The 144,179-nt window shown below is 42.4% G+C and overlaps 1 protein-coding gene across 2 annotated transcripts; it reads right to left on the bottom strand.

Annotated features, from left to right (window-relative positions):
- Positions 1 to 70,317: 70,317 nt before the first annotated feature.
- On the bottom strand, positions 70,318 to 141,862 carry AGTPBP1 (ATP/GTP binding carboxypeptidase 1). Of its 2 annotated transcripts, XM_084834161.1 has the most exons (27): positions 141,522 to 141,862; positions 134,557 to 134,655; positions 123,400 to 123,527; positions 121,764 to 121,831; positions 121,079 to 121,142; positions 120,415 to 120,561; positions 111,454 to 111,585; positions 110,124 to 110,217; positions 109,288 to 109,325; positions 108,122 to 108,330; positions 106,128 to 106,305; positions 103,966 to 104,063; positions 100,969 to 101,085; positions 97,786 to 98,492; positions 96,646 to 96,684; positions 92,610 to 92,693; positions 91,172 to 91,258; positions 90,939 to 91,087; positions 88,919 to 89,006; positions 88,513 to 88,657; positions 84,172 to 84,325; positions 83,081 to 83,261; positions 80,591 to 80,720; positions 78,669 to 78,800; positions 75,542 to 75,718; positions 73,712 to 73,872; positions 70,318 to 71,017 (listed from the first exon to the last, which is right to left on the bottom strand). In XM_084834161.1, the coding sequence occupies exons 2-27, from the start codon at positions 134,586 to 134,588 to the stop codon at positions 70,840 to 70,842; spliced, it is 3,717 nt and encodes a 1,238-aa protein (XP_084690287.1). In that variant the 5' UTR covers positions 134,589 to 134,655; positions 141,522 to 141,862; the 3' UTR covers positions 70,318 to 70,839. The 2 variants fall into 2 exon arrangements, with proteins under 2 accessions (XP_084690287.1, XP_084690288.1); XM_084834162.1 differs by lacking the exon at positions 96,646 to 96,684.
- Positions 141,863 to 144,179: the final 2,317 nt, after the last annotated feature.

The raw sequence follows: 144,179 nt of genomic DNA, 5'->3' as shown, positions 1-144,179 counted from the left end.
GAGAGCATTCCACCACAGGGGGCCACCCCAAAAGTCACCCGCCACCACACCTCATTTGGAGGGGGCACCTGGATAAGGCCTCTGAAGAAGATCGCAGGGTCTGGATAGCTAACAACATGAAACTGCAGATTACAGCAGTACAATCATTACTGGAAATGACTGGTAACGGACAATCTTTAATTCTTAACTACCAATTAGATGTGGAAATATATGTATTTATTTCTTTGCTGAATGAGTTGTTGAATGATCACATGCCTCAAAAAAACACATTATCCAGAAAATTAATTGCGCTGACCAGATAGAAGTATCTAGTGATGTAATTCTAACCAACCAATATGGCTGATCTTCACCTTTCCTGTTCCCAGAGCTTTACCAGTGCTTCCTCTCCTCCCCCGCCCTCCCCAGATAATTTGCAGGAGCATGTGGTAGCTCCCTTGTAAGCAATTAGGGTAGCCGCTTGCAAATTGCCAAACTGGGGAAATACATCAGCCAAAAGGACATCCTTTTGCATAATATCTGCATATGCTAATTGATCTGTATGCCTGCACATTTAGAAGGAATTACTATAATTTAAAAAGAAATGCAGTACATCTCACCACAGTATGGAAAACTGTAACCAGGTGACCTGTGTGCCTTGCTTAGTCTGCTGTCCAGGTGCTCTTGATGGGCAACTTCAAACCCCAACTCCTCCCTTTGATATTTTTTTTATATCTTTAAATTGTACTTGGACTGGGCAGCCCTCTAAATAGAAGACTGTCCTCTTTTACAGAGGACACATGGCCGTTGTTGTTGTTGTTTTGGCACCTTTAAGGTACTTTGCTGGTAGTTAATCAGGTAGCCAAGGATACTGGCTGTGCATCTTAAGTCAACAGTCCTCAAGCTTTCAGAATTAGCCACCTCTTTTATGTGTTGACCTTCAGACGCGCACATCCATAACCTTCTGCCTTCCCTCAGGGCAGCTTCATACATTATGATTCTAATGGGGATGCATTACAGACACAGATTGTGCACCCACTAAAACCATATTTGAAGCAAAGTACACTTTCAAAAATCTTGCGTACATCTCAGAAACACAGTGCAAAAAGCCAAAGACAATTGGAGTCTGTTTCCATGGTGTACGTTCGGTTAGAAAAAGATTTATATGCACTTCCAAATAATGCCTCTTTATTGGGTGCACAGCATGGGTCTTTAACATGTTCCTCGTAAAATTATCACATGTGAAGTGCCTCTTAGACTACTCATAAAACAATTCAAGATGCCATTTTAATTTCTTCGAGGTCATCGGCGCAAGTAATCTTTCAGCCGGGTTTTGCATTTTCCACTAAGGCAAATTGAACGGGGGGGGGGGGGGGAGGCAGCTACGTTAGCGAGAATGTCAATTCAATTTTAAAATGGATCTCCTCTGCTTCCCATAAACCATTAACAATAATCATGTGGCCTGGTCATGTGGACATTTCAGTGCATGGAAGGCATGGGATACAACCTCCCAGGTTGACTTCTGCCTCTCTCCTTCAGCCTAAGCTGTTAGTGGGAGCAGAAGAACACAATTTATTTTTGCTGTATTGGGCATAACAAAATGGTGTTAAGAATGTATTTAGAAAAGAAAGAAAAAGTGGGCGGGGGGGGAGTCCTGGAAATGATGGCCTTGATCCAACTGCAGACCGAGCAGCACACACATCACCTCAATCACATCATTGTTGTCAGCAGTGATAATCCATTTAGGGTTAATGGGAGGGCTCAGAGACTGAATTTTCTGTGGAGAGATCACCAATGGCTGGATGGAAGCTTCACATGTTCATCCTTGGCTGTTGGATCAGGACAGGAACTGCCCGTGCAGCATTCATTTGCACATGTATATCGGTGGCGCCACAAGAACGGGGGAGAAGCAGATATCCCTCCCCTTCCCGACATGCAGAACAACCCTCCCCTCAACGTTGGACCACTATGGTTACTTGAAGAGGAGGCAACTAAAAATTAGGGCAGCATCATGAATTGGAAATCAAAAAAAGGTTAAGTATGTAAGAGCCATGCCGGATCAGACCATGAGTCCGTCTAGTCCAGCACTCTGTTCACGCACAGTGGCCAACCAGTTGCCCATGGGAAACTCACAAGCGGGACGAGAGTGCAACAGCACCCTCCTGCCCATGTTCCTCAGCGACTGGTGTACTTAGATTGCCATCCTAAGCATGAAAAGTTAATTCTGTTAACATCAATAGGGTGTGTTGGGGGGGGGGACATGGTTGGGGTGGGAGCATTAATGTTAAATATGCTGTTATTTATTTTGCTTTCCAAAGTTTGACATGTCAGATATGTCAGACTTCCACTCCCCAGAAATGCACTTTGCCCCTTCTGTGCTGCTTCCTCCATCCCACCTCCCCCCGACACACTTGTTTTTGTGGTGCCACCACTGTGCATGTACATCCTCACACAGCTAGAGAGAGACACACAAGCAGAACCTGGCTTTCACATATGCAGGCCTCCACCTAGATCAGGAGAAATGTCTTGTAGATTCACTACACTGATTGTTCTCCCATTACCCTTTCTTCCCAGCTGAGTCTGCGCAGGCTAAGGCACCACTGAAGAGGAGCTGCAAGTATAGGGCTTCTCCATACAGAGGCTTTTTATCCCACAGTTTTACCAGGACTTCTGTTTCTGGATGCTTTGCAGGATTAAGCTCAGCCATTTACATGTGCTTCCCTTCCCTTCACACACACACACACACATATTTTTTTCCCCTTTATCTGCAGGTTGTATATGTTACATTACACAGCCACTAGATGGTGCGGTTGTATTAGCGCTACTTTGTCTTTACATAGACAAATTCAAACCGCTTCTTTGTATTAGCTCATTATTTCCCTTTCAGATTAAGCCACAGAAAAGATCAGAAACCACAGGTGAGGGGCTGGAAGTGGATGACATCATGTAAAGGGCCCACAAGCTTCCATGAATAACCAATCTCGATTGCAGGATAAAAGCCCCATGTGGAGAAGCTCTTAGCTGTAGAGCCCTATCAGCAAGTGATTAAGGGTGCAACCCTATGCATGTTTAGACAGAAAAAAGTCCTATAACTCCCAGCATTCCCAAGCCAGCCCTGCTGGGGAGTTGTAGGACTTTTTAATGTCTCAACATGCATAGGATTGCACCCTAACTGATTTAATATATATCCAGCATATTATATGGAAACATGTTATATTGCAATAGCTAATACAAGAGATGACTGACGTTGTTTTGTCTTAATGTGCTTTCCTTCTTGAGATGTTTAACTGCATAGCCTGTCCCATCCTGCAAGCTCAGAGTATGTAAATGTATTGCTTATTTTCCTAACTTAACTGGGACATAGAACCACATTTTTCCTTTTTCCCTAATGTTCTACTTTCTCTGTTATTAACTAACACCACTTTCTTTTTTCTTGCTTTCTATCACTGTTTAATAATAATCAGTGCCGGCTCCAAGTTTTTGAGGGCCTTTGGGCAAGGTACCATCAATGGGCCAGTCTGCCTTAGTCTGTCTTCTCACCACCATTATCACCAGCGGCTATTGCTCCCCCTCCTCCTCCTCCTCTCTCTGGGCATCTCTACATTAAGGGAAAAAACCTGCATCCTTACCAGGCTTTCTTCTCCTGGAGACTTTCCGCGTTCCCTATGGGCTCCTTTAGATTGCAACCAACGATGACCACGTGATTTGTGATTGAAAATTTCCTCTCTCTGCAATGCCCCATAAGGTTCAATGAAACAGCACCATCTAGTGGCTGTATTGTAGTGCACCCAGGTTTCTCACCTTTAAACCCATTGACAATACTGCAGGAGCCAGTTTCAGCTGTCCCCCATACCGCAGTAGTGCTAATTTTCTCTGTCACTATATCGCAGTTGCACATTTTAAAACCCATAGGCAGTACCGTGGTAGACCTTTAAATGTGCAACTGTGATATGGTGTAAGGTAAAAGGTAAAGGTGTCCCCAGCCAGTCGTGTCTGACTCTAGGGGGTGGAGCTCATCTCCATTTCTAAGCCAAAGAGCCAGTGCTGTCCCAAGATGCTTCCGTGGTCATGTGGCCGGCATGACTGAACACCAAGGTGCACGGAACGCTGTGATATGGTGACCCTGTGCCAAAAAAGGGGTGGTGACTGTAAACCCTTGGAACTTTGCAGGATCGGGACAAAACTTGACACACAGCTTTCCCTGGTAAGAAGGCACCCAATGCACCTTCAAAATCCTGCGCTACTGCGGTATTGGCATATGCATTGGGAACGGCTTAAACTTGGTATTGTCTATGGTGGGAGGCTTAAATGGGCTTAAACACTGCAAGGGAAGATGGGATACCAAAGTGTTCAGGTGGGGGGACTGCAGCAGGACAGGGGGCGGGGAGGATGACTTGAATTACACACTCTAGCTCAATAAGCTAGGAACAGTAGCTTATTAGCTCGTTTGTGTGGTGGAGCATCATGGACTATGTAAAAAATAAGGCACTGTCTGTAGCTTATTCAGCCATCATAGATTAAAATGAGGTTGAACCTGCCCAAAGTCTGGAATGTGAAAGACGAAAAAGCATTTCTAGTTCCTTGTTGCTGTTGTTTTAAAAATATTCTCACTTGCTCTATTTGCTTGTTTTGTAAATTTATTTGATCCAGTGCTTTAAGCAAAATCCAGATACCACCATGGCTTAAACAGACCAGGGTACTTTGCAAAGTACATACCCATTCTTCCATTCAGGTTTGTATGCAGCCTTTACTACTCCATACTTTACTACTACATAGGGAAAAGGGGGTATTAGTATTATTTTAGCCAGGAGATTCTTGTATGTTTATGCAGAAATTAAACTGATATTCCCTTTTACCAAATTTAACAGCATTAGTAGAACTCATTTGATCAGATGAGTGCTTTCAAAAAAAGCACACATGATTTGAAGAATGAGAACTCTGTGGAATGCCAAATTAAAGCTCCCATGGAATCTTTGTTGTCATTGTTGCTTGCAATGATAAGTGTTACATTGCCGAATTCACAGAAGGCAAGTACAAGACTTCTTTTTAAAATACTGGCACTTCAACCCTAGGCACATTTGACTGGTAGGAAGGAAGTGCTGTTTATTTCATTGGGCTCATTTCCAGTTAAGTCTGCTTAGGATCACATACTTACGATGCTGTTACCAATGGCAACTTACCCTGAGATGGCATTCATGCCGCTTCCTTTCTGGAGCAGCTGTGTCCCTACTCCTTTGAATAAGGGGCCATCAACATTCAAAGCAACACAATTTGCCACACCAGCTGTGTGTATGTATATATGTATTATTTCCATATTCCATTTATATCCCACCTTTCCGCATTTTCACATGCCCAATGTTGTTTACAAGAGATAATAATTGAAAAATAAAACCACATCGCTTTTTAAAAAAATGTGCGAAGTAAACAAAGAGTAGCAGCAGGTTAAAAACTGCCATGCATTGCCTTCCCAACAAATGTTAGGAATATAGAAACTTGCCTTATACCATGTCAGACCAATGGTCCATCTAGCTACACTGATTGGCAGTGGCTCTCCTAAGTTTCAAGCCGGGGTCTTTCCTTGTATGGAAAGCTTTATATGGGGATGCAAGGACTGAACCTTCTCCATGCAGGGATTTGAACTTCTGCATGTGAAGCATGTGCTCTGCCACTGAGCTACGGCCCTTCCTCTTCATTCAGTTCACCTACACAGAGCTGACACCTGAAGCCGTCCATCCCACAAGGCAGGGTGAGACAGATCAGGAGGGAGTGCGGATCACATCCCCCTGCCCCACTACCCGCATGGCAGCCAGTTCCTGCAGCAAATGCTGCAGTAGGCAAACAGCCAACATGGTTCTTCAGAGAGCCCGCCAGGCCAAAATGCCTCACCCTGAGGGCACAGGCGATCTCTAGGGCCACCTCACCCACAATGCCTCACTCTGAGGAAGAAACCCTCCAAGTACGGCATTGAGGGGGCAAGCAGGAGAGGTGATGGTGTGCCTTCTTGCCTCAGGCGGCGGGATATCTTGCACTGTCACTGCCCATTCATGACTGATTAAACCAACTGTGCTGAACCTACTGAAATTTGAAATAGCTAAAATAATCTTCCATCATTTCAGGCCTGGGATCCACTGATAGTCTAAACATACATTAGGGGACCCATTTCTTCATTTTTTACTGTATATTTTGTGGTGGTAGTGCTGTTGTTTCAGCCTACATTGGGTCAGGCTGTGAGCCAGTAGTGGGTTCTAGTCTACCCACTGAAGACCAAGGGATGGTGTTGTTGTTTTTACCATGAAGACCAGTGTCTTTGCTTTCTGTTCTCCAAACCCTCACATCCACATGACAGGTAATCATTCAGGTAGGTTACAGTGCTGGATCTAGGCGCAATGGGGAGGCACCGGCTTTCGCTCTCTCTGGCAGCCTCAGCAGTGGTGGTGGCTAAGTGGATGGAGGGGACTGGATCTGGATGTAGGCCCTATGCAGGGGTTCCTTGATGCCGCTTCCTCTCTCTCTGCTGGCCCCATCAATCAGAACAAAATACCAAGGAAAACGTGCATTTCCCACACTGTTGGATGTGGCATATCATGGTTTCCCACCACAATATTTCTGCCTGGCAGCTACTGGGATGTTCTTATGATCCAGTTACTGCATTGTGGCAATCATGCATACATAAAGTCTTCTTGATGGCATCCCAGAATTCTGTCCAGATTACAAAGTAGTGGTCACAAGAAGTTGCACATTTGGCCACTTCTTTATGATCTCATGAATGACCAGGAATGGCATGAACATACGAAGCTGCCTTAGACTGATGGGTCATTCATTCATCTAGTCTAGAATGCGCTAACTCTGGCTGGTGGAGGCTCTCTGGGGTGTCAGGCAGAGATCTTTGTCAGCACTGATCACCTCTACCCTGAAATAAAGAATTGCAAGAAATGCCACATCTCTTTATTTGCCCTACCATGTATGCACTCTGCCACCAAACTATGGTTCTCCCATAATGGTATGATATTTTAGATCATGTGATTTGAAATATCATATATTTGTTGTAAATATTTGAAAGAAAGAAGTACATAAAGTTATAAATAGCCCATAACAGAAATCAGGCCTTAAAAGGGAAGAAGGAATAATATAGCAAAACCATTTCAATATTTTGGAAATGGTATGAAATATGTATGCCATGACATAAAGCTAAGACTAGGTACATGTGTCAACACAGTCAATGTGATGTCTGAAAATCACCTCATGCTGAGATTGTGAAAATTACCTGGTTTAAACAAGAAGCTACTGTGAGATATCTGTTTGGCTTGAAGTGGAAGTAGCCCTTTTCAGCCTAAAGTGGGATACTGGAAATTTGGGTTCGAATACCCACTTAGCCATGAAGCTCATCAGGTTGCCTTGAGGAAGTTGCTATCTTTTTGGCTGCACAGATGATTGTGTGGATAAAATGGGATAACCTTCCATGTACTCCCCCATGGGATAACCCCTGATGCATTTTGGACAAAAGATTAGAAATAAAAGAGAGGTGACTATCTGTTTATGCCTGTACACTTGTAGACACATTGGTTTGGTACCAGTATTTGCCTTCCATTTGTGGAAGGGTGCCTCCATCCTATTTTTGGAGATACTCTCTCTTCCTGCACCACAGCTCACCCCATTTAGCAGAGTCCCCTGATCCTTTGTCTAACATTTTCAGGAGGCAGGATGGGCTACCATGGGGAGGAGGGGGTGGGGAAGTCCACTTCTACCAGCCCTGTTGCATGCACCTAAATCTGGATCTAACCCTATGTGTCAGAATGCACATAGGGCAGGGTGTATGGAGCCTGCTGCCACAATGCTGTCCCCTGCCCTATGAGCATTCCTTGAGCACATAGACATGTTACTGCATTTCTGAAAGGCACCCTGGGAAGCACAGTACTACTAAATCCTACTAACTAACTAACTAACTAACTGCCTAACCTTGTGATACGTTCCACGAAGAGTCAGACACGACTGAACGACTGAACAACAAAAACTGCCTAACATAAGGAGCTGTAAAACAGGGTAAAGCATAGCAGACTGAGTCAAGGGCCATTTGGGTACAGCAGTCTAGTTGAATTCCTGGCTTTTGTTCGTTTCTGTCACAACCCAAATCTTCTTTACACTTAAGGCCGTTCTGTTGACAATGAAGTATTGCCTTCTTTCTGTCCTCCTGCCGTTCTCATTCTTAATGGGCAAAAGCACCTCATGACAGTTTATGAAACCTTGGCTTGCCAAAGCAAAATTCAGAGCACTCAATTTAAAAGCTTTTTATTTGTGGAATTAAGTACATCGTTTTTGTATGTGTGCACATTGTGAAGATGACTTGTAACACATTATTTACTCAAGCAGTGTTATGGTTTAAACACAAGAACAGCCTTTGCAGAGACATATTATAAGACAAGATAGATTTGCATTTGAGACTGAAAAATTTCTCTAGGGGAAATGTATTTAGACAGAACTAGAAAGTGGTTTATTAAGCCATTTAGGGCATAATCCTATGCATGTTTACACAGAAACAAGTCCTACAACTCCCAGTATTCCCCAGCCAGCATGGCTAGCTGGCAAATCCTGAGAGCTGTACTTGTTTCTGTCTAAACGTGGATAGGATTGCATCTTTAAATATGTGAATTCTGAAGATGACAGAGTTTACATGCCATATTGGAAGGCTCTGTAAAAATGTTACTTTCAAATAAGCAAATAGGTGATCTGTTGTTATGTATTTGAACAATGCTTTATGTAAAAATATCAGGGGTGCACACAGACCACAATATTTGGTTCTGACCCTGATTTGGTGACTCAGAAAACAGCCTGATTTGCCTCAGACTGATTCAGAGACCTCCAATCTTGCCTCAGACTGATTCAGAGACCTCCAATCTTGACTCAGACTGAATCCAAATCTTGATTCAGAAATCCGAAGCTTCATGCCTCCAATTGACTATCATTGGAAATCAACAAACGGTTATAACTTTTTTTTGTTCTTTGACAGAATTGATGGAACTTGCAGCATAGTAGCCCCGTGTGAGAGGATGCAATTTCAGACAAATAGGTATAGGGAGCTTTGAGCTCGACACCTTTAAATGTTGATGTTTGGATAAAGCAAACTGCAAGTAACTTTGATTTCTTGGGGGGGGGGGCAATTTGTATGATAACGTCATACATCATAGAGGTGACCCCAGGCGACAAACCAGTGAAATATCAGAAAGATTGATGCAGGGCCTAGGGAGTTATGAAGAATAGCTTTTTTGTTTCTTGTTCAATTGACACTAAAGTCACAGGAAGTGCTAGGGGTAGATTATGGATATGGAGCATACAGAAGGACATGAAGGAGGCTTTCCCCATTCATGCGGGGAGGTTGGGAGTGGAGGGGGCAAAGGCAGAGTGTACATCACCAGCTCCTTCCCCACCTCCTGTTCATCCCATTTTCATTTTTGACATATCTTCTGCATTGTATGCCTGTGGGCAATGATTGTCATACTTTTAACCAGTGTACAGTACTTAGTTAATACATGATTTGTTGTTGTTGTTGTTGCTATTGTTGTTGTTGTTATTATTATTATTATCCATCACAGCTTAAACTAATGGACTGCACTTAGGCTGCAGATGGCCCATTTAGCCCCTTCTCTGGCAATCTTCCACCAACAGGCCTTTGGCTTATTTGCCATGGTGTACTTCTGAATTTGTTTTAACTGGCCACTGTTTTATTGTTTTGTTCTATAGATTGCTTTATCTGTTCTGGGTTTTCATACTTTTACTCATTTTATAATGATTATTAAAATTCTTTTTTAAATTCTTTTAATTTTTTTTAATTGGGCATCATTCATGTGTGTGTGTTTTATTTCTGTTAGCCACCTTGGGCATCATTCATGTGGAAAGGTGGGCTACAAATCTAAAGTCTAAATCTAAATATCGAAATATGGGCGCGCCAATGATTCTGAAAATCAGTTGCTGAAAATTAGCCAGATGGTAGGTGGTTTGAAAAATGCCACCCCTTTCAGGAGAAAATGGAGAATTCTCTACAAGAGAGGCATTAACCTTGGGCCTGGGAGAAAGTGATCAGAGAAGGAAGGTCCACTCCCTGCTTGAATGGTTAAATCAATGCTGAGAATATACTGCCACCACCTCTTTCAGTGGGAGCATCAAGAGTTCTCTGTCCATACAAATTATATTGTTTCATGAAGTCAGCCACCTGGGAATACAGGCCAAATAAAACAGCTCCATACCTATGTTTTCTTGCATGGTGTGAGCCATAAGCAATGGAGTGGCCATGTGTCCTACTTTACAGAGGACAGTCCTCTATTTGCAGGGTTGTGTACTCCAGACCTTGCCCAAAGGTTAAAGGACCACCAGAAGGGAGAGCACAGGCCCATCAGTTTTGCACCTGGACAGCCGATTGAGCAGGCACACCACCTGGTCACAGTCTTACCCACTATGATGAAATGTACTGCATTTCTATTTAAATTATAGCAATTATTTCTAAATTTGAAATATAATGTAACTCTAGATATAAGTTAGCACAGGGGCAGGCTACCAGGTGCCCTCCAGGTGTTTTGGATTGCAACTCCCATAAGCCCCAGCCATCATGGCCAGTGGTGAGGGATTTGGGCAGTGGTGGTCCAAAATCCCCAAAGGACACCAGGATACGTACCCCTGAATTAGTGCATGCCAGTGTTACATGTATCCTCTTTTTTTTGTGTGTGATGCATTTTCTCTTTGGGGGCAATGCGTAAGTGGCCACCCTACTGAACATCTTCTCCAGACAAGAACCAAGAGAGGAGGAGGAGGATTAAAGAGGGTAGCATAAATCTCCGCACTCTCATGAAGTATGGAAGGAACCAAGGAGCGAATGAATATGTAATTATTCGTGGGCAAATGTGGCAATTTGCCAGCTACTTCCACCTCCTTTTTACATGAAGCTAGGGGCCCACCTGCTTCTCTCCCACCCGGATATATTTTTGACATCCTTTCCTATTAGAGTTCTGCACCAAAATTAAACTCCTCTAACAACAATTGAGCCTTGTTGCTGAGGAATGTTCCCACGTCATCTCTGTCATGACAACAGATGATAGAAATGCTGCTCTTGAGGATTCTGTGTGTGTGTGTGTTTCTCTCCCTCTCTTTTTTAAACAGCTTTAAAAATAACTCAGAACAAAAGTGATCATTTTGTGATGCAGTACTGAGCTATGTAAAGCTCCCGGGGCAGGTAGACCTTCCCACACCTCAGGAGACCAAGATAAGCTGAGTGGGCAACACTTCCTGTCAAGTTGCAGGGGTGCAGGAAAAGGCATTTCCAGGGGAAAAGAGGGTAGACAGAGAATGGAGGCAGGGGGGGTATGACACAGAGGAGGAGGTGGAGGGAGGGAGGGAGGGAAGAAAGAAAGAAAGAAAGAAAGAAAGAAAGAAAGAAAGATCTAGAAATGATAAAGACTCATCAGAGGAGAAATATTACAAAAGCTGGGAAAGATCTAGCCATGGTAGGATTGCCAGAACAAAAATTTCAAAATATATTTTCAGCCATATAGGCTGGGTGGTTATGTGTGTGTGTGCGTGCGTGCGCGCGCGCGCGTGTGTGTGTATGTGTGTGGGGAGTGTGGGGAGTGTTAGCTCTTTGTCAAACCTAGGCAGTGGCCAGGTTTATCTTTATGTAGCAGTTTGCTTGCTACTAAGCGATGGTCTATGACAGTGAGAAATTGCTAGCTTTCCCCTGTTTAGGAGGTATGCGATTCCAGTAAGTCAAATTTATTTGTCCATGGTACAAAGGCTGTTACAAACACAACAAAAGTACAAAATATCTACATAACAGCCTATACTCTAGGGATGTACGAAAGTCACTTACCTTTTCGCAGCTTGGCTTCGCGGTGGGGGGGAGGCGCTTCGCTTCTCCCCCCGAAGTTCAGGCGAGGGGGGGAGGCGTCCCGCCTCGCCCGGCTGAAATTCAGGCTGGGGGGGGAGGTGCCCCGCCTCGCCTGGCCGAAATTCAGGCCGGGGAGAAGCGCCCATCTCCCCAGCCGCAAAACAAAAAGTGAAAAAAAAAACAAAAAACCCCGTGATAGGCTACGTAACGATTAACGTAGCCTATCACGGCTAGATTTCCAAAGTCAGCCGTGATAGGCTACGTTAATCGTCACGTAGCCTATCACGGTTGACTTTGGGGGGGAAAAAAAAGCACATACGCAAATGGCGGCGGCCCATGGGCGCCGCCATTTGCGTTCCTTATTTTGGCACGTCTAGTCTACATAAAGATTTACGTAGACTACGGCGAAAATAAGGCCGTAGCGTTGCCCTTATAATAGCGTTGCCCTTATTAATAATAGCGTTGCCCTTATTTTCGCCGTAGTCTACGTAAATCTTTACGTAGACTAGACGTGCCAAAATAAGGAACGCAAATGGCGGCGCCCATGGGCCACCGCCATTTGCGTATGCGCTTTTTTTTTCCCCCAAAGTCAGCCGTGATAGGCTACGTGACGATTAACGTAGCCTATCACGGCTGACTTTGGAAATCTAGCTGTGATAGGCTACGTTAATCGTTATGTAGCCTATCACGGGTTTTGGGGTTTTTTTTACTTTATTTTGTAATGGCGGTGGTGGCAGCCGGTCGGAAGACCGGCTGCTGCCCCCGCCCCCGCCGAACCACCGCTGAACCGCCGCCGGGACCCGCCGCCGAGAGGGACTTTCGCAGGAGGTAAGTCCCATCCCGGGGGGGGGGGGTGGCAGGGGGGGGTGGCGGAGAATCTCACCGAGATTCGTGGAGAAATTCTCAGAAATTTTCCGCCATCCCTACTATACTCTTACTAAAAACTCAAACAGAGGAAATTCACATAAAAGAAATTCATACAAGAGGAAATTGTATAAAGAACAGAATTGAAAAGGAAGGCTAAAATCTGACACTGGCAGCACAATACAGACCCCAGTGACAATACTAGCAGGATGTTATGGCAGGCAGTCCCCTCTGCAGTCTACACCTAGCTTCTTTTTTTAAAAAAATTGGCAAACGTTTGGGGCTGCTACAGCAAAAGTTGCAACCTTGATCATAATCACTTTGTTGTAATCTGCTAACAAATCACAGATAACATTAGCAGTAGGACAACCTGCTCTTGAACTGAGATCTCCAAAGAAATGATCCCTAATATCTTTATACAAGGAACAGCGTAACAAGTAATGCACCACATCTTCCACCTCCCCTGCACCACAGACACATGTCCGCTATACCAAAGGGGTCCTTTCATACTTCCCCTCCAGGTATGCTTTCAGCATTGTTTGGAACCAGAGGGTAGTAAAGGCCTTTCTATGAGCAAAAAAGGTCAGCTCTAAAATACTGTGAGAAGTATTGTTCTCTCTTAAGACAGCTGAATCACACGGAGAAGGCTGGACATATAAATCTGCCTCAAAAATTCTGTCTCTGCTAAAGAGTTTATCCTTATGGACCAGAAGAGTCTGAGCATCCTAGGTATGCGATTCATTAGAAGGTGACTCAGAAGCCTCAGGTAGTGGAGTATACGGAGGCCAGGCTTGCAGCTGGTATAGCCATGTAGAGTCACATCACACTGATCTTCAAAGGCTGTCTATTGGCTGTCTATTGGCTGCCTATTGGCTGTCTATTGGCTGTCTATTGGCTGTCTATTGGCTGTCTATTGGCTGTCTATTGGCTGTTGGCTGTCTATTCACTTCTGAGCCTGATTCAAGGTGCTGGTTGTTCAGTCGTTCAGTCGTGTCCGACTCTTCGTGACACCATGGACCATAGCACGCCAGGCCTTCCTGTCCTGCGCTCTCTCCCGGAGCGTGCTCAAGTCCACATTCATTGCATCGGTGATGCTATCTAGCCATCTCATCCTCTGCCGTCCCCTTCTCCTTTTGCCTTCAGTCTTTCCCAGCATCAGGGTCTTTTCCAGGGAGTTTTCTCTTCGCATTAGGTGGCCAAAATATTGGAGCTTCAGCTTCATTATCTGTCCTTCCAATGAGCACTCAGGGTTGATTTCCTTTAGGATGGACTGATTTGACCTCCTTGCAGTCCAGGGCACTCGTAAGAGTCTTCTCCAGCACCACAGTTCGAAAGCATCGATTCTTCGGCGCTCAGCCTTCCTTATAGTCCAGCTCTCACAGCCATACATTACTACTGGGAAAACCATAGCTTTGATTATATGAACCTTTGTCGGCAAGGTGATGTCTCTGCTTCTTACTATGCTGTCTAGGTTTGCCATAGCTTTCTTCCCAAGGAGCAAGCGTCTTTTAATTTCATGGCTACAGTCACCATCCACGGTGATCTTGGAGCCCAAGAAAATAAAATCTGTCACTGCTTCCATTTCTTCCCCTTCTGTATGCCAGGAAGTGATGGGGCCAGATGCCATGATCTTAGTTTTTTTTTTATGTTGAGTTTCAAACCAGCTTTTGCACTCTCCACTTTCACCCTCAACAAGAGGCTCTTTAGATCCTCTTCGCTTTCTGCCATTAGGGTGGTATCGTCTGCGTATCTGAGGTTGTTGATCATTCTCCCGGCAATCTTAATTCCAACCTGTGATTCATCCAACCTGGCATTTCTCATGATGTACTCTGCATATAAGTTAAATAAGCAGGGCGACAATATACAGCATTGTCGTACTCCTTTCCCAATTTTGAACCAATCGGTTGTTCCATGTCCAGTTCTTACTGTTGCTTCTTGATCCTCGTATAGGTTTCTCAGGAGACAGGTAAAGTGGTCTGGTACTCCCATCTCTTTAAGAATTTGCCACAGTTTGTTGTGATCCACACAATCAAAGGCTTTAGTGTAGTCAATGAAGCAGAAATAGATGTTTTTCTGGAATTCTCTTGCTTTCTCCATGATGCAGTGAATGTTGGCGATTTGATCTCTAGTTCCTCTGCCTCTTCGAAACCCAGCTTGTACTTCCGGTTGTTCTTGGTTCACATACTGCTGAAGCCTAGCTTGTAGGATTTTGAGCATAAGCTTCCTGGCATGTGAAATGAGCGCAATTGTACAGTAGTTTGAACACTCTTTGGCACTGCCCTTCTTTGGAATTGGAATGTAAACTGACCTTTTCCAGTCTTGTGGCCACTGTTGAGTGTTCCAAATGTGTTGGCATATTGAATGCAGCACTTTAACAGCATCATCTTTTAGGATTTTAAATAGCTCAGCTGGAATACTGTCATCTCCGCTAGCTTTGTTGTTACTAATGCTTCCTAAGGTCCACTTGACTTCACTCTCGAGGATGTCTGGCTCAAGTTCAGCGACTGCACTATCATGGCTATCAGGGACATTAAGATCTTTCCTGTGTAGTTCTTCTGTGTATTCTTTCCACCTCTTCTTAATCTCATCTGCTTCTGTTAGGTCCCTGCCTTCTTTGTCCTTTATCATGCCCGTCTTTGCACAAAATGTTCCCTTGATATCTCCAATTTTCTTGAAAAGATCTCTAGTCTTTCCCATTCTGTTGTTTTCCTCGATTTCTTTGCATTGTTCATTTAAGAAGGCCTTCTTGTCTCCCCTTGCTATTCTCTGGAACTCTGCATTCAGTTGGATATATCTTCCCCTTTCTCCCTTGCTTTTCGCTTCCCTTCTCTCCTCAGCTACTTGTAAAGCCTCATCAGACAGCCACTTTGCTTTCTTGCATTTCTTTTTCTTTGGGATGGATTGAGTTGCTGCCTCCTGAACAATGTTACAGACCTCCGTCCATAGTTCCTCAGGCACTCTATCAGGTCTAATCCTTTAAATCTATTCCTCACCTCCACTGTATATTCATAAGGGATATGATTTTGGTCATACCTGAATGGTTTAGTGGTTTTCCCTACGTTCTTCAATTTAAGCCGAAATTTTGCAATAAGAAGCTCATGATCTGAGCCACAGTCAGCTCCAGGTCTTCTTTTGACTGACTGTATAGAGCTTCTCCATCTTTGGCTGCAAAGGACATAATCAATCTGATTTCGATATTGACCATCTGGTGATGTCCATGTGTAGAGTCGCCTCTTGTGCTGTTGGAAAAGAGTGCTTTGATCAGCGTGTTCTCTTGGCAAAACTCTATTAGCCTTTGTCCGGCTTCATTTTGTACACCAAGGCCATGCTTGCCTGTTATCCCGGTGATTTCTTGACTTCCTACTTTAGCATTCCAATACCCTATGATCAAAAGGACATCTTTTTTTGGTGTTAGTTCTAGAAGGTGTTGTAGGTTTTCATAGAACCGATCAACCTCAGCTTCTTTGGCCTCAGTGGTTGGGGCATAGACTTGAATTACTGTGATGTTGAATGGTTTACCTTGGATTCGTACTGAGATCATTCTATCATTTTTGAGATTGTACCCCAGTACTGCTTTTCATACCCTTTTGTTGACTATGAGTGCTACTCCATTTCTTCTAAGGGATTCTTGCCCACAGTAGTTGATGTAATGGTCACCTGAATTAAATTCGCCCATGCTTGTCCATTTTAGCTCGCTGATTCCCAAGATGTCGATGTTCAATCTTGCCATCTCATGTTTGACCACCTCCAGCTTACCTTGATTCATTGATCTTACATTCCAGGTTCCTAAACAATATTGTTCTTCACAGCATTGGACTTTCTTTTCACCACCAGACACATCCACAGCTGAGTGTCCTTTTGGCTTTGGCCCAGCCACTTCACTCTTTCTGGCACTACTTGGAAATTCCCTCTGCTCTTCCCCAATAGTATATCGGACACCTTCCGACCTGAGGGGCTCATCTTCTGGCGTCATATCTTTTAGCCTTGTGATACATTCCATGGGGTTTTCTTGGCAAGAATAAAGCCCTAAATGGCTTGGGACTCAAATATTTGAAGAGTGCCTCTGCTTGTATCAGCCTTCTCCAAGTACCCAACCAACAAGAGAGGGAGACTTCTTGGTTGTGGCATCCTGACTCTGGAATACTCTCCTCATGGAGGGGCTACTGGCACTGGCATTATATTGTTTACAACAACAGGTGAAAACCCATTTGTTTGCCCTGGCATTTTAAATTTGCTTATGACAGTTCCTGTTTTATGTATCTTCTGCCCTTTTTGTTGTGGTTTTATTAGGATTTTTTTAAAAAATACATTTTGTAAACTGCCCTGGTACCATAAAATGAAGGGTGGTATATGAATACTTTAAATAAATAAAACAATAAGGGTGATATCCTATGCAGGTTTAGACAGGAAAAAGTCCTACAACTCCCAGCATTCCCTGGCCAGCATAGGACTTTTTTCTGTCTAAACACACATAGGATTGCACCCTAAGTAATTCAGCCCTGGAAAGGTCACTACTCAAACACTGGGACTTGTCCTGTCCTGTTCTCCCCAAATGCCTCACCACCACCATCTCTATGTCCTCCCCACACTGTCCACGTGTTTGTTCTTCCCCCAGATCATTGCCACAGCACAGAGTTGTGTTTCCTCAGTTAGGAAAACTCAGCACTGGTTACAGCAGCTGATAGTCGTCCTTTTCTCTTCTTGAAATTGTGAGCCAGAGGGACCAGTCTTCATAGCACAGTGCTAGGTTTCCTGCCAGTGTTATGGGGAGGAGAGGAAGCATGAAAGATGGGGAAATGTGAAAAGGAAACAGTGGGGGAAGGATGAAAGTATATCTTGCTCAGATGCTTGGAGGCAATTCTTGCTTGTCTGCTGGTGATTAGGCAGCTGCTTAATGACACAGCTGATTGAGTGCATACATACATCTCCTGATGTGAATGATATGAGCTGTCTAGGAATGGGCACAACACAAAGATTTGCTGGGCTCTGGTGTACACATGGAGCTCCGTACACACTGTCCCTTCTGAGAAGGAGACAGCTTGGCATGTGTTCCAGAGAATCCATTATGTGCATGCAGAGAACAAGCAAGGCCCTGCTCCTCTGGCATGCCATGTGTATACTTGCAGCCTCTACACGTGCACAGGAGCTTACCAGGCACCATGTCAGGGGATGACATGGTGGGGCAGCTGTGGAGGACCCACAGGCTCAGAAGGGCAGGTGCAAAGTGGAGCCAAGTGCCAACACAGATCATAAACTCTGGAGGAAAGCTGACAGGATTTGGGAAGCATCCAGTTTGGGTTAAATCATCCATAGTGGATGACAATGAAAATGTTTTTGATTGCCCAAATGTAGAAGGGGAGGAAATATGCCATGAGTATATGGTAGTCATGAACATGATAGTCAGTCAAAGAGGCCTAAGTGCCATAGCAAAAGATGCACATACCAGAGACATCTGGGGAGGGACACCGTGTATAGGTGTTTCTATGCAAAAGTTAGAAGACTCTGAGCCAAATGGGAGAGTTGGAGTGCCTGGTTTTAAAGGAAAACCTAGATATAGTGGGCATTATGGAAACCAGGTGGAATGGAGAAAACCAGTGGGATATGGTCATCTCTGGATATAAACTCTACAGGAAGGACAAGGAACGGTGTGGTGGGGGAGATGTTGCTCTGTACGTCTGTCAGGGTCCCCCTATGACCTGGATCCCCTGAGCAACTGCTTAAGGATCTCTTGCCTCCTTAAGAGCCCCACCTTCCTTCTTTTACCTTCCCCTTTCCAATAACATGGGGTTTCGGCTATAGGTGTGGGGTAATTGACACTCTAGACACAGGGTTGAACCACAGCAGTTTACTAGTAAATTAAAGCAAGCAAATCACAACTAAAGGTATTTACACAATAGATCTGAGTGATGTAAAAGGCATTAAGAGAAAATAGAAGTTGCAAAACACAAGTTCCTTTACTCTAGCTGTACTTAGACTTATTCAGGGTGCTTCTTCCTGCTTCTTCTTCAGGCTCTGGGCTCCCCGACTCTGCTCTTCCTGGCTCTCTTGCTCTCTTTATATATCCTCCTCCCCCCTCAAAACTGAAGGTATTTCTTCAAACCTGAAGAAATGGAACTTAACTGGGGAAATGGAACTGAAACTTAACCAGGGAAATGGAACTACTCCTCTCAGGGATACCCCCCTCCGAACAAAAACTCCAGGCCTCTAGGCCTGACATTTTTTCCTTTTGCCTTTGTAGGCCTCAAATCTTCACAACATCAAAGAAGGCATATGGTTGGGCAGACTAGAACACCTAAAAGGGGCAGACTCTTCCACAGAAGCGCCATGGGTGACAATATTGGGCTCCAAAACTAATTTAGTACTAGGAACATGCTATCATCCCCCAGACCAGAAGGCTCGAAGTGACCTTGAGATGGAAAACAAAACCAGGGAGGCCTCCAAACAAGGAAGCGCTGTAATAATGGGAAACTTCCGTTACCCCCGCATTGACTGGATAAATGCATGTTCCAGTCACGACAAAGAGGTTACATTTCTCAGTGCCTGTTCTAGTTGCTCTTTTGCTGTGCGATCAGTTCCCCTCCCTATAAAGGGAAAAAATGATATTGGTTTAAAGTTGGCTGGATTCCCTTTGCAAATAATTGTTGTTTTTAAAGGAGTGGTCAGAGACAGCCACCCGTTTAATACAGGGAGCATCCTGCTGTCTTCTAAAGAAGGGAAGGAGCCTGGGGAAGGAGGACCAGCCAGCAGCTGCACCAGATGGATCCTGAGCCTGAGCCTGCTTCTGCCCCCGCCCACAGGTACTTAAGGCGGGGCTGCCAGAGGCAGTGCCTCGGCGTCGCGCCAAGTGCGACGCTAAGTGCGCACTTAGCGTTGCACTTGGAGTCGCGTAGGACCTGAAGATCTACCCACCTGCCTCTCCAGAGACATCAGCAGCCACAATACCAGCAGCAAATAGCAGTAGCAGCAGAGGGCAGCAGCTTTAAAGACAAGGGGAAGGGGCAAACATGGACTATCTGCTCCTTCTTAGCTGCTGTTCTCTTTTATCTCTTTTATATTCTTTTAAACTGTTGTGTATTTTATATCCTAATATTTTAATATGTGCCTGGGAGGACTATTGGGCAACTCAGGGGGTGGGGGAGGTGCCACCATAACTGTGGTCACGGGCAGGGGGAGGTATGGCGTTGGGGGATTAACAGGCCAGCTGAGGAGAAGAGGGGCTAGACACCTTACAGCTGTCCCCTCTTCTGGTTCTTCCCCCAACCTGATGGTTCCTGGCAGCCTTACCAGTCTGCCCTCGGGTCTGGTGGTGCTGCTGCTGAATGCCAGGTCAGCCCAAAATAAGACCTCCCTCATCCATGATTTGATTGTGGATGAGGGGGCTGACCTGGCATGTATTACTGAGACCTGGGTGGGGGAACTGGGAGGGGTCACTCTCTCCCAGCTGTGCCCTCCTGGGTACTCGGTGCAGCACCAACACCAACTTGAGGGTTGGGGAGGGGGGGTTGCCGTGGTCTATAGGAATTCAATCTCCCTCTCCAGGCTTCCGGCTCATTCGAGTGCAGATCTTGACTGTTTGTACCTTGTGTTGGGTACCCGGGACAGATTAGGGATTCTGTTGGTGTACTGCCCACCCCGCTGCCCATCAGACTCCCTGCCTGAGCTGACAGAGGTGGTCTCGGACTTGGTGTTGAGGACCCCCAGGATGATGGTCCTGGGGGATCTCAACTTCCATGCCGAGGCCGCTGTATCCGGGGCGGCTCAGGACTTCATGGCCGCCATGACAACCATGGGGCTGTCCCAACATGTCATCGGCCCAACGCATATAAAAGGACACACGCTTGATCTGGTTTTCTCGACTGGGCAGAAGGATGGTGATCTGAAAGTGGAGGAATTAACATCTGTCCCTTTGTCATGGTCAGATCACTTCCTGCTGAGGTTTAGACTTCTGGCGGCCTTTCCCCTCTGCAAGGGTGGGGGACCTATTAAAATGGTCCGCCCCCGGAGATTAATGGATTCCAATGGATTCCAGAGGGCTCTGGGGGATTTTCCTGCTGGTATGGCTGGTGCTCCTGTCGAAGCCCAGGTCACTCTGTGGAATGCAGAGATGACTCGGGCGGTTGACACGATCGCGCCCAAGCGCCCTCTCCCTCTGAGCAGAGCCCGGCCAGCTCCTTGGTATACACCTGAGCTGAGGGCAATGAAGCAAGAGGGGAGATGGCTAGAACGCAGGTGGAGGAAAACTTGTGCTGAGTCTGACTGAACACAGGTAAGAGCCCACTATCGAGCCTACTCTGTGGTAGTGAGGGTGGCAAAGAGGCAGTTCTTTTTCACCAGCATTGCGTCTTCTCAGTGTCGTCCAGCGGAGCTTTTCCGAGTGGTTCGTGGCCTGTTACATTCTGGGCCAGGGAGAGAGACGGTGGAACCCTCGGTAGCATGCTGTGACAAGTTTGCGCGGCACTTTGAGGATAAAGTCGCTCAGATTCATCATGAATTGGACACCACCATTAATGCAGTTCCATTGGTAGAGGCGTTCAGAGCACCGTCTGGTCCAGTTTTATTGGATGAGTTTCAGTTACTGAGGCCTGAGGATGCGGACAAGGTGCTTGGCCAAGTCCGATCGACCACTTGTGTGCTTGACCCTTGCCCTTCATGGCTTATTAAATCAAACAAGGAGGGGTTGTCCGGCTGGGTCCAGGAGGTTGTAAATTCCTCCTTGAGAGAGGGAGTGGTGCCTGCTGCTTTAAAAGAGGCAGTAATTAGACCACTCCTGAAAAAGCCTAACCTGGACCCAGAGGATGTTAACAATTATAGGCCAGTGGCCAACATCCCCTTCCTGGGCAAGGTGCTTGAGCGGGTGGTTGTAGGACAGCTCCAGGCACTGTTGAATGAAACGGATTATCTAGATCCATTTCAATCGGGATTCAGGCCTGGTTTTGGAACGGAAACTGCCTTGGTCGCCCTGTGGGATGACCTCTGCCGGGAGAGGGACAGGGGGAGTGCGACCCTGTTGATTCTCCTGGACCTCTCAGCGGCTTTCGATACCATCGACCATGGTATCCTTCTGGATAGGTTGTCTGGGTTGGGAGTTGGAGGCACTGCACTACAGTGGTTCCGCTCCTACTTGGATGGCCGATTCCAGAAGGTGGTGCTGGGGGATTATTGCTCTGTGCCATGGCAATTGTGCCATGGGGTTCCACAGGGCTCTATTTTATCCCCCATGCTGTTTAACATCTACATGAAACCGCTGGGGGAGGTTATCCGGAGGTGTGGGCTGAGGTGCCATCAATATGCAGATGACACCCAGCTCTACCTCTCTTTCTCATCAAAACCAGGTGAGGCAGTGGCTGTTCTGAACCAGTGCCTGGGCACGGTAATGGACTGGATGAGGGCCAATAAACTGAAACTCAATCCAGACAAGACGGAGGTACTGTTAGTGGGTGGTTCGTCTGCCCGGCTAGGTGATATTCAACCTGTTCTGGAGGGGGTTGCACTCCCCCTAAAGGATCAGGTTCGTAGTTTGGGGGTGCTCTTGGATCCAGAACTGTCACTTGAGGCACAGGTGAACTCAGTGGCACGGAGCACTTTTTATCAGCTTAGGCTGGTATACCAACTATGCCCTTATCTGGACAGAGATAGCCTAGCTACAGTTATCCATGCTCTGATAACTTCTCATCTGGATTACTGCAATGCGTTATACGTGGGGCTGCCTTTGAAAACGGTCCGGAAACTTCAGCTGGTCCAAAATAGGGCAGCAAGATTGTTAACAGGGACTGGCCTGCGAGCTCATATTACGCCAGTACTTTTCCAGCTGCACTGGCTGCCAGTCCATTTCTGGGCCCGATTCAAAGTGCTGGTGTTAACATTCAAAGCCCTTAACGGTTTGGGGCCAGGTTACCTGAAGGATCGCCTCCTCCCATATGTGCCTGCCCGGACCTTAAGATCATCATCAGCGGCCCTTCTCCGTGAGCCCCTGCCAAAGGAAGTGAGGCGGGTGGCTACTAGGAGGAGGGCTTTTTCTGTTGTGGCACCCCAGCTCTGGAATGAGCTCCCTAGTGAGGTTCGCCTGGCGCCTACATTGTACTCCTTTTGGTGCCAGGTGAAGACCTTTTTATTTTCCCAGGCATTTTAGCTTTCTAAATTTTTATCTTTGCTGTTTTAAATCTGTATTTTAAACTCCTGTACTGCTGCTAGGTTTTATTGTGGTTGTATTGTTATATTGTGGTTTTAATGTTCTATATATTTTAAATTGTTTTATTGTGTGTTGTTTGGTTTTAGTTTTTGTGAACCGCCCAGAGAGCTTCGGCTATTGGGCAGTATAGAAATGAAATAAATAAATAAATAAGAATTGATGACACTATTTGATAACTTTAAAAAGACATTGAGGCTATGCATGTTGTGTAACATGGAATTAGTCCCTAAGGTAATTACAGAAACCAGAAGCAGAGCCTAGATCTATGACTTCATTCAGAAATATATTCATGCACACATCTACATGCTTTCCATATAAGTAAGTGTGATTTATTACAAATTCTTCTGCGTGCAATTAACCCGTATTTCTCATCTGTCACCAATCAAGTTGAAGAGAATGGATTTGTATTTTAAACTCTTTTAATGTGATAATTTTGGAAATGCTTTTCTTTTCCCATCTGTGTAAAATTAAAAGAGTCACAAGAAAAGGCAAGCAAATTGATGTAATGATGTGGAAAATGAAAAACAATAACAAATTGTATCGGGAAAGACATCGACTGGATTTGAGTATAGTAATTAAATGTGAAAACTGGAAGGAGGAGGAGGAGGAGGAGAGACCGACCCAGGAAATATGCAAAACAAAAACCATCAAATGAGAAATACAAAGGAAAAGGTTTAGTCATGATCATATGGAACCATTCCATTAAGACATGAAGGCTGTTTACTCTCACTTAATCAATCTTACACAAGTACAAAATCACTAAGGTTAATGTTTCTTGGTTGGATCCAGAAACTATCTTCCACAGGAGGAACAGCTCTGCTAGTGAAAGATCCTTCCCTCTGATTTGGGGGGATCCCCCCTCCCCCACACACCACAGATCACCCCATTTGGCAGTGTCTCCTGACTCTCTGTGTAGCATTTTCAGGGGGGTGGAGGGGCTGCTGTGGGAAAGAGGGGTGAGGAAGTCCATTTCCACGAGCGTAGTTGATCCAACATAAATCTGGATCCAAGCCCATATAAATATGACCCAATTAACTTTTGTATAAAACATGTCATAGTCGGAGCAAGAGAGTAACCCTAAGCCATTCCCACAGTGCCAGCTCCAGGTTTTTGAGGGCCCTTAGACAAGATGTCTACCTTCTCACCACCACAAACCCGGTTCGCACGATCACGGCATGGTTAACAAGACATGGTGGCTTGTTAATCTCGCCGCACATGCTGGTTGCATGCTGACCGGATTTCCCTAAATGCCCTCATTAGCATGGCTTGCTGTGTAATCCCAACCCAGGCAGCATGGCTTTCTTGAGGTGGCAGCAACCCTCAAATAACCCATGGGCTGTTGTTGGGTTATTTGGGGGTTGCTGTCCCGACCCCAAACAAGCCATGTCACCCAGGGTTGGATAACTCAAGCTACACCACCTAATCTCTGGATTGGGGAAATCCAGCCAGCACGTCACTTGTGGGAGCAACAGGGGGAAATAAGCCACCATGGCTTATTTCCCTTGCTGCAATCATGCAAACAGGCCCAGAGTCTCTATAACTCCTTGTCCTCTTTCTCATCATTGCTACCACTTGCTTGCTTGACAGGCGGAGAGTGAGTGAGCAAGTAGGCCATGGCATCTACTGTTCTTCCATCTCAGCATCACCATTATCTGGGCTAGAGCAAGAGGTAGGGGAATGGTGGAATGGTGAGGAGGTGCAGCAATTTCAGATTTTTGTTGCCAGTCGGCCCCTGCTGGGGTGTGGCTTGTCAGCAGATGCCCAACCATGCCTACCCTTGATGCCAGCCCTGCATCCCCATCAAAAGCTGTGGTCTCCAAAATACATCCATCTTGTCCCTTTTAAATTTAGAAGTGCATAGAAGTGGCTGGATTACCCACCAGCATATTTCATTGCTGAACAGCTATTTCTTCTATGCTCTGCCAGAAATTAGTACCATAGCTAGGTCATCTATTAACTAAACCCACAAAGATTTCTCATTTCATCTCCCCTATCTCAAAACCAGACCTACCCCTTGCTTGGATATCCTTCCAAGCAGAGAGGTTTCCTTGAATCTCTGTCTTCCTGGAGACCAGGCCCTAGTATGCAGCCTGTCAGTTTCTGCTGGATATTAGCAGAATGATGGACTGCAGCAGAGTTCCTATCTAATGAGATTTTGTTTATGAAACCCTTTAATAAAGCTTCAGAGAGTATATTTTAGTTCCCGCTAGAATCCAGCTCTCCTTTGAAAGAGGGAAAATTACCACAATTAATAATACCCTGTTACTCTCTATAATTCCTGTAGATTGCATTCTTTGCCCTGCCGTTTATCATCTGGAATTTTTAGTGTGTGCATCAACTTCATATCTATCTCTACACCCACCAACTGCTCTTTAGAAAGAAGAATACATGTCACATATATTAAAAATAGCAAATGAATCCCATGTTTTCTTTTACATTTTCTACAGGTGTTTTTTTTTTTTTAACATGTCAAAGAGATGAACATATTTCTTCTTGCTGCTAGTTTGGCGTCATGCCTTTAGAACAGGGCTAACCCTCTGCCCCCAATAACTCTCTTTTCTCTCATTTAGAATTCTATGTATTTTTGGCTTTGTGGACAGGGCTCTGAAACAGGGTGTGCATGAATCTCAGCATATATAAGAGTCATCTCATCTCTGCTAAAAGCAACTCAAGAATTACCCCTCTTTGCACCATTTAATGCTTCCTACATTAGATTGTCCTCGATTTTCTTAGGCCCCATCTACATGGCACTGCTTTCACCCCTCCTCCCCATCGCAACTGCATAGCATTTCAGCTCGTGGTTTACTGGGCGCTTCCCTAACAGACTCTGCCGTGCCCTTTTTTTGCCATTATTCTTTAATGCGCAGCTGTGCAGTCCTGTAAGTGTAGGGGTGCAACACTTCAGTGGCTGTTTTGTATTTTAAGGGTTCTGTTGTGTCTGGAATGCTGGGAACTGTAGTCCAAAGTATCTGAAGGGTATGAGGATGCTGAAAGCTGCTATAACCACTTGCCTGGGAGGAAATCCCATTGGTCTCAATGGGATATACTCCTGAGTAGACATGTATAGGACTGAACAGTTAATTAACTAAGTTTCAATGCAATCTACTATCTTTACATTCCCTAATACCTATTAGGCATTATGGAATATGCAATGACACAATATTTGGTATGAAGAAAGAATGCCCATAGGAAGGGGTTTTTATCGCAGGACTGAACAAAAGAGAGACTGACAATGAATATGCAGAGAGTAGAAGGCCTGAGGTTTACTACAGCCCTGATAATGATGCTTAATTGATATATACAAATGAATGCGAAATAATTACACAGCAGGATCCAGGCAAAGAAATAACACTTATTTGCAAAAGAAGACCTCTGTGACATTTGTCTTGTTAGCATTCATATAATTGCAGAGCAGTGCAAAAGCATCTAGGCTGCTAACTAGCTTGATGCCTGAAATCTGGATTCAGAGATGAAAATACAATCTTTAGTTCTAGGGCTGAGGATTAATACTGACTTGTATAGTTATGTGTGTGTGTGCGCGCGCGCGCACGCACTCTACTTTTGTCTATGTCACTGAGATGCCCTATTTAGCCAAGTGTCCCCTTTTACAGGACAGTCCTTTATCTGAAGGGCTGCCAGAGGACTGTCCTCTATTTTGAAGGTGTCCTCTGTTTGAAGGACTGTCCAGTCCAAGCCCAGTTTAAAGATAAAGAACCAGCCCAGTTTAAAGATAAAGAACCAGCAGAAGGGGGAGCTGGGCCTTGAGGTAGCCCATAAACAGCACCTGGACAGAAGACTGCGCAAGGAATACAGGTCACCTGGTACTGTATTTCTGTTTAAATTATAATAATTTATATTATAAATTATAATAATTATTTCTTCATTTGCATCTATGCATATAAATTAGCATGTGCAAATGTTATGAAAATTTGTATCCGCTATTGTCCTCTTTTTTGGTGACACATTTCCTCTTTGGGGGGAATTCATAAGTGGTCACTCTAGTATATGGGGATGTGCTGAATAAGAGGAGGAGGAGGAGGAGGAGGAAGAGGAGAAGAAGAAGAAGAAGAAGAAGAAGAAGAAGAAGAAGAAGAAGATCAGGACTAGCATCTTGAATTATATCTGAAGAAAGTTGAGTATACTGCCACAGTTCAGCTCACTGGGAGGGCATCTGCTTTGCATACCTAAGGTCCCAGGTTCCTGGCACCATGCATTACAAAAAGGGACCAGGGGACTGGTCAGGAGAAAGCCCGGTGGACAAAAAGCCTGAAGGCAGCTTCTTATGTGAAGTTCTCTAGCTTTTACCTCATAAAAGGTAAATTTAATCAAAATTTTATATTTTATCACAAGGAGGGCCTCCAGCAACACCAGACAGGCCGCTCAACAAGATCAGCCTCGGATGGCCTTCTCTCTGTCCCAGTCAGGACAGCTAGGCTGGTGAGGACGAGGGAGAGGGCCTTCTCTGTGGTGGCCCCCACTCTGCGGAACTCCCTCCCTAGGGAACTCCACAATGCCCCCTCTTTAATGAGCTTCCTCCACGCATTAAAAACATGGTTGTTCAGGCAGGCATTTGGGGTGGGTTAGGGTATTTTTAGAAATACGATGTTTTAAAGTAGAATTTTATTGTTTTAAACTGTTTATACTGTTGTGCATTGCCCAGAGTGGCTGGGTGACCAGCTGGATGGGCAATTAAGAAATTTAATTAATAAATAAATAACACTGTGAGTGAGAATCTCTCTCCCATCCAGCTCAGTAAAAGCTGCAAGTTTTGTTTTCTTAAAAAAGATTCCTGTTACCAGAAAATTTGTTTTAGGAAGCGCTAGCGGGCAGCAAAGAGGTGGCTGCGTAGTGCTCTCTGAACTGAAGACACCCCAGAACTCCATAGGACAGAGTTCCGTAATTCTTTTTCTCCAGTGAATGCCATAAGACGACCAACCGCAGCCTCTTCGCTTTGGGAGGAGGGACAGCGTGTGCTTGCAGGAGTTTAACTGAACCTTCAGATCCGCCACATTCCGTGTGCAGCTCTGTTCTTCCATGCTGAATTCCCACAATGCGTGTTTCTTGGGACATCCTTTTCAGACATCAAGCGGGCGGATGGCACTGCTCACAGGGAGTGCCCACAGGAAAACAGCTCAAGAGGTCCCCTTCCTAAATCCTCTGTAATAATTACAGAGAATATCACATGATCCCACCTCAGAATGGTTTTTAAAATATTGCTCCCCAAAAGAGGGTAGGATGAGACAATCCCCATGGGGGGGCCTCGCTAGGGAAGGAGAGGCCTTGTTCCATCGCTTAACTCTGAGGAAATCGAGAGTTTGCTGTTGTGCAGTCCTCGTGGCCCCAATCCATGCACAGTGGTTCAGCTAAGTAATTATTTTAGGCCTTGGATTTAATGGTCTTATGCCCCCTCTACCTTTAGACAGTCATGTTTATTTCTTCAGTTGTGAATAGGGATGGCGGAGAAATTCTCCCCGAAACTTCGGGGGGCTGAGCGCCAATGTGTTCGGCCCCACAAACAAGTTTCGGGGAGAAATCCTCCGCACCCCCCCGCACCCCGCACCGCACCCCCCCGGGACAGGACTTACCTTCGCCGAATGTCCCTCCCGGCGGCGGGTCTGGCCGGCGGTTCGGCGGGTGTTCGAGCAGGGCGGGAGCGGCAGCCGGTCTTTTGACCGGCTGCCGCCACCGCCATTCCAATGAAAGAAAAAACAAAACAAACGCCCCTGTGATAGGCTACGTGACGATTAACGTAGCCTATCACGGCTAGATTTGCAAAGTCAGCCGTGATAGGCTACGTTAATCGTCATGTAGCCTATCACGGGTGACTTAAAAAAAAAAAAAGCGCGTACGGATAATGGCGGCCCCCATAGGGAGCCGCCATTCCCGTTCCTTATTTGGTCGCTGTAGTCTACGTAAAGATTTACGTAGACTACAGCGACTAAATAAGGAATGCGAATGGCGGCTCCCTATGGGGGCCGCCATTAGCGTACGCGCTTTTTTTTTTAAGTCACCCGTGATAGGCTACGTGACGATTAACGTAGCCTATCATGGCTGACTTTGCAGATCTAGCCGTGATAGGCTACGTTAATCGTCACGTAGCCTATCACGGGGGCGTTTTTTTTTTTAAAAAAAAACTTTCGAGTTCGCGGCCGGGCGAGGCGGGAAGCCTCCTCCCCGGCCTGAATTTCGGCTGGGGCGAGGCGGGAAGCCTCCCCTCGGCCTGAATTTCGGCCGGGGCGAGGTGGGAAGCCTCCCCCCCCGGCCTGAACTTCGCGGGGGGAGCAGCGAAGCGCCTCCCCCCCACCGCGAACAACCTTCGACGAAAGGTAAGTGACTTTCGTCCACCCCTAGTTGTGAAACCCAGAGAGCTTCAGCTATTGGGTGGTATAGAAATGAAATGAAATAAATAAATAACGCACACAATTAACATTTCTCTTCCCCTCCCCGCTTGCCATTCCATGCTTTACAACTACTTCTGTATTCTTGATATGTTACAACAACAACTGTTTGCCAACCCTGATTTAAAAAAAAAAAATGCTCTGAGCATGTGCAGTTTTGCATTTTAAACTCTCTTATATCATAGCACCACCATGACTACAGGAATAAAATGGAGTTGACTTCTACTGCTGCCCTGTTGCCCCCATCACCTGCTGCTCTCTGGGTGATCATTTGGGGGGCCTTGGGCTGTGGGGCCCTGGACCATGGTCCCAAAGTCCAGCCCTAGCCATACCACTGTCTGTGCATCAGGTTTGCACTTTTGCTCAAGGGAGGTTTGTTTATTCATTTATTTGATTCATTTATTTCCTGCCTTAACACCCCCAAATGGCGCTTTGATGAAGGTGGGTAGGGACTCTCCTGTTTTGTTCCAGTTACAAGTGACAGAACAGACAGAACAAAGGCTATTATTAATTCCCATCTGCTAAGAGGAGGCTGCAGCTGTTTGGAGAGGTTTCATTCCTGCAAGCCAGGCAGATCTGCTCAGAATTCTAATGCTTGTTTACCAACTTCAATGTGCTTTCTGAAAGAGTGAGATGTTTCTAAGCAAACAAGGTGTGAACATCTACCCCCCATCCCTCTCTTCTGCCATGAATGTTCTCTTTCCCCAACACCCAGACTGAGCTCATGCATTTGGATTCAGCTCTGTGCAGGATTTGAGGCTTTGGGGTGTCTGTCTCATTAACTCTTTACATATAAGACAGTGTACAGAAAGTGTGTATTGGAAGGACAGATACTGATGCTGAAGCTCAAATATTTTGGCCACCTAATGCGAAAAGAAAACTCTCTGGAAAAGACCCTGATGCTGGGAAAGACTGAAGGCAAAAGGAGAAGGGGATGGCAGAGGATGAGATGGCTAGATAGCATCACCGATGCAATGAATATGGACTTGAGCACATTCTGGGAGAGAGCAGAGGACAGGAAGGCCTGGCGTGCTATGGTCCATGGGGTCACGAAGAGTCGGACATGACTGAACGACTGAACAACAACAACAACAACGCAGAAAGTGTGTGCACTCCTACAGGGCGGGGGGGGGACTGCATTCTTACAGACTGAGGAAACAATGTGGACAGACTAACACTCTGTACATCCCAGTTATCACATATTCTGGAACACGCACACTTTCTCCTGAGTAGAATTGAAATTAGGAGTGTGTGTGTGTTATAATTCTTGATTTGTTCATTTGCACCCATTCTCCCATGATATATTTGGCCCAGCCGGCAGGGGTGGGGTGGGGGAAGAGAATGTTAATCTTAAAGTTTTATATGAAGCAGTCAAGTGTAGTGGCTGCTAAAAGAAACTGGCAAATTTAAAATTTAAACAATTCTCTAGGTGAATCAGGGTGCATAAATACAATGGCACAAATAAAAGAGAAAGAAAATCAGATAATGAAGGACAAAGGGTGAGACAGAGAGCATCTCTACACCAACCTAAAATCCCACGTGGGGCTTTCTGCTTCCGTTTTAAATGCAGGATCATGACAGATGCCGTTTACACATGCTTCCTTCCCCCGCTTTCCCCCCTCCTTTCCCCCCTTATCTGAGTCTTCCATATGTTTCATTATACAGCCGCTAGATAGCGCTGTGGTCTAGCTCCTCTTATTGCACATTTTCCTCTTTTCATGGAGGGAACTCAAGCACAGAAATGCTGTAATTTGATAGCTCATTATCTCTGATCTTTTTGAAAATGGTATGAAGGCCATTTAGTGTGGGAGATTCCCTGGAGGTTCACAACGTCATCTAAAGGACTCGCAAACTTCCATGAGTAACCAATCTCAATAGCAGGATAAAAGCTCCACATGAAGAAGCCCAATGACAGACTTGGGCACACCGATCAATTGCACAAAGGCCTCAGTCCAACACAAGCTAGGCATACTTAAATCCAGTGGCTTCAGTGGGTTTAAGCACGTCTAAATCTGTGTTAGATTGAGGCACAAAGCTTTTGATTTCTTTTTGTTGACATTGGAGCCACACTAATAATATATTGTACAATATAATTTAAAACATAATGACTACATGTTAAAATAAATCAAATCACAGTAAAAACAACACAGCATAAAACCAACAGACATAGTTACACAACTTAAAATACAATACAGATGCAAAAATTAAAACCATCCAGGAGGTACAAAAGTGTTTTTGGCTTTTTTAGTGGATGTTCTTTAATATCACAGCAAGTTTTGCTTACATATAAGAAAATCTACCCTTCTGCAATTTAGAAGAATATCAATATATTCCAAGTAGAGAAAACATATAAAAAGGGTGTCAAAATTTTGAAAGTCAAAATTCAAGTGAAGAACTGAAATACCAGAGACCAAGATAGTGCTCTCATATTGCTCTATGGTACACTCTAAATATATCTAAGTACACTCACCATGGGTCGCTCGCCCCATCCTTCCCTGTCAGTCCTCTAGCTGATATCCCAGGGTCCTGTGCAGCATAACCCATCTTGTCTGCCCATCCCATCCCCCAACCCACTCTAATTGCAACCCCTTTTTGTTCCTTGACTTAAAAAAAAAAGATTGCCCCCCAACATTTGCATAAATGGGGCTGGAATATTATTATTATTATTATTATTGCCACAGGAATCTGTGCAATTGTGTTAGTAATTTAGTAGTAGTAGTAGTATTTTGTGTCAGTTTTTCAGTTGCGCAAGTGTGCACTTACAGCTGTCAAATATATATAGCGTCGCCTTGTCAATGCCCTTGTATGTTTCAGCTGTCAAAAGCTGCTATGTGAGGTAGGAAGCATGCAAGGAAATTGACAAGACGAGACTTTTGTTGTTGTTGTTCAGTCGTTCAGTCGTGTCCGACTCTTCGTGACCCCATGGACCATAGCACGCCAGGCCTTCCTGTCCTCCGCTCTCTCCCGGAGCGTGCTCAAGTTTATATTAATTGCATCCGTGATGCTATCTAGCCATCTCATCCTCTGCCGTCCCCTTCTCCTTTTGCCTTCAGTCTTTCCCAGCATCAGGGTCTTTTCCAGGGAGTTTTCTCTTTACAGTGACAGGTCAGGAAAAGGGGACCAGATCGACCACTAAGCAAGGTGATGCCCAGGGTTTTAAATGTTGAACTGACACTTGTGGGTGTCCTGCTTCCATTCCATGCTTCCCTGTGTCTCCAGCAAGTCCTTTTAAGAAAGATCTATCCTCCACACACACCTGCTTTTCGCAGCTCCCCTCTCTGCCATGGTTACTGCAAATGGGAGTAATAATGGATTTTAATAATGGAAATGACATATGTAGAATGATGCTAAGTAAGTAAGTAAGTAAGCAAGTAAGTCAATAAATAAATAAATTAAATACCTTTCTCTCTCTCTCTCTCTCTCTCTCTCTCTCTCTCACACACACACACACACACACACACTGTTTCCAAGAGTCAAGAAAGTGGCATCTGTGCAGAAGGATTCAGGTATGTACTGTGCAGCTCGTGCACTGATACCAATAAGTTCATTTATGTCATCCTACCCGTTTCTCATTTCTGTCCCTCCAACATAAACTCAGTGTCAGTCCTGACCTTAGCAGTTTGAGATTGTCTAGTTTAAATAGTCCACTGACAGCTAAACTATCCAGAGAGAGCCAGTGTGGTGTAGTGGCTAGAGCAGTGGACTGGGAGTCGGGCGATCTGTGTTCTAGTCCCCACTCAGCCATGGAAGCTCACTGGGTGACTTTGGGACAGTCACAGACTCTCAGCCCAACTCACCTCGCAGGATTGTTGTTGTAAAGATAAAATGGAGGAGGAGGAGAATTATATATGCCGCCTTGGGTTCCTTAAGGAGGGAAAAAGGTGGGATATAAACGTAATAAATAAATAACGAACTTTTAAGCAATTTTAATTTATTTCCTACTTGAATGATTTTGTATTTTAGTTTCTAGGCACTAAAACTAGAAACTGTTTATGGACGCTTGTCCTTATTAGTTACAGTACTGGAAACTGCTTTACTTAGGAATATCCCACAAGGCCACCAAACAAGTAGTGCCAGGCAGTCCAATCCAATGAAGTCACCTTATCTGTGGCAGCTCAGAGCCTGGTGGCTCCAGTTTCGGTAAAGCTGTGAATCCATTCCAGGTTTCAGTCAGAACCAGGCAGAACGCTAAAGGAGCAATCCAAGGTGCCAAACTCTACCCCCCAAATAGGTTCAGCACCTCGGATAGCTCCATTAGAGTTCCGGCTGGTTCTGACTGAAACCAAAATCAGAGCCACCAGCCTCCATCAGCTTAGACATCTGAGCTACCATAGCCAAAGTTTTATCCTAGCCTTAGAAAGTGGAGCACCACAGTGGCCGTATTTAGACATCACATTAAATCGGGAATCCTGGCTTATTGCACAACGTGCATGAGCTGTGTGCTGCAGCATGCAGCCTGTTAACTTCTGCTTTGCTCCTCCCACTCATGCAAGCCAGTAAACAAACCAAACATGGACAACTTAATGTTATGTTTGAACCTGGGATTATGATTTACTACACTCAAACAAGCCAGGATTTGCAAGCCAACAGCAAAGCATGGTTTAAAGCTAGCTTCCAATCCTGGTTTATTTGGGCATACTTAACCATAATTGCAGGTACTACCATTATGCAAAACTATCCTTTCCTGGTTTGTTTACCCACTCACCAACACAAAAAAAGCAGCGCATAGGTGAATAGGCTGTGTGCTTTTTCGCATTATGGTTTATTAATCCAGGATTCCCAGCTTAACATGATATCCAAATATGGCGACTATGGATCTGCCTTCTGCCACAGAAACTCTTCCTGAGCTACTTAAAACCAGGAGTTAGTAAGGGCTTCTCCCGCTAGGATTGTATATACACTGCAAGTGTTGCCCCAGGCCTGGCTTTGCTGTAACCCCACTCCATGTCTACTGGTGCTCCAAGTAGTTATGAACACATCCTTCACATTACCATGGATGCCGTAGGTGTCTGAGGGGTTGTATCTGCTCTTGCTACTGGCACAACACTACAATTGCTCAAAGTAGGGGGGGCTCCCTGTCCTAGCATATACTTAACATGGGGGGGGGATCTGGGCCATGCCCGCCAGCTTCACCATTGATGTCAAAGACCTCTCAGCCCCAACAGCCCCACATTGAGCAGAACAAGAGCAAGTGGTGCCCACCTACCTGTAGTTGTATATGCACAGGCTGTCTGTGTGCCCCTGAGAACCCTGATCATGTATGGTTCCCAATGGCATGGAGAGCCTATGCACATGCAGTGATACACAGATGGGCATCCCTTTGCAATATTCTGTTCATCATGGAGGTCAGGGGCGTGGAAACTGTGGAGGCAGAGAGGCAGGCACAGTTCCACACACTGATTCTATGCACAGAGTTGGAATTTGGGAATAGCCTTATGTGTTGGATCAGTGAATGAATATAATAGCCAAGTCTATGGGCTTTGTTGCCAATGCAACGGGTCACAAAATCAGGCCATAAAAGACAGGTATGTATGAAAATCAAAGGTATGAGTCATTTCTTTGAATATTCATCTGTTGGATCAGATATCCATTTAGATGTGTTGTTTTCCTCCCAAGGAGCCAATTGTATAAGAGTCTGTTATATGCCTCTGCCAGAAATATTCTTCAGTGTACAATAACTATATTGCGATTCTTTTGATATAGTACAGAGATTCTTACAGATGTTCCCTTTACTGGCAGTTTTTTCTCTCTTTCATACTGCTCATCAAGTCCTTCCTTTCTACCTGAAACCCTTCCAACAATCATGCCGTGCCCTAGGAATATTTGCAGCACCTTTTCTTGCTATGTAGTGGATCCATGCAACCCCAAGTGAACTGGGCAGTATCCAACACTGGCTGTATGCCAGCGGAACACGCTACCAGTGCAACAGGAAGCTAGCCCTTCCTACAGCCACCTGAAATGAACCTGAACACTCATGTTTGGAAGTGGTCAGCGGCGCTCACAGAAGAGAGGTCAGCTGGCCTGTACTGCTCTGAAAAGGAGCATTTCAGCTGGTTTGTGGGGTTGCTCTAGGAAGCACTAGCTTCCTGTTGTGCCAGTGGCAGGTCCTGCTGGTGCAACACAATTGGCAGAGGCACAGGGGTGGCATTGGATACTGCCCAGTATGAGTGCTCTTCTTGTACTGTAAATAATAAAGTTATTTTGGAAGCAACTGGACCAGTTCTGACACAATGGCTAGGAATGAGAAAACATGCAGTGAATAATGTGCAATCCATCAATGTAAAACTAAAGGGACACTTCATGTAACACAAGGCTGCCTTAACCATGATCCTAAGTACTATGAGTGGGGTTGCAGCCCTAATGCAGTTCTTACAACGGTACCATTACTAAAGAGCCATGACCAGTCACTACACTGGCTAAAGGGGCAAATGTTTCCAATCTTGGGGAGCAATGGGCCAAGGATATATTGAGTTTCCAGTACATGATTTAGGTAAGGTTGCTGTGAAGGTTTGAAGCCTATAGAGGCAAAGGGAAAAATAGTCAGACTTAGAGGCCTGGAGTTTTCTGTTGGGAGGGGTAACCCTAAGAAGAGTAGTTTCATTTCTCCAGTGAAGTTTCCATTTCAATTCCCCAGTTAAGTTTCATTTCTTCAGGGTTGAAACAGTACTTTCGGTTTTGAGGGAGAAGGATATATATAAAAAGAGCGAGAGAGCCAGTAAGAACAGAGGCAGGCAGAGCATGAAGGGAGAGCAGAGTCTGAAGAGTGAGCAGGAAGAACCAGTCTAGAGAAGTCTAAGGACAGCTAGGGTAAAGTAACTTGCATTTTGCAACTTTTATTTTCTTTTAATGTATTTTGTATCACTCAGCTCTATTGTGTAAATACTTTTAGTTGTGATTTGCTTGTTTTAATTTACTAGTAAACTGTTGTGGTTAAACCCTGTGTCTAGAGTGTCAGTCACCCCTTGTCGACAGCCTAAACCCCACATTACTGGGAAGGCGAAGTTTAAAGGAAGAAAGGTCAGACTCTTAAGGAGGCAAGAGATCCTTAAGGAGTTGCTCAGGGGGTCCAGGTCACAAGTGGAACCATGACAGTTGTATAGCCACATATGAAGTGGACAGGAAAGCAACAGATGAGTGGATGGGCAAAACACAGAGGTCATGGCAGACAGTTGAGTGGGGTGACTTCAATTGTTGGAATTACTTGGTGTATAGATTTCTCTCACTCATAATTCCACTATCATCATATTTAGGGTAGGGAAAGAATTTAAATGCCACCACTCCTCAGTGTGTTGGTTTGGCAGCAACTATGGGCTTGTTTGTTTTTTTGCCTTTGTATGCAGTACGTGGGTTGGCCTGTTTGAATAAGTAACACTGAGGCATTACTCTTGTAAGCATCATCTCTAGTTTCATTTTCTCTCAGTTTGTGATACACTGATCCATTGGTGGTTGGCTGTTGCACCTGGATGACCTTCCTCATCTTCCAATTTCATGATTTGCCACATTGCTCATTGATATCGTTGTTTCTTAATCACCTTTCCATGGTAAACCATGCTCAAGGTGACATAAATTAAAACTTTACAAGAACAAATCAGATAAGAACGTAAGAAGAGCTGTTCTGGATCAGGCCAAAGGCCCATGTAGTCCAGCCTTCTGTTTCCACAGTGGCCGACCAGATGCCCGAGGGAAGTTCTAGACCAGGACATGAGCATGATAGAATCTTCCCACTCATGTTCCGCAGCAACTGGTACTCAGAGGGATGTTGCCTCTGATCCAGGAGGTAATATATAGCCCCCACGACTAGTAGCCATTGATGGTCTTGTCTTCCATGAATTTGTCTAATGCCCTTTTAAGGCCATCCAAGTTGATGGGCATCACTACATCTCGTGGTAGTGAATTGCATGATTTAAGATAAAGATTAGATGTTTAAAAAGAAATCTGAGTTTGCCCACCCAGCAGCCATGAAATCTTCAAGGACTTAGGGGTCCCTGTGCTGAGGCTCTGTTTTAGCAACGGAAGTACTCTGTTGTTCTTGTGGGTTTTAATGGGATCTGCTAAAGAAGCTAATTTTATAACATGTGAGATGTCAGGAAAACCAATATAAATGTTATTGCAGGAGGAAACCTGTTTCAGTTCCCATGATTACACTTTAAAGCAGCTGTTCCCGTTGAGAACAATTGAGAGATTTATTTCTCTTATAAATCCTAATTTTGACAAAAAGGTCATGCTTTCCCGAAATGAAAAGAAATTGTTAGAAGCTTTACGCAGAGAGGTGGCCTATATCTTGTGAATCGGAGTGGTTGCTGCCACAGTATTTGGAGCTGTGGATCTCTGAGGTGGGGGCATATAAGAAATTAGGGATGCTTGAGGAATCTGATCTTTCTAAATTCCAGTATGAACTGACCTGATCCTTCCAGACCATCATGCAGATCAGATCATAATGATCCTGTGGATTTCCCACCTCAAATTTTGCGACATACAGTAGTTCTTGGCTCAAAATATGTACGAAAATGCATTTTAGGATAATAAGTGCCAGCTCCAGGTTTTTGAGGGCCCTTGGGTATGACACATTCCTCACTCATTCCATCCCTTAACTTTCTGTTGCTGTCTCTGGATTGCAATTGGAGGGCATGGGCATCCTATACACCAGAAGGGAATCTTGAAAGACTGAAAGGTACTTTTCAATGTTCCAACGTTACTTCCAAGTCTTCCTGGCCTTGCTCTGAAGCAGAGAGGGTCAGATAAGGTCAGGCATTGCCAAACATTTGCTTGGAGCCTGTCCTCATGAACAGAATGCATGTCTCGCATAAAAGTGGATCTGCAGCTTTTACTGGGACTTTCTGAAGTTACTGGTTAGGGGATAAAAGCCCATCATCAACAGCAGCTAGCACTGGTATTTAACAAGCACAAGAAGATCTTAATATTCTACCACAGAGCAGCCTGACCTCTGTTTTACAGATGACAACAGCAAGTCTCAGCAGCAAACCAAAGGGAAGACAAAGCTGGTATTGGCCAAGCATGCATGAGAAGGAGGGGCAGGACAGGAAGAGTGTGTAGAGATTAAAAGGAATCACATGCTTTGGTTTTGGAAAAATTGACTCAAGCATGAATACTAACAGCGCTGAACTCTAACGAATACTAGTGACTCTGGAATACATATTTATTCAGATGAACGTTGCTCTTCCAATCACACTCTTGGACCTTAGCTCAGCCTTCCCCAGCCTGGTGTCCTCCAGATATTATGGACCAACTTAGTTCAACTACCAGCTATCACTGCTGAGGCCATCAAAGGGAGAGGAAACAGCAGCCCTTCCAATGTGCCCATGACCTGCTGATCTTTTCAACTAAGAATCCACTCCCTAGATTTGTTTTTTTCCTCCTCCCTCCCAATCCCCTTTCCTTTTGTGTCGTGTCTTTTAGATTGTAAACCTGCAGGTAAGGATTGTCTTATTTCTTATCTTTGTTAGCCACCTTGGGCGTCTTTTTGGCTAAAGGGTGGGATAAAAAGGCAATCAGCCAATAAAATTCAGTGTGTCTACTCTAAGCATGACTGAGTCTGGCTCCAACCCATTGATTTTATGCTTTTTCAAGAAACAGGTTACCTGCACGCTCTTGGATACTGCTGGCAATATCAAGGCCGCATATAATCAAACGAGAAGGGTGTTTCCACAAGTGACACTTGCCCTGCCCCCAATGTTCCGATGCACACTGTCCATAACCTCTCTGTTCCCAAACTTGCCATGTCAAGCAGCAAGGTCTTAAGGGGGCTTCTAATCCTTTGCTTGAATGCAGCTAGGACCCTCCCTGGAATCAGGAACATTGTAAAAGCAGGCTCCCCAATTCCCAAGAAGGTTCTGCACATGTTCTGTTGAATGCAAGCAGAAGCCCCTTCAGGCCTTGCCGCTCAGTGTGGCAGGATGGGGACCCGAGAGGGCAGGGCTGGTGCACATGCGGGGATTTATTATGTATGTATGTATGTATTTTTTTATTGGTGGCATTTATATACCATTGAATATAATAAAATCTCTCAGTGGTATAATAAAATCTCTCGGCGGGATGTTGGGGGTGGAGCTGGTGCACAGCCCCCTGCCCCCTGTGTGGGTTCAAGACTGAGCTTGGCAAACACGCAAAGGGGGAGTGTGTGGATGAGCACCTCAGCTCCGCCATCTCCAGCTCCATTCTCCGCTGTGTCCCCATCCATTTCCATTTGCCTCCATGTGTTGGAGGTGAACCATGGGAATCCTTTTCTATCTGTGTAGGCCCCCTAGGTGATTTAGAACCCAGATTTTCCAGGCAGGGGGAGCTCATAGGGAAGTTATTAATTATTCCTGTTTTGGGCACTGTTTTGTAAAGATCAGAAGGAACCATCTTAGGGCAAATTACTTTCAAACATTGACTCCTCCTCAGATTCGCAGGGCTTTTACCGAATGAAGATTCCAGGTGATGCCCTCTACCTATTTGGAGGGGAGATACCAGGGTGCACTATGGTCAGAACGGTTTTGTGTTTACTGCTGTGGCTAGCTTGAGGACCTCCTATATTACATGCTGTTTTGTCCTTTGCATGTGGAAGCAAGGGGGAAAATCATTTTGTATCTCACCTCCCAATGCCTCAGTAAGTCACCTCAGGTTTATTGTAGTGGAACTCTTGTGTGATGAGCTACCTTTTGTTAGTCACATGGTTTGTGATGGCCACAAGGAAATTTTGCAGTGGCTTGGTTAAGAATAAGTGTCTAGCTTAACTTGTTTCTTTTATTTTGTTCCCTGTTTTATGGTGATTTTATTGTGAAGCCCTATGGCTAAGTACAAATAAACTACTATTCTGTCATCCTTGGTCTCCCTTCTCATGTGTTTGTTAAACTCAGAAATAGAATGCCTGAGTAGGGCTAGTATAGAAGCTTTCTGACACCTATTTAGGGATTTCAGTTTGATCGATGCTTTAAAACTTATGACCTTAGATTATTACTATGATAATTTATATTAAATAATGACAAACCACAGAGACCAATACTGGCTCTCCAAATACGACTCTAGTCAGTAAGGGTGCAATCCTATCCAGATAGTCGGCAGCCTCTGAACTTGGAGGCTGTCGAGTATCCAGTGCATGGTGGGAGGAGAATGGTGGCTCCGTGCTCCAGCTACCCTGTATTTCTGCTAGATGGGCAATTTTGCCCGTCTAGCAGTGGTGACTATGAGGGGGAGGGAAGGAGGCTGGGGCAGCCACAGGAAACAGCATAAGGCAGCCGCCCCAGCCTCCTCCCCTCCCCGCCACTGGGAGTGCCCCCCTTTCCCTGACCCTGCAGTCCATTTTCCAAATTTAGAGAGGTAGCCAGAATGGTTCTCTCCATGCTGGCTATGAGGGGGATGGGGGGGGCGGTGAGGAGCACAGCTTCCTGGCTCCAAGCTCAGAGCCAGGAAACTGAACTATTCTAAGCCCCCCCCCCACGCTATCTGGTGGGCATAGGATTGCTCTCTAACAAATTTATTCTTGAACAATCCGACCTCAGTGAATAATCTGCTGTTTTCCACAGCCCAAATTCACCTGAGAGGAAAAGATTACATAGTTGCAGTGTGCCAGGGAAAATACTCCGTGAAATTTTCTTTGAAATATTTTCCTATGTGTTCCATCCTGAGATGTGGAGTTTGTGCGCCCTCTGAAAAGACACATTGGTTTTACTAGCCCCCCCCAAAGCAGTAGAATTTAATAGTGAGGTGTGTAAGATGACAGGCTAAACTAAGGACAAAATGATACAGAGTGTGTGTTTTTTAACAAAAAGTAAATGGATTGGGTGACAAGTTGTGAAGAGAAGAATTTATGGCTCATAGCAAGCCAAATTGCAGACATTCTGTGCCCCCCAAGTACCTTACAGTGAGCATGTAATGAAATAAGGAATTCAGAAAAAATTCAAAGACATAATGTGATGATGAAAAAAACATACAACTTAGTGCTGCGTGCAGCAAGTACAGTATATTTAAGTAAGATATTTCATGTAAACTTTGATGTGAATTGCTAAATGGTCCTTCAAGTTCAGCTTTTTATCCATTAGGGGGTTGATCCATACTGGAATCCTGCAGATATCAGTGTGGTACAGAAGTTAAAATGTGTATCACAAAAAGTAACCTCTAGCACCAATCTTTCAATTTTACTATAGTCATACATGAGCTAATGGAGGATTTGTTTTCTTTCTTTAGCCCCCACATCAGGAGGCGGGGGGAGGTGGAGAATTTAGTGGTGAAGTGGCTGGGTGGGAAGTTTTACCCAACCCATATGCAGTGGTCCCAGTCCAGATAGGGGCCCCATGTGCTTACACTAAAGTAAAAAAAAAAGTTAGGGTCAACTACATGGTACACATTTAACATAGCATATGCTTTAGTGCTCTGCTGATGTATGGGCATACAAGGATAGCAGCCAGAACCCCAAAATTTCCTATCATAATTTTGGCTTAAAAAAGGATTGTGGGGGAACAGAGAGTATGTCACAATTTGGTGGCTATCTGCTAACAATTCTTTGTCATTGCTAGCAGCAACAATTTAGCACCCATAAACCCCACACATACTTCAACAAGAAGAGATTCATCTCCAGAAAGGCTGAGGCTGGTGATAATTTGCTGTGCAATTTGCTGCAGTCTCTGATGTCACCTGCTAAACAAGATTTTCTTTATTTTTTAAGCTGAAAACCTACAACGCCTTGCAGAAGCAAAACCTAATGAGCTTTCAACTGCTGTGATTAGCTGCAATATGAAGCACAGTCAGTAGTTTTCATATTGGCTCTCATGCCTTGAAAGAAGAAGGAATTCAAGCAAATTCCACATGGCATTTAAACCGACTATTTATTCAGTATCAGACAAACTAACGATCGGTTATGTGTGCTACAAAAAACACGGAGCACTACTCAAGATGATCATCTCTGCCTCTTTATGCTGTAGTTTCATCTCGAAAATGAAAGCCTTTGGAATGTGAATCAGAATTCAAGAGTTTGGCTTTAACCATTCAGGAGCTACTGCTGCCAGAACTGGCAAGGGGTTGGAGCTGTGGAGGTGGGGGCAGTGCAGGCTCAAAACTCTGAGAATAGACAGAAAATGAATTTTAGCTGTATGGCAAACATATGGAACTGTGTAATTTAGGGATGTACGAAAGTCACCTTTTCGCGGATTCTGTTTGTGGGGGGGGGAGGCGCTCCGTCCCTCCCCCCAGAATCCTCGACAGGGGGGAGGCAATCCGGTCCTCCCCCCCAGAATCCTCGATGGCTGGCTCTGCTCCGTGGCGGCTCTGCAGAGCAGAGCCGGCCGGGCCAGGGCCGTCCGCAGCCGGATTTGTTCTCCCATGGTCTGGGAGAACAAAATGAAGCAGGACATAGGCTGATAGAATTTTGCCAAGACAACTCACTGTGCATAACAAACACTCTCTTCCAACAACCTAAGAGACGACTTTATACATGGACTTCACCAGACAGTCGACACCGAAATCAGATTGACTACATCCTTTGTAGCCAAAGGTGGCGGACATCTATGCAGTCAGTAAAAATAAGACTTGGAGCTGATTGTAGTTCAGATCACAAACTTCTTATTGCACAATTTAGAATCAGACTAAAGAGAATAGGGAAGACCCACAGATCAGTTAGATATGAGCTCACTAATATTCCTAATGAATATGCAGTGGAGGTGAAGAATAGATTTAAGGGACTAGATTTAGTAGATAGGGTCCCAGAAGAACTATGGACAGAAGTTCGCAACATTGTTCAGAAGGTGGCATCAAAAAAAGTCCCAAAGAAAAAGAAAACCAAGAAGGCAAGATGGCTGTCTGCTGTCTGACACTGGAAGCAGCCCGAGAAAGAAGGAAAGCAAAAGGCAACAGTGATAGGGGGAGATATGCCCAATTAAATGCAAAATTCCAGAGGTTAGCCAGAAGAGATCGGGAATTATTTTTAAACAAGCAATGTGCGGAAGTGGAAGAAGATAATAGAATAGGAAGGACAAGACACCTCTTCCAGAAAATGAGAAACATCGGAGGTAAATTCCAGGCAAAAATGGGTATGATCAAAAACAAAGATGGCAAAGACCTAACAGAAGCAGAAGAGAGCAAGAAAAGGTGGCAAGAATATATGGAAGATCTGTATAGGAAGGATAATAATATCGGGGATAGATTTGACAGTGTGGTCAGTGAGCTAGAGCCAGACATCCTGAAGAGTGAGATTGAATGGGCCTTAAGAAACATTGCTAATAACAAGGCAGCAGGAGATGACAGTATCCCAGCTGAACTGTTTAAAATCTTGCAAGATGATGCTGTCAAGGTGATGCATGCCATATGCCAGCAAATTTGGAAAACACAAGAATGGCCAACAGATTGGAAAAAATCAACCTATATGCCCATTCCAAAAAAGGGAAGCACCAAAGAATGTTCAAACTATCTAACAGTGGCACTTATTTCACATGCCAGTAAGGTAATGCTCCAGATCTTGCAAGGTAGACTCCAGGAATTCATGGAACGAGAATTACCAGATGTACAAGCTGGGTTTTGAAAAGGCAGAGGAACTAGAGACCAAATTGCCAATATCCGCTGGATAATGGAGAAAGCCAGAGAGTTTCAGAAAAACATCTATTTCTGTTTTATTGACTATTCTAAAGGCTTTGATTGTGTGGATCATAACAAATTGTGGCAAGTTCTTGGTGGTATGGGGATACCAAGTCATCTTGTCTGCCTCCTGAGGAATCTGTTTAACGACCAAGTAGCAACAGTAAGAACAGACCATGGAACAACAGACTGGTTTAAGATTGGGAAAGGAGTATGGCAGGGTTGTATACTCTCACCCTACCTATTCAACCTGTACGCAGAACACATCATGCGATGTGCTGGGCTTGATGAATCCAAGGCTGGAGTTAAAATCACTGGAAGAAACATTAACAATCTCCGATATGCAGATGATACCACTCTGATGGCTGAAAGCGAGGAGGAGCTGAGGAACCTTATGACGAAGGTGAAAGAAGAAAGTGCAAAAGCTGGGTTGCAGTTAAACCTCAAAAAAACCAAGATTATGGCAACCAGCTTGATTGATAACTGGCAAATAGAGGGAGAAAACGTGCAGGCAATGACAGACTTTGTCTTTCTAGGCGCAAAGGTTACTGCAGACGCTGACTGCAGCCAGGAAATCAGAAGACGTTTACTTCTTGGGAGGACAGCAATGACAAATCTTGATAAAATAGTGAAGAGCAGAGACATCACACTGACAACAAAGGTCCGCATCATTAAAGCAATGGTATTCCCTGTAGTAACCTATGGCTGCGAGAGCTGGACCATACAGAAGGCTGAGCAAAGGAAGATAGATGCTTTTGAACTGTGGTGCTGTAGGAAAATTCTGAGAGTGCCTTGGACTGCAAGAAGATCAAACCGGTCCATACTCCAGGAAATAAAGCCAGACTGTTCACTTGAGGGAATGATATTAAAGGCAAAACTGAAGTACTTTGGCCACATCATGAGAAGACAGGATAGCCTGGAGAAGATGCTGATGCTAGGGAAAGTGGAAGGCAAAAGGAAGAGGGGCCGACCAAGGGCAAGGTGGATGGATGATATTCTGGAGGTGACGGACTCGATCTTGGGGGAGCTGGGGGTGGCGACGGCCGACAGGAAGCTCTGGCGTGGGCTGGTCCATGAAGTCACAAAGAGTCGGAAGCGACTGACCGAATAAACAACAACAAAAATATTTATGTAGACTATTACGGCGAAAAAAAAGGGGAACGCAAATAGCGTAGTGGGCGCTATTTGCATTCCTTTTTTATTTGCCATTTTAGCCTATGTAAATATTTACATAGGCTAAAATGGCAAATAAAAAAGGAACACAAATAGTGCCCACTACGCTATTTGCGTTCCCTTTTTTTTCGCCTTAATAGGCGAAATGAAATGAAATAATGAAATGAAAACATTTTATATAAAAAAACACAGGAAGAAACTCTTATAAAGTAGTTCTCATACCACATGTTCCCAATAAACTGAAATAGCCTTTTATTAAAATTAGGTTCGAGATGCTTAGCTGCAGCACAATTATCTCAAACAATGCACATAGATAATTACTGAAAGTTAACATCTTATTCTTTTTTATCACTAAGGTCAACATTATCTTTGATTTCTATATTTTTGGTGCTTTCATTTTTGTCACTGGAAGAAAGGTTTTTCTACTAAATATTTACGTAGACTAAAACGGCAAAAAATAAAGAACGCAAATGGTGGCCGCCGTAGCCACCACCATTTGCGTACGCTGTTTTTTTTTTTACCCAGATGTGAGAGGCTACATAAGTCTTTACATAGCCTATCACGTCTGGGTAAAAAAAAAAAAAAAAAAGACCAGACTGCAAATGGCTGCTGCGGCAGCTGGTCGAAAGACCAGCTGCCGCTGGAGCCGCCGCCGTCCAGAACATCCACCCCAGGTAAGTCTCGTCCCGGGGGGCATCCGTGGGGGGGCAGGGGGGCAAGCCATTGCACCACGGATTTTGGGGGGCTGAATGCCAGTGCATTCAGCCTCACTGAAATCCGTGGCGGAATTCTCCGCCATCCCTAGTGTAATTTCTAGGGGTGCACGAAAGTCACTTACCTGGTCTCGCAGCTTGCTTCGCGGTGGGGGGGAGGCGCTTTGCTGCTCCCCCCGAAGTTCAGGCCAGGGGGGGAGGCTTCCCTCCTCGCCCAGCCGGAATTCAGGCCGGGGGGAGGCTTCCCACCTCGCCCGGCCGAAATTCAGGCCGGGGAGAAGCGCCCCGTCTGCCCGGCCACGAACTTCAAAAGAAAAAAAAGAAAAAAACGCCCCTGTGATAGGCTACGTAACGATTAACGTAGCCTATCACGGCTAGATCTGCAAAGTCAGCCGTGATAGGCTACATTAATCGTCACGTAGCCTATCACGGGTGACTTAGAAAAAAAAAAGCGCGTACGCAAATGGTGGCCCCCATAGGGAGCCGCCATTCGCATTCCTTATTTGGTTGCTGTAGTCTACGTAAAGATTTACGTAGACTACGGCAAAAATAAGGGCAACGCTATTTGCGTTGCCCTTATTTTCGCTGTAGTCTACGTAAATCTTTACGTAGACTACAGGGACCAAAGAAGGAACGCGAATGGCGGCTCCCTATGGGGGCCGCCATTAGCCGTACGTGCTTTTTTTTTTTTTAAGTCACCCGTGATAGGCTACGTGACGATTAACGTAGCCTATCATGGCTGACTTTGCAAATCTAGCCGTGATAGGCTACGTTAATCGTTACATAGCCTATCACAGGGGCGTTTTTTTTTTTTTACTTTGCTTGTAATGGCGGCGGCGGCAGCCGGTCGAAAGACCGGATGCCGCCCCCGCCCCTGACGAAGACCTGCCGAACCGCCGCCAGGACCCGCCGCCGGGAGGGACATTCGTGAAAGGTAAGTCCCAACCCGGGGGGGGGGGCGGGGGCGGAGAATTTCTCCCCGAACAACCTTCGGAGGACCGAATGCGTTGGCGCTCGGCCCCCCGAAGTTTCGGGGAGAAATTCTCCCCCATCCCTAGAATTTCTCCTCACTATCCCGACACCTTACGCTAGCGAATTCTACAGTTTCATTAAACATTGTGTGTAGAAGTACTTTCTTTTCTCTGTCCTGAAGCTCCCAACATTACTTGGGACAAAAACATGAGAAGAAGATTAGGAAGGTGAAATACCCAATTGTTGGTAATCCCTACTGCCAGGGCTTTTAAAACCAGCCACTTTGGGCATCTCTACACCAGCCTAAAATCCTGTATTTAAAATGGGGCTTTCTGTTTCCATTTTAAATGCAGGATCATAACAACTCCCTTTTTCACCCACTTCCTTTCCCCCTTCCTTCTCCCCATATCTGAGTCTTCCATTATCTTTCTTTGATCTCGCTCTTCTTCTTTCTGTTTTTCTTCTTTTCATGGAGGAAACTGAAGCGGAGCACAATGGGGTAATTTGATAGCTCCTTATCTGTGATCTATTTAAAAATGGAACAAAGGGCATTTAGTGCAGGAGGGTCATGGCAGGGTCATGGCGTCATGTAAAGAGCCCACAAACTTCTATGAAGGAGCAATCTCAACCACAGGATACAAGCTCCATGTGAAGAAAGCCTGTGTGTAATTGTTCTCCCCAGTTTTGAAGTGCTTACACTTGAGCTGGGTTTTTTTTAAATGTAGATTTAGGGTGCAATCCTATGAATTTTTTTGACAGAAAAACATCCTGGGGAATGCTGGGGCTTGTACAACTTTTTTGATGTCTAAGCATGCATAGGATTGTGCCTTTAATGTGTTATTTCAATACCATTAAAATCTAGTGACAACTCTGCTTACATATAAATAAAATCCTATTGCAGATATTAGCTCTGAAGTCACATTAGAGCTGCAATAAAGCTACTATTGTGCAAAGTAAAGGTCAGGGAATTTATTCCACGCAGAGAAAAAGGGACATGTAAATTTTTTAAAACAACATTCCGCAGGGGCCTTAAAGAAGACGTGGATTGGAGGGCAGTAATTCGATTGTATGCTTGATGATGCTGACTCCAGCCTCTGTATGGGAATAGTGAGAGTCTCATTTTCTTGTTATTTGAGTATATTATATTGTGTTTACTTCTGTTCTGGAGATAAAATTACTGTGGCTTAAAACATTCCTGGATATATTTTTTAAACATTGCTTATGTTTAAGAAGTTAACCAATTTGTTGTGGTGAAATTTCGATAAAATCTGGGGACACCCTTTACAGAGATGAGCTTAGGGTGTAAGGATGTTCCACTGCAAGTGGTAGTGAATTCGCTGGATGTAATGAGAAGAGAGCTTGTGCTGCCTTATCACAGGATTAATTCCTCACTCAGGAGATAACTACTTGCATGAAATCTTTAGCAGACTAACATCAGGTTGCTTGAGGCCAGGAATTGTAATACAGTAAAAACAATCTGGCAACGTTTGGGAAACCCCAAACATTGGTTTCCATAATAAATAGCTAAGACATTCTTTGAGGACTGTCAAACTCTATGGTAGATAGGCGCCTGTGTTCTGTTTTGTTCCCATAACTCACAGGCTTATGGGCTGCTCTCATTGTAGAGACTAGCTTCTGGGGTAAGCAAGTTGGCTGGAGGACGCTGGGAGTTGTAGTCCAACACATCTGGAGGGCACCAGGTTGGGCAAGGCTGTCCTACAACTTCTCTGCTCCAAATCGTCCCTTTCCTAAATTGCTTTTGTTTTAAATACAAACTATGTCAAGATTTTGTGACATGCATTTGCAAGTATTTAGCCCCTAAGAGTAAAATCAAGTAAGAGTTATATGCGGTTATGTACAATGTTAGTCCTACTTAGAGGAGACTCACTGAAATGACTGGGACTTAAGTTAGACCAATGTTGGATTTGACCCATTGGATACAACCCATAATGGTTTTATCAGTACATTAAGTTAAACATGACAAAGACATTTATTCTTCATGCTTAAGTAGCCAGCAGAGCATAGTGAAAAGCCAGTTGCATCAAGCACAAGGAACCAAGCCAATCCTGCACAGTCGTGTGATTGTGAGTCAAAGGAGGGTTGTTCTTCCTTCTTCCGTTGGATTTGATGTCCAAAAAGAGAGAGACCAAAACAAATATGTGAAACCCAGCTCCTACATCCTGAGCTAACATGTGGAGTTCTCTCATTAGTATGCACAGCCACAGTTTTCCTGATAAAAAGTGAGGGGCTCTGAGAAGTGGAGATGGCTTAGAAGCTGAGAGTTCAGAGATTTTTCCCTGATCATTCTTTTATTTAAAACACACACACACACACACACACAACCAGAAGTTAAACAGGCAGATGTCACTAACAGTGTAGTCCTATACATGTCTACTCAGTAGTAAGCCCTATTGAGTTCAGTGGTACTTATTCCCAGGTAAATGTGCATAGCAGCCTTCTCCAGCCTGGCTGGCCTCCAAATATTTTGGACTACAACTCCCAGCATTCCTGGCCATTGGCCATGATGGCTGGGCTAAGCGTAGTTGTCATCCAAAACATCTGGAGGAAACCAAGGGTAGTATCCAATGTTAGTCCTATGTAGAGTAGACCTATTGAAAGGAATAAGACTTAGGTTAGCCATGACTGATTCAAGTCCCATTCATTTCAATGGGTCTACTCTATGTAGGACTAACACTGGATATTACCCTAGTTTGGGGGAAAGCTGGTGTAGAGGATTGCAGGCAAAGTACTTGAACAAGGCATATCCTAATAGCAGCTTTACATGCTATGGATTTTGCCCAATAATGCAAAGCCAGAAGAACCATTTGGGGAAGACATTCCTCACTACCATCATGATTCAGATCACATGGGGCTGGCTCAGTAGTGTTAGGTATGTGTGTACTGGGTATGCATGCCAAAAACAAACCTTGTACTTTCATTTGTAAAGTTGAGCAGCCTCTATTAATAATAACACTCCTATATTCTGATGTATACAAAAAATAGTCCCAAGACACGCTTTTTTGCAATATATTTTTTAAAACACTGAGTGAATCCAAATGTGGAAATTTGAACCTTGCTGAATTGTGGCCCCTTGACTAAAATCCCCCCCCCCCACACACACACATTAAAATGAAATAAAATGGTGTTCTTTTTCAGAATAGAAGTATGGAAAGTGCACCAGATAACTCCTTAAGCATGCCATCCTACACACCAGGGGAGGGCAACCCCCGGCCTGCAGGGTTAATATGGCCTGCAAAAGTGCCTAATCCAGCTGGTGGATGGTTGGGTACCCTCCATGGGCACCATCCCCTGTCCTCCTTAAGCCCCAACACTTGAACCCCAAGCCCTGGTATGGTGGCTTGGGGAGGAGGTGGGGGAGAGGAATCTCCATGTTATCTCCAATAAATAAGAAAATAAATAAGAAAGGGATTCCCCTTCCAATGGTAGGGCAAGCAGCGCCAAGAGGAATCTTCATGTTGTCTCCAATCTGAGATTGGAGATAATGTAGGAATTCTGCTGACTCAGCCAAGGTGTGCAGGACCAGCCCCTTCAAGCCCTGGCCAAGTCCCATCCTGCACCATTCCTACCCTGATTGGGATACGAGTCGCATGGAAGAAGGGACCTGACTCAGCTGGGGCTTGAGAAGTGGGCATGGCAAGGACAGATGATGTCAGGGGAGGTGGAGCTGCATCTCCTTGGCATCATCTGGCCCACAAGCTTGGTTTGAGTTAGCAATCCAGCCCCTGGACTAGAACAGGTCACCCACACCAGCTATAACTCACATTTACATGGGAATAAATCCAATTGGGCATAGCAGAGCATACTTTTGAGTAAGCCTGTATATAGTATTGCACTGTCAGTATAGACAATATCTTTTCCCCACCTACGGAACTGGGAAGTTGGCTGTTCAGAAAGCAGGACTAGTTTTGATATCTGATTGATGTGTGCTGGACTGGACTATTGGAAAATGAGAGGAGCAGGATTACCAGCTAACCAGAAAATAAATGTACGAGCCTGCTGTTGTCTTTGATAGCAGATTAAGGTGCAGACATGGTTGGCCCAAGATATTTTACTGCCTGAGGTAAGGAGCAAATGCCCCCCCCCCCATCAAGGTACATTGTGCCTATGGTTGTTCAAATATAGCAGTAATAAATGAAATAATGAACCATTTACTGCTCTTTGCTGGAGAAGGCTATCGATGGCTACTAGTCCTGATGGCTATATGCTACCTCCAGTAGCAGAGGCAGTGAGCCTATGGACTCCAGTTGCTGGGGAACATGGGTGGGAGGGTGCTGTTGCACTCATGTCTTGCTTGTGGGTTCCCCGTCACACAGTCAGCCACCGCGTGAACAGAATGCTGGACTAGGCGGACCCTTGGTCTGATCCAGCAGGGCTCCTCTTAACGTTCTTAGGCCTTTCTGTGACACCCAGAATCCATTGCCTGAGGCAGCTACTTCGCTCTGTCTGAAGGTAACGCCAGCAAGTAGAAGTTTTCTCAGCCTGGAGATAAGCACTGTTGCTGGCTTGTGTCTGTACATCACACCACTGGTAAAGGCACAGCTATACTGGCTGCTTGAAAAGCTGGCAAACCTAGTCAGAAGGGGCAGTGTATAAAAGTGGCATCTGTGTATATGTTCTGTGGGGTTCAAAAGTGTATTAAATAGACATTATGAAGCCATTCAGTACCTCCATGCAAATATCCTCAGCATAACAGCATTACAATGGATATCTGGCAGGATACAGCCATCTTGTGGAGGAGAAGAGTCAAACATGGATGTCTTTAAACTCTCGGGAGGCACTAAAATAACAAGGGGAAGCCACAGCAGTAGCAAAACAGAGAGAGAGAGAGAGAGGTTGGTTAGCAGGGATTTACTACACATGCTTTTCTAAGAGAAGGGGTAACCATGCAAGCAATGTTTATTTTCTTATTGAAATTGGCTTTTAATGCTGCCAGATGTCCAGGATTAGGTGGAATGGGAATGGGAACTGATCTTGGCGAGGACACACTTTACCCTAGATCAAGGGTAGGCAGCATGATGCCTGCAGGCACCAGTACACCCTGAGACACCGTTTTTGTTCATGGATAGGCAGCATGGTGCCCTCACTCTCTCCCCTCTTTTTTAATTAACACATTTTCTTACCAGTAGTTGAGGTTTCTTCAAAGCTAAGCGAGGGTCTCCAGCCACTCTGCCATCTTTGGACTCCACCTCTGCCTTGTACTCAGTCTTTTGGGCAGGTTACGTATGCTTTGTGATTAGCCAGGCCTTCCATGGCAGCCATTTTGTGGTGGTGCCCAGGTCATTTTTCTCAAATTGCCAAATGTGCCCATGGGTCCAAAAAGTTTGCTTAGCCTGCCCAAGATGAACAGTGTAGAGGAAAACATTCTAGAATACTATGGTTAATAGGGCCAGATGATGGTGTGTGGGGCCCTAGGGCAGTGCCTTTCAAAGTTTTGTCCTCCCTTGTATTGGAGGGATGCACAGAACACATAGTCAACCTTGCATTGTTTATATGCCTGTCTTTGCAGGAGTTTTTAACAGTATCCATTAAGCACTCCAAAATTCAAGCAGAAGAGAAAATGATGCAGTTCCTGACTGACCAGAGGGATTGCCCACATTAGGGAGGCCACTTATGTGTCACCAAAAAAAGCAGAGATACATCATCAAAAAAAAGGACAAAAGAAGGCAGAGATTTGCACAACATTTACAAATGCTAATTTTATGTATAGGTGCAAATGGAGAAATAATCACGATAATTTAAATAGAAATACAATACATCTCACCATAACTGGGAAGACTGGGGCTGTGTTTCCATGACAACGGAAAGAGAAGCGAATGGAGGAGTACTGGATTTTTTAAAAGGAATCAGCTTTGCTGCACTTTGGTTCATGCAGGGCTCCATGAGCAAGTGCTCCACACCAGTAAAAATCACTTCACAGAACATGCTTCCTGGTGGGGGTGGGGGTGGGGGTGGGGTTGGAGTGAATGTCATCTGACTGGCAAGGGCTGCTCAACCAATAAGAGAGGCTTCCCCCCTCTCTCCCCCTTTCTCCTTTCCCCTGAAAGTTTAGATGAAACTGCATCTCAGGGGCAAGCTTCACTGAGTGCAATAGGAGTTACTTCTGAGTAGACACACATATGCTTGTGCTGGGAAAGGGAGGGAGGAGAACACAAAGATGGAAACCAGCCCCCATTTTAACCTGCAAGATCTCTATAACAAAAAGTCAAAGTAGTTACTTCCTAAGGCAATAAACCAAACAAAGGAGAATCAGAGCCTCAAGATCATGCTTCACCGCACTTAAGAGAATTGGGCTTCAAATGATGCCATGTCAGTTGAGTGCCAGGAGTGCCCTAGCTGCCTCTTTAAGTCCCCTCCAATAGCCAACTCACGACACAGACGAAAGGGATTCTTTCCAAGGCTTTATTCCTTTACAACTTAATGACTCTTTCAGATGCTAATCACCAGCGACTAAGCAAGGAAACGCACTGGGGTAGTTAGCAGAGTAGCCTAAGCTCCAGGTAAGGCAGTTGGTCCCCGTTTGAAGGGGAAGAGTGGGAAAACTCTGAACTTATGGGCTATGGAGAGGTCCTCCCTCTTACCTGGGGATCCTCAGGATGCGACCGTTGTTTTAGTGCCAAGCAGGCAGAGCGCCACCTCTCGGCGCTCTCCATCAGGCGCCGCTCCCTCCATCTCTGCCAAGCATCCAGCAAGATCCCATCCCCCGCTCTCTCACTGCCAGGGTCACTATCTCTCTCAGGAATGCAGGCAGGAGGAATCTTTCCCTGCCGCTGTGCCTGTGAGAGATGAGTGAGCTCCTCTCCCACTGGTGGTTGGTCTTCCTCAGAATCAGAACTACTCTGGGGCTCTGTGGGCTCAGTATCCACCCTGACATTGAGGGGGATCCCTGTAAGTTCTGATTTGAGCATTCAGAGGGCAAGCTTCATTCAGCACAATGAGAGTTACTTCTGAGGAGACACTAATTGGTTTGTGCAGGGACAAGAAACACACAGGTAACACCCCTTAACCAGGGTCACAGTGAATGAAAGGCATGCTCCTGGGCAAGGCTAGCATACCTGAGGTCAATGTGGGGGTTGGGGGACACAGCAACTATACCAAGGAGAACCCAACTTAAGGAAAATAATTGGACTTTAAGCAGTCTCAGGAAATCCAGTTTTTCCCTGATAAGCTCCGGGGTGGCTACTGGATGGCCACAACATCAGGTATCCCTAACGACCTCAACAAGCAGCCGGCTCGGAGTAAAACCTGGTGAGCTGTGTGCTTGCTCAGTCTGCTGTCCAGGTTCTGAGTGTTAATGGGCAATTTCAAGGCCCCTCCCTGCTCTCCTTTCTGGTGGTTCTTTAATCTTTAAACCAGACTTGGATTGGGCAGCCCATCAAATAGAGGACACCTTCAAGCAGAGGACTGTCTTTGGGCAGCCCTTCAATCAGAGGAGTGTCCTCTGTAAAGTAGGGCACATGGCCACTCTCATCTGCATATTATTGACATGCAGTTAGTAGAGATCAGGAGATAAGAAAGAAATAGTAATGGGGAAGGCAGCTATTAGTAAAAGCTCCAGTTCCTCACCCTACCAGCAAAGCGGCAGTCAAGATACATCTAATATGACACTAAAAACAAAGTGTGTTTGAGTCTCCTCCATGCTGTTTGTTGGCTATCATATTCATGGGCTCATCTTCTTGCTTCATAGAAACTCCATGGCAGAGAGAAATTAAGGTTTCAGTCCTATGCATGCTTACTTGGGAATAAGCTTACATGGGGCTTACTTCTGAGGTGACATGCATAGGATTGCACTGTCAATGTATATTTTAGACCAGGGGCGGGCATGCAGGCAAGGAGTTGAATCAGATCCACTGGTAGATTTCTGGGGGATGATTTGCAGCACATCACCAAGGCTTTCTGACTTCTAAAATAGTTTGCCATGGTTGACCTTGTGCTAATTGCTTATCTCGCAGCCTCAGTGTTGCTCACGTATAAAATGTTAGTATTGATTGGCTGCCCTTGAGCAAGCCTTGGTGCAGCTCTGCTGGCCAGTTGTTTTTTGTCAAGATGCAAAAGAGAATAAACGGGAGGAAAACTGACATCAGAAACGGCTTTCAAAAACCAATGAGAGAACATTTGCTGACATGAATGTTGCCATTTAATTTATTTATTTGATTTATACCCCTCCTTTCTACCAAACCTGGCACTCCAGGCAGCTTACAATCACTGATAACAACAACAATAAGCAAATACATTAAAACACAATTAAAAACACAGCAACAACAAAATAAAAACAGCATCCAGCTCAACAGACCTGTTTACATGCTAAAGGTTTGCTTTAATAAAGCAGTCTTTGCCTGCGGGCAGAAGGACAGCAGAGAGGGAGCGAACCTAGCCTCCTTCTGCAGGGAGTTCCATAGCCAGGGAGCAGCCACCAAGAAGGCCCTCTTTCACATTGCCACCAAATGTGCCTCTGAAGGTGGTGGTCTTGAAAGAAGGGCCTCTCATGAAGATCTTAAGAACTGGGCAGGCTCATATGGGAGAAGGCGGTCTTTCAGGTAGCCTGGTCCCAAGCTGTATAGGAATGCTGCCATGCTCCAGCAAAGGAATTTCAAAATGAGACCGATTCAGAAGTTTTAGACTACCACGTCCATCAGCCCAGTCAGCATGGTCAATGATCAGGGATTCTGGGAGTTGTCATCCAAAACTTCTGGAGGGTACCGGGTAGCCTATCCCTGCATGGTGAAAATGGTGGAATAATCAAGAAGTTTGCTTGTATTTGTTTAGGCTTAAACAGAGGCAATTGTTCCATGTCACAATGGAGATGTCAATCAACATAGCAAAACTGGGATGACTGTGGGATCACCAATTACTGCTGTTGTGAGTTGTCACTTTGCTTATCTTCAACTTTACATAGATCTGTCACAGATTCTACTTTTTGCATTTAATTTCCATTTGGCCAGTTTCCCTTCCCCCTCTATACCCATGGATTTTCATTTTGACACATTTTGTATGGTAGGGAGAAATTGGGCTGTATCCTAGGCTGCTTGCATGCCAGCTGGACCCACCATTAGCACAATGGGGAGCTGGTGGTTCTTAAAGCAACCGAAAACAAGCACAAATGTTAGTTTCAAGAATGCTTGCTGGTCTATGACAGCAATAAAATTAAAGTTTCCAGAATGTGACAGGTTAGCAGAGCTCGCAGAAGGGCTCTGCTGACTTGTGCCAATCCAGAAAGGAAGGTTTCCACTTGTTGCTGGTTGATCTAAAAACTGCTAGCACCCCATTGCATTACCAGTGGGTCCTGCTGGCACAATGAAATGAGCAGGAGCAGTGTAGCAGTACAGGATACTACCCATTGTTTATTTCTGTCTCAACGTATTTAGATGGACAGCCATAGGTTTGGGATGCAGTTGTCACATCCTGCATTGCAGATCCTGTGTTAAGCAGTGGTTGGACTAGATGACCCCTGAAGATCCCTTTCATCTTTATGATTCTTCTATTTTAAGTGACATACATTGTTCCCCCTCTCATATTATTCTCACAACCACCCTGTGAGGTAGGTGAGATTGGGTAGTATCCAATGTTAGTCCTGCATAGAGTGGACCCATTGAGATGAATGAGACTTAAGTTAGTCACAACTAGCTTTAGTCCCATTCATTAATTTCATTTTAATGGCTATACTCTACATAGGACAAACACTGGATACTACCCACTGAGAGTGCCTGGCCAAGGGTCACCCTGGGAGCTCCATGGGGGGAGTGGGGATTTGGACCTGGGATTTCCCATTCCTAACCATCCAGTCTAACCACTACACCACACTGTCCCTCTAGGCTTATCAGCTTTGTAAGCCTTTTAAAATACTGAATGTGAACTAATAGCCCGATTAGAAGATGGAGCCATTGCCCATCATCCCAAGTCAGCATTTGGCTGAGGATGATGGGAGTTGTGGACTGGCCTGTCTGGAGGGCAGCACTGGATCAGGGAAGGCTGTGGTAACTGCTGAGGTGCAGTATAAAAATACATGTGTCTCAAGCTTCAAATAAAGAGGACAGGGAGAGGAAGATGGAGCCATTTTCTTAACAAATTATTAAACCCTAAAACCCAAAAGGCTTTAAATGGATGCTTTGTTTCTGACTGGGGTGATTTTTTTTTGCAGATCTGACAACAGAGAACCAATTATTCCATTGCACCTGAAACCTGACAGTACATACACCTAGAGTGGAATTTGCTCTATAGCCAGTGTAGGCTTATAGGTTCTTGATCAGCTAGTATGACGCAAAACCTGCTTTCATACTGTTACCTCCCTCCTCAGTTTTCTCAACTCAGTCAGTAGAACCGTAGTGGCCGTCATTTAAATCCATCCGTTTTGAAGCTGACTTTTAACTAGCAGCAGAAAGCCATGTATCTGAGGTAACCATAGAAACCACAGCAACTAGGACACAGCTGAAGGTTGCCATGTTTTGTTCTATCCGCTTCTTCAAAAAAATATTTTTCATCCAAAGTCTTTTTTCAGTTGCCATGTAATAAATAACAATAAATAAATAAAAAATACATGAAACACTACATAAAACCACCAAAGAAAAAGTTCTTTGCTGCCTGGTTGCTTCTTGTGTTGCCCAAGCAGCAAAATTCTGGTGGTGATAATCATTTGCATCTGGGCTCACAGGGATTCACACATTTGCTTCAGTGAATGGTGAGTGTTCCTCTCCCAACCACAACTTAAGAACTGGATGTTCCTCTTCCAGATTATAAGACATTGTCAAACTGTTGAAGGAGAATTTTGTATGTCATAAAAATGAGGCCAAGACCCAGTTCACACATAACTGCTAACTATGGGCTAAACAGCCCACACCCATGGTCCTGGGTTGTTGCCATGATGGGTGAACCCAGCACTCTGAGTTGTTGAGGGGAAAACAACCCAGAGCTTTAAACCAACAACAAACCATGGGTAAAAACTCTGGGTTGCTTGTCCTTCAACAACCCCAGAGTGCTGGGTTTGCAATGGGGCATTCCTGGGTTGTTTGGTGATCTGGAAAGAAAGTGGAAGTGGTGGGTTCATGGGAGGCAACATACTCACTTGCTCCAGGGGAGTCACAGCTAACTATGGGTTGTTTAGCATATAGTTAGCCAATATGGGTGAAGCGCATTCTAACTGTTCCAACAAAGGTCTTCATTTAATCCTTAGTAGGACAATTTGGTACCTGTTATTTAAGGGAAACATTTCCATCAGTATGTCACAGAATCAGCACAACGTCTGTAGTGCATCAACACAGCTGCTTTTTGAAATATGAGGGAGGAGCTGTGCAATTGCTCCTGATCTTTCTGGAATGTGGTGGGCAGTGCTGAACAGAAAAGTCTAGTTCTGAGCCACTCTGCTTCTGCTCTCCCAGTCATAGGTTGTGAAACTGGGGTGGCATTTCAGGGGGGAGGGAGAAATTCTATAAATGTCCAGGGTTAAGTGTGAGGGTAGGCTTTCCCCCTTGTTCTTTTTAAAAACACAGTTTGGCTGCTGGCAGTGACAGCCCCGCTATCCACAGTCCACTTTGGAACTTTTGGCTCAATCCTAGATAGGACATATTCTCCATTATCAAATTCCACAACTGCCCTGTGTTTATTGAGAGACAACTTGTTCTGCCTTTCAAAATGCTTGGGCTGGTGATAATAACCAGTATAATCTTACACGAAGCAATCAACAATTTGCTACCCTTCAATTGTACCCAAGAAGCTGTCACCTCAGCCTCCATAAATTGGGGCTTGTATGAAAATAATGTTATCCAATAGGTAAGGATTGCTTTTACTAAGAAAAAGGTACATGGAATTAAGGATATAAAGCATGTTTTAGCTCCCCAATTAACCTCTCTTTTGCCACTATTGAACCTCTTTCAGTCCCCTTCCACAGCTCCAGTATAATAAAAGGAAAAACAAAGTTACAGTGTTGTCTTCCAGTGGGGCTGAATTTGGTCAAATTTGATGAGCTCATCATTTCTGCCCATCAGAGACTAGTGCATTTTCTCATCCCTATTTGAATGCTTCGTAGGTAATTTACAGCTCAATCCTATGCATATTTACTAAGAAGTAAGCCCTATGCTATTCAATACAGTTTACTCTGAGGTAAGTGTGCACAGGACTTCAGTCCTAGTAAAAAGATCATGGAACCCACCCTATTTTAGGAAGGGTGGTGGTAGCAGATAACCACAGAAGTGGGAAGGTTGAGCTGGCAGAAGCACCCACGTGCAAAGGAAGGAACTGGCCAGACAGAGAGAAGAACATGGAACTCTGTGAGGTCCACATAGTTTCTCCTGACATAGCCAATGCCCCAATGTACTGAGATCTTTGGTGCAGAAGAGAACAACCTCACACACATTTTCAAAGCTGGTAGTCAGGCACAGTACATTCAACACAAGGAATCTATGACAGCTTTGAAAGTTATTCCCTCCTGCACCAAAAGGCAGAGGTCCTGATCCACCTGTGATATGCACTAGGCAAACAGCAGAGAGCTGTGAGTTTAGCTGCAGGGAGGCTGTGGAGGAGGGTGTGTGTGTGTTCCACACTTTTAAGAATTTGATACAGGAGTCGTGGTTGAGCTGCCTGATTTAGGAGGCTGCTCTTTGTGTAAATTTTTAAACAAGCTGATATTACTGACATACTGTAAGACTCCAATGCTTTTTTGCCTCTGGAGGAAACTGAAACCTGCTGCACTGCCTCTGGACTTCTCATTGTTCAAGGAGAAGTGTGCTCTGTGAAAATATACTGCTATGCACCTCCAGCTGAATCCTAGATCTGTATTTCCATCAATCATTGCCCTACTGAGCTTGCTTACAGTGTACAAAATGTCCCAGGTCTGGCCCTACCATTAGGGAGTGTGAGGCAACCACCTCAGGTGGCAGATGTTGTAGGGCAGCGGCAGCAGCCTCCCAGCTGTTCCTCCTGAGTCTACCAGCCGTTCCTCTCTATTAGAGGGGAGCTATGTATGTCACCCTAGAATACAGCCTCTGGTATGGTAGAAGGCACTATCCCATCACCAGCACTGAAGTAAGTTTCAATTGCCAGTCTAGTCAGCTTCCGTACATGGAAAGCGTGGGGTGGGGGCCAAGACATCTTGTCCTTTGCCTCAGACAGAAAAGTCATAGGCCAGCCCTGACACATCCAGTGCTGTCAATTTTCCCTTGAGGTACCAGACTTACATGTAAACAAAAACTTCTGTTTCATGTATGACACAAGATGACAGGTTTTTCTGCTCAAACAAGCAAGGTTGGTCTAATCACAGAGGGCTGCTTACCTACAAAATATTCTGAGTAAGGGCCAGTGTGCTTTTGCTTGAACTAAATCACAGGATAGTTTTCTAAACTACAGGGTGGCATATAAGTATTTTAAGCAAACTAAAGTTGCAATCCTATATCCATTTACCTGGGAGTAAACCTCACTGAACTCAGTGGGCTTAATCCCAGGCAAATGGGAACAAACTCAATGGGGCTTACTTGAGTAGGCATGTATTGGGATTGTGCAGTTAACTCAGCACAACTGCCTGCAAAAGCTGCAAAAGCCCAATATTGAAGGGTGCACTTAAGCAGCTGCAGGAGAGAGAGAAATTGGTAGTTGGGGCTTCTCTCAGCCATACATCTAGGAAATGTTTTGTGAAACCATGTGGGGTAGGGGTTGGCAACCTGAATCCCATGCAAGTTCTCCATTTCATTAGAACAGCCTGCTAGGTTCAATTGGCGTAATAAAAGCCGGATCTTGCTGATGAAAAGGGACAGACAGGATGAGACTGCCACCTAGAGCAGGAGATACATCAGTACCTAATTCTGAAAGACAAGCGGAGTTAGATTCACAATGCATTTCAGATGCAGAACCATGGATATGTGCATCAGGCATGTCTCTCTCTCTCTCTCTCTCTCTCTCTCTCTCTGTGTGTGTGTGTGTGTGTGTGTGTGAGGGGGGGGGAGAGATTCTGTTGCATTTATGTCATTAGCAAACTGGATTTTTATAGCCACTTGCCCCACTCAGCAGTGCATCCAGTGTTGGTATTGCTGGAAGCTATTTCATAGTGCCTGTGATCTTTCCAACAAGAAAAGCCAATCCGTTCCTCTCCAAGCTCCGGGTTTGGAACAGTTTTAAAGGGCTCTTATTTCCAGATCATTAGTGTTCCTGTAGCCCAAGCAAAAACCAAAAATACTGGAAGGTACTCTTTTTCTTAGAGCAAGATTCTGCCATTTCATGAACCTTATTTGATTTCCTTGACAGACCACTCATCCTTTAAAAAAGAGAGCACCAAATTGGTTCTCCCACTCCATACACAGTGCAAGCAGTATGTGGGGAGTGAATGGGAGAAATTGTTCCAGGCATTACCCATGGAGTGCAAGAAAAGGTTGGTCTAATCACAGAGGACTGTTTACCTACAAAATATTCTGAAGGTGTGTGCAAGAAAAGATAATTTGTTTCATTATCCATTTGTTTCAATTATTAAAAGCTACTTTCATTCCGTTATTCATTTGTTATGATCATATTAGTTTCATTACTCATTTGTTAGGTGCCTATCCTTTTCATTACTTACATTTATTTTCATTGCATTATTTTGCTGTCTTTAACCTAAATTTTTGCTGACATCTGTGATGGGGGTAGCAGAGCCAATTTTGGTGGCCACTTCTGGAAGTCACCATCCCACCACCACCAGAAAGCCATGATTGTTACATCATTATGGGGCAATGCCGGGTGGGAAATGGCAGCCCCCTCCATGAAATGCCTCATAAAGCCACAACATCCAGGTCATTCTGGGAAACATCCTACCAGGATCGGCTGCTGCTACCATGACTTCCAAAGGCAAGCCCCTCCCCTCCAAATGCGAATAATTTTTTAAAAAAACATACCTGTTCATAGCATTTGTTTCTGAATGAATGCATATTGAACCTAATGGGCACAACTGGCTCAGTTGCTCATTCATTCTGAAATGAATGCATATCAGCAATTGGGGAATGGGGTGGGGGTGGAAAGAGAGCCAGATTAACACTGACAAACAGTATACTCCAACTGAAAAGAGAAGATAGGGCCCCTTGAATGTACATTCAGCCTCTGGGCTTCTCAATGAGCAATCCTATGCATATTTAGACAGAAAAAGTCCTATAGCTCCCAGGATTCCCCAGCCAGTCATAAGACTTTTTCTGTCTAAACATGCATAGGATTGTGCCCTCAGAGTCTTAAAAAGGTGACTGTAAGGCTGTCCCTTCAATAAGCTTGCCCAGATGATATGATCACACACACTACTGCCAAATGACTGGGGCTACTATCACCATAGTAATATGGGAGAAACCACTCAAAGTAACCCTGCAGAGGTAGCTTTTGATAGCATGTCAGTCTTTAGAGACTTGGTCTCATGTCTGACCACACAGACGTTCAAGGCAAGTTTGTCCAGCTATTTTCTCCTGCCCACCCCCAACAACAAATGCATGTTCTGATGAAAAACTAAGGTCTGAAAGTGGTCCTGAGAGACAGAGAGATACATTCATTTACATGTAGAGATGCAAATTTGGAAATAATTATAATTTAAATAGAAATACATCTGAGCATAGCGGGGAAGGCTGTGACCTTGGTTGATGAACAACTTCAGGATCCCTGCTCTCCCTTCTTATGGTTATTTGTAAACTGGACTTGGACTGGACAGCCCTTCCAATAGAGGACAGTCCAGTGAGTGGGACCCATGGCCAGCCTAGACAGATTCCCATGTGTGTATAGGATTGCAATGGAATGAGTGAGAGCCTGAGAGACTTGAATTAATATCAGACAGACCTAAAACCCATGGGTTGGATCCAGATTTAAGGTTGATCATCTGTGCTGATGGAAGTGGCCTTCCCCTCCCCTCTTTCCCACAGTACCTCTCTAGCTCTCTGAAAATGCTACACAGACTCAGGAGACCCTACTGAATGGGGCTGTAGTGTGTGGGGGATTGCCAAAACTCAGGTGGAGACGCCATCTGCAAGCAAAGCCCTTCCTTTCATGGAAGGCAGGTCCTGGATCCAAACCACCACCAACAGATATACACAACATGGAGACAGCAGTGAACAGAAAGTCCATTCTGGGAAAAAGGTAGTTTTGTTGGAGACCAAAGGATCCTTTTTATTATTTCTTTAGTTTTGGATCATTAATAGGTTATCTCCAAATTTCAAAACTTCAGTTTTTAAAATTCTGTTATCTCAATTCAGAGCTCTAATGGCAAAGTATCACAAAAACAAGGAAGAGACTAGTAAAATTGCATCTTCATGTCTAATTCAAACTCCCCACCCCCACCCTGGAAATTTAACCTTTTAAAAATAATTAGTAAAGTGAACCTTAAGCACTGATGCACAGCTATCTTCTCATCTCTCTACATCTGTTTGGTACTTTACAAAAGCCATTTTGAAGTGCAAGCCAAAACAATAACAAAATGTAGGACTAATAAAATTAAGGAGGAAAAAAAGGAGGAGAAAATACAAGTTTCTTACATTAAAGATGTGCATAACTAACTCATCAAAGAGAAGAAATGTTTTTATGTTGTGTAAGGTTTCAACATGCAATATAACACAGTACATCAATTTGCATAAGAATGTTCAAGGTTTTTATTCCTTTTTTGTTGGCTGCTAAAGGCATTTTTGATCAAATAGTGTATACTTTATTTTTCTATTGTTATTTACCGTCAAAAATAAAACAGTACTGGAGGCAAGTCCTGAGATTAAGCCGACCCTATGCACAGGCTTTTCAAAGATCAAAAGAAAATGTTCCCTTTGAATTTCCATTTCTACAATGAATTGCTGGTTTGTTGCATCTTCCTTTGGTTTAAAAAACCCACTAGTTATTTATATTTGCATCCCATTTCCATTGGAGGAAGGAACCATTGGATACAACCCAGAGTCTACTCTAGGAGCAGGGTTGGTAACGCAGTGGAAAGAGGAAAGTAGAAAATGAAAATACATAAACCAAACAAGGTTGTTAAATCAGAATAACTGCCATACTGGTTTAAGCTCTGGCTAATTACCTGGTTGAACAGGAATCTTGAGCAAAATCTGGAAAATGCGCAGATTTTAGCAAATGTCTTAAAGAAGGGACTGCTATATTTGACAATTCTATCTTTCTGCCTTTGCTGTTCAAATATATTATGCAAATGATATTGCTGAGTGCATATGGGTGTAATGGTCACAAAGGGAAAGAAGTTGTGTGATGTGGGCTCTATGGAAAGAAGTTATACCTACATAGGAAAATGGTGTGGTAGAGTGGGGGCCTGGGTGGGGGGTAAAGCATCTTGAACCAAAAGGAAATAGGTGAAATAGATAATTGGAATGCTAAAGTAGGAAGTCAAGAAATCACCGGGATAACAGGCAGGCATGGCCTTGGTGTACAAAATGAAGCAGGACAAAAGCTAATAGAGTTTTGCCAAGAGAACATGCTGATCATAGCAAACACTCTTTTCCAACAGCACAAGAGGTGACTCTACACATGGACATCACCAGATGGTCAATATCGAAATCAGATTGATTATGTCCTTTGCAGCCAAATTGGAGAAGCTCCATACAGTCAGTAAAAACAAGACCTGGAGCTGACTGTGGCTCAGATCATGAGCTGCTTCTTGCAAAATTTCGGCTTAAATTGAAGAATGTCGGGAAAACCACTAAACCGTTCAGGTATGACCTAAATCATATCCCTGATGAATATACAGTGGAGGTGAGGAATAGATTTCAGGGATTAGACCTGATAGACAGAGTGCCTGAGGAACTATGGACGGAGGTCTGTAACATTGTTCAGGAGGCAGCAACTCAATCCATCCCAAAGAAAAAGAAATGCAAGAAAGCACAGTGGCTGTCTGATGAGGCTTTACAAGTAGCTCACGAAAGAAGGGAAGCGAAAAGCAAGGGAGAAAGGGGAAGATATACCCAACTGAATGCAGAGTTCCAGAGAATAGCAAGGAGAGACAAGAAGGCCTTCTTAAATGAACAGTGCAAAGAAATCGAGGAAAACAACAGAATGGGAAAGACTAGAGATCTCTTCAAGAAAATCGGAGATCTCAAGGGAATGCTTTGTGCAAAGACGGGCATGATAAAGGACAAAGAAGGCAGGGACCTAACAGAAGCAGATGAAATTAAGAAGAGGTGGCAAGAATACACAGAAGAACTATACAGGAAAGATCTGAATGTCCCTGATAGCCATGATAGTGCGGTCACTGAACTTGAGCCGGACATCCTAGAGAGTGAAGTCAAGTGGGCCTTAGGAAGCATTAGTAACAACAAAGCTAGCGGAGATGACAGTATTCCAGCTGAGCTATTTAAAATCCTAAAAGATGATGCTGTTAAAGCGCTGCATTCAATATGCCAACAAATCTGGAACACTCAACAGTGGCCACAAGACTGGAAAAGGTCAGTTTACATTCCAATTCCAAAGAAGGGCAACGCCAAAGAGTGTTCAAACTACCGCACAATTGCGCTCATTTCACATGCCAGGAAGCTTATGCTCAAAATCCTACAAGCTAGGCTTCAGCAGTATGCGAACCGAGAACTACCGGAAGTACAAGCTGGGTTTCGAAGAGGCAGAGGAACTAGAGATCAAATCGCCAACATTCGCTGCATCATGGAGAAAGCAAGAGAATTCCAGAAAAACGTCTATTTCTGCTTCATTGACTACGCTAAAGCCTTTGATTGTGTGGATCACAACAAACTGTGGCAAATTCTTAAAGTGATGGGAGTACCAGACCACCTTACCTGTCTGCTGAGAAACCTGTACGAGGGTCAAGAAGCAACAGTAAGAACTGGACATGGAACAACCGATTGGTTCAAAATTGGGAAAGGAGTACGACAAGGCTGCATATTGTCACCATGCTTATTTAACTTATATGCAGAGTACATCATGAGAAATGCCGGGTTGGATGAATCAGAGGTCGGAATTAAGATTGCTGGGAGAATTATCAACAACCTCCGATATGCAGACGATACCACCCTAATGGCAGAAAGCGAAGAGGATCTCAAGAGCCTCTTGTTGAGGGTGAAAGAGGAGAGTGCAAAAGCTGGTTTGAAACTCAACATTAAAAAAACTAAGATCATGGCATCTGGCCCTATCACTTCCTGGCATATAGAAGGGGAAGAAATGGAAGCAGTGACAGATTTTACTTTCTTGGGCTCCAAGATCACCGCAGACAGTGACTGTAGCCATGAAATTAAAAGACGCTTGCTCCTTGGGAGGAAAGCTATGGCAAACCTAGACAGCATAGTAAGAAGCAGAGACATCACCTTGCCGACAAAGGTCTGTCTAATCAGAGCTATGGTTTTCCCAGTAGTAATGTATGGCTGTGAGAGCTGGACTATAAGGAAGGCTGAGCGCCGAAGAATTGATGCTTTCGAACTGTGGTGCTGGAGAAGACTCTTACGAGTCCCCTGGACTGCAAGGAGGTCAAATCAGTCCATCCTAAAGGAAATCAACCCTGAGTGCTCATTGGAAGGACAGATAATGAAGCTGAAGCTCCAATATTTTGGCCACCTAATGCGAAGAGAAAACTCCCTGGAAAAGACCCTGATGCTGGGAAAGACTGAAGGCAAAAGGAGAAGGGGACGGCAGAGGATGAGATGGCTAGATAGCATCACTGATGCAATGAATATGAACTTGAGCACGCTCCGGGAGAGAGCGGAGGACAGGAAGGCCTGGCGTGCTATGGTCCATGGGGTCACGAAGAGTCGGACACGACTGAACGACTGAACAACAACAAATTAATGGGCAACAAGAATGGGAACTCCAGAGTCAAGTGATCACAGTGATCATAGACAACTCTCCTTTTCTCTTTATGATCTTGTTTTTATCCTTATTGATATCAGAATTGGCTATGTGCAGCTGCTCCACCCTTACAGGTCCTACTTTATCAGTTCTATTAGTAGGAAGGTTTTGGTTTTTTTTTACAAATGGTGGTATATTTCTAAAGAGTACAAATATATATTGGCATATATGGTGAAATTGCTAAATCCCATCCTGCGGAATTGGCTATTTTGTACTTTTTCTATACACACATGAAACTTCCTTCAGTACTGGTGGAACCTTTAGTTAACACACAGCTAACATGCAGGAATCATCTTTGATATGGGTGGCTTGTCTCGGCATCACTTCTTCAATGGGGAGTGCACAGCCTGTAGGTGGCCCAAAGTTTCCAGCATCTGCTGAGCCATAATTCTAGACTCCTCTGAATTATAAAGGGATAAGACAGACACACCATTGATATATAGAACTGGAAACTGATGTTGTAAGCTGAGGAGCCAAGTGTTTCAGACACTTAGTGGAATGATGTGTAAAAAGCCACAAGCAACGGAAAAAAAAAAAAAGCCTGAAAGGCAATGAAAATTAAGCTGCCTTTAAATTTTGGAGATGCATAAGCATTTTACCTTATTATCTCTCTGCATACAGATATACACTGGAAGAGGGAGAGACCATGGCCCTGTTCACATGAGGCTTTTTATTGTGCACTCTTGGTCGTTCACTCACGGAAGTTTGCAGGTTCTTTTCACGACGTCGTCAACCTCTGGTGCCTCTCCAGTTGTTTTTAAGCTTTATTCTGCCTTTTTAAAAATTGCCAAAAGTGCGCTAATAAATATAAACTGCCATCAAAGAGGTGGTTCCAGAATCTCACAATATTGCAGCACCATTTACTGGTGTAAATAAAACATATGGAACTTGCCCACAAAGGAAATTGCTTTAAAAAAAAAAGAAAAAAAAAAGAGAGGGAGAGAGCAGGAAGCGCATGTATTGTGCAGATTGTAATCCCACAAAGACTTTGGAATAAGAAGCCCCGGTAAGGGTATGGGATTTTTGTTTCATGTAGAGATGCTCCATGTCTATTTGTAGCAGTAGAGGCACTAAATGTGTTTTGTTTATTGATGGAGATACCCAATTTTAATGCATATATTTGACGAGAAATCCATTAAATATTTATGTTGAGACAAAATAGAATTTGAAACATGTAAGATACCAGATTAATTGCTGTTCAAGTTTAACAAAGTTACAAAAATGTCTTAGTACAAAGAATATTAGTAGTCTGTTTTAGTTTGTCTACAATTGCTCTTAAAACATGCCAGGAGTTCACCATGTTAAAATATTTCCTATTCCTCACCTCCCCCTGACCCTGCCACCAAAAAAAAACCATGCAGGGAAATCAGGTGATCATAATTATTTTATTATACTTTTACTTGAGAAATTATATATCTGGGAATCATGCACAATAATATTGCCACAATTTATCATTACAGCATTACAATGAATAATTATTTAAAAACCTGGGCTTCATGGCTTTTGTACAAAGTATTTTGTGTTTTGACAGCCTTATATAAATAGAATATTTGCTGTCTTTATTCAGCTAGAAGTAGAGTAATATTCCACATTAAACGAACATCTGAAAGTTGGCACAAATGGCAACCTTTGCCTGAGAGGTACAATATTTAAAAAGGAGGATTCCAGCATTCATTAAAATGTATTACTGGAAAGAAATAATGTATTAAATACTGATACATAATTTTCGCCTTCCAAATCAGCACATCCTCAGAAGCTGACAGAAAGTACAACTCAAGTCTATAGATTTGCAGTATCTATGTTTTATATCAAGCTTGCATCAAAAATTATTTTGTAAAATCAAAATTAGGTTAAAAGACAGTCAAGATAAAAAAACACAGGAAATTATTCCATTGTTCAAAAGATTAACCGCAAGATTGTTAAATCCTCTTAAATTAAGAAAATGGGGAAAGGAAGTACAGCTTGTTATGCCAACATCATTTTATAAACCTTCACATTCCACATTCAATTGCTTGTTATGATGATGCAAACAGCAGATAGGTACAGGATTGCTTCTTTTATCTGATGCCCCCCTTACATTTGGTAAAAGGTCTGAATTTAAGGCTTGATTCACAATTTTGTTGCACAAAATGCACTGCAGGGTGCACTGCTGATGCCCCCTGAAATACATGCTGAGGACTGGTGAATGCTGGGGTCTGCTGTCATACTGCTTCGAGGCAGACTACTGTTGCTAGGTGGAGCTGTTTGAACCCACCCAGGCCGGAGCTGTAAACCCTGCGTTGTCCCCAGTATAATATGTCAATGGCATGATGGCTGTATGCTACCGCCAGTATCAGAGGCCTCTGTACAACAGTTGCTGGGGAACACAAGCGGGATAGCGCTCTAACACTCATGTCCTACTTGTGGGCTTCTCAGACAGCTCGTTGGCCACTGTGTGAACAGAATGCTGGACTAGATAGACCCTTGGCCTGATCCAGCATGGCGCTTATTATGCTCTATATCCCTGTATTCTCTGGAATCCAGGTATAAGCTCGTTGTGCTGAGGCTGAGGACATATATTGGCACAACACCCTGCAGTGCTGTGATGTTTTGAATTATGGTTCATGGTTTTGAACCAATGAATACATGATTGGTTCTCATATTTCTGTTCAAAATACTTTGTTTGTTCAATTTATTAAATCACAGAGTAAGATTATCCCTCCTTATGCGAAGCAAGTAGTTGGGTTTGGTTTGCAAAAAAAAAAATCCCAAACCACCCCACTTGTACTACTCCCCAAAACGGGGGGGGGGGGTAGAGATCAAGTGCGTTGTACCCAGGATGGTTCACTACCAAACATCACATGTGATGGACTGCCCTCTTCAGTATTAATGACTCGATACCAGTATTTCCTTTGATCCATAGTATCTCAGTAAAGCAGGATTTGTTTGGGCAGTGAGGGGTGGTGGGGTGGAGAGCAGATTCCAGACAAAATTAGGTACACTTAAATCCAATTGAAAATTCAAGTGTCCAAGATGTCTGCGTGCTTAGCTACCATGTTTAAAATCATCCAGCTTGCTTAATTTTCTCTCGATCACACACAAAGTAAATCCTAGCGGTATGACAAATAAGTCTGCAGTTAAGAAACTTCAACCCAAATGGACACCACTATCCCTCTATAAAAACATATATAGAACTAAAAAGTATAAACAATGTATCCAGAGCACATAGAGCTCATTTTAGCTATGTGCATATTAAATAAGGGAAAGAAACTAGCAATTAGTCACTAAATATACATACAATTAAATGCTTATATTTATGCTTACCAAGAACACGTTTGCTCCAAGTTTCATATCAATTATTTACTTCAAGAGGAACTTGGGTATGTGCTTTAGATTATGAACTGTATATAAATATATAATTCATGGTAGGCATGGGTAGATGAGGCCTACCTCTCACAAAAACCAGATGAGGTGGTAGTCCTGTCTCTGGACTAAACCACTTTAAACTACAGGTGGGGGCTCACATGATTAAATGCTCCTACATAAAAAAATCCCTGCACACAGAAAACCAGATGTCAGGGAAAAGAGATTCCTGCCTAGCCTTCTCCCTCACATGCTGGTTTTCTATGTGTAGTAACTGTTTTCATGTGGAGAAGCATTCAGTCATATGAGCCCCCACCTGTAGGCTGAAGTGGTATAGTCCAGACACAGATGAACCTGTTCGTAAGACCACTAAGATCTTTACCTAGCAAATGGAACCATTGTCCAAAACACCATTTCTCCTTTAATCAGAAATGCAGGTATCATTGTCTATTTTAAATCAAGAACAATAGTAAAACCATGTAATTACATTTTATTTAAGGCTCAAGATATACACTGATCAGTACATCCTTTTTTAATTTAAGTGCAAAATAAACTAGTCCAGAGCAAGTCCTGCATTGTGCCAAAACACAAACCACAAAATTTGAAGGAAAACAGTATCAGATCACACACACAAAATCATTTCAATAAACCTGTGTGTATGTGGAGTTTCTGTAAATAGCTCAGCAGCCACTGTCCCAAGGAATAAGGTTTAGCTTCTGCCCTCTGATATACCAATAGCTTCTTAATGTTTTGGTGAATGTAGGGATGAACACAAAAAGCCATGCAAAAATATTTAGCAGGCAATCAAGTGATAATGCAATTTCAGTGCTAAGGATAAGAACTAATGTATTTAAATAAAACAAGTGTCAATTAATTTAAAAGCCAGAAACATTTATTGTTTTTGAACTAGACTGACTGCAGTTAATTTGCTTGAGCAAAGCCCCAAAATTAAATAACCCACAGTATTTAATTTCTTCTTCATGTCCCAAAGATGTCTCAAGGCAAATGCGTCCTTGTAATTTCAGAGTCGGAAAGTCCATCTTCTTGAAGACAGGGCTCAAAATCACCAGCGTTATTTGCCAACTCAACATCTGGCTCATCATTGCTCTCTGCACTATAATCCACTTCTTCAAGGAAGCGAGGTTCATCTTCTTCCAAAACATATGTAGTGGGGCTACAGCAAGAACGCCAAAGAGTAGGTTTCAAGTCGCAAGATGCTCAAGTAAAACAATTTAATCAGCAATTTTTAAAAGAAATGAATGCAAGAAAGAAGCTAATTTGTTAAGTAAAATGTGACCAAGAGGCATTTGACTACTGGCATGATGACTATATCCATTTATATGTACACCATTTGGCCTATCACTTTTGGCCAAATCAAATGTTGTGGAGAAGATGCATGAACAATCTCACAAAAGTTTGTTTCACTGAAAAGTGCCCCTGCACAAGGCTTACAAGTTCAGCAAAGGAACCGTGTGTGCATGCTTAACGCTCTCTACTTTCCTGCCATTTGTCTGTTCAACCATCTCCAAGCAGATTTTCTGCTGTGGGAGAAATTATGCCGGAGCTCTATATCTTTCCCCCAAGGATGAGAAAGCTACATGGGGGGAGGAGGGGAGAGAGAGATTTTGAGCAGTCAAATTATAGGAAGGAAAGGCCTAAACTTCTGCTCTCTGTTAAAACAGGGGTGGGCAATTGGTGGTACCCCAGATCTTGAACTGCAAATCCATCAGCCCTAGCCAGCATAGCTAGTGGTGAGGGATGATGGGAGTTGTAGTCCAACAACATCTGGAGGACCACAAATCCTCACCACCCCTCAAAGGCTGCTTGCTGTTAAAAAAAGAGAGCAATTGATTAAGATACACAACATTGAATCTGAAACTAAGCTCCAGCACTAGTCCTGTCCCCTCCACTGATTTTCTTTCATTTATTTCACTAGCTGGGAGAAATGCTGTACCATGACTGGAACCACCTTAACACATATCAGGTTGGATCTCGATTAGTCATACTTAGAGTAGACCCATTGAAATAAATGGGATTTAATTTAGACATGGGTAACTCATGGGACTTCATGAGAAGTCTCATTTATGTCAATCAATGTGTCTACTTTAAGTATGACTAAATCTGGATCCAACCCATTATTTTCCAAATTATTTTTAATTTATTCCTGGACTTGCTTCTAGTTAGCTACTGACTTGCTAGTTTAACATACAAAGAGTTCACACTGTAGGCTATACAGTGTAAATTAATTCACAGGAAATTGAACTATTAAATATGAATGTTGTTCAGTATTAACTAATTGTTCTGAGCTCTGAATTTTTTATGCACACTTAAGACCTAGTAATATGAAGGCTTACCTTCACTAAAGATGTGCACACACTACCTGGCAAATAAAAATTCATATTTTTGTATATAGGATAACTGTCCAATTCACAACAGTATGTAGCATGCCTAACTGTATGAACTAGTCTTTCAAACCTATACAATTAAAAGGCAACTAATAATAGAAACAAAATCTCCGCAGCAACATAACTGAGACTAGTATTTGTAAGCAAGTCCTTCCAAGATTACTGAGATTTTAAATATTTGATTTTAATGCAGTCATGTAGAGAGGAATAGGCAACTGATAATGCCTATCTTAAGATACCTTAAGGTCATAGTTATCTTGAGATCTATTGATGAGCCAGGGCATTTTTATTCAATTAGGAGGATGTTTACTATAATAAAAGTTTCTTCACTGAAACTTTACCCTCCCCATATATCCTAAGGAATATTATGGATTTTTTTTCTCTACAGAACATTTTTGTAAAGCAAGTTGACCATCATACAAAATTAAAAATAGTAGTAGCATAATACAGTGGAGAGAACCTCAGCTTGGCCCATTAAGGTGTGTCACAAGGAAAAAATAGAAATGAAAATAGTGCATCACATCACCATGCCAAAAGAGCAAACTGACTATAGGAACCCTCCTCACCTATAAGCCAAGATCCTCTAAGATGTCCCAAAAGGAACATTTTACCAATTACCAAGCAATCAGAATCACTGGCCAATAACTTAGTAAAATGTGACATTAAATTTTACTAAAATTAATCTCAAAACTTACCAAATAACAGTAATTTCAAACTTATCTATGTAAGAAATCTGGCCCTTAAGCTTTAATTTTAGATGTTAAAACATTGAAAGAACTGAGGAAAAAATAATAATATACATACTATATAAAACTAGTTTGGGTTTTTATACCAGGGATGGGGAACCTCTAACCCATGGAAATCCTCTCCCAGGGCCCAGCCCCTCTCCCAGCACTAGAGAAAGGCAGGGTCTCTTTAGCATGGGGAGAGAGGAAAGTAGCTGCCATTCTTTACAAATGAGAGGGAGTGCCCTTTTCTCTGTGCCTGGAAAGGCATGGAGTCTCTCTCTTTCTCTCTGCACAGAGAAATGGAGTTTCGCCATGCAGAAACAGAGAGGCAGGAGCAATAATGCTGTGCCTTTCTCTGTAGAGTAAGACTCCCCTTTGACAGGGTTTTTAGAGGGAGGGTCTGCTCCCCAATGCCATCCAGCTCCCAGGAAAGCAATCCAGCCCTGGGGTCTAAGTAGTTCCCTATCCCTGCTTTATACAGAAGGCCTGATACAGCTTTCTAGACCAGAGCCAGATTTGTGAGTGCAGCAACCACGCTACAATATGCAGAGCATCCCTTCTGTACATGCACACACAGAAACAATGCAGGATGAGAACGTTCCACATTGCTGCTATTTGATAAATTTCTTCAAATGTTCACTTGCAAGAAAATCTGCCTGCTATTGTCATTATTTTATGTTAAGAAATCCCCTGAATAAACTATTTAGAAAAAGGAACACATTTAACTTGTACTACCTTGTCACTTTACAACTCGATTCAATCAATTCATTTTCAATGTCAAAGAGGGTAGATGGCAGGTTGTATTCCAGTGGTGATGTCAATCTTTTTAAACGCAATAAACCAGAACAGAACTTGGCTCCCATCTCTTCCAGTTCGCGTGTTCCAATTTGTAAGCCCTAATTAGGACACCAAATGGTTAGTTTAGAGTATTTATGGATTTATAATGCAAGTATTGAAATATTAACACTCAATACAATTTGTCTTTCCTTGTATTTCCCCATATGACATCTACGAAATAAGCAAATTAAAGTCTTAAAGGAACAAATCAAAACCAGAAAGTCCATACATTTTCTACGCTACTAGCCCTATGCAGGAGCAATTCCTGCACATGTTCAAAGTGCATGGGGAGAGGAAGCAGGGCAACATATGTCGTCCCTGTCCCCATTGCCTCTGCCCACAACCTTCCTGCCTAGAGCAGGAACATCTTAAATTAGATTCTTTGCACATTTAGCTAAATGCACTTAGAATCCACCCCAACGCGAGACAGTCAGGAATAGGGATGGAGGGGATCACATGTGAGGCCCTGCTCCCTATCAACACATACTCTGAAATGTCTTTAGGCAACTGTTTCCTATCTAAACTACATGCTCTTTAAAAAGCATGCTTAAACTCACCAATTTTATTCTGAAGAAAAAGATGCTGCAGGCCCCTGATCTGAAATGTGCTCTTGATTCAGACTTGGGGCTGTACCAGTTTTCTGCTGACAAATCATTTATGTCTAGCTGCTATTTGCCCCGAAGGTGCTGTCTACTGCAAACAGCACTTCTGAGGGCAAACAGAACTAGGGATGTCAGAGAATTCCGCCACGGATCTTGGTGAGGCTGAATGGCAGTGCATTTGGCCCCCCGAAATCTCTGGCGGAACGAAGCCCCCCCACCCCCCACCCCATGAAAGGCGCGCGAAACAGGACACCCACCTGCTGCCATTCGTGCTGACTTGCCAATGGTGGCCGTGTCCGCGGCTGCCATTCGATCACTATAGCCGTGATACTTATGTAGCCTATCACAGCAAAAAAAAGGGAACGCAAAGGGCGGCAGCTACGGCGGCCGCCATTTGCGTTACCCCTTTTTTTGCCGTGATAGCCTGCGTAAATATTTACGTAGGCTATTACAGCAAAAGAGGGGCACAAATGGCATAGTGGCCGCCATTTGCGTTCCCTTTTCGCCGTAATAGGCTACGTAAATATTTACGTAACCTATCATGGCAAAAAAAAAAGGGAACGCAAATGGCGGCCGCCGTAGCCACCGCCATTTGCGTTTGCTGGTTTTGTTTTGTTTTTTGCCGTGATAGGCTACGTAAATATTTCTGTAGCCTATCACAGCAAAATACAGGGATGCAAATGGTGGCAGCTATGGCAGCCACCATTTGCGTCCCTGCAGGCTGCCCAGCGGCCGGATGTCCGGCTGTGGCCGGAAAGAATTTCGGCGGGAGGGAGGGAGCGCCTCCCCCCCACTGCGAATGTCACCCTTCGAAAAGGTAAGTCACTTTCGTACATCCCTAAACTGAACCCATGGGTGGGGGTGACTTTTAATAGAAAACCAGTGCAGAGTCACAATCCAGATTGGGAGCATGTTCCAGATTGCCCCACCACCATGAGTGCTCCCTCCCACCGCCCATTTAAGCATGCTTTTTTAAAAAGCATGTTTATCTGATCGTGTAGTTTGGCCCTCAAATTATACATACGTCAATGTCCCCTTGAAGAGAACTCAAACAAAGCACAACATAACTTTATCTGAAGCATTAAATCTACACATGCTCTTTTGCAATCCACCCATTTTTATTTACCTTGTATTTCCCCTGATCACATCCACATAATGTGCTTTCCATGGTGTAACTCCTCTGAACACCTATCTCTCTCCAGACAACGACACGTGCTGTAGACTCCTTGGACTTTTCTACCACAAAACTGCAGCTGCTCATGCAGAATGCTGGGGCTGACTGACTCAATATCTTAGGAAGAGTCTGCAGGAAATAAGCATTTAAAGCAATTTGAAATACTTTTAATGTTTAACAGATACAATGCCAGGAAACCACTGAATATTAAAGTGTATTATTGGAAAACTTATTACGGTTTTTGAAAAATGCTTAATTGGTTGTGAAGTTATTTGGATTTTGCACTATGTATCTTTTACCTGCAAGAGCTCCTTTTCTTCATGGACTGGATTGAGATCCAGTCAAGGATCCAGGACCATTTTTCCTACTCTCCCCTCCACCTGCAGCCCCCCACTGTTCTGGAAGCTCCCTCCAAGCTCCAGAGCAGATATTTGGGTGGGGGCACAAGGGGCTGCAGGGAGAAGAGGTATGAGTGAAAGTCTGTTCAGGTGACTCTCCCACCAGTGGGAGCAATCCAAAGATCCCAGGCATTTGTTTTTTAAAAGCTTAGATGAAAAAGCTTAAATGAAATAACGTATTTGGAAATAGAGCAGAATTGTGTAGCTTTCCATATAGAAACTGAATCTAGGGGGCGAAATGATAAAAAATAGACAATATTCATTTAGAAGACACTCAGCTGTGTTGAATAAAAAGATGCAAGGAAACAGAAAATAGAATGATTCTTTTCTAGTTACAGCTGTCTACTTTGCACATATGCTTTATATTATGAAATACATCTGCCTTTCATTGCATGGAAAATTGAAGGTGAGACTTGAATTCAGTTATAAAATTCAGTGTACTCTTAAAAAGTGTATACTTAATATTGTCACAAGATGGCAGTGCACAACAAGAGTTCTTGGTATTGAGTTTTCCAATCATCCCTTCATTTTGGCCACTTAATTATTTCTACTATAAAACAAATGTGTTCACTTTTAAATCAGTGTTTTAAAATTAAGTTTTGTATCTACCGTGGAATTTCTTTTTCTAGGCAAACAAGATTTCCTTAGGCAAACAAGAAAACCACTTTCATAAAGATGGTTTTTTCTCCACGGTCTGAGTCATGTGAAACACCAAATTTACTTTAAACAGAAAAACAAAATATAGGGTTGGGCAATTTTATGCATCTACCAAATACAGACCTAAAGTTCCAAAGAAATGTAAGACTCTCAGGGCACAATCCTATGCATGTTGAGAAAGAAAAGAAATCTTACAACTCCCAGCATTCCTCAGCCAACATGGCTGGCTGAGGCATGCTGGGAGTTGTAGGACTTTTTTCAGTCTAAACATGCATAGGACTGCGCCCTCAAAGTCAATGGAATGGACACTAGTAAGTTTACTCTCATGGAAAAACTACATACTCACAGGTAAACTTTCTGCAGGGAGTCAAAACATGATTTTATGACAACACTAATAATTTTCACTACGGCCTTATCTGGACAGACATAGCCTAGCTACAGTTATCCATGCTCTGATAACCTCTCATCTGGATTACTGCAATGTGTTATACGTGGGGCTACCTTTGAAAATGGTCCGGAAACTTCAGCTAGTCCAAAATAGGGCAGCAAGATTGTTCACAGGGGCTGGCCAACGAGATCACATCACTCCAGTACTTTTCCAGCTGCACTGGCTGCCAGTCCACTTCTGGGCTCAATTCAAAGTGCTGGTATTAGCATTCAAAGTGCTAAACAGCTTTGAGCCAGGTTATCTGAAGGATCACCTCCTCCCATATGTGCCTGCCTGGACCCTAAGATCAAATCAGGGGTCCTTCTCTGGGAACTCCCGCGAAAGGAAGGGAGGAGGGTGGCTACCAGGAAGAGGTCCTTTTCTGCTGTGGCACCCTGGCTGTGGAATGAGCTCCCTAGGGAGGTCTGCCTGGTGCCTACATTGTACTTCTTCCGGCACCAGTTGAAGACCTTTTTATTCTCCCAGTATTTTAGCATTTTATCTTCCTAATCTTTTAGCTCTAGTGTTTTAAATCTGTATTTTAAATCTTTGCATTGTTGCTAGGTTTTATTCTAGTTGTACTGTTATGTTGTAGTTTTAAGCTTTCATATTTTATATTGTTTTATGCTGCACTTTGTGTTTTTATTTTTTGTGAACCGCCCAGAAAGCTTCAGCCATTGGGCAGTATAGAAAATAAATAAATAAATAAATAAATATTCCATATTATGTAAGAACACACGGTTGGCGACACAGAAGAGAAACCATTTTGATAAAGAATATTGTAAAGGGTAGAAAGCTACACATGAAGCTCTTGCAACTAAAGAATCCCGGCTAAAGCACTCCACAGCAAGACATTTCTCTGGATTTCTTTGTTAAGTAATCTAAAGCAGTCCCTGGAAATTCTGATGTCTTTTTCCTCAAAGGAGAATGTTCCACTGAAGCTGAATCTAAGGGCAAGTATCTAGGAGCTGCCTCCACTGGGAAAGAGCTTACTCAGAGCTCCAGAACCGAGCTGCCAATTCCATTCACATTGCATAGCTAGGTTAAAACACTAGCAAAGCTCTGAACTTCATTACAACATAGAATGTTCTACACTAGAGGAACACTATCTAATGATTTTTAAAATCATTTCCCTTCCCCTACCATATTCTCCTCTCTACCTACATATACACCAAAGCAGACAATTAGTCCCTCTTGCTCAGTCCTGTCCATTCTGCCTAACAGCTGCTCCCAGACAGAGATCTTATCCCAATCCTGTCACCCAAAATTAAAACAAAAGAGATGCTGGTGATTGAATCTCAGATCTTCAGCATACAAAGCACATGCTCTACCACTGAGTTACGTTTCCTCCCCCAAACACCCTCCCCCTGAAATTTTCTTTGGGTACTACTCATCAGTACAGGGAAGTTCTGCTGCAAAGGCCTCACTGAAATATTGGGAGTTGTTCAAGAGCATGGTAGGATTTGGTATGTAAATTTCCACAACAGTACAAATTGGCAACATATTCTCCAGTGAATATCATTTGATCTAAATAGGAATTATAAATATACCATACTCTCAGTTCAACACTGTACATGTACATATATTAAAAGCTCACCCTATAACCGAGGTCTTCAATAAGATCACAAGATGCAGCACTAACATTAGTATGCCACATTGTTTCCTTGATGCTGCAGCCATACATAAACACATTTTTCTTGCGAGAATGACCATGATAATCACAAAAAACCTACAAGAAATATTTTCAAAAATTAAAAAAGATACATCCTTTTTATAGCTAAAGTTGACCAGAGAAGTTTTCACCATTCCCACTCATCAAGAAAATCTTATTTGTTCAATTTTTGTGCTGCCTTTAGCAGCCCGATGTATCCATTTTCTTCAACAGGGAGTCAAAGATCCAGTTCAGACATAACAATCCCGGTCTGATACACATTTGTCAGCCTGGAAGCAAGTCGTACGCTTCCTCCTCCCCTTGCGTGCCCAGCTTTGGCATAGCTACCTTGCTTTCTTAAACCACAGTTTCCCATTATGTCAGGAAACTCTGGTTTAAGGGCTCTCACCAAACCAGGATATGAAACAAGGATCAGATCCTAGTTTCATATCCTAGCCCAGAGGGACCCTTTAAACCATAGTTTCCAGGTTCAGGCTTCAAGGGAAACTGTGGTTTAAGAAACCAAGATAGGTGTGCTGAAGATGGGTGTCCAAAGGAGAAGGGAAGAGGAAGGAACATGCCAGCACACAGCTCATTCCCATGTTGATAAACTGTGGTTTATCAGATTGGGATTGTTACATCAGAACTGGGCCCAAATGTGAAGTTCGGTTTATAACATTGGTTTAAAAGTGAGAGAAGGAAATGTAACAGCAATAGTAATATATGCAATAGGATTAAAACTGTTAATCCTTTCTTCAGAAGTCACTTACAGAGCAATCCTATGGTCCCTAGGAGAGCATCCCAGACCACAGGATTTTTCAGATTCCCCTTCATGAGGCCGAAGACACTCCTATCACCTCGGGAGGGGGACTCTGGGTTCTGATCCCCCCCCCCCGCCACATTGCAGCTGCCACAGAAAGAACTGTGGTGGCTGCTTCCCAAGTTCGGAAAAGCAACTTTGGGATGGTGGAAAAGGGGCATTCTGGTGGATGGGGCAGAGAAGGGAGAAGCTGGGATCCACAGTAACCTCTGGCCTTTCCAGCCCCAGTCCCACCCCAGCAGTGCAACTTCTCTAGATAGGCTCAGAAACCCATCTAGAGGATAAAGGAGGATGGAGGGGTGAAAATTGCCTCTAGTGCTTCTTCTGCTTTGGTGGGCGTCTGCCTGCAGAGCATAGGCTATTCGGAGTACTCCGACATTGGAGTGCTCCTTCAATGTGCACAGGATTGTGCCCTTAACTTATTAATAGAATCTTCAAGCAATACATCCTTTGGGGGGAAAAAGTTGTTCACCACTCCGAACATTCACTACACTTTCTCAGATGTCTCAATCATGTAAAAAAAAAAATGACACCTCTGCAAGAAGAAAATGAATCTAGGGCCAAATTAGATGTGACAGAGACAGTTATTTCTGTTTGTTCACAATATATTAAATGGAATAGGGGTGTTGGGGTCTAATTTTATGTGAAAGAATACTCGGGTGAGGGGAGTTAAAACCTTCTCACCATCCATCACCCAAAGTCCATTTTTCCAAGCATAGCTCCAATACCAGAAATGAGATGGGTTGAAAGAAAAGCGCCTGAAGCAACTGTATCATCCCTGTAACTCAACTACTTATAATACTACCTAAGGCAAGCAATACCTACTGCTTTCTTCACAGGAACTATCACATCTGTCTGTGGCTGCTAATAATACTGATCACATTTAAACATATACAATGGGCTTTGCTAGGGTAAATGATAGATGTTTCTGGAAAGATGCATCAAATTTAAGCAGAAAGGATTTACCGAATAGGTTCACATGTATTTTCATGTAACATAACTTTCACTGGATTAAACTGGGCATATAAAACAACAACAACACACTTACCAGTGGCAAACGTTTTATAGCAGCCAAATACTGGAGCAGGCCTTTGGCATGATAAATTGTGGGATGCAGATCTGGATTTGGGTTTTGCCACTGTCTATTCAAGTCCTCTCCACTTAAAGAACAGCGATGACTACAGGAGAAGTATAATACCAGTAACAACTTACTTTCCCAAATGAAAATATTTCCATCCTCCATTAAGTTTATGTTAACAACTTTTGTGGGATATTAGAAGGTGCGCTCAAATTATTATTACTATTCACTGAATTCAGTTCTTTACATCTTGTTTTAAAAAACGTTAATCTAAATGAATATGTTGGAAAGACAGTTAGGGTGCAATCCTATGCATGTTTAAGACAGAAAAATGCTGGCTAGGGAATGCTGGGAGTTATAGTACTTTTTCAGTCTAAACATACATAGGATTGCACCCTTAAACTGCTTCTACCCCATATTCTGATTTCAAACCAACTTTGAAGAAACGCAGTACATAGAGTTCATATTCAATATTTTCTTCTTTTTTTAATGTAAAAACTGGTTTTCAAGTCTGGGGTCTTTTTTGTTTTTACTTTTAAAGGGGCCATTAATTTGTTTCCCAGCTTTTTACCAAATTCATGTTATTTTTGAGCAAGGTCTTTCATTATATACAATTGGAGTGACATTTCACAATATGCTCAGATGCAGGAAGTCCATTAATTGTTATAATGTACAGTAATGAAAAATGCTCAACAGATTTGCTAAGCCTAATTTTAGCTATTACATTATTGGGTTGCATGCAGATGTAGTAATGCCTAGAATAGATCCACTGAAATCAATGCAACAAGTTAATTTCAACTAATTTAAATCCTACTGATTTCAATGGATCTTCTCTCAGCATGACTAAGTCTGGATCCAACCCATAATTTTTAATATTATACACTGGATCATACTGAAGATCCTTTAACTATTTCAATCAGTTAATGAAGGCAGCCTTCCCCAACCTGGGTGCCTTCCAGATGTCTTGTACTACAACCCTCCGCATCCGCCAGCCGGTATCCTCCAGCTATCTGGAGGGCACTAAGTCAGGGAAGGCTGCTTGAAGGTCACAAAAATGGAAAGTTGGTAATACAGTCATCTCTTTGATGCTTCATACTATTCAGTATTCTCAAAGTATCTGAACACTATTGAGAGCACTATGTCCATTAAAACATATTGTTTTAAGGCTTGAAGAAAGTATAGCAGATCTAATGCACAAAAATACTCATTTGAGAGTACAAGCATCTAGGCATAAGATTTCAAAAAAAAAAAGACAGCAAGATGTATTATGTACATCTTGGAACTGTAAGAGACAGTAATCCACTTAATCTACACAAAACAATAAGCAAAATACACATCACTCTAGTTCTCTTCAGCATTAGTAGGAAGGAGGCCAGGCCACTCTAGGATGAAAGAACCTCGTGGGTATGGAAGAAATTATTCCATTAGGCTAGCCTTCCCCAACCTGGTGCCCTCCAGACGTTTTGGACTACAACTCCCACCATTCCTGACTTATTGCCCATGCTAGTTGGGGCTGATGGGAGTTGAAGTCCAAAACATCTGGAGAGCACTAGGCTGGGGAAGGCTGCATTAAGTGCTTGTCAGGGCATCTTGTCAGGAATTGAATAGTTTAATACACACACACACACACACACACACACACACACGAAACTAAAGATATTAGAGTTATAAGACTTAGCTGCAACTGACACACTTACATAGAGTAAGTCCTATTGAATTCAGTATAATTAAACATGCTTAGGATTCATGCTTATGGCTGCAATCCTATATACTCTAACCTGGGAATAAGCCCCATGGAAGTAAGTTCTATTTCATTCAAAGTAAAACATGCATAGCATTGCACTGCATGTTAAGAATAATCTACCTAGGCAGATGTTAAGTCCTAAATCTGGGTGGGAACTCTTCCTGATGGAACGTAAAGCTTGCTGGCCCAGTCTTCTGAAAAGGAGAAGCATTAACCTCTCTTGACTGCCTAACACTGAAAGAATGTAGGTTGCACTGAGGGAAACTGTTTATTTTTAGGAGAAGGGAGGTTTATCAGTCCTATTTCTGCTCAAGTCACTTCGGCTTCTCTTTCCTGGAGAAACAACATCCCACTTCGTAACAGGTAAGAGCCTATTCAAGATAATTTCAACATTATATCTATCATGGTCAAGCCAGCTCGAGGTGGCATACAGTACTGCTGCCTTTAACACTTGAGAAGAGGAGGTTAGACAAAACTTGGCATATGAAAAGAGAAGCGTGAGTGGATGGATATTCATAAGTGGTTAATAAAAAGACTTGTTCACTTATACTAACATGGTTGTATGATTAGTTGGTGGAGGTTCCAATGGATAAGCTATAAAAGATACCAAGGCCAAAGGGTAGGAGTAGAAGTTCCACTGTCCAAACAGTGCTCGGGTTTGTAAGCACTGAAGTAGCATTAACTCTGCTGCTGAATGAAAGCAGTTAAAAACTTACTTTCCATTGATAACCCCATCAGGATTAAGCATTGGTACAATTTTAAAGATATAGGATTCGCGTAAACTCTGTGCAGCAGGAGTATTACTCATGAGATATTCCAATGTCCCTTTCATAACCCAGCTTGCATTAGTCTCTCCAGGATGTACACGAGCAGATAAGAAAATATAAGGACGGTTTCCTAAAAACAGCACAAATAAAACAATATGATACAACCAATCACCAGTCACATCAATTTGTTTATTATGAATTCATAAATAAGTGTTAAAACATGAAATACATTTTACCCATTTACATAATCTCTGGTCATTTTCTTTTACTTACCAAAGCAGTTTATGAATACAGAAGCAGGCAAAAACTGGCATCCTAATACTCACTGAGGTTGATTCAGCCGAGGGGGAAATCTGCAGCATAGCTACTATGGCTTCCTATGCCTCCAGCTCATCGCAGCCAGAGCAGGAGGTGGGTTTTTGTTGCTGTCATTTTTCACTATCATGGTCCTTTTGTTTTAATTTCTCCTCCCACTGACACCAAGAGGGGATGGGAGAAATTATGCCAGGTCCAGGGCTGGCATAGTTTCTAGTCTGCTTTGGGAGCATGTCAAGTGACTGAGGAGGATTAGGATCCTACAGACCCCCAGCCACCCCTGTCACGCCCTGTTCCAGACCACAGCACTGCAGAGCTACTACCAGCAGAGCAACGATAGCAAGAGTTTTTTCCACCACCACAACACAGAGACCTCCAGTAGCGAACCTCCTTCTCCGCTAACGGAGAGAATGGTTCACCCATGGAAGGGGAAGTTCACAATATCCTATGTCCTTGGTACACCCTCCTAGGCCTGACAGAACTGCACCCCAACTCTCCCTTTAATGGGAGAGTTAAGGCTGTATCAAACTCTAATTAACTGAAATGAATGGGACTTAACCCTTGGTGGATTGTGTCCATCCTAATTTGTTATATATAGTTTTGGGTTTTTTTACAAACCAGCCTAAAATCACAGGAAAGCAATATATATACACACATCAATGTTTATTTAATTTAAAATGATTTTAATATAATTTCAGTAACTGAGATAAAAATATTATACTTACTGAACTGACAGATATGTTCATAGTAATTTGATTCTGGCATGGCTGTTATAGTTACTATAGGACAGCTGTTTCCAGAGAGGGTCTCACACAAAGCATCCTGTCGAAAATATATCTGCTGAGAATTGTGTGTAGATTCCAATTTTTGGAGATGCATCTTCACAGCAAAAAGAATTATACTGTTAGCTTATATCCAGAGTTCATTTTATCTTTTACTTGTAGCACACCTATCACTTTTAGGTGCTTTAAAAAAGACCGTTGGTCACTTACCCATAAAAAGGATTTCTTTGTGCATGTAAAACAGTACATCAGTTGGGTCTTATGCGCCACCTAGTGGTCAAAGGCAAAATCGCTGCTCCAATGAAGTCTTTTAATTGTCTTTCCCACCTTTGAAGCTCAGTTTCTGATGACAAGCTCAGGAAGTATTAGGATCAGTGAGAACAGTGAAGCACAAACAAGAAAAACAGGACATCTCGCACTCTCTGCAGACAGGACTTGGAAAGAAACCAAGTGTGACAAAATAAGAAAAGTAATCCCCACCAGCAGAAACAGCCACAACAGGGTCTGAATCTAGTGTGTGGCCCTGATGTCCTGTTTTACATGCACAAAGAAATCCCTTTTATGAGTGACTGTCTTTTCTCTTGTGCATGTAAACGGTACATCAGGTGGGACATACCAAAGCTTGACCCATGTAGGGTGGGATTCAACAAAGTAGTAGCTGCTTAATGACTGGGAAGGACGTGTTGCAAGACACACCTTCCAAAGGCTGTCTCAGCAGAAGCATATAAGTCCATCTTGTAACGTTTAACAAACGTGCTAGGATTTGCCCATGTAGCTGCCCTACAAATCAATGCAGCAGAGCATTGAGGAAAAAAGCTGCCGATGTTGCGGCTGCTCTTGTAGAATGGGCAAAAATTTTGGTAGGTGGAGACAACTTTAGGCAGGAATAGGCTAGGGAAATACACGCCTTTAGCCATCTACTCAGAGTGGCATCAGAAACCTTCCGTCCCAAGGAAGCAGCATGGAATGACATAAACCGGGAATCTGACTGCCGGAAAGTTTTGGTTCTGTTGATATAGGCCTCAGGGCCCCCCTGACAACAAGGGAATGCCATTTCATTTCTGACGGGTGCACAGGGGAAGGACAAAAAGTGGGAAGAATTAGCTCTTGTTGACAATGAAGACAGAACTTTATGACGGACAAAGGGGTTAGTATGGAACACCACTCTATCTTTATGGAAAACACATATTTATCCACAGAGAGGATATTAAGTTCAGAGATCCTTCTGGCTGATGTTATGACCACTAAGAATAAAACCTTGAAAGACAGCAGTCAGAGAGATACGGATTTCAGGGGCTTGAAGGGTGGCTTCTGACTTTATGGAGATCCCAGGAAGGAAAATGGTATTAAATTGGAGGTGACTGTGAAAAAGCTCTGCACAGGAACGGTTTAAGAAAAGGATGAGTGCCCATGGACCTCTCTGGATTTTTTGAGAAAAGAGTAGATAGCGTAGAAGCCTGATGGTTGAGACCCATGGCTAAACTGTCTTGCAGAAATGCTAAATGGTTTGAGATTCTGGCTTTTTGAGCCCCAAGTCGTTTTCTTAGTACACCAAGTAGAGAATATCTTCCATGTACTGTCGTAAATTCTGAGGGTAGATGGTCTCCTAGAGGCCAATATAATCTCGATTACTGTGGGGGAGCAATTTGGCAAAACGGTTCCTTTCAATCTCCAGATATGTCACTGAAGCCATGCAGGGTTTGGCTGAAGGAGATGGCCTTGAGATAACAGGTTATCCCACAGAGGGAGAGGCCAAGGAGGAGCCACTGTTAGATTGATCAGGTCAGGAAACCAGTGTCTCCATGGCCAAAAAAGGAAGCCACTAGAATGAGTCTCACCTTTTCTTCCTTCACCTCCACAGAACCCTGGAGAGAAGAGAGAGCAGTGGAAAAGCATATAGAAAACCTATCAGCCATGGAAAAGACAGGGCATCCGTCATCTCTGCTGCTGGAGATACATAACGGGAGAAGAACCTGCTGACCTGGTGATTGGCTTCTGATGCAAACAACTCCACCTGGACTCTCCTGAAACAGGAGACTATCTCTTTGAAGACTTCTGAGTGAAGCATCCATTCTCCTTGGTTTAGCAGTTTCCTGCTTAGCCAGTCGGCTTAAGTATTCTCTCCCCTGCTTGGGTATTCCGCAGAGGGGGATTCTAGGTTATGTTCCACCCAAAGAAGGAAGGAGTCCACCTCCTTAAAGGTCTGGAGACTTGGTTCCTTCTTGATAGTAGATGTATACCTTTGGCTGTGACACTGTCCGCCTGGATGAAAACTGATCCGAGTCAGAAGAATGCAGACGCAAATCCACGACCATTTCAGTGAGGCAACATCGCAAAAACTGAGCTTCAAAGGCGGGAAAGACAGTTAAGACTTCATTGGAACAGCGATTTTGCCTTTGACCACTAGGTGGCGCATAAGACCCAGCTAATGTACTGTTTACATGCACAAGAGAAAGCAACAGAGTCTTGTAGCACCTTAAAAACTAACACATTTCTGACTAAAGCTTTTGTGGACTACAGGCCACCACAGAAGCTTGTTGCCATAATAACTTTGTTAGTCTTTAAGGTGCTACATGACTCTTTGTTTTTTTGATGTGTTTTTCTTTTTTTGCTCAATAGACTAACTTGCCTACCCCTCTCAAAATTGTAAACAATAAATAATTTTTAAAGCTATTTAAATACATTTAACAGTATTCTTAAATTGGCACATCCTTATGCTGTTTCTGTGCATTGTTTTAGAATATCTTTCCCTTTTAATCCCAGCTCCCTTACTATATGTAACCAATAGGTCAGCTCCCTTTTTTTTTTTTTTAAGAAACACAGAACTGGTAGAAGTGTGATCACAGAAGTAAAAAAATCTATTAAAATATATAGTCATACTTCATTTTGTCCTAAATTGAAATCTAGAATATAAAGTTGTGATGTTCACACTGATGTTGTGTACCATGATGTTCAAACTGAAAACCTGGAACATTATACTACTGGTGCATGCAAGTCTCATAAATATTATCAATGCAGAATATCATATCAGTATAATACAAAAAGATAATTTAAAATAATTAGGCTTACACTTTCTTCAGTTATTTAATCATTGTTAATTTGAAGATAGAGTTTTATGAACTGTACCAAAACTGCTAGATACAGCATAGTTTATACATTAAGTTTTTACTGTGCTAAGAACACAGCGGATACCATCACCATTAGACGAGTGTTATAACAATATTCTTGTTAAGCTCCACCACTGTATTTGTAAAAATAAGATGGATATTATACAATATGGGTTGGATCCAGACGTGTCCTCCTGGGAACAGAAAGGCCCCTTCCATTCACAGAAGGAACAGAGACCCAGCTGATCCCCCCTTCCCCCCCCCATGCCACCTCCCATACTGTTTCAGAGAGTCCCCTGATCTCTGGAGATGTTTTTAGAGGGGCATAGGGGCTGCAGGGGTAAGGAGGAATCGTTCCCCCCCTTCCTCCAGCAGGAACATCCTATGGGCTTCACTCACAGTTCCATTCACAGGTAGTTTGGATCTCAGTCCATATGTAACACTGCCCAATTTCTAAAAACCCCAGACAGGAAATACCTTCCTCAGTTACTGGAGGACAAAGTCCATTGGTTGAATTTATAAAAACTTTATTACCACTTGCTAACAAATTATACTTCATCTCTGGCTACCAGGATAATTACTTTAGATGGAGAAAAATTAATTTAATTGGTATCTTCTAAAACTTCATTGGTGGATCTGGGATCAAGAAAAAATAATTGTGTGCTTTAAAGATTCATTGGTGGGTTTGTGGTTCAAATTAAACAATGGGAATTCACATTAAATATATCTTTATGCATTTATTCTGAGCATGCAATGGAATACATTAACTAAGATCTATTTAAACTGACTCCCCACCCACAAGCAGATATGGCAATTGTTTGATGCTCCACTGCCTTTGTTGTTTCTGGGCTGCAGGATTCTTGCTAGCATGCCTTTCAATACTCCTCTGCCATTAGCTCTGGGGTTTACTGTGCAACATTTTTAAAAGCTGCTATGCTACACTATCTTGCCCATTTTTAAGCCTTTCAATGCTTCTCCGACCTGAACTCTGGGTGATGTTGGCTCCTCCTCCAGTGACTCCTGAGCTCCAACTCTGGTGACCTGATTTCTCCACAACTGTCAGATTGGCTACCAGCCACCACTGCAATCAGTTGTACTTGAAATCATTGAAGCCTAATAATAAAATCATATCTATAGAAAAATGATTATGAATCTATCCAAGTTAAAATTAACTCACCATTAAAGCTGAATAAGTATATGGATAATGGTAAGCGAAGTAACAAACATCATCCTTATGTAGGAAGCTGACTGTGAAGGTAATTGTGTAGTAGGATTTTCCCTTCTGACCTCCTGCTGCAATTGAACTTCTCGAAAAGTGATTCCTAGGAACAAAATGTTAACATTAGTTTAAAGATACAACGCATATTAATTTATCATTTCATGTAAATAATCTCCAGGCACACATCACTTGCTCAAGTATTATGTGTCGTACAAACTAATAAAGGTTAATTTTTAACTCTCCTGTATTGGTTTTAAAAACAGTAACATGACTGATATAAGTAACAGTAATATAATAAATTTCAAGATAGTTTTCTAGCCTATTCATTCAATATTTGATCTCATACATTCACTGTTATACTTACTTGTAGTAACAAATATCTGTTCCTACACGAATCCACCAGGGCCGGCCACTTAGTGCCTCTTGAACAGAGTACATGAGGGGTTGCATACCTTCAAGAAAAATATATTACGCTATAGAATATGCTTGCACATATTCAGCAAGGAAGTATACCTGTCTATATCTAGTGCACTCACTATAGTATTAAATAGAGAGAACTTATTCTTTTTGATTAGGGAAAATCAATGAGAGCCAGTGTAGTGTAGTGGTGAGAGTGACGGACTGGGAGCCGGGAGATCCGGGTTCTTGTCCCCACTTGGCCATGGAAGCTCACTGGGTGACTTTGGGCCAGTCACAGACTCTCAGCCCAACCTACCTCACAGGGTTGTTGTTGTGAGGATACAACGGTGAGGAGGAGGATAATGTAAGCCGCCTTGAGTTCCTTGCGAGAGGGAGAAAGGCGGGGTATAAATGCAATAAATAAATAAATAAAATAAATAAAACACTATGTAGTATATTATTAGAGTTATCATTCTGCATTTTGAATATACCATGATAAATAATTAGCTAGACCTGGATGTTATTTTGATTGCTGAATGTTGATAGTATTAATAAATTGTATAACAATTCATCATTTCAAGATCCTTTGGGTTGTTCGCAATCTTTATATTTGTATTTCACGAGCTGTTAAAACCAATGGGCAGCATCCAACGGGGCACTTATACCTCTGCCAATCCTGTTGCGCAAGTGGTGACACCTGCTGATTCTGTTGCACAAGCGGGACCCACCACTTGCTCAGTAGAGATTTAATGCTTCCTAGAGGAAGTCCTGAAATGTGCAGAAAAACCCATTTCTGGATCAGGACAGGACATCGGAGCTGCCTTATGCGAGCTCCACTGACCTGCCCCGTTCTAGAAATGAACATCTTTGCCCCCAGAAGAACTAAATCTCTGTTCCACAAGCTACTCATGGAAGAGAATTGGTGGGGCACAACAGCATCAGTGGGGGCATAAGCATTCAGATGTCATGTTTCTGATCCTCCAAAACTATTGGAAAAAAGGATAGCAGGGATGGTTTGGTGGATTAGGAACAAGACTGCGTTCTTTCTGCTTCCTCTTGTGTGCTCAGCTGAACCACAGTTTGTCATTACATCTGAACCAACACATTGTGGTATGAATGAGCCTGCCAAACTAAGATTGCAAACCAGGATCGAACCATAGTTTCCAATCTCAGTTTAGAGTGCTTGCTCAACCCATTTTGCCAGTTTAGATGTAATAGCAAACTGGTTTGATCAAATCAGGAAGTATTCCATTAAGCTAAATGTGTGAAAGAACAGAAAGGAAGGCACATGTATGCAGGACTAATTTTCAGTCCTTTAAAGTATGGTTTGAAGGACTGGGAAACATGACATTTGAATGTGGTCAATAAGTTTCCATGCTAGGATTTCCATCTTCTTCCTGCCAGCTGCTTAAATCCTGTGTAATACCAGTTCCATCCCAACATGCTTTTTTAACATGTTGGTTTGTTATATTCATTTTCATCTACTATAATCTGTTGTACATCAGTGTATGGTACATTTTATATACTGTAATCATTTTTAGAGGTAAGGCCAACACTCAACTGATACTACTCATTTTATATATGGTATACTGTGCATGACGGTAATAAGGATGGTCATTAATTCCCATATTTTTAAAAAAGTCCAGCTTTTTATACAAGAAAGAAACAATGAAGAGTCAAGTGTGCTACCTCCAGTTATCTCATTGCTCCTTTTCTTGCTGGCTTGTGGACTCTTAAAGGGTAGAATTGCAGAAGGCTGCAGTTAAGAAAGATCCAGAGAAAGCTACAGGTTTTAAAAAGGGCCAAAAGGCCTGTTTAGGGTTGAGCTATGCCTGGATTCTCCATGGGGTGAGATATAAAAGCACTCAAAATAGCTTTCCCTTTCAATTAGCAGGAGAAGCACTTTGAAGGATTTGTACAACTAAATACGTCCTCATACTTCCTTAAGTGATTCTTTTCAATAGGAAAAGAAAAACAGGTCTTACCATAATTAAACTGACTGTTTGTCTTTTCACAGTTGATTATATTAAATCGATAAGCAATGCCTGTCCGCATTCCGCTGACTTCAAAGTAAAACCACTGGTGATAATGATTGCTGTTTATATCAGAGTTCAGAATGAGATCATACTCATTTCTAAAAATGAGTAGAAACAAATAAGTCTTAAAATTAAGAGCAACTGTAGGACAATGTTAACATAAAATAATGGCAGTATCTTACTTTCTGATCTGAATAACTTTGCGTAAATTTCCAGATTCAAATTTGGAATTAAACTTCAAGACATCTCCTTCATCTGGCACTAGATAACTTCAAAAAAATAAAATAACGAGGAAAGTTATATTTAGAAGTAATTTAATTCAAACTTTGTACCAGACTTTAAACATTTTTGAATACATATAATCAAGGATGATGGGGGGGGGGGGGATAATGTAATTCACATGGATACAAATGTCACCGATGGTCATCAGGCTTATGACAATTATTAAATTGCTTCAGATTTAATAGTAAAGGTTCCCTTCGCTCACACTTCACATTCCTGGGATTTGTTTTGAATATGATTTAATGAATACGGCACAGTAAATAGGAGTGTCTATGTTGTTTATCTGTAGGGTTACTCTATGGTAAATAATTTCAACATTGCAGCTCAAGTATCTATGCAATGTTCAGCTACTATACAGTATTAAGAGTAACATTTTTCTTTTCTCCCCCTGAATTCCCCCCGCCATTTTTTTCTATGATCATATCTAACTAATTTACTCTTGGTTTATGTTTAAGAGGACCTTTAAATCCGGAGTGGGCAACTTGTGGCCTACAACTCTCATCAGCCCTACCAGCATAGCCAGTAGTAAATAGTTTTAAATGTTAATATTTTATTTCTTTGAAAGTGTGTTTGTTTTAAATATAAGAATAAAAATAATCTAGTTCCAACACTTTGATATTAAATAGGTGCATATTAGGTTATATAATTGCCTAGGTAAACTACTCTCTTAGTTAGAATAGTGTTTTTTGAGTTTCCAAGGTGGAATATCTTAGAACCCTTTCTCATGTTTGCCAATGAGAAGATCAATAACAAGTACAGGAAGCATCTGTTAAAAGAAGATAGCTTGCTCACTAGTGCTGATCTTTCCTGCAGTGTGCAGTCATGGAGACCACCATGGCACGGCATGGACTGGTGGCAAGACACTGCCCAAAATACTCTGCAACATACAGAGGTTTCATTGCAGGCATGGAAGGATTTCTAAGCAGAATGGGCTCCCTGAAGCTAGAAAATCTGAAAGCTGCTCAATTAAAATAAGTATATTATATTTACAATAAAAGGATGGATTAGCAGTGAATCAAATCAACTGAATTTAGCCATTAATAAAGCAATCATTAGTTGTTTTTTTAATTGCCATTAAAATATAAAACCATTACAATTGATTATTTTAAACAGATATGGACTATTCCATCTATAACTGCCTCTAGCTGGAATGCTGACAAGTCCCAGGACTTTATCAATTGTGTAAACAGTCAACAAAACCAACTAGCTATGATATCCTCACTTACTCATCACTTGTTTTTTCTTAATATTTGCTTGAAGTACAAAATAATTTAAAACTGAAGAGAAATGAGACATGAAGAAGAGAGTTAAAATTGGGACTTTTGCTGTGAAACCTACCTGAGATTATCAAGGTCATAAACAACTCTGTCTATGATATCATTAGGATGAATCAGCCTTTCAATATCTTGGGCAATTTTTGTCCTATAAAAATAAAGAGAGTTCTTACATCATATTTCACAACTGTTAGCTAGAGAGGTGCAGTGCCACCTTTGAAAACTGTACCATAAGGAAGAATCCACTTATATACAAGGTACCAAGGCTTCAAGATCCAATGTTTGGTTTCCTTGTCAGAGGAGTCTTTTCCTTTCAATGTTCGTAGTTTGCATCAGCAATCAATTATTTTTCAAGTAGTATTAGTAGTTAAATATAGTTAAGATTTGGGAACAATTAAGTTACATTAGCAATGCATGCAATTATAGTTGTAGATAAAAGTTAAAAAGTTTCAGACTATACTGTGCAGTGATTGGGTTAGTGTGCGAACCTCTCACCTCCAGAAACCTCTATTCAAACATGAGGTTATAAACAGAAAAGAGGGATAAAGGATGCTTGTATTCTGCCATGTATACATGCTGTAGGGACTGCTGAACTACATGCTTGGGCATGATTCACATGACTGCACATGTGCAGGGTGCACACTATTTCCTACACAAATGTGTTATTCATGTAAGATAAGTCTTCTCTGAAGTGGCCCTCAGTGTCTTGTGGGCTCACAGAACCAAATGTCACAGAACCACTATACCGCTGGAACATCTGCTCAGAAAAGTTGAAAGGGATGAAAATGGATTTATTCCAAAGCAAAGTAGGTAAGTATGCATAGCATATATAATAATAACAACAACAACAACATCAACAACAAACAGTATAGTGAACAGAAAGAGATGTTGATAATGTACTCAACACAAAAGATTTCTATAACTGGGGGTGAGGAAGCTGGCTCATATTTCAAGAAGTATATTTGTCCAAGGCTACTTCTCACATTTTTTCTAAGAACTGAACGTGCTCTGAGAAATCACACCTACATCTGAAGTAGTATGTGAAGTGTGCAGCTAGAACTGAAACTGATAAATCCACCTCTGAAAGCACAGAATATAACTTCTAAAGCTAACATAAGGAACATCCTTGATGTCCAAGTAACCTGTTTACAAGCATAGGTCATCATAAGTAAACTCTAGTTAAAAGTGAAGGATAGCTAAACCTGATGAGTAGCTGTCAGTCTGTTGTAGCAAAAAAGCAATGAGAGTGAATTGTGAGGTACCTCAAAGACTAAAGAAAGAAAGCTTATATGTGTTAGAGCCCATTTCACCAGATCTATGAATGGTCTAGAAACCTTACAGATCACATTAATGAAATGTATTAGTATAGGGCTCCATCCAACATCATGCAAACGTTTTTCTGCCTCCTCCCCACTTTCATTGCCCACTGCACCAGAGCAGATTTGGGACACACAGGAGGCTGCAATGGGGAGGGGGAATCCATTCTGCCAGCGGTGTGTGTTCTTCTGACAGACAGAACCACTGGATATAACCCATAATATTTATTTTTCAGATTTATACCCAGTCAGTTCTGTTACAAAGACATCTCAAGGTTGTTCTCACTGATGAAATGGGCTCTAGCCTAGAAGGGCTTATGCTGCAGTTTATCTGGTAGTCCTTAAGATGTCACAGGACTCTTTTCTCAGTTACATGCATATTTTAAAGCACTAACGCTTATGGACAATAAAAAAGAATCAGTAAACAGTGAGTTGCATTTTGACAAAGAAAAAAGAAAATAACATATTTCAATGCTACCTTACTGCAAACTATCAATCAGAAGACATATCAAGGACAGCTACCAATATGTAGAAATGCGTAACTGAACCTTCTCATCTCCAATTCATCCTGGGGCAGTATATGCCGAACCCAGTTGCTTGTCCATGCAGGAAGTATGAAGGGATGATTAATTCACATTTCACTTGTTCAGACAGACTCACAAGTGCTACAGTATGAAAAAGCCTAACATGTCTCAAAAATAATTTTAGAATTATTAGCAAGTAAGATCTAAAGATGCTTGGCAAAATGTGAATGTCTCTGTCACCTAAAGGGCCTATCCAACAGACTGATTATTGTATAACCACTGACATTGTTAGGACATGCTGCTAAGAAAAAAGCCTTGTTTCCTTTGCCAAGCTTAACTTGGTTCACATGAACTTCTTGTTTCTTAAGAAAAGCTTGATATTTAGGATTACAAGACTAACTAAAATGTCTGTAATTGTTCTAGAAATAATGCTTTGTTCGATTAGCTCTTACTTATTAAAATTGTCTTAGAATCCTCCTTCACTTATAACTAAACAAAAGACCGATCACACACCTATTAATTTTTCCTGCCTGTTTACATTAGTAAAATTCAAGTTTTCTCATATCACAACCATTTCAGAAACAAAGTAAGAAAGCAATGGTTCACCTTTTAATGAACCAGCTTTGCACATGCTTTCACTCTCGCCAACAATGGTCAATTTTCTTTTTATAAATGATCTTACCTAACATTTTTCATTAACTGAGACCAACATGGTCTGATTTTTAGGTATTGACAAGTCCTGAAAAATAATATGAAGCTGGATGCTGAACATCTCTCTGTAATTACACTTTAATTACTATTGCAAATCCCGTGTTGCCACAGGGGCTAGTGGTCTGAGAATGATTGGATAAATGTATGTTTGCCTGTTTCCTTGCAACTGGAACAACTTTACATGTTTAAAATAAATGTACTACAAATTAAACCAACAAAGGTGAAAACAAAAAAATGTTCTTTTTAAAAAGATCGTTTACCATTTCTTGAAGCTTGAGGTCGAAAACACTTGATGTAAGATTTTTCTCCCTCTGGTGTCCTTTCAGCTCCTTCTCCTCAGCTTCTCTTCCTCGAACTATAACTATCACCAACCGACTTTTCTTCAGCCCCTTTCCCAACACTCTGTGCCTTGTCCTTTCCTTGGCCTAACACTCTAAGAACTCACGGGAGTAAGCGTTATTACACGTGCATATACACACTGTGTCACATGTTACATTACATGCACAGTGTGGGGCATATGCATTAACCTGCCCTTTGCCTCATACTTCTTCTCCCTTCCCGAGCTGCCCAAAGCTTGAGCTTTGAACTTTCTCAAAGTTTCAAAATTTTGCATGTCTATACTGCTCAAACTTCAGTTTTTAAAAAAATGAGCAAACTTGGTCTGGTAGATCTCTAGTAATAAGCCTTACACTACCATATTCTTATATAAGATGATGATTTCAATTATTTAATCTGCAGAGCCATTGCTAACAAATACTTTGAATACTTCTGTAATGTCTTTAAATCTTTCAGTCAATCACTGAGCATGCCATGTGAGACAACCCAGCTCTTTCATTGTCTATGTCTCTATATTTATCAGCAATCCCAGATTCGTAATACGAGTCAGCGTTCCTAGTTGTCACCAGAGATACCAAAGAAAAAGTAGCAAGATGCCAGGAAGAGTCAGGCACAAAAGATATCTATGACAGATGGAAGAGTGGCCCTCCCACTAACCAATAAAGCCTGACCTTACTATAATTCAAACACTTTCCTTTTGGTAATAATCTGGGGTGGTGTCTAGTTTCACAATAACCTAATCTTTGTTGTAGCCAAATTCTCATCTTAAATATGGAACCAAAAAGGACAACACAAAAACGTATTTGCATTGGGTGTGCAATTAAGAAAAAGCTGGACCTCATGGTTTCAGTAGCCTGAGTGTTTTGTCAATATCAAATTATCAACATGTCACTGCTACTTACTACTTATTGTGAGACTCTGGATTGGCTGTTGTTTCTATGTATTGCCATAGCACAAGCTTCTGTGGTAATTCACACTGTATATTAAACTAATTCCATGTGTTTTTGATATTATGAAGAGAAAGCTTTTGATAGAGAAAAGGGATAATTAATCAGAGATCATTAGAAATTGGTTGGATTTTCTGCCCTATTAATTTAGAATACAAGGTTCAAGGAAACTGCACACACCCATTCACTGCCAACTATTCCCCCAAAAGGAGTTCAAGAGACCCCGATGTTATGAAGGAGAAATATCCAATATTTCTTTCACATACATCAGAGTTCGCATGTGACTGGCAGCCATTCTCTTCTTCCTTGTGGAAGAAAAGGAATAAAGTTTGAGATTATGGAACACCTGTAAATTCTAAGACTATATATACTTTCAGTGATGATACTAATTATACAAATATTAAATCTTAGCATTAACATAGCACTTCAAGACAGGTGAAAGCAATTTACATACATTAATTCAATAATCTGTACAAAACCCTCATAAAACAGATTATAATCCCACATTGAAGATAGGGAAATTGAGGCTAACAGAATGCCTATGTCTACTTAGTGAGTTCATGGCAGAGATGAGATCTGAACTGGGGATTACCCATCTCACTCTTGGCCACAACGTCATATGATAATGTCTCTCCTGTTTTATATATTTCATATTATTTCAATTTTATGTAATAAAATTTCTAACACTTGAGAATATTCTATTCCTAGTTCTCAATGGGCTTCATTATTTAAGAATTAAGTTCTATAATACGAAGGCAAAAAGCTCAAGAGAATATAGAATTCTGGGCAATATCCAACGGTGCCTTTCCACAAACTCAAATAGCACTAGTGGAGCTCCACCAAATCTTTTCGTTGACCAAGCAGTTGCCCATTCAGCTTGTGCAACCGATTGTACAAGCAGTTGCACAATGGGTTGCACTAGTGTAATGTACAACCACTTGCGCAAACATAACTTTAGCTGGATTCTCTTCTTGTGCACAGTTCAGAACCTAGGTTCCACTAGCACAACTTCATTTGCGCTAATGGAATGACAGAGTTGGATACTGCCCTTTGCATTCACAAAACATTCTCACATATTAGCCAACAGCAATAGCCCCCAGACATTCTTCCTTACTGACAAAAAAGCTTGTGGGTGAGATCCACAGTTCCTTGAGGAACTCCCCCTTCCCCTGCAGCCCCTCCAATATCTGCTCAGGAGGGTTGGGGATGCTCTGTAAAAGCATGGGATGTGGCATGGAGGGCTGGAGGAGAAAATCTCTTTTTCATTTGCAGCATCTCCACTGGATCCAAGTCCCTTCTACTCACAAATCCAACCCAATGATTTTTACTGCAAACCTTTAATACTCAAAACAAAGTTATAGCTTTAGATAATCCTTGAAACATGTTAGAAATACAGATGAACTTACCTCTGCACACCATAGGGTCTTTCAAGAATGGGCTCTTTAAATGGAGGTGGAATGTGTCCAAAATAGTCTGGATATGCCACTTCTGAATACTCAGGAACAGACTTTGTAGTTTTCACTACCTCAATATAAAGTTCGGGGTCATGCAGTTGTAATGTATCAGGCACCTCAAGCACAACTTGCTCTCCCAAAGAAATTGAGCAGGAAACATCCTCCTCTTCAGGATCAGGTCCGGAACAGCACAGCTTTCCCAGCTGGACAGACCGTCCCTCAAACAAAACACTTCCACAAGATGAAACATGCTGAAAAGGTTTATTACAGGTAATTTCACTAAGGCTAGTTTTACACTCTTTTTTGGTCATGGCCCTTGTTGTGTAAGATTGTTCATTTTTGGAAGTATTTTGCAAAGAAATTCTGTCAAAGTCTTTAACGATTTCATGGTTTAGGCACTGGCATGATGAAAGCAATTTCATTTGATCACTCTGATGCTGTAAACTATTGTCCATGTTACTATCATTTTGTACCAGACCCAAAAAGATTGGTCTTTTATTACAAGCCTCTGTTTGTAGAAGATGACTATCCTTCACAGGCATTTCTATTGCATGGTTTGCCTGAGACTGCTCCTCTCCTGCCGTAGGAACAACAATAGGCCCTCCGAGGGTGATATTGGTTGAAAAAGGCTTTGGTTCCTTGGAAACTAGGTCATATTCCTTAACATTAAAAAGAGAGGAAGAAAGAAGGGGAGGAATCATAGTTAGGAATATTTAGACATTTGATTTACACATCACATAACTAACACAAAAATGATATAGCCCCTGCCCTGGGGGCTTACAGTCTTACATTTTGAAGAGGGGTGGACGTTTAATGAATCAGAAGGGAGAAGCTGTTACAGGCAGAAGGAGCAGCACATTGAGTAAAACACAGAGAAAAGTGAGCCAATTGCAGGTGAGCTTGTTTGGAAAAACAAGCATAAAGTGAAAACATGAGAATAGAGATATAGTCAGAAGTGAAGAGCTTACACAGTGATGCAGAAATTGACAGGGAGTCACTTCAAAAGAACCACCTTGCTGGATCAAATCAAGGTCCATCCCCAGTCCAGCATCCTGTTTCCTACAGTAGCTTGCCAAATACCACTAGATTAGATACCACTGGGGAACCTCCAGAATGTGGGCCAAATGTGGAGTTCTAGGCCTCTCAACCCAGACCTATGAACTCTAGTTAGGCCACACCAGCTCTACCCAGGCCATACCCCATTTCCACAGGCCACATCCCGCACCAGCACCCATTCTAGGTTATTAATATTATTTACTCCATCCTGCTCTGTCTCCAACTACAAAGCAGATAGAGAGAACCTTGTACAAGTTGGGAAAGGAGAATGCCTCAATGCAGGTGCATTTTTCCCCCCATTGTGAGCTGAACAAAGGTAGGAGTCACATCCATGAATCTGCCCACATTTGGCTCTGGCCCCACCCTATTTGGGCTCTGTGCTCGCCAACTGTTTGAACATGGGCCTCGACAGGTTTCAGCCAAGGTAATAGGGTCCTTGACAGGAAAAAGGTTCCCCACCTCTGCACTAGATGATAACAAGTAGGAAGGAATATAATGGTAATCCTGTTTGCTCCAGGTGTCTGCTACTCAGAAGTGTATGAGAATTCTCTTTAGTTAATAACCACTGATAGACCTCCACCAATTTATCTTTTTAAAAGGATTCACCAAAACTTGTGGAAATGAATTCCAGAAATGCATCTTTTCCTGCCCTGACTACAAACCAACTTCATTCGGTGAACTCAAGTTCTAATGTTTTGACAGAAATACATTCTTTCTTCATACTTTGAGAATTGTATAAATCTCTATCATGCCTTTTTTCTACACTAAAAAAATGTTTTGACACTTTTCTACACTAAAAAACCTTGGACTTATTTGTATGGATGGTGCTCCAACCCCTTGATCATTTTGGTATGACAAATTAAGAGTATTTACTTATTAAGTATATTTATATCCTGCCTTTCTTCCATCATGGAACTTAAGGCAGTGAAGATGGCTCCCAGGTAGTCTTCCATTCAGGCACCAACCAGACCCAGACCTGCCCAGCCTCAGCAAGGCGGCTGGTTTATGAGCCCTCAAACTAACTATCTCATTATAACTAGACTCCTCCTACTACTCTTTCTACCCCTATTATCAACTAAAAGAGCACCTGCTAAGATCTTTTATCTTTTGTCCTTACGAACATGTAAGATGACTCAAGAAAGCAACAATTTGGAAATAGGTACTAATACTTGATCTTAGCAATTCTGAGAAGGAAGAAGCTGGTCTTGACAAAAGCTTCTAGGAATAGGTAAAACAGGAGACATTGTAGGAGAGAATATCTCTGACAGCAAGAGATATGTTGGGCTTTGGGTGGAGATATTAAGAACTCCACCTTTGGCAATACTGGTTTTAGATCTTTAGATTTAGAAATTCATTCAGGAGGAATTTCCATCAAGACATGAGACTGGACGAAAGGGGAGAAATTGAGGGAGAAAAAAAGAGAGGGAGAGAATCAGAAAGTATCACAGTCCTAGTTGAAGCCACAGGACCAAAGTAGCTGTATAGGTGAAATGGCCAAAGAACTGATGAGGAAAAAATTACCAGAAAAGGAGCAGTCAGAAAGACATTAGGAGAGCCAGGAAGAAAGTGCCACAGAAATCAAGGAAGACAACATGAACAAAGGTAGCAGAGTTTTCAAGGACAGCTGAGAAAAGACAATTAGCTGGAGACATCTTGGTTACAGTGGTTTTCATTAAGTGAAGGCCACTCATTCAAGCAGTCTTGCAGTGAAGATGAAGGGCCAGCAGCAAAAGGAAAAGAAATTGGTCTAATCTGATATTTTTCTTTAAGTATGGGAACATCTGAACAAAGCAGAAGTGAGGTTGTCAGTGGGCTGTGTTGTGCAGAAAGAGGAGAGGGTACGCCAAGGAAGTGTCAGAAGAGACATTCTAACAGGTTAAGGTATCTACTTCAACTTAATTAATTTTATTAACTTCCTACGGCAATTCACTGTACCTTCTTACTGAGATTCAGTTGTTTAAATACCAACCTTGCAGTTTCTGGATGCTTACTTGTATTTCAATTAAAGTAGCAACCCAGTAAAATGTGTCTTATCTACTTTGCATTTGTCATAAACAAAAAGTTACCAACATATTATACCTGAAAGTCCTCTATAAGTTCTGGGAAAAACTGTTCATACATCTTCAGATCTTCTATTGGTCGTCCCAATTCCTGCTTTGGTTTCAATTGGTTGATATCAGTCTCTATATCATCATTCTGCAGGGGAAAGTCAGCCTACGTTATTTAAAATCTTGTGGAGTAAATTATATGTTTTTCAGTTTAAGGTTATTAAGAATACCTAATAATTCTTAATACTACAAATAAACGTTCTTGCGCACTACAAGAAAAAACACAACGAACGCTCTTCTTGACTCACTATATGCCATTTGTATGTAATACTAAGCCAAGATTTAGAATTACATGCACAAAGAGAAAGGAGCATGCATGAAGCACCAGGCTCAAGTGCTCCCTTCTTTCTCTTCCTCCTACATGGCCAGGAGCAGTAAGCTAGGATTGTTTTTTACTTTGCTCGATTCCTGGCTTGTCGTTACTTGTGAACCAAGAATCATGGTTTAAATAAACTCTAGTCAATCATTGAACAAGCCAACTACAAACATTGGCTTGTTTAATAAACTAGAATTTGCTTTTAACCACAATTCCTGTTTCACAAGTAATGGCAAGCCTGGAATCCAGCAAAGTGAACTAGAATTCTGGCTTATTCTTCCTCCTGGCTACATGCAAGGAAGAGGGGGATGCTTGAGCTCAGCACTTGGGCAGGCTCCTTTCTGCTCACGTGTTTAATGGTAAATCCTGGTGTATTGTTACATGCAAATGCAGCCACTGGATTAGATAGAAAGAAAGGAATTGTCTTCTGGAAATACAGTCTCCTTTTATTGGAAAAAGGGAATCTAGGGATGCAACCCTTTAAAAATCACTTTCTACTGAGATTAACAAATTTGTTAAAGCCTTCATTTGTCAGGTGTGTTGTATTTTAACATAAAAATCTACACTAAGAACTATAAAATCAGATTATTTTGTGCTAAACATAAGAAATCAGGAGCTTTTCTTTGCTTGTCAATGTGATCAGCTTTATGCAAAACACTCTTAGGCAGTAGCCACCTCACTGTGACTGTGATGTTAAGGGAACATGACATACATGCTCCAATTCTACATATAGGGGCTCCAAGACACAGACCAAATTTTCTTTTTTGCAAATGCTCTCATGTTCATTTCAAATGAGGGATCATCTACATGGAGATTCCTTTGAGCATGTAGATAGATGGCTTCCTCCATCAAATTGAGCACAAAGTCCCACGTGCACAAAAACTTCAAGCAAGAAGCTACGTGCACATTTCTATACATCAGGGCAAAGTCTTAAAATGACACAGTTACTTTAAGATCAGTACTGCTCATATTAGTGGGGTAGTACTAGTCAACACTGGTAATCCAGAAGGCATTGTGAATAAGAGATCAAGATTGAAAACTTTCAATTGTTTCATAACATTTCATAAACTTTTTAGTTCACTACAAGGGTGTGTGGATTCTTGGATGAAAACTGACTTAAATTTTGAATTTATGTTCATACATGTAAACATACATGCCCTTTAAAAGTGATTGTCATGCAAGTTATAAGAAAATAAATGATATAGAACTAAACTGAGAGCTTCAAAGTGAAAGAAATGCAACATTGATTTACATGGATGATGATCTCACTAACATAGGCAGCAGTCAAGAGAGTAAATGAGCAACAAACATATAGAATGTTTCAGCTTTGAGAGCAGGTAATGACACTTTACTGAGATACAGATACCAAGCATAATTTAAAATGGACTTTGAAAGGTATTTTGTGTTTGTGGAATGGTATAATATTGCATTTCAACTAACAAAATTAACAAAATCTTGCATTTCAACTAACAAAATTAACAATATGACAATAATCAGATTTTTAGGAAGATATATTGTTAAAAAACAAAAGTATGAGGTTTTTAAAAGAACACTAGCATAAACTTTTATGCATTAAAATCTGGGAAAACTGTTATTCTACAGTAAAATCTAAGTTCTCATATTTTGGAGCAAGTTCCCCAGGGTGGGAAGCCATAAGAAGTTTTCTTTGGATGTGGTACAGGGCACAGTGCCCAGGGATCATTCCAACAATTGCTAGAATCCCCCACATTGTGGGAAATAGCCAGTACTGGGACTCTAGAACAGGTAGACTTCAGGTTTGCAGGATCTACTTTGTTATTTATTTACTAGAACCTTAAGATGCACCAACTCGAGCCTGGTGCAAAAGATGTACGCTTGGAATTAAAGAATTCTGAGCCCAGAAATTTGTTCTGAGTAATAGAACTGAATAGAGGTCACAGTCCTTCCACACACAAAACAACTCTTGGCAGCCCCAATGCTTTCTTCATTTCAGCAGTGTAATTTAGTGTGTGTGTGTGCGGGGGGGGGGGGATCATGGTGTTGTTGCTACTGTAGTCAGAAATCCTTGCCAATCTACTGCAAATCACCGAGAGATCCACCAATAGGACAAGATCTGCTTTCTGCCCACCACTGCTCTAGAATCATGCACAGGTCCTGCCTGTATTGAAACTTGGCTGCCAGAACCGGACCATTGCTGCTGGGGATAATAAGTGAATTGGGGAAACTCAAGCCAGCAAGAGTATGGATGTCATAGGGGAAAGGCAGTGGTCTGCTGCTGGAACCATCTTTAATATCCTTTTGCCCCAACCCACAAATTCATATATACAGCAGAAAGCTGCCCACGGATCTCTGGATACTTTCCTGCCAAACAGATGGTTTTTATCGGTTAAACAAGAACAAAAGTTGAGAAATTTTGGTGGGCTAGGCAGAGTTCAACAAGTTTGTGAAATACTTCAATCAAAAACACAGATCCAAGCTTACTTGATATAAATCTAGATCACTTTCAGTGTCATTTCTCCATAGTGTTTTGACAATTCATCCACAAGCTGTACTATACAATTAACATATTTATGATTTTGAAAATATATTGTATACACAAGCAATTTTTCAGAAAAGTAACAAAAATATTTCCAGAATACGATATGAGTTTATTTCCTCAATTCTATTACTAACCTTAAAATGTTGATCTATATCATCTTCATTATCATTTTCAATCTCAGATTCTGTTTCGGTGTCATCATTGTCATCACTTTCATCTACTACGTCATCCACTGTGATATAAAATGTTCTATAAGTAGGGCAGATGTACGTTTTCTACAACATGTACATCCCAGAAAAAAAATGATGCATGTGAAACCTTTCACTCACCAACTGAAACCAAAAACTACTTGTGAATTAAAATTCCCATGAGACTCTGTGCTGCATATTTAATTACCCAGATTCTCCATGTGACAGAAACAAATCTATTAAATATTTTCCCTTGAAGATCATCAAGTGGGTCAGTAGGACCACAACACTTTATGTGACCTTCCCCCCACCCCCAGCAGCCCCCGACCTGGAATACCCCTTCTGAATGGGGTGAGCTGTGATGTGGGTGGCTGATGGGGGCTGGCTGAAAATTGGCCAGAGGCACTTTCCATGAGTTCAGGATCCCACTCATGGAAGGTGCCTCCATCCAATTTTCAGCATTCCCCCTCTCAGCCACACCTCAACCCATTCAAGATGGGATGAGGTATTTGGGGAAAGGAGGCTTTGAGAGGTGCTGGGAGAAGGGGATGGAAAAGTCACCTTCTATCCATCCCCTTTCACTGGTGCTTTTCTGGATCATAAATTTAGCAATCTGAAAATAACACCTGATCTACATGCTTTGACAGTTTAACAGTACTATATTGTATACTTCTCACTTTTAAAAAAGTCTTGAAAGTTCGCATTTGCATGGCCATTTGCAGCAACTATCCCTAGTGTCAACATAATGGCCACTGGAAGAGAGGAAGGAGCTACATGTGGAGGCTTCACAGTGTTGCAACAGGTCATTTCCCTTCTAAATTCAGAGTCAGTAGCATAAGTGCTAAAATGGGAAATGGGAAAGTTGTGCAAACATTCATATCATGACTCTATAAAAACTGTACCCTCAGCTCACTCTCTCAACTGCTGGTCCTGAGCTAAGGCAGACATCTCCCCACAAGTGAAGGGAAATTGGTAGCAATAATGAAATCAACAGCATGGAGGTGGGCACAGGAGAAGCAGAATGAATAAATGGGAGGAAATGGCAGACAACTACAGCCTGAGTAGTAATTGTGAAGGCTAGGTTAGACAAGGATGCATGTTTTACTGTCAGCCTTCTCAGCATCACCTTCTTACATAGACATTTATCTCTTTCTCTGAAAAATCACATACCCTGCAACACATAAATGGCAGCATAGCTCCTTTTCTGTTTCAGTATCCATCAAGAAGCCAATACACCTGGCTACTCCCCAATGGGTGTGTCCATCCATTGTCAACTTCAAGCCTAATATGATTGTGCAATGTGAAAGTACTTTCACTCCTGACATACACAAGCAAAACATTGTTTTAACTTTTTGAAATCAGGGTTAATTAAAATATGACGTGTGGATTTACAGTACACATTTTTAATCCCATTCTTCAGATCAATCATATATATTAAAGATGTTAAAATACTTCAAAAGGCAATGAGTAAATTGGTTTGTATCCAATGGTTGCACATATGGAAGACAGCTTATGCAACCAATCTCCCCACCCAATTTTGGATGATCCCTCACTCCCACTGCACCACCGTACAACACAGCCCTCACTGTTCAGGACTACCGCACACCCTCTGGAGAGAGGGTTTTCAGGGAGTACATAGAGCTGCATGAGGAGAAGGAGAAGCGAAACAATAATTGCATGAACTGTCTTCCATTTACACAACCACTGGATACAAGCCGCTGGCACAAACTAAACTAACTGAAATGTATTGTTAGCTTAATAAATGAATATTAAGCTTAAAGTATTATTTTGGTTAATAGCCGAAAATGAAAACTGATGTGTCACATTTTAGCCTATTTACATGCAGATATAAATTTCAATCATCCAGATATAGTATTGTATAGTACACTATACCATACAGTATTTTTCCATCCCTTTCTTTAAAAAGTGGAGTACAGCTTTTAAAGAGAGAATCTGTACTGAACTGTATAATATTAGGATTTCAGGAGTGCCCCCACCCCAAGAAGAAAAGAACTATATAATTGTAAGTGTGTATATATATATACCTTCCTACAGTACTACAGAGACAAGATACAGACAAGGCCATTATGTTTCAAAATTAGCCATACCTTCAGGAGGCAAACTATACAGCTGATACACTGGTCCATTAACAGGGATGACAGGCAGTTGGAAATGGAAAGCACTTTTAATAGTTGGTAGTGGAAGACGATTTTTAGGATAGCATTTTCTCATTATTAAACTGGAAGTGTTGACAAGTGGATCAAGAGTTCTTACTGCAAGGCATTCCTATTACAACAAATAAGTTATTATAAAATAGAGCACTGCATGTCAAACATTTTACTGTTTATGAAGGTTGGCTCTACTATGACAGTTAGTAGGAATGTAAGGATCCTCATCATGTGATAATGGAATATTTCTCTCATTTACATATGGCACTAGACAAGCCAAACTCATTAAAAAAGTTCCACAGCATGCATCTCCTTCTAGAAGACTGTTTTAATGACTGGGCTCAAATGATCAGCAGGGGAAATAATGCAGCATCAGTTGTTCCCCCTGCGCACGCTGGTCGCGTGACCAGGATTACCCTAATTACCCACGCTGCATTGCAGGTTGCCGTGTCATCCGAACTCGGCACGTGGTGAGGGTGTAGTTCATTTTCACCCTCGCTTTGCAGTAGGGTTGTAAGGTGGCTGAAAATGAACTATGCCCATGCCACATGTCAGGTTCAGACAACACGGCAATCCACGAGGTGGCACGATAATTAGGGTAATCCCGGTCATGCAACCAGCATGCGTGGGGGGAACTGATGCTGTGTTGTTTCTCCCACTGATCATCCAAACTTGCCCAATGTGTAAACAAAAATTGTTGCCATTATTTCAGAGTGCAGGAATTTGTGTGCAGTTTCTGCACTGGAAAACTTACTCAACGGCATAGGTCTTGGCTATGTTGAAGACTTTCTCCTAGAATGGTAGTCTGATTACTTGCTGTGCTCAGATATCATTTACAGTTTAGAAGTACTACCAACAGGCATTTAAGTATGCAGATGTCCAACTTCTATTGTTGAACAACTTCAGTGTGGAAGTCTGGCTGAAGACAGGCAATATTTATTTCAGAGATAAGAAGGTAGAATAAGGATTTTTATGGCACAGTGTGATCTAGGCCAGAGTGCAGCAAACACTAGTTTGCAATAAATATGTAAGCTGCTCTGGGTACCTTTTTGGCTGAAGAATGGGATAAAAATGCTTTAAATAAATAAATAATCCTGGTTGGCAATTGTGGACTATAAAAGGCAATATAGTCAAGTGCAGACTCAGACTATCTGTTAACTTTCGAATGTCAAAAGTAGTGGATCAGAATGAATGTAATTCCCTATGTGAAACATGATGATTTTTCTGTTGATGAAAAACAGCAATACTTTCATCTGTACAGTTTTAAAGATTTTATCTATGAAGCATGTTTATATTGACCTGGTTTGGACAAACCGTGGTGCCCACGGGCCCCAGAATACATATGCAATTCCTACTCAGGATTGTCGTGCTATGCGAACCCAAGAGTGTGGGTTATGGGAGGGTTAAACAATCCTTGCATAACCCTAAAATAGACCATGGGTTATGTGAGGCTGTTTAACCCTTGCATAACCCATGCTTGCTGGGTTCACACAGTATGACAACTCCTGAGCAGGGGTTGCAAATTCATAACGGCAGCTGGATGTGCCCTCCACACACCATAGCCTAACCATGGTTTAAATTACCCATGGCGGACTGTTGTGTCATGAAAACAACCTTGTTGTCATCTTAATGGAATATAATGGACAGCCAGTGTGGTTTAGTGGCTAGAGTGTTGGACTGGGAGCTGGGAGATCCTGGTTCTAGTCCCCACTCAGCCATGGAAGCTCACTGGGTGACTGGGCCGGATAGACTCTCAGCCCAACCTACCTCACAGGGTTGTTGTTGCGAGGATAAAATGGAGAGGAGGACAATTATGTACGCTGCCTTGGGTTTCTTAAAGAGGAAAAATGGCAGAATATAAATGTAATAAATAAATAAATAAAATAAAGAGGCTTCATTATGCATTCATAGTGATATAAGGTCTTAAAACTTACTTGTGAAGTGTTGTACAGAACTTTCATTCCATTGACATCAAGAAACGCTTTTCTCCCCAGCTTGATGTTTGTAACACTTTTAATAGATTGCAAGATTCCCTTGCGGATCAACATGTGCCTATGCCGACTATCATGACGGTGCCAGTCTACATAAATTGTTAAAAGCATTTGGACATAGCCTCTGTCTACAGCTCTCCTTGCATTCGTTTCTTGGGGGAGAAAAAGATTTAAGACTTGTCAAAGAACTATAAGCACTTCAGAGTGTCAATCCAGGTAAGATTCAAATAACTGAGTTTGTTTCTGCTGTCAATCAAGTATGAAAGTAATCCAGTACCAGTTCCAGATCTCTGAGAAGCATACCAGTTTGATATGTTAAATTCCCTTGTTCTCATATTACAGATATTTAGGCAAAACTTTAAAAAACAAACACATGAATTGGCTCTTAAAGATACTTGAAACTGACAGTCAGTAATGCCAGTGATATGATTAACTAGTATAGATACAAGCCAGGGTAATGTAGCAGTTAGAACAGGGGTAGGCCACCTAGAACCTTCCAGATATTTTAGACTACAACCCCCACAAGCCCCAGTCAGCAAAGCCAACTGTCAGGGATTAGAGGAGTTGTAATCCAAGACATCTGGAGGGCATCAGGTTGCTTAACCCTGAGTTAGCGTATTGGATGCAGACTGAGTAGGAAGTCTCACAATTCAAATCCCTGCTCAGAATTAAACTCAGTGGTTGTCCTTGGGCCAGTCACACACACTCTCATCCTAACCTACTTCACAGTGTTGTTGTGAGGATAAATTGGAAGGAGCAGGGACAATGTATACCTCCCTGAACTATTTGGGGAAAGGTTTGGATAGAAACTGTAATTAAAACATAAATCAATACAAACAGATATTTGAAGCAATTCCATGAAGCACATGGAATACTGCAAAACCTTGTCTATTACTCCAAAGTGAGGATAAAAGATTTGTGGCGCTTCTGCATTTCTTCCACTTCCTCAGCCGAATCCCCCACCACAATACACAAGATGAGCTTTTAAGGTGCAATCCATAAAATGTTAATTTTCAGTGTTACCTCTGTAAGCAAAAACATATTTTAATCTGCTCACAATCCACATGCTCTAAATGTAATTTTGTTTAAATACTGAGTCATGCACTTACTTGATTTTAGCAATGCAGCAAGGGTGTCTAAAGCAACCCTGTGAATATAAAAACAAAACAAAACACAGACAAGCTAGTAAATCTAGATGATGCTTGTAGTTAAGCAGCCTAACTGTGCACAGACTGCTGTCCTAAACTTTTAACATGTTAATTCCTTGAAAAATAATATTAATTTAAATTATTTTTGTTTCATATTCCAAAATATTTGACCCTCTGCAGCAGCATGTATATACAAAACCAGATACTGGTGGTGTGATTGTCTTTTCAAAGACTATTTTCCTTGACTTAAAAACATTCTGGTTACAATATGTTTTAAAGGAACCTACGAGCATTTTATGGAAATCAGTGAGCCTTACTTCCAAGCACATATGCATAAGATACATATGATTAGGCTGCATATCATGTGGGTATCCAAATCAGAATATCTATACTAAAGATCCTATGCACTTTATCCTATGCACTTCTGTTATTACCAATTTATTGTTTCCAAGATTATGAATATAGCATGCGGCAGCTGTTGCAGGGGCCAGGGAAATCAAAAGCCTGTTGAGCACAAAGAACATGTCACATGGTTGTCTGGATTGTAGCCTATAAAAAGGGGAGACAGGCTACTTTTGTATGTCAAGACTCAAGGGCAACACCTTGAAAACAGTAATGCATTGACTAAATTTTCTTAACATAAAGAGTTACTTAGCAAAATCACTGCAACTGAGCCTTACATAACACATTCTTTTCCCCATTTCAAATTCTATGTATGACTATATCTCAGATAAACACTGTTCACAACATTAAAGAAACACACACATCTATTTAATATATTCAGATATTCTACTCACTTCATAAGCCCGGTATTCTTCTTGCTAAAAGGACCAATTATCTTAAATATCAACTCCACAACTCCATTCTTACCCAATGACACAGCATTTACAGCTGAAAATAAAAAAGATTACATTTGTAACACTGAAGTGAAAAAGAAATTGATATGAATGCTTATACTTAAAATACTGCAAATCTAACCAAAACCTAGTTTACCAATATATATTTCCCTAAGATGATGAAAATACCAAAATCAAACATTTCCTTCTTCAAATAGTGACTTGGTTTGCACATAATGTTAAGCTATGGTTTATTTAACCCATGCTATTTAACCCAATTAACCCATGGTTTGTTGCCCTACCCAGGGTTTATCTGGCAAATGATTGAACAAACCGTGGTTTGCTTTCTCAGTCTCTGGGCTGTTTATTTTCCCTCCTCCTTTGCTCTCTCCCTCCCTGTATCCCAAACACCTTTGTGGCGCTATAGTACTAGCATGTAGAGCAGCTGCTGTTTCTGTGTGTGTGTTTTTAACCACTCTTGCCTGCTTTCTCTGTAGCCTGGCAAAACAACCCATGAACAACCCGCGGTTCTGGGTTCATATATATCAACAACCCATGGTTTAAACAACCCAGAGTTCACAACCCAAGAACAACTCAGTCTCTTTCTGTGTTGTTCATAGTTAACAAACCATGGTTTGTTAGCATGGCTGGGTTCGTACATCATGACAACCCAGACTTCAACAACCCCAAAACCATGCATTGGCTTAATGTGTGAACCAGGTCGTATTTACTTTTAGGGCTGTTGCGGACTCCCCACTCCAAGCCCCTCTCCTCTTGTTATTGAATTCCTCTCATTGTTAACTATTGTTAAGCATTACATTGCCAGTATGTTAAAAATGGTTAGCGCTAACAAGCACTAGCCATTTTCATAGGAATCCCGGTTAGCATGAAACAGGGTTGGTAATGCAACACTTAACTAAGAATAAACCTGGCAAAACCCTTTCCCCTTGTTCCTCTGAGCCAGATCCCCATACCTACTGCCTGATCATCCATGAAGTGGGACTTAACACTCAGTGCTCAATAGAGGCAGATGTAATGGGTTCCTGAGAACATAAGAGCCAAATACTGACAACGAAAGATGGGAGTAGAGGCTCTGCATGCACAACTGTGGACAAGTCATGTGCTGTGCTAGCAATTCTAGTGATTACAAACTCAGCCTATGATTTTTTCTAACACACACACCTCTACTAGCTTTTAGCACTGATATAAATGTAATACGAAGGTACTTTCATCTTATATACCAAATATCTATGTAAATTGAGACATGGGAGAAAAATGTCACAGTACTTACAATTAGTTGAGTATACTCGTAACACTTGGAGACAAGGCAGTATTAGCCTTTGATTCTGCAAGTTCTGTTTCACTATGTTCAGAGTTATATTTAAAGCACCACTAATTCTGGCTTTTACTCCAAATTTTCTATCTGAAAATCCAGAAGAGATTAAATTATTAGCACCCATGCAAACTCAAATTTATTCAGACACATTTATAGAATTATTTAAAACACAGTAATTTCATTTAAGTTAATTAACTAAAATTTAGTGACACCACTTTGAGTGAAACAGAAACTCGAGTCTTTAGTTCAGGACAGTAGGCAATGGGCATTATTCAGCCCATTTATTGCCTTCACATCTAACCATGCAATATTTTCAGAACAGCAAAGCCACCACAATTCCACATGCATCTTGAATGTCAAGCCTGTTCTTGGACTATCTTAGTTTAATATTATTTTTATATATATGTTAATTTACCTTTCAACTCCAACTTGTGCTTTCGTGCTCATTTCAGTGGTAGCACTACTGATAGGTGCTTACCAATAAGAAAATTCCCCTCAGCTCAGTATTTACAGGCTTTCTTGGCAAACAGCTGAAAAAAGTGTTTCTGTTTTCTCTTGGGTTTGTAACGTTTTCAACTGTCTCTCAAAATTTAATCTACTTTTGGTTAAGTCCTGGACGCTAATCAGATCAGAGCTTTACCAAAAACACCACCACCACCACCACCACCACCACACCCCACAGGCTGATTTTTAAGGCTCTGTGGAATTATTATTTATTCCTATAATTTGCTAATCTTCACTGTAATCCCACAGGATTCTCACAGTAGCTTACATAGTATTAAATTCATATAAACAATACAGTCAAACAATAAAGACACAGTTTGGTATAAAACCAGAATAAAATATGTAAGTATAAATGGCCTAGGAAAAATAAAAGGAGTTTTGTCTGGCACAGAAAAAATGTCAACAGCAGGTTACCCTTTCTAGGAAAACAGTTCCAAAGCTGAGGCACCACCACCGAAAAGGCCCTCTCTCTAGTCACCCCCAGCCTCACCTTTCAGATTAATTTTGTTATTTTACAAACAAATTCAACTGAATCAGATCATTCCAAAATCAGCTAAGTGGGAGTTCACTAGTCCATAGCTGCAGAACCAGGATACTCTACCCTAAAGACATGGAAATGCAGCCTCCACAAAAAGTCAGGTTGCTTACCTGTAACTGGAGTTCTTCGAGTGGTCATCTGTGCGTTCACATATATGGGCTCTGTGCCTGTGTGGAGCCTCAATTTGGGAAATTTCTACAGCTGAGGAATTTTGGTGGGGACCCCTCCCCCACCAACCCACAGTGCACATTCCAGCAGGTTCCTGCTCAATCCATCAGTTCCAAGGAGACAGCCAATTGTGGCCCCCTTAAGACCAAGGAACCTTGGCACCAACACCAAACATGATACTGATACTGAAGTAGGGATGGTGGGTAGGTTGTGTGAATGCACAGATGACCACTTGAAGAACTCCAGTTACAGGTAAGCAACCTGACTTTCTTCTTCATGGTCTCTGTGCATCACAAATATGGGTGTATAACCGGCTTACATACCAGGAGGTGGGTCGGTGTCCTCATTGAAGAACCTTTGACAACACTGCCTGACCAAATGAGCAGCCTCTTCTGGCTTGAACGTCAGGATGATAATGCTTGGCTAAGGTGGAAGGGGTCGACCAGGTTGCAGCCCGACAGACCTCTGGTATTGATACCCCTCTTTCAAACACCACTGATATTGCTACTGCTCTGGTTGAGTGCGCTGTCACCAAACCAGACAATTTAAGCACTGTAGTTCATAAGACAGTTTAATAGCTTGGACTACCCAAGACACCCGGTGCTGGGAGGACACAGGAAATCCCTTCTTAGATCCCCCATAACAGATAAACAAATGCTGGGATCAACAAAATGACTCTGTTCTAGCTGTATAGAACGCCAAAGCCCTGCAAACATCTAAGGCGTGCAGCGTCGTTTCAATCGCTGTTGAGGGTGAGGCGAAAAAGGCAGGAAGAACTATATCCTGACCCAAATAAAAACCTGAAACCACTTTAGGCAGGAAAGCAATGTTAGGACAAAGTACTACTTTGTCTCTATGAAAGTGTAAGTATGGATTGTCCACTTGAAGGGCACGTAACTCTCGAGAGCATCGGGCCGAAGTAATGGCCACCAAGAACACCACTTTTGGCAAGAGAAGATGAAAATCGGTTGTAGCAAGAAGCTCGAATGGTTTCTTGGTGAGCGCATGCAGTACTAGAGACACGCTCCATGCCAGCACCGGAGGTTTCACAGGAGGAGCAAGATTTCTAACTCCCTTCAAAAACTGGCAGATTGGAGGATGCGAGAAATCTGCGGAGACATTATCGGCAAGATGGGAAGCTGAAATGGCTGCTATGTGAACTCTCAGAGAAGAACTTTTCAGTCCTTGCTCATTGAGCGAGAATAAAAACTTCAGAATATCCTGTAGAGTACACCAGACAGGATCGAAGTCAGTGACTAGAAAAGAGTAAAACATGCCTGCTTACTTGCATAAGATTTTCTGGTAGCAGGTTTCCTAGCTGCCTCAAGAACAGACTGAAGCAAAGCAGGTAAGTTTATTTGATCTACCGCCAGATTGTCTATGCAGTGAGATGCAAGGTAAGTAGGTTGGGATATCTCACCTTGCCTCTGTCCCTGGACAACAGGGCTAGTGTCAACGGGAACTGAAGATAGTCTCCTCTGGACTGACATGGGAGTTTGGCAAACCAAGGCTGCCTGGGCCACCATAGTGCAATCAGGATGCTCTCCGCTTTGTCCTTCTCCACCTTTGCTATCACTCAGGTGAGAAAGGGAAATGGTGGAAACATGCAGAGGAAACACCTCTCCAATTCTGGGCAAAGGACTCTCCAAGAGACCTCGCACCTCTGCCCGCTCGACTGCAGAAACTGAGGCACACTGCATTCTCCTCCGACGCAATCAGGTCCAGGGAGGGGTGATCCCACCGATGAAACAAGTGGTTGCAGATGCTTGGATTCAGCTCCCATTTGTGGGAGACTGAAAAGGAGTGACTCAGATGATCGACCAGGGAGTTGTATTTGCCTGCAATATGAACTGCAGTGAAGTCAGTGGTCAATGCACCACTCAAAAATCTGTATCATCAGCCAAATTAAAGCTATCGAGTAAGTCCCCCCCCCCCCCGTTTGTTGAGGTGGAGTACGACTGTCATGTTGTCGGAAGCGATCTGGATGTGACGGCCACGGTGGACCATTCAAAAGCCTTCAAGGCCTTGTCAACAGCAAGAAGCTCTAGACCACTGATGTGACTGCTCGCCTCAGCCTTTGACCATAGGCCCTGTAACTTGAGGTGCTCGCAGTGAGTGCCCCAACCTAGCAGCGAGGCATCCATCATGACCATCAATGTTGGTGTAGGAAGCTGGAAAGGCAAGCCTTGTAGGAGGTTCGACGACACCGTCCACTAGCGAAGCAAAGCCTTGACAACAGAAGGGAGCTGTAGCCTGACTCTTTGGGCATCCTGCCCCAGGTCGAATGCCCTGATGAACCAGTTCTGTAACGTCCTCAGGCAAAGGCAGGCATACAGGACCACCACTGCTGTAGCCACCATCACCCCAAGTAGTTTCTCTACTGTGTAGGCTCATACGGTATGGCAAGCTGGAATGTCCGTCACAAGCTGCACTAACACTGGTGCTCGATCTCAAGGAAGGAACGCCCAACCCCCCAGAGAATCTATAGAAGCTCTGATGAACTGGACAACTTCACATGGCACCAAAATGATTTCTCTGTGTTCACGCACAAGCTGGAGTTTTCCAACAAATCCAATGTAAGCAGGATGGCCTTCTGCAAATGGCCCTTTGCCTGAGCAACTAGAAGTCAATCGTCAATCTGAACCCCTTGAGGCCTGAGATGGGCACACACCATGGCCATACATTTCATGAAGTCCCGAGCTGTAGCAAGCCCAAAAGGCAACACCATGAACTGGTAAGCAAGACCATCCACTGTAAACTGGAGAAAATGCTGGCTGAGCTCCTCTATTGCAAAATGGAAATACGCATCCTTCAGATCGATGGTTGCGAACCAACCTGCTCTCTGCAGCAAGGGTAGGATCGAAGTCAACGTAGTCATTCTGCTTTCTGGGTGGAATGAACACATTGACCCTTCTGAGAACTAGAATTGGGCGAAGCCCACTGTCCTTTTTGGGCACTGCAAAATAACAGGAATAAAACCCCTCGTACATCTCCAATGGAGGGACTGGTCTGATTGTGCCTTCAAAAGAAGCTTGTCCACCTCCCCTAGAAGAACTGGAGACGAAATCATGGCAGCGATGCCTGATAAGGGTGGAAGAGCTTTGAACTCGATTTTGTAACCTCAAAGAATAATAGCGAGGACCCAGGAGTCTGTTGTTATTTGCTGCCATGCTGGAAAAAAGGCTGCGAGATGGGAGCCAAAGAGAGGAGAGTGGTCCGAGAGAAGTGGGCAGTCAAATACGTTGACTGTATTTGTAACAGAAGACGGTAACAGAAGTGGGCAGTCAAATACGTTGTTTCTTTGCATAGTTTGTTCTCCTATGAGACGACTGAAACCGTGATGTCAAAGCAAACTGACATTTTCGTTGAGAGACTGGTTGCTGGCACACCTGCCAATCTAGTTGAGGTTGAGGCTGGTGGAAAGACGATTGACGGTACCAGCGGCGCTGTCGAAAGACTGGTTGAGCCTGTGACAGTCCCATTTTCTGTGCCATGGTCTTTGCCTTCGGTGTAGTATCCATGGCTTCATCAGTCTTCAAGTTAAATAAACCTTCGCCATCGAACAGAAGGTTTTCAATTCGGGAGCGCGCCTCCTGTGTGAGGCCTGCTGACCTCAACCATGCATGCCATCGGAGTGCAATAGTTCGCACCATTGCCTTGGCATCACAATTGGTTTGGTGCTGAGCAGTGTTAATTGGTTGCCTTGCTAGTTTACTTGCCTCAGACTGAAACACACGCACCAACTCACACTAATTGTCTGGAAGATAGTCACACAGGGAGCCAATCTTCTTCCACAAAAACAGTTGGTATCAAGCCACAGTTGCTTGGTAATTTGTGACCCTCAAACCAAGGGAAGAAGAACAATAGATATGCCTGCCCATTAAATCCAATCTCCTGCCCTCCTTGTCTACTGGAGAAGAATGAACCCGATTAGACCTTCCCTGCGATGGTTCCATAATAACTGAGTTAGGCAGAGGATGAGTAAATAAAAATTTTGCATCCTTCTCTTGAATCCTATACATGGTCTCCAGCCTTTTAGAAGTCAGAGTCATGAAAGAGAGTGCCTTCCAGGAAAGCTGCACAGGCTGGAGTAAGGTCGGCAGAAAAGGAAGAGCCACCGGAGCGCTAGAGTAGGTATGAAGGTCATCAAATACTGGATTTTTAACTCTCTCCACTGGTTGTTGAGCCTCAAGGCTGAGTGACTGGGCCATTCTAGAGACTTGTTCAGAAAAATGTCCCATAAACTCCAAAGGTGAGGATGGATCTTGAGAGCCCAACACACCATCAGGCGATGGAAGCAATAATGGAACAGACGAAACTGAAACAGAGTCAGATTGGTAATCCTCCCTTGGGGAACAATAGGAGTCTCCCTGAACCTCTCTCTCATCATGTTTAGAAGACTCTGCTTGAGGAAGCGGAGAAGATACTCTGTGCTCATCAACTCTCTGCATCTCAGAAGTCTTGGGAACCGATGGTTGAAGAGGATGTGGAGAAAACTGAGGAGCAGGCACCAGCAACACAGGAGTTGACACCCTCGCAACTGGCAGAGGAGGTGGTGGTGGCATAAAAACATTCTGCAACCAATGGTCAAGCCATAGGAGAGAACTCCTGGTGATGTTGCATAACTCCCTGACAGGGATAATGACCATATGGATAGGGATGGGATTGACAGTAATTCTAGTCATCCCAATAATGGCAATGTCTCCAGGGAAAAGACCAATTTGATCCTTGGTCCGAGTCAGAATGGGGAGATCGAGACCTCACCCAACAACAAGTTTGCCTAGAGGCAGGCGCCCCTTCACCCCTGTGAGAATAAGCTGAGAGGACAGATTGCGGGGATAATTCACAGTGATGCTCTTGTACTGGAGCCAGCCCGACATTTATTTATATTTATTTATTGCATTTATACCCCGCCTTTCTCCCTCTCGCAAGGAACTCAAGGCGGCTTACATTATCCTCCTCCTCACCGTTGTATCCTCACAACAACAACCCTGTGAGGTAGGTTGGGCTGAGAGTCTGTGACTGGCCCAAAGTCACCCAGTGAGCTTCCATGGCCAAGTGGGGACTAGAACCCGGATCTCCCGGCTCCCAGTCCGTCACTCTCACCACTACACTACACTGGCTCTTCCCCTCGATCCCGAGTCAATGTCGAGTCTCTTATCTCCCCTTCTGAAATAGACACCATTGGCAACAGTACTGTTCTCGATACCGAAGGTGCAGCATCCATTGGCATCAGTGAGTCTAGCACTGGAGGAGGAGTCGGCGAAGAAACAGGCAACTTAATTGGAGAAGCAATCTTTTTAGACCGTTTCCTCTTTTTCTTTTGTGCCTCCGAAGAATGGGAAGACCTTGCCTTTTTCGATATTTTCATTGCTAGAGAGACCGCCAAAGATTCCCCTGGAGTTGGCGGGTCAGAACGGCCGATGGCTAGAGCCAGAGCTGATCAAAAAGTTGAAGCCGCCGATTTCTCTACAGTCTCCTCCCGAGGGGGCTTATCCACGCCCTTAGCCCTGCTTATTGACTGATCTGCCCCAGACGCCATAGATTTCTTAGGGCGTCTGCCACCTTCAAAGTCTTCTCCCAAAGAATCGCCTTGAGTCTGTCAGCACGGTTTTTCCTTGTCTGCTTGCTAAATGACATGCAGCCGTGACAAACAGTCTGTCCTTCACCTAAGCACAGTGAGTGACCATCCGTGGGAGGCAATTTACCCCCACAACAAATGCACTTTTTAAAAAGGGGCCTTAATGGCTATACACCCTAAGGCAGCGCACAATCAAACGATTGCTTATAATTGAAATAAAAATAAACCACAATGAATAACTGTAAAGACAGAAAAAACTAAAAGAAGAGTGAAGAAAAAGTGGGGGAAAAACGCAAAATCCTCTCAGCACAGTCACAACACTAGGAAGTCCCTTCTGTCGAGTACTACTACAACAGCAGTCAATGAAGAACCGAGGGACTAAGTGGGAACCCACTGGAATATGCGCAATAGGATGGTGGGGGAGAGATTCCTGTCAAAATTCCTCAGCTACAGAAGTTTCTCGAATCGAGGCTCTGCGCAGGTACAGAGCCCATATGTGTGATTCACAGACCACGAAGAAGAAGCAGCCTATTGCTTTTCATGATTTGGCTGATAATGATATCGAAGAAGCCTTATGTGGAGCTGTTGCTCAGTGAAACAGCACAGGCTTAGCAGACAAGAGGCCTTAGATTCAATCCCTGGCCATGGACTCCTGGGTCTGGGAAGAGAGACATTCACAACCTAAGGTATGTACTTCTGTAGACAATCCTTGCAAATGGTGCAACAAACAATGAATTCATTCAGGTAGCAGTGGGCCTCAACTGGGTCTCAGACTGGCTCTATTGTTCCAGATCTATTCATTATTTGAATCAGCTGTCTCTGCTGTCATGTAGTTGAATGCAAGTATCTACTGGTTTTTTTCCTGCCAGACCTTGCTATTTATACACAGTCCAACTGCATAGTATATCATACCAGCAGTAAATCAAGGTAGTTTGGAAAGAACATGGGATGCTGAACCCTGCCCCCTCAGCCTTACTGGCGCTCCAATGGGTAGATTATGGAGAAGATGCTGACCTAGTGGGTGCAACGTTGGGGGGGAAAAACCTAGACCCAACTCACAGTGTGTGTCCCATCCTGAACACAGCTGTGGTGATGAACAAGTGGATAGGGAGGCCTCTATTAGAATAGACACACAGCTGAAACCAACAGTCACAGCTTTTATTGAACAGCATCAGTAGTAGAATGAGTTCTGAAAGCAAAATATAGGACTGGGACTGTTTCTTTAGGGGGGCTGTGCCTGGGAAAATTGCATGACAAAGAAGAAATAAGTGCAGCAGTCCCTGTTGCTAAATCTATCTACAAGATACTGCTGCATCTGTTATATTGCTATGTAATTCACTCTGAAAAGGCACAGGAACCTTCTAGAGTAAAAGGCGACCTTGAACTGAATGCTGCTGAAAGCTTCATTCTTGAACTTAATGACACCAGATCTGGAGGAGATCCTTGCCCCTGTGAATGTTGAAGGACAGTGGATCTTTCCCACTTCCAATGCATGAAAATCACAAATGAAGAACTGAAAAAATATATTCCATATAACCACTTAGCAACCAAGCTGCTTCATTTTGTACTATCTGAAATCTTCAAGAAGTCTTCTTATTCAGTTTTCACGTACAACAAATTGCATCTAGAAGTTACCAGTGCGTGGATAACAGTGGCCGAGCTATTTCTGAGTAGGCTGTCATTGGCTACAAACTAGACAGACCCCTATCCTGCTTTATGGCTGTGAAGGCAGTTGTTTGGGACTGTTCAAGAAATTCAATGGGAATGTTTAAGTTACAACATTTCTTTTGCAGGCATAACATTATGCCAGCATAAGAGATAGGACCAACTTCTGAATATATGATTCCAACAAAGCTTCACTCCATCCCTGCCATACCCGAAACCCCGACAATTTTTTCGCTTGTGCTGGCACTATAGTACCAGCCGATCAGTTACGACAATGTAAAATCAGCATATTTTTGTGTTCTCCTGGTGCCAAGGAATTTAGTAGTGACCCTATTTTCGTCCAGTATGTAGAACTCAGGGACAGGATTGCACTGTGTGCTATATCTGCACTTTTCTTCCAGCAGTACCCACCAGAACAAAAACAATAGGTGTAACAGGATTTTATTTAGGTTCAACTCACCTTTTGGACCAATTTTTGCAAGAAGAGAATGAAGTAGCACCATTAATTCTTCATTTGGTGGTGATTCTTTGCTGACATTCACAAGCAACTGCAATAAGATCTGTGTCCCTCCTCTAGAAACAAGGACACTTGTCCTGCGGCTACTGCCTAGAAATAAAATATGAGCTATCATCAGCAATCCTAAGATATAGAGACCTTGCTATGGGACATTTTTATCATACAGTCATTGCAAATTACATTTTAATGGCTATAAGAAGCATTTATTCTCTTGATGTCAGAAAAAATGAACTCTATGACTTCTTTCGGATGAGCTGTGGCACCTGCAGGTACCAGGTTGAATATGCAACCCCTACCTGGGCATTGTCATTTCATGCAAACCCGGTGAGCATGGGTTATGTGAAGGTTAAACAAACATTGCATAACCCTAAAACAAACCATGGGTTATGCGAGGCCTTGTGTATCCCACACTCACAGAGTTTGCATGACATGACAACCCCCAAGCAAGGATTGCATATTCATGCGCCGCAACCTCACTGGGCTGTCGTGTTATACAAAGCCCCTATGTGTGTGTTTAAATTGGAATATAACCAGTCACATTTATTAGACAAAAGGCACTACAAGCTCAGACAGGGGCAACAAATTACAATTTCATATAAAAACGTACCTACTGCCACCAATTCAATTAGGATGTTTAAGATATTCAGTGTAGTCTGGAGGTCTCTTGTATTCTGAAATGAATGAATAGTAAGTATTTAATGGATTTTATATCACATCTTCCATAATGTAAAAAAGTACATATACTTAAAGCTAAAGAAAGGACAAATTAGCTGTTAGAAATGATTAAGGTTTAGAGTTTGCACTGTAAAAATTCCCACTCTTTCCTTTCAGAATTAGATGTATAAATCAGGTTCAGATATTGGGCAGTGTAGAAATGTGATAAATAAAAGAAAGCAAATATTTAAAGGCAAAGGGATATTTAAATATATAGCAAAAATAACATCTCTGTCAATCTCTGACATCAATGGGACTTAAAAGGGCTTACCTTTGGTTGCATCATGCCCTAGGTTTTAAAATTACATGCTAAACAGCAGCACTGGCCAAATAACCAAAGTTGCTATTTATTTCAAATAATACACCATCAGCTTGTATGTTAAGTTTTGAATCTTTTGTTTAAAAAGAAGTTGCCATAGCTAAAGCATTTAATCATCTACCTTTAAGAAAAGTAAAAGGCTTCTTACTCTGTTCCTAAAATCCAGTGAATAAACTAGTTACTGACTACAATTGAGACCTAAGCTTTACGAATTCGAATTATACTGGTTCACTGATTTAATATAAAAACATTAAGTTACCTCTAAAGTTGAGAGAAGAACTTCTATTCCTGTTGAACCCTTGGCAGTCATTTCCTTCTTGATTTTTTCTGAAAGTTAAAGATTATTTTTTTTCTAATATATGAATGCATAATTTTAGAAGAAGGAAATTAATTTCAAATGTGGATGACCTAAAAAGTATAGAAAAGACTATAGCACTGCTAAATACATAAAGGAAACATGAATAAATTAATTTCAGTACTAATGGATCCATAGTTTAGAAATGTTCAAGCCTCGTCTTGTTAAAATATAATGCATCTTGCCATGCCACAAGTATTGCATCAGCCAATCCTAAATTCTAACAGCAAACTCATTCTCCGAGTGCCGTTCCTTGCGTCACTATCCATGGACAAGACAGAGGTATCAGCAGCTTGCAGAAGTACGAAAAAAAAAAACACTTTAGAAATGTAGTGGTTATTTATTTATTCATTTATTTATTTGTGTTGGGCATTTTTTTATCCCGCTCTTCAGCCAACAAGGCTCTCGAAGTGACTACAAGTATGCAGAGGAGATAGCAGAGCCTCCCCAAGAACTGAAATTAACTTCTGCTGTAACAGAATGAGTGGAGAAGACTGTACTGAGTAGACAGGCGGAGAAGGAAGCAGCACAATGTTCAGAGAAAGTGGAAAGTTTGGGACTTGAAATCATGACTTTAGGGGAAATTGTGGTGGTGCAGGGGAGGTGGCATGGAATTGAAGAAAGAAGAAGAAAATAGGGCTGAGGGAAATCTTCACATGGGCCTACGGAAAGAACAGGTGGAGATACATTAGAAGGAAGGGAAGCTGGAAGACTGAGGGGTGGACGTGAATAGGGTTGTTGCACCCTATTACTCTGATGAAGAAAAAGGGAAATTCCACCACATGCAGCTTCTTACACTGCTACAAGCACTATGATGAAAAAATCCAACCTAGCCAAATTCTCCCTTCCATGCAACTCCTAAAGGTACAGGTATCCTCTTTCAGTTGGAATCTAGAAATCCTGAAGAGGCAGAAAAGAATAGTTTAAATTTCACAAATGGATTTGTACTAACCAACTAGATCTGAGAATGGAAGAAAAGCAAGGTAAATCCTGTGCAAGATTGGCCTGGATCAGCTCTTGGCTGCTCAAAAGAATAAGTACAATATAATCATTTGTTTTTAATTCCTATTAGCCGTTTTAAAATAAACTATCCACACTTCAAAATTACCATATGCTTATTCTAACTCATGAAAATTATTTCCCTTAAAAATGTAGTAATTCCTACCTGTCCACATCAACAAGTCCTGAAATTAAAGGAAAGGCAACCAAGGCTAATAATTGAATATGGTTCTCATTATAAATAGATAACCTTTAAAATGTTAGCTAAAGTTAATATACCCTCTATGCAAGAAAAAAAAGTGTTCAGTTCTACACATATTTCAGGCATATTGACTTACATATATTGCAGGCAGTATGCAGGCATATTGACTTCAACTTACAATAAGAATTCAGCTTTCTACTGTTTGAAATAATCACATCAGAAAAGGCAAATTTCTGAAAATGACAGACATGGTAAATACAACTTCCAAGAACTGAGGAGGAAAAAAAAAAAAGCAAGTGCACCTAAATTAATGGTTCATTTTAATATACATTTCTTTACCTTGACTTTGAGCCAGGTGGAGAATCTTTGATGTGACATATCTGGTAGTATCTGCTTCCACCAAACATTCTGCATTGATCTTCTCCAGTTGTGCCAACAGGGTCACAATCCGAGAATTGTTAGTTACACTGGAGAAAATAAATGTATTTAGGTTGTTATCCATTTTCAGTATGACAGGCAATTTTCAGACTACAGAGCAAAATTTTAGGCAAGTTTAACAGTAGGGCCATGATCCAAAAACAGTATGCGTGAGTACATCACAGCAGATATTCACTTGTTTCCATGCTTTTAATTTTGCAGGTTCTGGGATAAAATGAGTTAGAAAGAATGTATAAAAAATACACATATAACATTAAGCTGGATATTTAAGGTGGAACAAGGCAGCCTCTCAGCAGAAGGATTTCCCAGTCTTGCATTTACTGTGGCAATGGGAAAGCTGAGAAAAATTTCAAGGGAAGATTGGGGAGTACAAGAGTGGTGGTAGTTAACCCCTCCTAAGCTTACAAATGCCCCAACAGTTTTTTCTATAGCTGTAGGTAGGGGGAAGAAGGATTAAAAATGGTGTGAAAGGCATGTGCAGAGAGAGGACAATCGGTCAGTACTGAGAAAGGGTTAAGCATCCATTCTCACCATAAATCCTCCCTTGCAAATGCCTATTCATCCCCATTGACATTACAAGGGCAACGCAGGGTAACACCCAGTGTTTCCCTTGTAACATCTAGTTCTGTCCTAAGGAATCGTAACAAAGATGAACAGAAACGTGTTCATTAGTCTATCCTGAAATTAACATACTGTTCCCAAGGATCTAAGGAATTACTGGGTCCACGAGTCCTCACTAGATTTGTCAGCTTCACCATTTCAGCTCCAATCTATAGTTTCCAAATTAATTGTTCAATTTGGTACTAGGAATAGGTAAACTCACCAGGGAATCTCTTGGTTTGGCTCAGGGGGTTTTCAAGTTCTCCCCCAAAGTCAGGAGAAATGGTTCACGTCAAACAAACGTGTGGTTTGCCATGGCCTCTGCCTGTTCCAGCTCCCTCCTGCCACTCTCCCAAGTCATCCCTTCCATATCCCAGTGCAAGCATTCCCTTCTTCCCTCTCCTTGCTTTTAAGAACAGGGGCAATAGTATCAAAAGGTAAAAGGGAGAGGTTTTTCTACCCTTTGCCTTTGTCTCTCCCTCCCCTCTACTCTCACCCAGAACCAGGAATGCTGGTGCAGTGGATTCTAGGCAGTTGCCAGAGCCATTAAAGAAAGCACAATTCCCAGAATCCACCACACTGCATCATGCTCTTAGCTAGGGCTACTTTCCCAGAATCCCCAGAATGTTGACGGACGGTACAAAACCCCCAGGATGGAATATCAGTGGAACAGTGAACAAGAGCACTCCACACTTTAACATTTCATTGCATGTTCCACTTACCCAAGCTGTTGTTGAATTTACAGGTAAGGAGTTAAGCCATATCATTTACTTGAGACTGGCCCCAATGTGCAATCAAGCTGGCTTAGTTTAGTTTGTGACTGTTAAAGATGATCCAGAGCAGTTGTGAAACTTAACTAGCATGTTAGGTTTGACACGCATCTGGAGGCTGCTTTGGCTAACAGCAGAGTTACTAGTGTGAAAGTTCTTGGTTTTTTAAATGAAGAACACATAGCTCTGGCTGCAATCTTAACACTTACCTGGGACACTGAATTCAACGGGGCTTACTTCTGAGTAGACACATACAGAACTGATGATTTTCCACAGCCTAGACCGAGCGTGCAGAACTTCAGGCCCAGGGGCCAAATTCATCCCTCCAGGCGTCCCAGTCTGGCCCTCTGAGGTTCCCACAACCCGTTCCCCTGACTCCACCCCCTTTCCCCCAACAACCAATTGTTTGGTGGTTTCCCAGCTTTTGTGCAGTCCCCCCCCATTCTAAATGCCTGAAATACTTAGTTAAGGTTTAGTTAACGGTAGTAAAAGATTTAAGCTAAAACAGGCTGGTATTCTGGCTCTGTCCTTTTTGCTTTTGGCCCTGCCCCTTTTGCCTTCCACCCAACCTACTGCTGGAATGCAGCTCCTGGAAGCTTTGTTGAAATGGAATTCGGCCCTTGGGCGAAAGAGGTTCTGTACCTCTGGCATAGACAGTGGAAACCAATTTAAATCACTGGGAATTTATCAGTGCTAAATAATGTGAATAAATGTCCACTTAAAAAACAAACAGTTGCCTTCTCATTTATTGAGATAATCATTCAAGTGTTTCTTGATGAAAGATTTCAACCCAGGATGGTATTTTTATAGAAACTGGTTAGTTTTGAGATTTTCATGATTAATCGTTGCCACAGATCAGAAGGCAGCAATTCTATTATTTTATTTACTAGACTGTTTTGATTCCAGTAGTTGTAATGAATCCACTGGGTCAGCATCACAGCTCAGATTAGTCACGGATCTCTTGGATATTAAACATGATATAGAACAGAGTGTATTATGGCATGAATCACCTTTGCTGTTATCAAGTACCTTATTCTAGCTCTAAGCCCTTACAATGAAATGCAAACAGTAAACCTTGTTTGGAGTTAAATAACTACAAATAGGTAGTTGGTGCCAAAATGGTGCCATATAGAATGTTGTTCAGGATACCAGCCAGCCATGCCCTCTTCCATTCCATCTCCCTGCCCCCCAAATATGCCCCCACGCCCCAGCAGTCACAGTCAGTCAGTATGCTCAGTCCTCATTAAACTGTTTTTAGGTGTCCCCAATCTGGGTTTTTTTTCTTAAGCTTTTATGTTCTTCTGCAAACCTTGGGGTTTTCCTCAAGCCTGCCAAAAGCTTGCTCTTGTCTGTGGGTAATGCTGTTTTGGCTATATAAGCACCAACATTCACTTTGAACATATAGGGAATCTAGTAATACAGGGAGTTATGGATATAAATAGCCTTTGCATCATTTTTCTGGCAGTACAAGAAACCACTCTTGCATTTTAGGGACTGGTACTGTAAGCCATTCTGCTTGTCAACACACAATGCAGCTATATAGCGAGTGACAATTTATTGTACACATACAATGAAATATTGTTGTCTGCAATAAAACAAAAAGTATGACACTTGTTTAATAAATATTGTCTGTGTTGGTTTACCAAGTCTATGATGGATTAGTATTCCTTGGTCTGCAGTTATAGAACAGTTCTGCTTCAACCAGCAAATGGTGTGTATTTAGAATCAAATTGCTATACAATTAGTGCTTTCCAGCTTAGAACCAAGGTGGGTTAAAAGTGTTCACCTTTAATTGAAATCTGGCTTTATTTAAATTGCTTCTTTTAAATTTACTGTCCATCTCATGGGCAAATGTTTTTCAGCCCTGTAACTACTGCTCCCTGCTTATTCCAAGTACATGGCTTCTGCTTGGTGTCTTTCCACGTTTATAAGAAAAAGGCAAAGAGGAATTCACTAATTTCGAAATATCCCCCACTACCAACAAACAGAACGCATAATGCAAAAGGTATGTAGGCTAATACAATGTACTGTCCAAGTTGTATCAATGGCCGCATTTGGACAATCAAAACTGCCTTAATAAGCCAGGAAATGCATGTGCTTTGAATACAAATATGCAGCCTCTCTGCTCCCACTACCTTCCCAATTTGAGCAAGCCAGGAAACTGCAGTTAGCCATAGCTTCTGGTTACAACCGACCTAGGAACTATGGATCATGGTTTGCAAACAAGCCAGAATTCAGAAGCCAAATTTAAACCATGGCTTTATATCCGAGCTTCTGATTAACCATAGGTTCCCAGTTTGGATGTTATAGGAAGCCATGGCTAATTGTGGCATCCTGACTTGTTTCCCCATTGTACAAAGAAAGGACCAAAGCAGAACCAAAGGGGCTGCATCTGGGTGCATGAAGCCTGTGCATATCCTGGCTCATTACTCCAAGATTTGATTGTCTGAACCAGGCCAGTGAATTAGTATGTACTTCTGTTCAGGTAATATCTGGAGTACAAATGGGAAATCTGACTTAAGTCAGTGATGGACAGCTGGTCCCCATAGGCAGCATGTGGCCTCATCCTGCTTTTATGTAGCCTCCACCCCCACCCCATGGGAGAGCTCAACCTAGAACCTTCTGCACCGCTGCTTTCTCAGATGTGCCGCCACAAGACATAGGGAGTAGTGTATACTTGGCCAGAGATATCACCTGTCTTTGGCCTGAAGTGAAGGCATGCTTCCAGAGGCTTCTCCAAAAGCACAGATGCCTTTGGGGTGTGTTCTCAGTTCTCTCCTTCACTGTGAACTGGAACCAATCACCTGGTTCCAAAGCATTCAGCCCCCCAACAGGACATCCTATTATACTTAATTCAACCTGTGGTGAACAAGAAAAACAGTAGTGTGATAGTAAGCATCACTACTGTGAGAGAAAGCAATTCTATTCAGCGACTGTCCTCTCCTATGTCTAAACAATAACTCCACAAGCAAAGCGAAAAAGAAAAATAGTTTTTAACTGAGTCTTAAAGTAACATTTGTTCATATATGATTGATCTTAACAGTATTGCAACTCACTCACATGTAAATATAATCAGGATGAAAATCAACAAAGCTTATCATTGCAAGTGCAGATCAAGCTTGAATACAAGACTCCACTGTTGAAAATTTCTATAATATTGTAAAGAATGGCAACAATTCAGTAAGACTGGATCAAATTCTCATGTAACAACGATACTTTAAAAATGGGGGAACAATCATTATTGTTTTGACCCAATAGCCACGGATACATCTTGCGATCTCTATTGCACCCAGCAAGCTAATTGCAATTATGTCTGCATGACTCCTCTGCTCCATCTTAAAAACTGCAGACTTACAGGTAGCCATATCACCTCCAACTCCCCCCAGCCCATTTTATTCAATGTCTTGCCTGATGAAGAGTCCTCGACGGGTTGACTGCTCATTACTTGGTGACATTTTGGTTGGTCCTAATAAAGGTATTACCACACTGTGGCTTTCAGGTTTTCTTTCTTTCTTTTTTAAATGGACCAACACAGCTACCATCTTTTTTATGGCAGTAATAAGCTGTAGTAGCTTTGGGAAACTCAACAGAGTGGTCCTAAAGCCAGGGTAGGCAACACGGTGCCTGCGCACATCAACGTACCCAGGCACCTCCAGATAACTTTCTGGGTACCTGCTGAGGTGTCCTATCCCATTGTATTTTTAAAAAATAAGAAGTTTTCTTACTGGCAGCTGGGATCACTTCAAAGCAAAGTGAAGGCCCACAAGCCCCGCCATTTTCATTTCCCATTAACACTTCTGGGCCACATGTGGGGCTTGGAGACATTCTTCGGAAATGAAGATGGCAGCAGCTGCAGGCTGATGCTTTCCTTTGACTGCACCCAGCCACCAAGAAAAGGGGAAAACGAAAAGGTACTCCTGTAACTTCTGTCTGATAAACTGCAGGAGGGGACTAAAGATAGCAGTAGAGGCTAGGGAGAGTAGTTCGGGGGGAAGGAGCTAGGAAGGCAGGCTGGGAAACAGGGAAGCTAGCAGAAAGCCAGTGAGGGCTGTGGGAGCCAGCTGGAAGCGACCTGGGGAGGGTTGTGTGCTTGTACATCTCAACATATGGGGGCTGCATGTGCATTAGAAAGGGAGAGAAAGGGTTTGGGGGGGTTGGAAGGATCACAAAAAGAAGTGTGGGTTTTCACGCACTTGCAGTGAGAAGAGAGGGGTGTATATATACATGCATGAAGGATACATAGGGTGATGGGGTGTGTGTGTGAGTGAGTGAATGGAGGATTGATTGTTTGGGTGGTTGCGAGAGAGAGAGAGGTTAAAGCCTTTTTGTTTTAACCACCCTAAATAATTTGGTGTCATCCGCAAACTTGGCCACTTCACCACTCACTCTTAATTCCAGATCACTTATGAACAGGTTGAAAAGCCTTGGTCCTAATACAGATCCCTGTGGGACCCCACTATTTACTTCCCTCCATTGGGAGAATTTACCATTTATTCCTACTCTCTACTTTCTGTTCTTTGACCAGTTACTGATCCATAAGAGGGCCTGTCCTCTTATTCCATGACTGCTAAGTTTGCTCAGGAGTCATTGGTGAGGGACTCTGTCAGAAATCCAACACTCAAAGTTCTGGTTTTAAACTTTAAAACCCTTCACAACTTGGGATGAGGATACCCTAAGGATTGCTTGCCTCCCATGCACCTTGCCTGTACACAAAGATCTTTTTCAGGTACTTGCACCATCTAATGTGTGGCAAGTGACTAAAGGGGAAAGGGCCTACTTAGTTGTGGCACCCCAACTGTGAATACTCTCCAGGAAGGCTCACTTTGTGTCTACCTTGATGTCAGGCTTTTTAAACCTGTGAACATTTCTTTATTCTGTTATTTTATATTGAGCTATTTTAATGTTTTGTTTTATTTATTTAACATCTTGTAAGTCAGCCCTGGGAATGTTGAAGGGCAGAGTATAAATCCCTTAAATAAAATCTGGAATTCATAAAGCCAATGTGAAAGGTGAAAAAGCTCATCATTCCTGCACAGAAATTGCCAGACTGTTTTCAATACAGCAGCTGAATACTGGTATACATTCAAGTAATGAAGGGTCAGTGTAGTGAATAAAGGAAGGGTATCTCAAAATCCTGAGATCTATTACCTCAGTTCCAAGCCACAAACCTTGCACAACCCGTGTAATTCTGATTGCAAAATAATATGTGCAATTTACACAATTTATGATGGTCATCAATTTGGTGACACACACAAATCTCAACCTGTTTTGAAAAAAACACAAACCCCAATATAAATGTGTATCTGAGAATGGAATTCAGACTCCTTAATATGCCAACTATTCTGAAAAAGGGGCAGAACTTGTCCTTGAAGGAAAAGATGAATGTATGATATGCACACACACAGTTTTACAGTATGTTTGCTATCATATGCTAACAATAGGAAGTACTAACAAATGTCTGCCTACCTATAGATTATTTAACACAAGATTTTAGAATTGTTTTAGAAGAAGCAAATTATTATCTTACAGCGCAATCCTATCGGGATAGTTGGCTGCCTCCGAACTCGGAGGCAGCCGACTATCCAATGCAGGGCAGGCAGAACATGGAAGGGATCCTCTCCTCCGTGCTCCGGCTGCCCTGCAATTGCAGCTAGACAGCTGATTTTGGCTGTCTAGCTGGGGACCTTGAAGCGGGAGACTGCATGGCACATAGGAAGTGTTGTAATGACACTTCTGCGGTCTCCTCCCCTGGGAATACCCCCTTTTCGCCTGCTCCGCACTGCGGCTATGAGCGCAGAGATGGGGAAGAATCATGTCGCCTATGAGGCCATGGGGAGGGGGCATGGAGCTCAGTTCCCAGAAACCGAAAAATCCTGTGGCCGTCTAGATACTGTCTAGCAGCCACAGGATTGCTCTCTTAGTATCTTTCAGAAATGCTAACCACTTTCAGTTGTGTCTTATTCACCTGGAGCTGTGTGTTGGAACTAGCAATTTAAGAAATTGGAACATTCTGCAGGATTACCTTTAGGAAAACTTGTGTAAATAAATCAGAGCATCAACAAGATGTAAGTATGTAGAAAGTGATATCCTTTCAGGCCCTTCACTTAAAATAAATTGTTATGGAAGTCCTGGCAATTACTCTCAAGATTGATGTGAAAATGAATTGAGCACTTGATAGTATGAATAAACATTACTATAGTACATGAGCAAGTAATAGCTGGAAGGAATATTTCCCTCATTATTATAAACTTTCCATAGGCTTTTTCACTTACCGGGGAATGTTTCCTACTTGCCAAGAGTGAGTAGAGTTGTCAAGACCTGACCATTTTCCAAGTGGTCTAAACATCCTTACTGTGATATGGAACCGATGACCACGCCTCATATTTGCATTGTTTTTTCTATAAATTCCTTTCACCAAGCTGCAAACTAAGTGTATTCTATAACTATATCATTCCTTACAGAGTGATCTAATTCTAGAGCCTGTCCCAGACATAACTGCATCCTAGTAAGTTACCAGGGTAACCATTTCATGTCATAAGGCTACAGTTTCTGTAAATCTAGAACCAGAAACTCTTACTCTGAGTCAGTTTTGTTGAATACAGTTTAATTATTCTGGAACAAGTGGATACAGCACTTAAACTTCCTTGGAAATAGGTTTCCTTGAAATCTATGAGATGAAAGGCTGTTTTACACATTACAAAATTCCTACATGTGGAACACTTAACTATTTTAACATATGAGTTTTTCACTGTATTTACATGAAAGGAGAGCTATTATTAGTCCCAACTTCCCAGCATGTGTTCACCAATAATACAGTGATAACCCAACATGCAAGTTCATCATCGGTGACATTCAGGTATCACTACTTTCTACCCAGAAGTTCCTTCTAGTTATTAATTGTATAGTACATAAAGCAGGAGGAAGAAAGAAGGGAATGGAAAAAGCAGCTTTGCACTTGCACGAACTTGCAATGTAATGTGTTCAGGGAGGAATACATGCATTTTTCAGAGATTTTGAAATATTTCCTATAGTTCTACTCGCAACTTACGGGGGAATTTTAATTCTATTTTTGGAACATCTTTTGGTCATTTCAAAGTATGACCTCTTATACTTTCATTTCTCCAGTATTTCACCATTTCTCCAGTATTTCACCATTTCTCCAGTACTTAAGTAATTGTTTGCTTTAATTCAAACTTTTGTATGTTTGAACAAATGCTTTTCTTACTTGCAGATACTCTGATTGGGTTTGGACAACATGCCGCAGCTTGTTGTGGGTTATTTATCCCACAGCTTGTCATGGACACTATATTATATATCCTCAGATAACCCTAAAAGAGACCATACGTTGTTTAACCCTCACATAACCCACACTCACCAGGTTCACACAACACGACAACCACTGAGCAAGGTTTGAATATTCAAAATATTAAATAATCCATGTGGGGTGTTGTATCATACAAACAGTCCCTCTACATCAAGGTTTTTGTAGTAAAATACGCACAAATACTTTGCTACTCTCAAGCATATGTATTTTGCTTCATGTTGTATCTGGGATCACAGGACTAGCTGAGGTTGTGAAGACGTTTGTTGTGAAAGGTTAACATTTTATTACAACATCTTTGTGAAATGTAGATGCTTAACACAAAAGTTAAAATCTTGCAAGTATGCAGACATAACTCACTGATGTAAAGTGTGGCAATAAAGGGGAAAATATCCTAGTACAGAATGAATATGCAATAAATTAAGCATCAGAAATTATGGCACAGACTATGTAAATGCTAGAATAAGAACATCTGAACCAGATTCCATATTTTGCCATTTTACTATGAGGTGTAATTTGCTGCACATGAAGCCCAATATATATTAGTGAAGCCCAATCTACATAAGTATCATTCAGTATTTCCCAAGAATAAGTATGTAGAAAAATGTTATCTTTTCCTAATATGACCACTAGTCCTTGTAACAGTTCTACAACTGGCATGATTGCAAGGTGCTCTCAGGTTTGGAAAAATCAGAAAAGTATGTAAATACTTATTTCCACACTATTTTGAAAGGCATATATCATATATACACTAATAGTGAAGTCATTCCCTTGACAGTTGATCCATATGTAGCCAAAACAGGACTATCTATGCACAAGGGGAAGGTATCAGCAGACCTGAGGGAACTGCAAGGTCTGCTGAAGTACAAAACAATCTTAAGAAAATAAAACCTAAGGGAGAAAAATCCAAAAGCATCCAGATGAGAATTGAGCATGTTCAGAGGTTACAGAATGACTGACTGTTTGGGGTGGGGAACAGAAAATTGGGCTGGTGGAATGGAATATCCTTGAAAGGGGCATGGCTGGCAGGCAGGCAGGCATCCTGAACAGGAGCACCGTACACGGCAGCATTTTGCTGCAGGTCCTACTTGTATTCTCCTAATAACTACCATATGTAGCAAGCTCAGACTCATCAAGTACTCTAGATACAAGATATATTATTTCTTAACATGTCTAGACTTAATTAATATGGTACTTTTAAGCCCTACTAACAGAAATGCAAAATAAAGTTATTCTCTTTATGGGCAAAGGCTAAACACATATCTATTTTTATAGAGGCACTATACTGAAACAAGTTGCTCTGTGAGCTTCTGCACAATTCTTTTAGGTGCTTATGCTTAGGTTAAATTTAAATAAAATTCACCTATTGCAAAACCTCAGTGAAAGTATAGGCTCTGAAGATAATTTAATGGATGGGATAATTAATCTTAAATAGGATTAAAATGTAATACAAAATGTACTCCCCATTCAAAGAAAAAAGCTCACCTTTTGTATTTTCTTTATCAAATTTAGGAATATGAAATGAACCAGTATTGTAACAAAACAAAATAGCTTTGTTTTGTATTGTAACAAAACCAAAAGAAAAACAAAAAAGTTCAAGGCTCATCTTTATTGTGAAAACTGACATATAAACTACATATTGACATGTATTTCAGCTGACTACTATCAACTTTAGTTGCCTGTGATTCTTACTGATAGAAGGAAAGGCACAGGAGTTTCATGATGAAAGACAAATTAAGTGATGGCTTTGGAAGAAAAGCTTCTTCATCAAATCTTGCCCCCGGAGGAAGGAGGTGGTACATCTTTGCAACGTCCATGGAAGCAGGTTAATCAAGAAACACAATCCTACAGTCCTCGATTTTTTTCAGACCCACTAATTAATCAGGGGCAAATTTTAATCTACAATTCACAGTTTATTTATTTCTTTATTACATTTCTATACTGTCCAAAATCCAAAGCTGTCTGGGTAGTTCACAAAAATTAAAACCACAAAATACAGCATAAAATACAATATAAAATATAATAGCTTAAAACTACAGTATAAAAGTACGAGAGCAAAATCTAGCAGCAATGCAGAGATTTAAAATGCAATAGCAGATTTAAAACAATAGAGCTAAAAAATGGAATGTTAAAACGCCTGGGAAAATAAAAAGGTCTTCACTTGGCACCAGAAAGAGCACAATGTAGGTGCTAGGTGAGTTTTCATTTTGTGTTTTGACATTCCTTTCTGTAACATGCACAAATATCATTTTGTGTTCACATTAGAAGTGAGCTTCAAGGAACACAATCTCAGGTATCAAGAAACTCTCCTGCAAGTAGGATTACACAATCTCTACACTTGGTTTTTGGGTTTTTTGGCACACTTACCTCTTTTCTGATGCCATTTTGACTTTACTCATCCTGGAAAAATTTGTTCTTCATATCAGCTTGGAAATATTAGTACCTCATATCAACATTTGAGATGATCTGTAAAAAAAATTAAAATGTGTGATCAAGAATATACTCAAATGCAGTATTTAACATGCGAAATTGATGTAGTAATGACACCTAATCAAGAACTAATGTTAAAATCAGGCTAACATTAAAAGAAACATTGCAGAAGCCACACAAACCGCAGTGACCAAGACAGACAGTAATTGTGTGAACTGAGTTGGGTTCTGCATAGAATTACAAATTAGGGCAGTCATTCGGGCCAGAGGGACGGGGAAAACAGTTGTAGCGTGAGCCATGGTCAATCAGAAAGCAGAGGTGCTTGCTAAGGAGGGTGAAGCTGCAGCAGTTACAAGAGGTGGCAGAGATAGTGGAAAAATGCAGTGAGAAACAGTAAATGGAGAACACTGTTGGAAAGAGTGAAGTAGTTAGGAATGGAAAATTACTGCCCCCCTTGACGATATGAAGGTTTTGGCATGCTGTAGTTTCTCACTCATTTTAGATCACAAAATAGGAAAGCCAACTTCATCCGTCAAAAGTCTGTAACGAAAAAATACTTCAACTCCAAGATTAATTTCTTATAGAAAATTTCATACATGACAAACACGAATTTCCGTTATGGAAATACTGCATGATTTTCTGACCAGCCCTCATAGAACCTACTTCATATTAATGTAACACAATCAAAACAAGGTACCAACAATTCTATATATGCATATGTCTCGAACCCCTCATCTTATCTTCAGGATGATATATAACATCACCAAAAGTCTTGCCAAATCCAAGTCTGCATTTTTAAGCTAAACAAACCCAGGTTTTATTTACTGTATGTGTCATTGTTTTAGAGGAAAATATTTTGCAGAAAGCTAAGTTTTCCTTATTTGTGGACAGGTTTGGGGTTTTTTGGCTAATAGCTGCCAGCATATTCTGAAAAAATTTACTAAATAAACACGAGGATTTATTTTTGCAAGAACCATATATGGTTTGTTTGCACTATCACCACTGTAATTTTTCCCCACCAGAATATTTACTTATGGTGTAGTCTCTAAAATGTTATTTTGAAAATGATTTCCTAACAGACAACAAGTTGTACTTTAGTTGCATATGCCATTATTGGAAAACTATCACCAGGAGAAGTGGCATAACTTCTATGTCCTAAGAAGCTGCCTTCCATAAGTGCCACTTAAGCATTCTAATAGGGAAACCACCTATGGAAAACATCACTTCAAGTTTGTGTCAGGAAGTTGTTATCCATTAAGTATTCACCCCTGTTAGTCATCAGTCCACTGGATAATTGTGATCTATGTTCCACTCCAAAAAGTCTTTAGTTTTCTTATGTCAGTAAAACTAGATTGTATAAACTAAGGGCACAATCCACAAAAATACTCTGCTGCATTGACATAATGCAACCATCAAGCACGCCTGCATGCAGAAGGGCCAGCTCCGATCCCTGGAACTTCCAGACAGAGCAGATCAGTTAGGGAGGCTGGGGCAAAACTCTGAAAGCCACTGACAGTCAACAGACTATACCAGACTAGGTGAACCAGTGGACTAACTCAGTACAGGGCAGGTTCATATTCAGACTATTCTGCCAGAGGACAACTCAGACACACCTAGCAATTTTAAAAGACTTCCTGCTCAGGAAGTCCTATATATTTCTACTCCATTATAGGAAAATTGATCTAGTTCTAATTTTGGGAATACTTTCAACACTTAGATTAAGAATTCATCCATGCAAATGGGTCTTGTTCCTATACAAATATCCTGTACAATGAAACTAAACAGCACTATCGGCAGTGAAATCATGCAGCCTTCCTCAAGCACGTGTCCCGCCCCAGATATTTTGGACGATGACCCCCAACATTCTTGACCATTGGCCATGTTGGTGGGGCTGATGGGAATTGAAGTCCAAAACATCTGGAGGGCATCAGGTTGGAGAAGGCTGCTATATACACTTTAAAATCACACAAATGAAGGTGAGAGTTCAATATCTCCACTGTATCACTTGAATGTAATTTTCTCCTATTTTACTGCATATAGAAACAGCAGTTCCAAATGTTAAAAAGTGCATTGCCATAATGACTCGAAGATCACACTCTTAAGATGCCTTTCCCCAATCTTCAAATTTAGATTCATATCTGGCTGAAACTAGCAAAAGATTGTGCTATTTATAATATCGCCCCTTTGGATGAACATAAACTCATCATGGTCAAGAATTTTCACTTCCCTAAGTTTTCTATGCAGCAAGAAGAGCTTACATCTCCAAAATTCTACCTGTCTTGTCACTTGGCCCAACTCTTACCATTTTCTCCTGGCAGAAAAATTACACAAACTCACAAGATGACAGGATCTAGAAAGGGGCCCACAGGATTTAGAGCTCCTTTGTGCAGTGCATCTTGCCACTAAGTTTTACCAAGTCTCTCCCCAACACCTAGGCCCAACCATCAATGCAACAGAAATGACGCACATACACACCTGCAAAAGGCAGCTCTGTTATCCCCATTCCCTCTCCCTTTCTAGACATTCTACATGCGTGCACCTCAGACCAGATCTAGGGCCACCTTTCTAATGAGTCTTCAGATGCTTTCAGTTGAGGCTTTTATTGTGCAATTGCCCTACCTTGTTCACTGAATATTATGGGGAGGGGGGTCCAGGCATCATCTTCCATTAGGAACCCTCCAGTGTTTTCCAGTGCTTCCTCCATCACTTTTCTTTCTCCAAAAGGTATTTGAAGATGGAATAGCTGCACAATGTCTTTTGACTGATAGTGCTAGCAGCTGGCTCTCTGGAAGCACTCTTTTTGTGCACAACTGAAAAACCTTCTTGCATGGAAATACTAGAGAGTCTAAGCTTGATGACATGATTAAAAATATGAATTGGACAGTATTGCAATCTCTTTATGTCCAAGACATCTCTCTTCTACCTAAGAGGAGTATACTTCTTGCCATGATCCTTTCTAATACAGGTTTTAAAGCAGAAGGCTATCCCTTTGTTGAAGACGTTTGCAAAAAACAGCATTGCTAGAACCACCAGTACCTTTGGGACCTTTCCATGTTATATCAATGACAGGGGAGACATTTTTCCATGGCTTTATCCTACGGTGTTTTGGCAATGTTTAAAAGCTCAGCATCAAATACGCAGGGCCAAATGTGCAGGTCCTCCATTAGATGTTGCCCTAATTCTCACTGCATGACCACTGTATGAGAAGAACCCATGTAATTAAAGGCCTTTAACCACATGGCCAGGACTAAACATTTCAGCAGCTTAATGGGAGAAAGCCACAAAAAGCAGTTCCTACACAACTGCTCAAACAAATAAAGCCAAAAGGGTAAATGCTCGTATCTCTTCCTCCTAGCAGAAAAATGATGGAAGCCCACAAGAGGCCACAATAAAGGGCATCGCTAGATCTCTGATCCAACAGAAAATACATATCAGGTGCTTCCAGAGGGCTCCTACTGCTACCAATCAAAAAGCATTGTGCACCTATTCCACTGCTCAACAGATTTTTTTCTAGTAGGAAAAAGGACAGAAGCAGCAGCAGGAAAATATGGGTTCCAAATTATAGATGACATCTGGACCCCCCCCCCCCAACCATGACTGAAGCAGGGTGATAGAAGGATAAAAAGGTTCATCTGGAAGAACCTATCTTCTCACAGCCATCCTATGCATCAGAGTCTTGCAAAGCATGGAGAAAATGGAATCAAAAAGCAGTTTTCTACTTCTAGTTAGCCTACCGAAGTGAAAAAATATAACATCTCACAGCAAACTGGGTGATGCAAGGATACATGTGAAGACTGTAGATGTCTTCCTGGAAACCTTTACCCACATCAAGAGCCATTATCTCAGACAAACACTCTCATACTAAGGTGGAGCCCACAAGCTGTCTTAGTTATGACCAAATGACACATGTTAGATTCATGCAGTGCAATCCTATACATGTCTACTCAAACCAAGTCACATTAAGTCTAATGTGACTTACTCCTGGTTAAGTACGTACAGGATTGCACCCTCACTGTGTTTTTTCTGTATCTTTTTGAAGAATTTGAAGTAGATGTGAGTGTAACAGTAAGAGAAAAATGAAGGAAAAGAACACAGATTATTTCATTAATTCAGTGTATATAAAATATACCGTACAGATGTCTTGGGAATACATTTTAAAGACATAATAATCCATTTTTTAAAAACTAATTCTTAAAGGTTGAACAAAATACATTTCCGCTAAAACAAATTTACACAAACTGAAACATTTAAATTTCCATCCACAAATAAACCCATGACAACAAATGAATAAAACTGCCTGCTGAAAACTGCGGACCATCTCCTCCCCTCTGATGGACAAAGAGATGGGCTTAGACAAGAGCTTAAGTGCTTTGTTAGCAATGCAGACTGCCCTGGGTAGTTGCCAAAGGGTGGTGCTAAAGGCCATGACTTGTCCCTTTGTGGGCATTTGGAGGCACTACAATGAGAAATGAAAAAGGACAAGACAGGAGGAAGCTTCCACTTTTTCCTCCTGCTACTCAAAATTAAGTATCAAAGAATAAGGAACACAGTGCCCCTGGTGCAGAGTCTCCATTCAAAATATATTGGACCTAATCAACCACATGTTTTCAGTGCACCTTGAACCTCTGCTGTTTTGGGGTTGGTGTCCTTCCTTCTTCTCACCTTTATTCTCAATACTAGACAAACAAGGAGCTACAGGGAAGGCCCATGTGATCTGATAGATGGAGATCAGTGCTGTGACGTTACAAAAGAACTTTAAAGATTGTATCCAACAGTGTCCTTCCATTAATGGAAGGCTCTTAGTTCCAGCTAAGGTTTCCAGGGATAGATGGGGGGAGGGGAGCAATCTTTGTTGATTCCCCCTTCCCTTTGCAGCCCCCTGAGCTCACCCCCAAATCTGCTCAATAACAGCATGAAGGTGGTGCAGGAGAAAAGGGAAACTGAAAACTCACTTCCCTCCCCCTTCAGTTCATGGAGCCTTCCTCAAAGAGCCTTCTATTTGATGGTATTGGATACAACTGAGTGTACAAATTTTCTAGTGTCTGAATTAATTTTAGTTGCACCTATTACAACATAATTTCAAGAGTGGCAAAACCACATGCAAAGGGACATTTTTTTTACAAGAGAGTTTCAGAGTAATATTCCATTTTCTTTATTAAACAGCATAAATCACACAGTTTTACCATATAAACTCATTTTGAAATTGTGTGCAGAACTCCATACTTATAAACATGATAGTGTCATAAGACTGTTTTGAAGTCACATTATAAGGCTTGTAGTGTAAAAACACTTATTAAAAACAGCGCTCACTTTCCATGGTCATTCAAGTTAGCAACTGTCAGGGATATTATCCTTGGTCAGACTCAAAATACAGGTCTTCAGAGATGCAGCATCGTTGTGCAAACTATGTGCTTCCTGAGATCTTACTGGATCTCAGTAAGAGAGATGCTCCACCCCTCCCCACTGAAACTAGTTGCAATTCGTACCAGGCAGCTCAAATCATGAACTGAACCACATTATTGGTAAACAGATTAGGGCAACCAATGTTATTCTTCTGCCCTAGACAGTCTGGGATCACTTAGAAGGGGTTTCTCCTATACAAACACTAAAATTTTCAGCTGAAGTCCTGCTCCAAGTGCCTTCCCAGTAAGGTTGGGATCCACTCAGAGTAAAGCTTTCTTCTGTAGTGGCATCCCATTTGTAAAAGGGTTCCCTCTGTGAAGTCTACAAGGCTAGATTACTTCTGTATGCAGGGCAAGACCATCTTGTTCAGTGCGCCTTCAGAGAATAATGGTAACAAGCCTGTTGTTGTTTTTCTATGTCTTCTGTATGTAGGGGTTTCTTATATGACTTGCTACCATCATTTTTGTTTCCTTCCTTGCCTGGGCACATGCACAGACAGTGCAGCTAGCTGTTGGGATGAATGGGAGGCCTATGCATACATCCCACATTCCCATCCAGACACCCCACACCACCCCTGTCTCAACACAAATTCCTCATACTCCAGAATACTTGTAACATACATCAAGCAGAGAGGGACAGGTGGATACAGAAATTAGGCTTGCACAGACCCTCCCTAATGGGGGCACACAGGTAAGTGGGGGCAAAAGCAGGGCTCTACTGAGCTCTATGGGAATTCTCCGTATACAGGTACCCATGCTGCAAGTAGCTCAACTCCTGTGCTTTATTGAACTGGTCTACTTTTAAAATATCATTGGGGTCAATGTAGCTGGTTACAGATATTGAGATATTAATGTTGTTAGTGAAAACCAGGTCCAGAGCATGTTGTGGGTAGAACAAAGAAGTACAAATATTCAAAATAAATAAACAATCCTCTGTTAAAAAATAAACCAAATGATTGATGTCACAAATAAATCAAGCTTACCTAACAGAAGCACCCACTAAGAGTACTACTGCAACCCCTGGATAACACAGCATGCTTTATTTGTTTATTTATTACATTTCTATACCGCCCAATAGGCCAAGCTGTCTGGGCAGTTCAATTAAAAACATAAAATACAGCACAGCTGCATACTGCCAGATTTCAAGCCTACTCTACAGACAACACCCGTGAGTAACAAAATATAAACTTGCTAGATACTGAATGATTGTGAAGACCTTGGGTTTCCCTGGATAAGAAAGTAGTGGGGAAGGACCCCAAGCAACCAAGAACGCAGCCACTCTAGGAAATGACTGGCGAGACCCCCGAGACTACTGCCCCCCGCCCGCCCGCTCGCTCGCTCGCTCGCTAACTGCTCGCAGAGCCCATCCCTGGGCTGCGCTTCCCTCTCTCCACATTCATCTGTCCGTGCTCGGGGGGACTTGGGAGCTCCGCCGACAGGCAGGGACTTGTTAAAGGGGAGGCCAACCTGCCCGCCTTTCCACCCCTGGCTGTCAGTCACCTTCCTTCGTCGAGGGCGGTGGTCTTCCTTCAAGGTCCGGCCTTCGGGCACCTTCAGCGCAGCCGCCGCCGGGCCGGGCCGGCCGCAGCAGGGGAGAAGATGGAGGGAGAGCCTCCGGGCCGGGCTCCCGGGGAAGGCAGGTGAGAGGTGGCAGGGCCCGCGCCGGGCAGCTCAGCCGCCGAACGCCGCTCCCGCGGAGAGGCGGCGGCGGCGGCGGCGACCCCCCCGGGGGCGCTCCACACCACAAGCCTAAGCGGAGAAGGAGGACGCGGCAGAAACCTGCCCGCATCCTGGAGACGTCACTGCGCTCGCCTCCCTCCGCGCGCGTGCCCGCCCACCGCAGGCGCGCACGCGCGCGCTCCCCGCCCACGGCAGGCGGTTAAACGCCTTTCCCCTTGAATTGCGGCTCTCCCTCCCGCCCTCCCGCCACCCGCCCCTACAGGGGGAAGGGGGAATGGTCTTGCCTTCCTTCAGCACAGACCCATCGTTCCCACTCGCCCCCCGTTTAAGTCGTCCGTGGTAGCCGCTCCCTGGCAGCCGGTGCCACCGCCTCTAGAAAAGGGGTTGGGGAGAATGGTGGGGCGCCCAGACTGTCCTTCAGTTTAAGGGTTGTGTGTTCCAGAGAGAGCAGCAGCAGCAGCATCTCTCTGGCTAAACCAATTTCAGATGTCTTGGCGGTTGTCCTGGTCGTGCACAGCATCCACCTTTCTAAAGAGAGAAAAGAAATACAAAATGGTGCAGTCATGGCTTATATTGAGGTAGCAGTAGGCAAGTTTTTGTTTCAGCAATCTAGGATGGAGATCCTGAAATAGAGTTCTGTGTAACTTGAAGCCTTTGACTACACAGAGAAGCCACTTCAATAATAGATACCGGCACACAGCGTTGTATTTCTTATTAGAAGGATGAGATGGCTGGATAGCATCACCGATGCAATGAATATGGACTTGAGCACGCTCCGGGAGAGAGCGCAGGACAGGAAGGCCTGGCGTGCTATGGTCCATGGGGCCACGAAGAGTCGGACACGGCTTAACGACTGAACAACAACAACAAGGGCTGCAAACTCCATCATTATTTATTCTTGCATTTTTGCCCTATGTATGTTCTAGTTCTTTTGCAGATCTGAATCATAGAATAGTCGGGGTTGGAAGGGGCCTATAAAACCATTGAGTCCAATCCCAATTTGGGTAACTATCATCAAATTTTCTAGAGGTTTTATAGTCCATTGCAGCAAAAACAACAAAGAATCATGTGGTACCATAAAGACCTTAAGAAGGTATTATGGCATTAGCTAAGTGGGCTGTAGTCTTCTAAGGGTGCAATCCTGTACACACACTTACCTAGGAGTAAGCACCATAGAATGCAATAGGGTGCTCAGTAGACCTTCATAGAAGTTGTGCTGTCTTTAAGGCACTACAAGACTCTGTTATATATGCAATTTGTCTTTTTTTGAAAGACGTTTTTGAGGTAACAGGCAGGTAAATGTACACACAAAACTACTGCAGGAATCAGTTTAACAGGTACAACATTATAAATGTTTAAACTCGAAACTCCCATAGCCAATTTAATTTCCCATTATCAAATGCCAGCCTAAGGCCCTGATCCTGAAGAAGCTCCACTTATGCACCAAGGCCATTCCATAAAGTTATCCATAGAAACGGGCAAGTATGTCTGGCTTGTAGTGCTTTTATTCTGCAGATAAATAGAAACACTCTACAGCCTTAATAAGTGGCGTGTTTACTGGAACATTTTAAAGAACATTAATGCACTGTTAACAGCAAACCAGCAGCAGTCTCACTTATGTGAAGCATAGAATGTCGTTAAAGTATTAACATTTGAAAATGTTTCATAATACCATTTCTAGTGTGTCTTCACAAGTTTCCCCGTTGTAGCTTAAATTAGGTTTCAAGGAATAGAATATATTTTATAGGGATATGAATATTCCTTTCTTTATGGGCTAAAATATAGTCCATTAGGAAAAAAAATTGACAAGACTGTTGTGAACCAGGCAAGGAGCTTCAGCAACTGGACTGTATAGAAATGTAATCAATCAATCCTGCTTTGACAAGGGACTTCAGCAGGAGAATTAGGGATATGCAATAGCCCCTAAAACTGCAATGCGCTAAGTAAAATTACTACTGATATCAATATCGCCTGGTGAAGTGAGCACAGAATTTTCCTAAAGATGGAGATGAGATCTCAGTGCACAGTGCATTTTAATAACAGACGTAACTGTAAGCAGAGATCTATGAAGGGAGCTTGGACCACTTTTTCCAGGCAGAACTTGCACAGTCCTGTGCATGTTTACACTCTTGCATTTCTGCAAGGTCAATTAAGAGAGCAACAACCTCTAAACATATTGTATGCTGTACATTCTAATAAGTAGCAGTCTATAGCAAAAGGTACAAGGCATGATGGGAGAGGGATAATATTCTGATGTACCTAATCTTTTAGATCATCAGAAAGGGAAACCTAACTATGAGTATATATCATGTAAATGATGTCCATCCCTGTTGTAACATATTTCTGCTTCCCCCCCCAAAAAAGGGGGGGGGGAAGCATAGCTTCAATCCGGAGATATGTTTAAGGCCCATTTCATCAGTGTGACAAGTTAGCTTTGACTAATTTAAGCCCCACTGATTTCATTGGGATTTGGGGACA

This window comes from Heloderma suspectum, chromosome 2 (genome assembly GCF_057233095.1).
Source record: "Heloderma suspectum isolate Gila_16-S chromosome 2, 16-S_ref, whole genome shotgun sequence".
In the NCBI taxonomy this organism is placed as follows: domain Eukaryota; kingdom Metazoa; phylum Chordata; class Lepidosauria; order Squamata; family Helodermatidae; genus Heloderma; species Heloderma suspectum.
This window is presented reverse-complemented; position numbering and strand designations above follow the sequence as displayed.

What these genes read in the sequence shown, in the direction of transcription:
- AGTPBP1 (XM_084834161.1), bottom strand. Translation starts at nt 134,588, where the DNA reads ATGAGTAAAGTCAAAATGGCATCAGAAAAGAG. An exon ending in AGACCCTATGGTGTGCAGAG is followed by an intron (nt 96,685 to 97,785) that starts GTAAGTTCATCT and finishes TTCTTCCACAAG; the next exon opens with GAAGAAGAGAATGGCTGCCA. An exon ending in ACAGATATTTGTTACTACAA is followed by an intron (nt 88,658 to 88,918) that starts GTAAGTATAACA and finishes TTTTGTTCCTAG; the next exon opens with GAATCACTTTTCGAGAAGTT.